General features: G+C 39.0%; 1 protein-coding gene and 1 long non-coding RNA gene across 5 annotated transcripts; both read left to right on the top strand.

Annotated features, from left to right (window-relative positions):
- Positions 1-13,312: 13,312 nt before the first annotated feature.
- Positions 13,313-15,944, top strand: LOC121898109. The gene is made up of 2 exons (XR_006096352.1): positions 13,313-13,405; positions 15,708-15,944. It is a non-coding gene; the product is annotated as an uncharacterized LOC121898109 (long non-coding RNA).
- Positions 15,945-45,248: 29,304 nt separating this feature from the next.
- Positions 45,249-143,286, top strand: LOC121896922 (spondin-1-like). Of its 4 annotated transcripts, XM_042411011.1 has the most exons (16): positions 45,249-45,908; positions 47,204-47,310; positions 60,503-60,636; positions 79,974-80,047; positions 81,055-81,177; positions 82,239-82,387; positions 118,958-119,022; positions 121,134-121,335; positions 124,701-124,841; positions 125,416-125,491; positions 130,359-130,541; positions 136,774-136,944; positions 138,573-138,740; positions 138,905-139,063; positions 140,541-140,810; positions 140,903-143,286. In XM_042411011.1, the coding sequence occupies exons 1-16, from the start codon at positions 45,683-45,685 to the stop codon at positions 141,061-141,063; spliced, it is 2,409 nt and encodes an 802-aa protein (XP_042266945.1). In that variant the 5' UTR covers positions 45,249-45,682; the 3' UTR covers positions 141,064-143,286. The 4 variants fall into 4 exon arrangements, with proteins under 4 accessions (XP_042266945.1, XP_042266946.1, XP_042266947.1 ...); XM_042411012.1 differs by lacking the exons at positions 45,249-45,908; positions 47,204-47,310 and adding an exon at positions 56,627-56,767; XM_042411013.1 differs by lacking the exons at positions 45,249-45,908; positions 47,204-47,310 and adding an exon at positions 58,572-59,647.
- Positions 143,287-144,179: the final 893 nt, after the last annotated feature.

Genomic DNA, 144,179 nt, shown 5'->3' with positions numbered 1-144,179 from the left:
AGCATTATTGTATAGCCTGTGAGCTATTTCACTCTGAATGGCAGGTTGCTATGTGAATCGACTAACACTTAGTCCATTCAGACGGAATTATATGTAACCTTTTGCATCGTGGCTTTAAATGTTTCTGTTAACTACACACTCATGTTACATTTTCATTTACTAAGCCACCAGCTGTATAATAATCTTAACTCAGTCTTTTTAATCATCACTCTAAAACACACATAACTGACAGAAAAATAACATCAATACTGGATGCGACTGTTGGTATACTTTTTAATCTTTAGCAACTGTATCAACTTAAAATAATGTGTCCACAGTCTATGTTGTACATGACAGACTTTACTGAGATTTCTATAACAACATAATGAACATGATACCATTAGCTGCGATTAATTTAAAATAAATGTAAAATATTAATTCCCAGGCAGAACATACTGTAGGCTGTGTCTTTCGATGTTAGTCATCTAGCTAACCAGTTACTGAAGACTAATGGGACTCTTCCTTATTCTAGTCTAATCTCATTGTATTATCCTGTAAGACCTTGTCGTTAGTTTGTTATTTCTTTGATACAATACAGTGTCATCCAGAAATCACATTGAATACCATTTAAGATACCTTGTAAGCATTATGTCATTAGCTGCTTACAGCTACAGCATTAAGATGGATGAGAATGTTATTGCTCAGCAGTTATTAACTTTCCAAAGTTGTACAATTGAGCCACAAAGGATTACAAACTTCCATCAGTGTTTTGGGGTATAAAGAGCTTTCAAACTGGAGGCAAGACAAGTTTATTTGTATAGTCCAATAATCACATAGCCCACCTCCAGACAAAGCTGCAACTACGGCTTGAGGCTGAAGCCAATGTGGAACCGTAAAGTGCAATGCCAAGCGTGAACTTCTCTCTAGAAATACTAAGTCAGTAATTTTCAACAAGTCATGGTCTCAATCGCTAAATTATGACCCTGTAATAAATGTGCTGCTGGTCATTTTGGAAATGATTGCACCGTTAATAATAAGATTTATGCCCTCACACACACACACACACACACGCACACACATAGTCTTCACATTATGACAAGACATATTTATTTTTCTGCCAGAAAGAACAAATTTACTGAGAGAACAACACAAAATCTAAATCAAAGGATCAGTCTTTTTTTTTTCTTAAAGTCCACCAACATTCAAAAATGTGTTTTTCTTCTTGTTCCTTCAGTTGAATGTTTGAGCTTCATTCTGCAGAATGATGTATGTGCAGAGTTTGACGCTAGAAGGCTGTTTTCACATTTATCTACTGAAGGGGGGAAAGTTTCTCTGTACTCACCTTAAATCTCAGTTTAATGTGTATACCAAGGAGCCTGATTTGTGCCATCACAACTACTTTGGAGCCAATTGTGATCCAGTATGAAACAGCATCTTAAGACATCTTAAATCAACAGTGAAACTTTTGAAATGAAGACATATTTGCATGAGGGAGCAGGAGGAGATGTAATTTTAAGAATTTTTGCTGAGGAAATTGGACTTTTTTTGGAGGAATAAACATTATTTTTGGCATTATGCATTTTTACGTCTTAAAACATGGTTGGATGGGATCTTTAAACTTCAAGTACAGAAAAGCAACACAATAACAATAAAAGGGATCAGTGTGATTCACTACTTGCAAGAGTCCAGCTATATCCAACCTTCATGTTGAGAAAATAGAAGCTTTGGCAGATTTAATTACAGTATTGTGGTGGTGGTCACACAAAGGAACATTATTTTGAAATTGCATTGAAGGTGAATCTCTCCACACATCCTGATGTTCTCATTTGACACTGTTGCTTTCTATTGTGTCGATTACATTGTGTATAATCAATGTGACTATATTTACACCAGATGAGTTAAGATGTCAGACTTGAGAATGAATGGAGTCCCTGTCTGTGTGTGGTAGCTGTACAGTTCCATCAGATGATTACCTCTATAACACCAAAATCTTGTAATAATGTCTAACTTCTACTACTGTCACCAATAGTGAAGCCATGTAATCTTTACCATGCACTTATACTGTACACTTATACACTAAGGTAAGTGGGAGGCATACAATATCATAGATCAAAGTTATTTTCTCCAAGCTAACAGATTTGATCTCTTCATTATATGATAAACTTTCTCCTCAGGCTGCAATAGAAAGATAAGATTCACCATTATTAAGTGTACCAAGATAGGTAAACAAACAAACAAACAAAAAAGAATCTAAAACCACCGACATTTGACCACAATCACATTTTCATGGGAACATCAGACTGATTTTATCTGACGCTGGCATTCATTCAGATGCCACAACCAAGCTTTCATGACAGAAACCAGTCAAAAAGGTCAGTGCCAGGCAGACTCAGAGGTTATAAAAGTTTGGATGAGAAGATATATTATGGAATAAAAAAGACTACTTCAGGTAGACTTTTGTGCAGGAAGCAGAACTTCCTTTTTGTAGGAGCATTTGGGATCAATTTTTCATTTTGATTATTGAGCCACCCTGTTGAAGTTCCCTTGAGCTGGCTGCAATTTTATTGCTAGTTTTCTCCAAGACCTTTGTGTTTAAAGTAAAACCTGCATCATTTATGTCTACGTTTGCTAGTTAGCAGCAAACGGGTAGCTCTGGGTCTGAAAAGTGAAGGCAATGCGGAAGTGACTTACACATGCATTCTCCCTAATGGCCAACCGGGGGCGACTCCACTAGCTCCAAAAAGAAGTCCGATTGTATGGAAGTCTATGAGAAAATGACCCTACTTCTCACTTGATTTATTACCTCATTAAATACTTTCCTAATGAGTTTATGGTCTCAATCTCTAGTTTGATGTCTTCTTCAATACAGCATGATGTTCAATTTGTAAATTAATATTCACAGAGTATAGGCGTAGCTGTAGCTGTCACTATTTCAGTGTGTTTTCAGTTCAAGAAAGTTCATTGTAACATTTTGGTCATCTAAAAAAGTCTTGTTCAGCATTTGGTTGTACTAAAACACCCTCAAAGGAATCTGCTGGTCAATTTTTCCAGTAAGTATATTTTGTTTTAATGGTTCTAACACTAGAACTGCCAAGGTGTCATTTTTACCCTCCTGGCGTTTTCAAATTCATGTAACTCTGTTAAAATAAAACCCCTACATCTCTCAGTTCATGACTTTTCCTTAAATGCGTTAATGCATTATATTAATCATGGGAGATGTGGGATAAAAAGAAAAAAATTATGATCATTTATACCTCGAACCACCGAGAGGTCATTTTTACCCTTACAGGAACCACTGTATAATGCTGTGCTCAACATTCGTGCCACTTCTGGTTGCTTAGCAACGACCACGTTTCGATGTCTTTTGATAGGCAGGCTGCCATATCAAGAGCTAGATCTAGCTAGATTTGACAGAGAAGGAATTGCAATGTAAAATGTAAGTGCTCAAAAAATAAAAAAATGAAAATGTGCATGATGTGCCTTTGTGCAGTGTGTGGACAGTGCACCGTGAAAGTCTTCAGTGTGTGTGCTGATTGTGTGTGTGTGTACTGTATATTTATAATTTAGCACTATTTCAAACATGTATGATCCATGGGTGAACAAATGAAGAGCACTGCCAAAGCACTGTGTGTGTGTGTGCATGTGTGTGTGTGTGTGTGTGTGTGTGAGAGAGAGAGGGAGAGCGCTCCGTTTCTTCAGTATAAAACACCACATTATTATCCAAAATTCGTTTTCTTCCTCTACAATAATATAATTATTTAAACGTGTTAATTATTTTGTTGTTTGTTTGTTGTAGCCTACAGTTTATTGATGAATTTTAAAATGTATTTGACCTTATCTATCTGTAATGAAATAAAGCAATTGTAAAATTAATAAATAGCAAGCGCTCTGTTTCTTTATTCCCAGTAGCGTAACTAAAATAACATGTTATTATCCAAAATTAATTGCTAACTTCTATGGTTATTTTTTTGCTTGTTTGTTGTAGCCTACAGTTTATTGATGATTTTTTAAAATGTATTTGACCTTTTTGATCCGTAATGAAATAGCCTAAAGCAATTGTAAAAATTAATAAACCCCATAAACTGAATTTTACATTTATTTTGTCAAGTCTTACTTATTATTTTAATATCATAAAATAGATGAAAATGAATAACTTAACTGCTTCAAGAAATGACCCTCTACCCTTGGCGGTTCTAAGGGGTGTGGGAATGTTGGTGGTTCTAAAGTTAAGCCTGTTTTTCACTAGCAAAAATTAGCAGTAGCATTATCACAGTTAACCACAGACTGTAAATGCACAGTGTTAACTTAGCGCCACCCTCTCGTCCAAATATGGTCACTTCTGGCTCCAAAAATCCAAGATGGCATTGGTCAAAATGCACACTCGAGGCTTCAAAACGGGAGTCCACAAATCAATGGGTGATGTCATGGTGGCTACACCATTATTTTTTACAGTCTATGATTAGCAGTCTTCTTCTTCCCTGCAATTTACTAGTGCATTGCTATGTTTCTTGGTGCGTTACCGCCACCTGTTGATCAGTGGAATAATGTAAAGTCCATCCTCAGGAATGTCATCCATATGCTCTGCTTGTGCATGACACCCACCCATGAACACTTTGCTCCACAGTGCTACTAGTTGTCAAGGACTCTGTAGGGTACCTTTAAATACAGATGTGAAATGAAATGAGTAACGCATCTTGACTCTACCAGGTGTGCATTGGTCAACATTCACTTTGACATTCAATAAACTGTTTGCACCATTTGGCCAATAAATCCCATTCATGCAGTACATTGCTTAGCATATAGCGTCACATTGTGTGTCCTTGGTTGTGGGTTTATTAAATATGGCACAATATGGGTACTCCAAGAGACAGAGCTATCCTACAGTATTGGGAATATTGCATTGCAATTAGATTAGATTATTATGTTTTAAATCCTGCATTATTTAAATCTATGTTTGTTTGCTAGCATTATTCTTCTTTACTGCTTTTGTTGGTGCAATGATATGTTTCTTTGTGTGTTACCGCCACCAACTAATTATCAGCAAAATAGACCCACTTGTAAATTCTTCATGCTACCTTTAAGATGTAAATGACTGTGGAGTTTGTTAGAAAACAATTCAATTGACCACAATTTAGACCTTTCGTTTACCATGATATGGCAACTGCAGCTGGAAGGGTGATGTGCACCAGTGTCAAATTGCTCCTTTAAATCCTGTAACTGTTTTGCTTTGTGCTGGAGAAGAACATAAACAAGCACAGACATTAGCACAGTTTTCTCAAAATGAAGTGCATATCGTGCTTTGCACCATTACCCCCTATCATTACAAATATATGACCAATCCAGTATTTTCAAACAAAAGATTCATCATTTCCATTCAGTAGATGTCCTCAGAATTTTGGGAAATTATTCATGTTAACATAATAGTTCCAAAAAAGAGAGAAAAGGTTAATTTTCACAGAATAACTCTAAAAAGGAAAAGGTTCTGAACAGATGAGCATTAATTGTCTGGAAATATAATGTGCAGCCAGCTCAGGGAAAATAAAATCAAGTTCTCTGCTAGATGAATAATTTATGACAACATGGATATTTGTTTTTTTTGTTTTTTTAGTTTGACTGCTAAATCCCATGCACACATTCATGCAGCACCAGTGTATACACACACACACACACACACACACACACACACACACACACACACACACCTTGTCTAGAATCATAAGGCTTTTGAAGTCAGCAGCGCATCTGCTTAGAAGGAAGAAAAGAAGAAAAAAACTGACATTTGAACAAATGTCAGTACACAGCTGATTTCCTTTTTGTGTTTGAAGGTGAGACTGTACGATGCCTCAGAGGTGTTATCCAGGTATGGATTATCGTCCATTAGCGATTATCATGTTCTTAAAGTCATTTATCCCGTCTGTCATCTGTTAAGCTGAACAGCTGCATGACAACCGCCAAAGCAGAAAGTTGAGATACACAGGGGATGTCATTCTGATGACTCATGTTAAGAATGTTTTTCTACACATGTAATTTCCTCTTTAGAGGCTATTAATACACACACACACACACACACATATATGTATATATATATGTATATATAATATGTGTATATATATATATATATATATATATATATATATACACACACACACACATACATACATACATAAATGTATATGTATGTGTGTGTGTGTGTGTGTGTGTATACATATACATACATACATACATACATACATACATACACACACACACACACACACACACACACACACACACACACATATATATATATATATATAAGAATGACACTAATGCAATGATCAAACATGGTACCTTCTAGTCACAAACTGATTTCCATAAGCATTTTTTCATCTACAACACATAGAATCATCAAATAATGAGATGGGAACAGAAATACACCTTCATACTGTATCATCTCCTGAAGTGATTACATTTCACTATTAGCACTGTGTGTGTGTGTGTGTGTGTGTGTTGCAGCATTGGTGGGCTGAATCAAAACCCCAGTGCAATCAGTTTTTAATTTCCCTGAAATCAAATTACATGGAAGGGTAATAACCGGGGCACTGGACTATGGAAAAGTCATCTTGGAGATTATAAATCGACCCTTAAAGTGTGTGTGTGTGTGTGTGTGTGTGTGTGTGTGTGTGTGTGTGTGTGTGTGTGTGTGTAAATTTGTGTGTGTCCAAGTGTGTCCACATGCATATGTGTGGAAATATGCTGTACATCCAACAATAAAACCAACCACTCTGAAGCAGTCCAGTAATGACGTATAGCAGGTTGGAATGGAAAACAAAAGTTGTAAATGAATGCTGAGCAAGAAATCAACCCTCTAACTATCTGCTGACTGTTTCCTGTAAACTCCTCACAGTACTGTACCCATTTAATTAGGTCATTAAAAAAGAACAATCAGAAGGCAATGCCCTGCTCCATAATTTGTATTGATCTGCTACAAGCTTATGCATGCTCTACTCAGAATTGCTTTTCCCATAGGAGTTTGCAATAAAGTGAGGAGCAGGATTAAAATAGAGTACTTTGTGTATTGTTATTGGATGCTTTATACTTTTAAATAAGTTTGCTTTGCAGTTTTTGGTTTGCTCCATCATCTTTATCTAACTCATGTTCTTGGACAAGGAAGCAAAAACATGTCAAACAATATTATTGAAATTCATCTATAATCTTTTTTATTAAAACTACACAATGAAATGAATCCTCTAATACCCTTTTCAGACTGAGGTCCAACCAGGGTTATACCCACGTTGATTTTGTGTGTGAGAGGGTCAACCCACGTTGTCCAACTTGGCTTGGTGACCCACCTCAAGAGGTGGGTCGTACAAGGGTCGGGCAATCAACATGGAGATCTGGCAAGATTTCAAAGTGCAGGAGGTCCTTGCCGTGTATAGTGAGGAAGAGATCAAAAGGTAGATCACTGGGATGGTGAGGGACAACACTGTATATGCTAACATAACTAGGCTGCTGAACCAGAGAGGCATCTGCCAATCACAAAAAACAGATGACAAACAAACTGAGGGCACTGAAGAAACAATACACCAAGATCCACGACCACAATAGAAACTGGAGTGGTGTTGTGTGAGTGGACTGGCAGTATTACGATCTGTTCAACAACTGAGAGTCTGTGTGCATTCTAACTTCCACACCAGGTGCTCAAGCTGTAAAGACTGATAATTACACCTTGAGGTGGACGGGCAGTCCACGCCTTTACTTGAAGAGTTTACCAACTTTTATGTAAAAAGTGTCACGGCTCTTGTCAATCAGTAATTGTCTTTTCTGGCAGCCTGTGAGTTCATTGTTGTGCATCTCTCCCAGGTTGTGACCCAGGTTCTATCTGAATTGCCATAACCAGGGATTAACCAGTGTTGACTGACTTGGTTTGAATTGACAATTTGAATTGGGAAGTGGGAGGCGCCGCTGGTTCCCTAAGTGTTTTTCTCCATTCTGTTTTCCTTTTCCAAAATTTTCTTTGAAATTATATCCTCAATATTACTTAACATATAAAACACAAGGCTCTACCAGATAATGTAAGGATCCTATAGGTTTATACGATGACCACCATTTTCAATTATTTCAATTTAGTTTTTGATAAATCATGTTTTGTTTGTGAATTTGGCAGCCAGACAGTGTGGAGATGTGGGACGGCAGGGATGACAGCTAAAGAGTGGGAAATATTCCCTTTGAAGAGAGTGTTGGTGAATATTATGGATGTTGATAAAACCAAGTTACAATGAATTTTTTTCTTAGAAAAAATGATGAAAGAAATGCTGAATGAGAGATTCCACTGAATGAAGCTAGTGGAACATAGGTAACGCCAGATCTTTGGCTCTATGATGAGTATCTATTTACACATCTAGCAGACACTGAACAACATTAGCATGCATTTGGTGTTGCGCCACTTGATGAATGTAAGCCCAGTATTCACTCTCATTGTAGTTCTGGTTTGTTCTCTACTAACTCTGAGGAAAATGTCTGGCTCTTTAGCTGCTAAATCCCCCACTGTGTTCCCCAGCTTGTTTCTAACTTTGCCTTTCCATTGTTTGGTTTATCAGAGCTTTTTCTCTAAATATAGCTGCCCAATTGGACCATAAAATGAATTTGTAGGCTATAAAAATCAAAACATGAAAGATGCTAAAATGCAAATTTGTGTGAATGTGAATTTGAGGGTGACAGCAGAACCGAGTGATCATTTTCTGTGGGTTTGTCATCACATACAATCCTACTGTAAATGTAGTAATTTGGTCCATTGCTAATATAAGAAATGTTGATTAGTGCAGTTTTAAGGATTATGATTTTTAAGGACATTTTGAAGCAGCACTGTTTCCACGTTTCTGTCCATACAACTCAACAATATAAGTACTGTACCTCAACATTTTCCCTTCACTCATCAGAAAAAATGCTAAGATCTGCTTAATTATACTTCCTGAGCTTTAATAGCCTGTTACCTCAGCAGATCAAAGCCTTCAACCAGCCCACATGCTTTCATTTCATGTTTGTTTTGATTGCATTTTTTTATCTGAAGATGCTTTTTTTATTTGTCTTTGAAAATAAGTTAAAAAAAATCAATTAAAAACTTGCAATAAAAAAAGAATAGAAGTTACTTAATGAGCTTCCATCTATTCAGAAAAAAGGGAACATCTTTCACAGTGACTGCAGAGGGATCTTCTTTGGTCTCTGTGGTCTCCAGAGCTGATGGGGCTTTTAAGGGAACATTATACATCAACCGGGACCTTTATTTGGCAGTAGGGAGAGGGATAAGAGCTGCTCTTTACCTGGGATCATACTCTAGCATAAGATACATTTACAAGTGTATTGAGCGTGTGTTTGTGGAAAGTCAGAGGAAAGGGAGCGATTGAGTTAAAGTGGTTCTGAGAGGAGGTTTGGAGACGGTCTTTGAGAGATTTAAATCAATCAGTATGTGCTCTGTGGGGAAATCAGAGGGAGGCAGATGATTGATGGATTAGTACCAAGACATGCTCTGTCAACTATCCCGGTCTTCTTTCAAATATCTGGCTTCATGCATCCAAGTAGGATGACGTTCAAGTGGCATGATATTTACTATCAGTGTAGGCTGAGCCCTTGTTTTCAGCAGTCACTGTGCATGTGTGTGTGTTTAACCAAATCCTCTGGCTGTGTGTGTAGCAGAGGGATTTGGTTAAACATTTAGGATGTGACTTGCTTTGAACCCAGGGAATTTCCATGCCATTGATCCTCAGCTCAGAGAAAAGCTTTTGATTAAAAAAAAGGAGTTTAATTGGCTTATTGGTTTCTGAGCTTAAGAAACCTACTGGCTGGATTAGAGGAAGACATAAAGCTTTTTTTCACCATGACCAAGAAGACCTCCATCTATGGCATGTGTTTTCTTGAAAATAAAATCTTGGCATGCAAATTAAATTCTTACAATATATTTATTTATATCAGTATTCAAACTAAAGACTGAAGCAGCTGTTTTTCCCATAATTGTAGGGAATGTACTCCTATCTGCGAGAAATGTAATCACTGTAATCACTGATGAGCAATTGTGTATCAAAGTCTTTTTTCTCTTACTGTTGACTGAAAGAGCTTTTTCTTTAAAAAAACAAAAACACTATCACTTTCTGTAGTCTGACAAACAAAATATTCACACCACATCTTATGTTTTTAATCTCCAGTCCACAAAAAAAAACAATTAATAGTCTCACCTATCTCTAAAAAAGAGGTAATTGTTATTTTAATTAATGCAATCAATCATGGGTACAAATGCTATTAACATGGCATGGAAAACCATATCTACATCTGCATCTTTGCTGTGTTTCAGCAAATTACTCTTTTTGTTTTCTTTTTTTTTAATCAAGGTGTGATTCTGTGTAAATCTGTCATGTATTACTACCATCTTAACAGCTTGTGGCTGGCTGGCAGTGATAAATCCGCTGTTAATATGCAGACCCCAGTAAAACAGATGTCATGTGTAAGGCAGCTGGCATTTTCATTATTCCTGTTGGACAAAAATCACTGCTGCAGATGGAGTTCAGGGCTTTAGGATGAAAAAGAATGAGATGGTGAAGGGCAGTGACTTACGGGGATGGTATAATTATCTCTTTTATTGGGAAATGGGATTCCTCCTAATCAATGTAAGACCAAGTGAAGAGGAATGAGAATCCCAGAAAACCAAGTTATAACACAGGAAACAGGAAATATGCTGCAAGTGATTTTTTCCTGAATATATTTCAACTAATTTTAACTCACTAAATTGTGAGTGAATGCCAATAGCTCCTGGCATAAACAGCTGAGATAATCTAAACCAAATGCTTGCACTGAAAGCCCATTAAGGCTCTTGGAAAACCATTAGTTCTATACTGTAGCAGTGATAAAACACTGATGGTAGGCTCTAGAAATACATTTGTCTATCAAACAGAAAATACGTGAGCTAGGCTAACACCTGCCTTCTCCCTGAAAACACAAGCACCTGTGTCGGGTATTTTCATCTTCGCCAACAATTCTCAGCCAATTACATTTATGTGCTTCCATATTGCAACATACTAACTGAATAAACACATTGAAAATTGAACAAATCGCCACCTCACCACCTGTTCTCGGCAGACAGTTTGCTTGCCTTGTGTTTTGATGAAATCCTTACAAAATTATAACCGTGCTTTCTAGAATGACAGATTGATTTTTGTTTTATTTATCTAACAGCAGTGTTCCAAATGTTCTCAGTGCCTGCCACATTGACTGGAAAATTGTGTTCACGTGTATTGTTCAACAGTTGGTTACCTTAACTCATTCAACAAATAAGTTTTCAAGCATAAAACTTGTGCAACCATTAAAGTGTACAGTTAGTTGTTAAACTATTAGCAACCAGTCAGTCAGTATGTTTACATGGACACCATTATGCCAGTTTTGAGTCTTTATTTGGGTTTTGTATTCAGGATTAGCCTTATTTGTGACTCTGGCACTCTGTATGTTGAGGAATATGCTGGTGATTTCTATATTTTTGTTAACAAATTCTGTGAAAAGACCAAAACCATCAACGTGTTAGTCTGTCTCTAAATGCTTTCTAACTTCCATACTGTCTCTGGCACTGTCTCAAGCCCAGGGGTTCCTACTGAAGATTTAAAAATGGGTCATGAATATATACTTTCATTAAAAAAAAGGCTAAATAATTTTCTAAAACATCTGGGCAACATAGTTTATAGCAAACATCACTCAAACAGGAGTAAAGAGTGCATTTGTTTGGGACTATTTTGAACTGTGGATTACATTTTTTCTCGATTGCTAAGACATTTTTCTTGAAATTATGCTCCATTTCCCAAAGTATAAACACAAATGCTTAACCGCACACTCATCTTCACAAACTTCAAACTTCAAAACCAATCTCTTCACTCAAAACCATGTAATCTTACATCTAAACCAAACTTTGCCTTCAGACATCACACAAAAGCCATCAAATACACAAACAGTACAAAACAGCCATTACACACTGGTGAGATCCATTCAAAACAATACTGTTAAAACCTGTTATTGCAATGAATAATGGCGCTTATGATTTTCACCCAGAACAACCTATTTACATGATGAGCACAATATAAAGACACAACACATGTATACATTTTCAAAATTTTTAATTCCTCAATGTAATGAAATAAACTGAAATTGAGTGAAAAAGGAAATGTAATGTAAGAATATGCAACTGATAAAGAAAGTAGAATACAGTAAAATAATTTCTATGTATTTACCAATATAAACCAATGGAAAAAAAACATAAAGAAAGTTTGTACATAAAGAAAGAAATCACATTTATTCTGCCTCAGGTCTTTTTGGATCCATTGTTCCAAAACAAGTGAACTAATCCATGACCCTGTTATCAATCCTAATGTTGTGATTGGTGTGTGAACAATGCTGAGTGTTTCCACCTGGGGTATTGTGTGTTAATTGGGTTCCAGCTGTGATGACTTGAGTTAATGATATTGAATGCCAACTCTCTAAATGAGCACATGAGTGAAAACAGAGGAATAGCGTTTATGGTTTTGGGAAATGGGTCTGTCTTTTGGTAGATGGCGTCATGGTTTAGGATGTTTAGTTAATAGGCCCAGTAAAGAGTAAACTATTGAGAAAAACTGTAATACAGATTTGGTCCTCCAGAGTGTATTTCAACAGGCAAGTGTGGGATTAATAACCCACAGTGCCCACGTTCATCATAACATGCAATGTTGTGGCTCATTGATGTGTTTTTAATGGTTTTTGGACAGCAGTGGAGGTATCAACAAGGCGTATTTAAAGGGTTGGGTTTTTTTAGTGCTTTTCAAAATGCACATGACTGTTACAAAAATTATTTATATGACTGTCTTCTGATCTTCTACATGTAAGGTTTGGTTAGATTTATATAAAGTTAAAGTTAAGAAAAAACATCATGATCATGGCTAAAAGAAGCCAACATTAATTGTTGGTATGAAACAGGAACAGAACATTCATCCTGGCCCTCTCCCTGAGGCCCCAGATATGCTCCATGCAGGAACGTAAGCCCAAATAGAAACACATGGTCCAGCTGGTACAAATACATGACCCTGATGAACACTCATCATACGCTATTACGCACTGGTGGAGGTGATAAACCTCAGTCCTCAAGCAGACATATAAGGCTAATTAGAGCATTTCCATTACTACAGTAGTAAACAAACATGCCGTCTGTGGAGGAATGTGTACTGCTGTGTTTACTGAACAGAAGAAAGAACTGGTGAGGAACAAAGTTACCATGAGGAAATGTGGCCCTAGTCACTTTTAATCCCAGACCTTGTTTCTATGCCTCTGTCTCAGTTTCTATAGAAACCCTCCTTGTGCGGAGATTGAGGAGCATCACGTAGCTGTTGTTTGCTTAGAAGCACTTCGCTCCTTGTCAGCATATCAGCAGTAGCTATGGAAGGTGAGAGTGACAACCTACTGGCAAATAGAAGATGCATGACTGAAGTTTCTAATTTGTGTCTTGTCCTCCATGTCTCTATGTGAGCATGAGTGTGCGTGGGTTTGCAATATGTCAACTCTTATAGCCATACAATCCTTGACTGAAACAACATGATGACAAGAAAACAAGAAAAAAACTGAAGGACTTATGAAGGACTGAGTGTTGCATTAACATGAGCCCTGTGCCCAAATTGATTCTAGATAGACATCACCCATGTTTGATTTACACTTGGCATTAACATGCATCACCAGCATCAACCATGAAATCAGATTGCTTTTCTTCAATAAAATGCAAATAACCACTGGTGGTGTAACACACTCCTCCCATAGATTATACTATGTTTTTACTTTCATCAGTCTTTTGGAAAGACCTTGTAATCAGCGTAGGAGTGGTAAACTGCATACAGCTTTCCTTAACTTGTCTCACTGATTAGTAACCTGTAGGTAATGCACAGACCACTCACAACCTGATTTTTTGGCTTATTATTAGTGAAGTGAAATCAATGTGGAACTCAATCTGACGTGCCCTTTCAAAGTTGTAATTGAGCTTGAATTTGATGTTTCAAAAATATAATAAATAACAAATCTCAACATGTCTTTCCTGGCATGTTTCCCCTACACTGATTTTCTTTCAACTATTTAAAAATATTTTTTCCCTCTACACACACACCTAGATATTTTACTTTGTTGCCTGAGGGAAACAATGTGTCATATGGGTACAAAAGGAAAAAAAACCCCAAGAAAATCTCATTTATCAGGTCTAAATGAGCAGCATATGCATCAGAAAAGTTATATTAGAACATACACATGGTGGTTTGTTTCTTTATGTGATAAATATATAATAATGATGTAATAATTCAGTAGTTTTCAAATATATTTTATGAACCCTGGTCATAGTTTGGAACCTCAGGAAGCTGTTGCTTTGTTCATGAAACTGAGATGGGCATCACATCTGCACTTTGCCTTTGCATAACAAAACATAAGTAATACAGTATATTTGTATACATGTTATTCTCCTCCATTACTTACATCCACCCTACTCCACCTTGCACCAAATGCTGGTCATTCCAATCATTCTTGGTAATAAATATCTAATTCAATAAGAATCAGTTTTATTCATCCTATATATCTATATGTGTTGGCTCTAGAACGGTGAAACCAACAGAACTGCCTCTCAAACCTGATTGGTGGATTCATCCTCCTGCTGTGTCACTGTCCTCACTATCAGCAGGAATCTCGATCAGGTTCCTGTCGCCCCTTGAGACCATAAAATCCCCCTTTGTCCATTACTGCCACTGAGTATTAGTGGATAGCAAAAACATCGACCAGGATCACATCATATTACATCTCCATCATTGAGCAATGTATTGTCCTGACATGTAGCCTAGCTGCACAACATTGCCTTGAGGCAACAAATGGAAACTCATAGAATATAAATATATATATGAATTAAATATGTCCTTAAACCATCAATTATACCCACCTCAGCTCCTCATTTGGATCATCAGAAACATGTCATCAGATATTACAACGTGTAAAAATGTGTGTGTGTGTGAGGGCCAAAAAAGACTTTCTGTTGCCTCAGGGCAAAGTGAAACAAAGACAGTGAGTCTTAAAGAAACCTTTAACTCTTAAGGAAAGTAAAGGAAAAACACACACACACACACACACACACACATACACATACACATAGTGACGATGTTCCCAGTGAAGCCGCTGGCTGCTGTCATGCATGGTTCATTATGTTGAAGGATCATCATTCCTCTCCCTGTGGTTACAGTACAGGCTGCCACCCTCAGCAGATCAGTATATATATACAGGTGTTGATGCGCCCATGTGTGAGGAGTGGACTTGTAATACAATTCATCTCACCTCTCAATCAAACACGTGTCACTGGGCAAAAACAAGTCGCTCCTGATTGCCTCTTTTGTTTCAGACTCTTAAGGTGCTGTTTACTCCCGTTCAGTATGCTTACAGCGTGAACACAAAGGACATCACAACCTCAAAAGACTGGCCCTGATCATTCAAGGCACACAATATCTTTTTACTGTGTCAGCAGTCTGTGATGCTATAAAAAATCATTTTGAATAGAGGGGAGCAGCGAGGTAGTCATTCATAATGGATAATGAACTCCCCCATTTATCCCTCTTCTACTGTCCCACTCCCATCTTCTGTCTTCTTTCTTTCTCTCTCCCTCGATTTCCATAATGGTTAAATACTGTTGGGATGAATATTTGTGGTGTTATTCTTGTTTTATTGAGCAGAAACAGTGGAGATGGGCAGGAATTCTGCTGCCTCAGCTCTAAGCAACGTGGTGTGTAAATCAGAGCTTACAGCAGGAGGAGCTCATTAATGTGGATGAAGCGGGACAGATACACTACATGAGGTCTGGAAGAGTGTGGAGATGGAGACAAAGTGAGAAAACTTGTTAACAGAGCCTGTAACTAGGCTTGAAAATGCAACTTGCTGAGCTGGAGTGAAATAAAGTACTTAAAATTACACTTTTCAGATTTATTGTTTTCATTATCACCTTTCTGAAAGTGGATAAAACACTAATACACTGTAGACTATATGCTTTAGTAGTTTTTTGTCAATATGTTTTCACCACAGGATCGCTACTTGCTGGTGTGCTCAATTCCACCTTGTCTGTTATTTTAGTATCAACCCTATCTCCCACAACTCACATTTATATACTACTGTCACATAAGAGTGTATTATCACTGTTATACCATCTTTGTTACAACATAAAGATGAAATAATGTTGAAATAATCAGAAATTCTTTAGTGTGTTTTTATTCCTTTTAAAGCTGCATTCCTGTGTGAGGTTGTGGCTTGTTATTGACTTTATTTGTTATTATTGCAGTTATATTTTGGGTTGCTTATTTTGTCTTGGGTTCAGTTATGATTATTTATATACATTTATTATGGTTCGCCAACATTTTTGCATGTATTGTGTTGAATTTTAGTGAGTATTTCCACTTGGCCACAGCCATCAGTAAAATGGAATACACCTGTGCGGAGGTAATCAACGTGTGGAGATAATCAACAGGGGTGGGATCACAGACAATAGGAGAGTCATCATTGCTGCCGGTGGACATGAGGAAGATGGAGCAGGACACAGAGCCACAGAGCACAACCGGCAGACACAGCTGCAGAACCGACGGGCGGTCCGAGGAGCCGAGGCCACGAGTTGTATCTGTTATATTTCTCACTCAGGGGCAGCGGAACAAACTGCAAACACATCACTGATATATTATCACCTTAAAAGTTGATATGGTGAACGTGTTAGCAAACAGTTGCTTATTTACACGTCCAGCAAACACAGAGCAACATGAATTTGTAGTCGTGTTTCTGGCTGCCTGACAAGTCCAGTATTACTTAGTGATCACGTGAATCTCGATGAGTGCAGCTTTAACTTAGTTTTGTTTCAACAGTGAGCGTGGATGTAATGTGAAGCAGATGTATATGGAAATGTGTCTTATCTTGCGTAACCTTGTCCACAACTATGTTGATGAGATGTCCTCATACATGTGATTTTAATAGACACTGTGGAAAAGCCAATTGGAAATATGTATTTTTCATGTCCACTACTAACGTTGTCTATACCTATTCTACCTGTCTTGTTTGTTTTACCTGTTTTTGTTTCATCCTTTCATACTTGGTTACAGTACAGTATGTATCCATTGCTGTGGACATTTAGTGTATCTTTAGTGTGTCCAGAAGACCTGGATTCACTGACAAGCACCTGATGGAGCAGAGGCTATTCTGCCAAATTACAGATTGTAACCATTTACGCGTTAAGTGGTCCTATTATCCTCTGACCTAAGTGTCTCTGACAGAACTGCTGATCATTAGGGGAAAGAAGAATACAGCGTTTTTCTGTATCTGGCTACATGTACATGAACAATCATAATGTTAACAGCTGTCAAATGCAACACTTAAAAATCTTAGTAATCTGAATAGACTGCAGAGTCACAGATGGGAAGTAAAGGAGGTAAGGAATGCATTTAACCAAAAATTAATTATAAAAGTAACAAATGCCCAAAATTCCACTGAAGCTGTTGCTTAGTGCTGGACAGCAGGTGAACTGAGTTGATTGCAGCCTCACAGAGAGGTTCATAATGTCAGGGTCGAATAAACTCAGCAGGAAACTGTTACAAAATGAGAGGAGAGGAAAAGGAAATAAACAAATGAAATGAAAAATAGATTTAGAGGAAAACCTGCTTTGACAGTTGGCTTGATACAATATCAGAAATCATTATTACTCATCATTAACACCGGTTTCCAAATGTCTCCTTTTTTTAGCCTACAGTGGTTTATGCAACAATATGATTGTACTGGAGCACTTTTCCCACATATTTTCCTGTCCTATTAGCATATTTCTATAGTTATAGAATATTGATGTGACAGATCCTTTATAATAAGTGACCACTGGATGTGCACTTAACTCCCAGCATCTCAGCACCGTAACCTAGCAACACCTCGCTTGATCGAATGCTGTTCAGCCAGAATTGTTGAGGGCTTTGAAACTTTGCCAAACACCCATTTGAGTGTTTGCAAGAGCATACAAAGAGAGTGCAATGAGATTCAAACTAAGGACAGCTGGATGATAGCTGATAGTATCGCACATTGTAAAAGACATTCAAGCTACGCAGCCATTACATCAAGTATTCAGGGGTTGAGTGACTGGTTTGACTCCAGTTTCCCTAACAGAGCCCACTGCCACGATGAAACCAACACAGGCGCTCACATACTGTAGCAACACACAATCTCATTTTCTCAATAGGAAATATACTGTCAGCCTGCTTTGAAAAAGGCAATAAAACACTGCCTCTTCCTAACATAATTACACTGGATTAACAAGCCAAGCCAAATTGCTTGCAGCCTGTATATTGTGTTTCTGCAGTACCCTAAGAAGCATCATTAAAGAATGACAAAAATAACACTGGATGGAAGGCATGGACACGTGTACTGTGTGTCACTTAGTCTTATTATTCCACTGACGGACCACTGATTGGGGATTAGGTAGATGTTAGTTTCCTGTGTATGTGTGTACGTGTGTGTTTACGGCTGCTTTATGAGACACAAAAATAATTGCAGCTGTAATTGGTTTTTGGTTTACTTTGATACGTGGTCACTGGGGGTCAGGTACAAGACAATGAAAAACAACAATGTTTTTGTTTTCTACAGTGATACCAAAGTATTTTCCTGCTTTAATGCATTTGTTAGTTATGGAATATTATACCACTTAAGTTTTTCTAATAAATGCTTTTCTTTGGTTCATGTTTGCAAGATCAGATTTATTTCACTGTGTTTTTTGGTGGTTGTCTGCTGTATGTTGTCTTTTCTTAAACCATCACCCTCCACAACGTTCTTTCTGTAAAAGAAAACATCTTAATATACTGTACTTTAGAAATAACTGTAGTTAGTGACTCTGAGGCGCTCACACATACGCTTCTGAAGACACAAAACCACACACATTTCGCCCTAAAATGTCAGGTGCTGAGGTTATACAAATGCCTTGTCACTGTGGGGGCTTTTTCTGCATTTAATATTGAGTTAATTGGGTGACCCACTGCGACCTCCACACATGTAGTTACTGTATATGACATTATTCACTTACTGAATGGTGACAGCGCTAATTAGAAACAGATTTTTCTAAGGTAAAGAAACTGGAGAAGATGACATGATGGCACTGTGTATCATCCTCATTTTTCTTTCCTCTTCTAATCTTGGTATCTTCAAGAGGTGACACAGACATTTTGTCCTTGTCATTATGTGCTTGTTTCTCAGCCTTGTTTTCAGATGATTTGTCAGAACTTAACAAGGACGATTTTAGGCTTGCAAAGTGGTATTGTCCCTCAGATTCCCATGAGATGGAGCATCCTGATAGCTGAATGGTTAAGGCGCAGCATACCATATAACTGTAATGTCCCTGGCTATATTCTAGCCAGGGACCTTTGTTGCATGTCATACCTCTCTCTCTCTCTCTCCCCTTGTTTCCTGTCTTGCCTTCACTATCAACTCTCCAGTAAAGGTGAAAATGCTCCCCCAAAATTCCCATGAGATTATTTGCTTTAAAACTATACACTTAGCAAAGGTCATATATTTGAAACTGCAATTATTCATTTTTTGGCCTCTTGGGGGCAGAAGAATTCCACAACACGCTGAAAAACACAAGGCCTATCACCCTATAAAGGGCGAACATGTTGGCAAAATATGCCTCACATCCAGCAGACACAGAGCAACATTACATCCCGTCACAGCCATGTTTCTTTCTTCTCTATTCTTTTTAACTCTGTTAAAGTCTCCACCAACTCCTGAGAAAAATATCTTGGTTGTAAGTTGCTTTGTTCTTAATCAGTTAGTTGCTAACTTTGTCTGCTGTTTGGTGTGATGCAGCTGTGTTGGGCTATGACAAATGTAATTATTTACACATTACATATTAGACTTTAAGAAAGTAATCACATGCAATATTTTTAATTATTCGACAGCAAAAGTAATAAGTTCCAATAATTAAAGGTGTCGTTTTAACAGCTTCAAAGCACACTCGAAAAAGAAAATGAGATGCAGTGGTTTAACAAGCAACCTACAGTTTGGAGGCATTTACTGACCATCAACAGCCAGTTTAACGTTAGTCTTACCAGTGATTAATGTCAGCAAGCCAGCTATGGAGATACAGCATACAAATAAGACAACTTCAAGAGTTACCTGGGGCCACATGCATAAACAATACATATGCTCAAAAGCCATGCATACACCATTTCCCACACATAAACTGGTATTCATAAACACAGAATCTGTGGTTAGAATATGCGCACCTCATGCATTCTTTAGACCAGACGTACACATGTTTTTCTAAAGCGATGTGAGGGTGATGTGATGAGCTGGAGATGAAATATAAGCTGAGAGATGGAATCTTTTAGTAAAACATTATTTGTTTAAGTTGACAACCAGCTGCACTGATTGTGTGATTTCTTTGCGTTTACACAGAAATTTGTAAAATGCCAAAGGCATTTAGAAGCATAATATTGATCAATGATTTTTGTGTGATTCATTGTATCATTCTTTTAATTTACATAGGACTCAACATTGTAATTTGCTGATAATATTCTTTTTTATTTTAGTTGTGACACAGCTTGTAAAGTCTGTTTTATCTGAGGGCTACAAACTAATTATTGATTACATCTCTGAGATCACTGCTGATGATGGTTTACAGTCCATGTGATGAATTAATGACATGAACGGTATAAAGAGCCGCACAGCCGTGTGTAATGGTCGTGTATAATGACAGCTGTTCTGCTGTTGGAGAACCTTGCCGGTGCGACACAATCTGTGAAACTGCACTTCTTCTTTCCTGTTTGTTCCATTGACAGGTGTTCAGATTGGTGGAGCAGGTGGTAAACTGATATGAAAACAGGTGGTTCAGGGTGTGTCTTCATCCATTTATGGATAATTGTGGGAGTGGAAATGAGGCTCGTGCATGTGCGCCCAGTTACTCAATGTCTGAGATTTATAAAACAGAAGCATGAGTACGCACAGCTTTATAAATCTGACGAAAAGAATGTGTCTGCATATTTCTGGCTTTGTGTGTACACACAGTTTTAGTCATGAATCTACACAGAATTTTATGCATGTGGCCCCTGGAGTCACATTGCTCCTCTTTTAGTGGTGGCTAACTGCGTCCCCACAGCTCCAGCCCCTGCACCAAACTAGCACATACTGATCTATCCACTGAACACAGCGAGACCAATATCTCCCCTCCATCAAACTACTTGTAAGACAGCCAACACATCGACCCTGGCTGTTGAAGTGACGGAGCGTCGTTGGGATTAGTAACTGTAAAGTAATTACTGAACTTAAAATTGTAATTCCTTTCACCACTCATTACTGAACTGAATGGTATTACATTATTACAGTAATGTGATTATTTGTAACGTGTTTGTAATGCGTCACTGCTGTAATGACACTGCTGGGCAGCCAGCATACAGGGGATTTATTCAATATTTTAGCAGCTGCCTGCAACAGGTGTTCATGAGAGTGGAGTTTGTCAACCAAAACAAAGAGCTAAAAGAAGCTTAAAGGCTTTCTGTAGCACTATGAGGGGCTGTAGTGATGATTCTCTATCAGTACAGGCAAGCCTTTGTATATCCACACTCTCCCCCCTGGTGTTATTGAGTCTTGCCCTGCAGATGTTTCCAGACAAGAATCACAGGTATTGGCTCAATTTCATAACATCCACCACTTTCACCTTAGAACCCTGAGGGGATCTTCATAACCGACAGGCCAAGTTTACCTCCACCTCATGGTTATAGCAGATATCATCTAACCCTGTCTTCTGTGTCATATCTCTTTCTTTCTGTTTTTCAGTTTTTTTCTCTCAGGTAGGATTTCAAAAACACTGTAAAAGGAGGTGAGGGTGTAACTGGGCTCCCCGAAATGTTTTAAATCTACATACTCTCGTTCCCTGATGTAAAAATCCAATCAGTGGCCTCTGTAATATTACGTGTGATAAACAGATGGGCAAACAGATAGACAAGCCAGGGCCATCAACAGTCCCTGGCCAGATTTCACTGTGGTGGACACTGAGGGAAGTCGTGATAGTTTTCATTACCATGAAAGTCTTGGTACTGATACCCTCTGTAAGATGATGATGAGTGTGTGGAGCAATCATCCACAGACAAGACAAATACAATCATCATAACGAAGCAATACTAAATCAAGTCTTTTGTCTAGGGATAGAGAAAGGGCATATCCAAGACTATTCAGATCATAGTCAAACACACACTTGCTTAATCTTAAGCATTTGAACCTGACAAACAACAGCTGTGCAGCAGGATATGAAGCAATGTGAAACAAAGACAAGGGCTATTTAAAAGGGATTGTGGGGAAAATAACGTTCTACTTAATGGTTCTGGTCGCTCATAAACAATCACTTAATCAAGCTGAATTCATTTCCTGCCTCATGCTTCACTTTTCTTGCCCTCTCTCTTTTTTCCTACTGTGTTTATCTCTAATTAAAAAGAAATCAGTGGCAAGAAACTCATGCATTTATTACCAAAAGTCCAGAACTTTCAGTTTTATTTCTGTATAATCAAGTACTCAATTGATGATCTTAAAGGATAAGTTGTTTATTAGAACTTGGATCATATTTTCGTAGTTTTGGCCATCATTTTATTGGTTTATTTACTGATGAGATCTGGGAACATGATGACATAATTACAAAGTCACCAAACAAGAAACATTATTCAAAACCTCTGTGTTTGGTGGTAAAATTGACAGTGATTGCATCCAAATGTTGATAAAAGTCTGTCATTGCACAGGAAAGCAAACTGTTTGTCTGGATGTTTTCTACCATTTGCTCTTGTTTTCTCCACCAAAAAGGTTTGGCCGACCTGAAGTTAAAACCTGTCTGATCATCTCACCTCTCATGTTTCATGCCCTGTCTGGTTTATTTGTAGCAATGTTTCCATCAATACGAATGCTGTGCAGAACAACAAAAAAAGGACACGACTTGCAAGTGTGTTTTTATAAGCAGTTGCTGGATTTTAGGTCACTTTTAAGTGGTATGAGCTGTAAACACAACAATGACCTTATAAAGTTGATATGGTGAATTTGTTAGCAAACAGTTGCCTATTTACACACCCATTACACACAGAACCACAATAGCATTCATTTGGAGTCATGTTTCTGGTCACCTGACAAATGTCAAGAAAAGTCCAATATTCACTCTCCTTTTTTAAGCAAACTCCTGAAAAAAATATCTGACTGTTCACCAGCTGGTCACTAGCTTTGTATGTCACTGCAGAGAACAGTATAAGTGAACCAAACAACTATGGGCCATACAATCAAAACAATGAGCTGAAAGATGCTAAAATGCTCTGTAGAGCTGCAGAGTCCAGTCATAATTCTCTGTAGGTGTGTCACTCCAAGTGATCCATTTCCCGTTACACATGGTCATTTGACCCATTGGTAATATAAAATAATAACACACTCTTCAACCTTTGACATCTGGAACAATTTCTTAGTTTGATTCTGAATGGAATGATGTGAGTATTGTGTATCTTAGACAGTTTGTTATAATGTGTAAATCCAAGACAAGTTGTTATCACAATATGAAAAGAGTTTATTTTGATACTATGTTTCACTCTGCATGAGAATAACAGAGAATTGAAGAGTGAGTTGAGTAAAGTTCAGTGTAGTTTATTGCTTATTTAGGTACCATGTACACTCAAAGGCAATTGCACAAGAATTACATTTGAGTTGAAGGATGGAAGGAAGTTTGAGTAAAGTAATGAAAACTGTTGTGTGTTTGAGTCAATTCCAGGTGTGAGAAATATACAAAGAGAAGATAGGAAGTGTTGGTTTGTTATTTCCACTGGGGATAGGGGAGGACATGTTCGCCTTTCTTTTCAATATCTTATTTATGTCTCCGTCATTTTTTTTTTGTCAGGTTTATTGTCTTACCTGAGTCTCTCTGAACTTTGTCCTGTTACTTCCCAGCCACCAATGTCCAGATAAGAGAAGAGCTGAGTTGATCAAAATGTTGATGCGTTGCCTTCAGTTATTACTATGTACTCAGAGCAAGCAGGTGGTGCCTGAATGCATTTAAGATGGTTTATTTTCCCTGGGTTTCATCTCTCAGGTTACATACTGGCTGCCCTGTCTTATTGTGGAAGGTTGTTGGGGTAGCCTGAAAGGAATACCTGCAGAATATTATTTATATTTACAGTTATCACATCTTACTCTACAAATATTCTTTTAAAAAAGGTGATGAAATCTGTCGAAGACAAGACAGTAAAGCATAATGTTCTTTATAGTAAACACACAAATACAACATTAAAATAAAAACATTAAAAATTAAAATTAAGATGTAAAAAGCTATTAAAATAGCAGGTATCTATGAAAGAAACTAAAGATGATGTTAGGGTTAGTGCATTAATAATACAGAAGTTTATTTTGCATTTCACAGTTTTTAATTTTTTTGGTACATAATCATAATTATCACAACAACCAATTTTATCATTTGTTATTTGCCAAATTTATTTAAATGTATACATATATAGTTTGAAAAATACATTTAACTTCATTGTGTCCCCCAACCACTGCCTCTGAAACCAGTGCAGTTGGAAGCCTGAAGATGCTATTGGAAAGTGTCACATTATGCTTCCCTGTCTGCATCCATTAGAATGTGTGAAATAACAAAGCTAGTGCTTTATTCCTGTCAATAACAAGTTTCCCCCAAACTTTTTACTTCAGTGAATGATAAGATGACAATGTGCTTAGCCAGCATTATGTAGAATGTGCCGTTTACAGTGTCAGGTGTCAGTCACATTGAAGACAAAGCTCACACACCAGCAAGCATACATTTATATGCATCCATTGACACACAGTAACAAAAAACAGCCACACATTCCTCGGGCTGTTAGTGTAGACAAAGCCTGTTGTTGCAAATGCTGACTTGAGGAATGAAACGGTCTGTCTAAAAAAAACATCAGAACGGTACAGAAAAGGGAGATATTTCTTAGAAGGAAAATCTCCTGGGACAGTGAGGTTCATTCAGAGCCTCTGGACTTTAAACTCCCCTGCGGCTGAGGGTGCATTTTGCTGAGACAGTGATTCATTAACATACATATGAGGAAGTCTGCTCACCAGAGAATTTAGAAGATTTGAGTTTTAAACTCTATAAGGCTTTAGTAAGCCTGTGTGTGTGTTTGTGCATGAACGAGTGTGTGTGCGTGTGTATATATGTATATTCTTGAGGCTATACTGAAAGTGTTCACGGAAATTAGATGTGGGGGTCCCTGTTTGTCTTTGATGCTTCATTTCCACAGAAAGTGGTCAATTAGTTCCAAAAGTGTATCAGGTGGATTTAGAAATATGATAATACATGCAGCAAAATGGATGAGTTTGCTTTGGGACGACAACAGGCAATTTAGGGCTGTACAGCTATTGTAAATGCTGTAAGGCTGCAAGGCCTTAGGCTCTTTGCAAAGGTAATAAAGGACAGCCAGTATGTGCCCCAGGAAAGGCTGCAACTACACAGCATCTAAACACACACACACAAATACACACACACATGCAGAGACTTGTGGGGATTTAAATGAGATCTTCAAGGACTTTAATGTCCCCACAAAATTTTAAAAACATTAGTGGCTGACTGTACTTGTGCTGCAACAGACACCTTGGGCTCTAAAAAAAAATCATCTCCCAAATGAAAGATTTTTATCTGTGGCATTTCTCAGGTTCCTGGCAAGTTGCTAAATGATTTAGCAGAAAAATAGAAAGGGGAAATGGAGGACTTATACTTTAAAGGGTTATGCTAAAGGCTGGACTCCCTTTACAAGTGTTCACAAGCATTGGGAAATTGGTTCCAAATTAAATGAGCACAAAAGCCATCCTGGCTTCCGGTGCATCTTGAGGAGGATGGGTGAACACTATTGTCCAACAGTGCAACAGGCAGTGGGAATGGAAGAGTGAAAAACTGCATATGTAGAGGGCAGCTTTCATGGATGTATTAAGAGATTTTGCAGTGTATTGCAGTGAAAAAAATCTCCTTTGGCCCAAAAAAGCATTTTCTCCATAGACCACCACTATAAAAGACAAGTCTGTAAAACAGAAAACAGTTGAACAGGACAACTTGAACAGCAAACAAAGTCAATAATTATTCTTTGTAATATGAATTTTTAATCCATGAAGGTTTTATTGTAATAAAACTTTCCCTGAGCCGAGAAAAGTGATGTTAAAGTTTGTGACATCATCCTAATGTCAAGTCTATGGGCCAAGCGGGAATGCGTGGGCAGGGCCACGGGAGAAACACTACTGTGCATATTCAGTGGGCCGCATGATGTGGAAGGAAATCCGGAAGCTAAAAAACTTTTTTGGCTCATGCACCAGGTGATCAATTTTCATTCAAGTGAATAGGCACCTTCTTTGAGTCCAGTATCCAGGTCCTATAATAACTCCATGGCAGCTTTACATGGCTGGTAGCATACAGCCTGCTGGAATTTCATAAAGAGAATGAATGTCTGTACCAAATTTCATGGCAATCCATCTAAGTAGTTGTTGAGAGATTTTGCTCAAAATTACAAATGTCAGCCTCATGGTTGTTCTAGATAAAGAGTCAGAGGATCATCAGAGTCAGTAAGCGTCATCTGTTATCCACACAGAATTTCGTAATCCAACAAAGAGATGTTGAGATAATATTTTTCAGTCTGGACCAAAGTGGTGGATTGACGATATTGCCATCCTTTGAGCTGTACTGCTAGCGTGGCTTAACAAACAAACACATATATACATATAAAATCTAAATAATCCTGTAGTGAAGTTGATTGATATGGTAGTTCAAGTTTGGTTTCCTGTTAAAATAATCAGATCCACCCACTTCATTAGCCAAGACAACTGCAGGAGCAAAGCCAACACATGCCACCATCTGCTGCCACTATAAGCACAACACCTGTAGGCAATGCTGGGCTGTCAGTGGCAAACAGTTGTCATTTAATCAAGGTGAAGGCCTGCCAATTAATGGCCTTGTGAGACCGTAATGGCCAACAGCAACAGGAGCAACAGCTGGTGTAACACAAGGCTAAAGCTCTGCTAGGAGCTCCACCAAGCTGAAAAAGTGAACAGTTTTTGTTGTTCTTATCTATGGTGGAGCTAAGAATGTAAGGTTTATGTGGAGGGTGGTGCTAGAAGAAAGATTATGGGGTTGTTAAAACCTGCTGTTTATCCTCATTGAAACATGAATGTACTCAGCAAACTTCATGGTAATTTAACTATTAGATTGTGAGTTGTCTTGTAGGCAAACATTGGATTTTGACCTCATGGTGATGATATTTCACTGTCAACATAGAAAAGTTCATCCTCCTGCACATTTTATTTTAACAATAATTTTATTTTTTTGTTTATTTTATTTGACAGGGACAGTGTATCATTCAAACATAAATGTCACCATTTGATGCACCGTACCAGATTATAGCTGCAAGATAATTCACATCTGTAGTCCCTTGGCAGGTCAAAGCAAAAGAGCAAAAAAACCCCCCAAAAACAGCACAGAATAAAAACAACATACAAAGTTATGCAAAAAAGAACACACAAGACACGAAATACAAAACTACACACAACAGCACATTATAAATGTATGCTTGTCAAAAGTCAGTGAGTACAGAGCTGCTCAACTTTTTAAGTTGGTTTTGAAAGCACTGATAGAGCTGCAGCTCCTCACATCATCAGGCAGGGTGTTCCACAGATTTGTAGCTGTTACAGAGAAAGCTGACTGCCCAAATGCAGTGCGGTGAAATGGTATGGTACAGTCTCGTATGGAGGATATTCTGGAGGATCTAATAGAATTTACTGAGCAAGTATACACAAAATCACATAGTGGAGGAGGGGCCAAACCATTTAAAATTTTATAAACTAGGCACATATTTGAAAATAATCTAAAATTCTCACTGCTCAGTAAATTGTATTTCTCCAGGACCCTACAGTGATGGAAATTCATTGCATTGGCTTTTTGTCAAGGATTCTTAGAGTTTCTTTGTATAAGGACTCAAGAGGTTTTATGGCTGTTTCTCCAGCCTGCCCCCAACATTTTATGCAAAAAGACAAATGGGAAAGAACCATAGCATGCATAAATATCTTGGCTGCACCAGAGACAGTTTCTAATATGTCTGAAATTCACTAAGTTTTACTTTATGGTTTTAACCATTTTTAAAAAAATGTCTCTTAAAGTTTAAATTTGGATCCAGTACCATGCCAAGACATTTAAAATCAGTGACTATGTCAATCCTTTCACCTATAATGAGAATATCAGTGCTAGGAGGTTTAACCATAAGAAAAAACCACGGGAAAAAAAACATACATTTAGTCTTTTTTACATTTAGACACGGACATAATTATTCATCATTACTGGACAGTGCCTAACATCCTATTAGATAAATATGAAGACATCCATGCCAGTGCTCCAGATGAGAAGTTAAATTTAGAGAGTTTCAATATTAAAACATCATGATTGACTGTGTCAAATGCTTTTCGCAAATCTAAAAATACAGCACCAACTACTCCTCCTTTATCAAGTCTTGATTTAATTTGCTCTATTAAGTGCAAGGTAGCAGTTTCAGTGGAATGATTTGCTTGAAAGCCAAATTGCATACAACACAGACCAAAATTGCTTGTATTAAGAAATGTTGTCACAGTTGTTCAATGACAACTTTCTCAGCAACCTTTGACAGTACTGGCAGTATACTTATCAGTCTGTAGTTACTGGCTTCAAGGCGGTCTCCACATTTAAAAATAGACGTGACAATGGCACATTTCCAGTCATCAGGAAAGGAGCTGTGTTTAAAAGACAAGTTTTAAATGAGCAATAGTTGGAGTTAAAATATCTTTGTGTGATTTAACAAACATGGTGTCAAATTGGAAAGCATCTCTGTTTTTGGAGCTTTTTAAGGAGCTGATGATTTAGTTTACTTGTAATTCATTAGTCTCGACCAGCTCAAAAACCTCGTCTGTAGCAAGAAAAAAAGTATTAAAGACAGAAGCAACAGTAAGATGATCTTCAATTAACTTTCCCTGTACTTTCAGTTTAAAATCTCCTAAAAATTTTGGGTCCCTCCTTGTGAGATTATCAATGTTTTTCCAGATCAGTTTACTGTTGCCTTTTGCCTCACTCAATATATTGAGATAAAAACAAGATGTAGCTCATATTTGCTCTTGGATAACTTTGCTCCTTAAACCTTTATAAATCAGCATGTCAGTGTCTCTTCTAGTTTTAATGGCCTTCCTTAGTGCAGCATCTCTAGATTTCATTAGTTTCCACAAATTTTTATTAAACCACAATAAATTGTTTTTATTATTATTGTTATTTTTATATTTTGTCTTTATCCTCACATTAAATCTTTCCCTCACAGTGTTGATTCTGTGAGCACAAGTATCACAGCCACAATCCAGATCATCAGAGGACAGTACATCACCCACAGTTTCCTCGCATATAGGGATAGGTTATGATCTGATAAACCACTGATTAAATTATAATATAATTATTTTAGTTATTCTTTCTGGTTTGTTGGTAAATATCAGATCAATTTGTGTACTGGAGCATTTTGCAATCCTAGTTGGGCCTTTAAGTAGTTGTTCTAGGTGGAATCTCTCTGTGATCATTTTTAGTTTTTTTTCCTCTTAGATTTATCCTCCCAGATCACTTTAAAATCACCCATAAGTAATAATTCTTTGTTGAGTTTGTACTCTCTCAAGACCTCTGTGACTGATGATGGAACATATCATCTGCAGATGTTACCTGCATTGTAAACCACATGTTCACATTTGATGTCTTCTCTTACATAAAAAGCACCCCTTCTCCTCTTCCACCAGGTCTATCTTATCTAAAACATTGGTAACTGGGCACCATGAATACACTTGTGGAAGTTGTTTGTTTCAACCACTCGCCATGACGGACACCGGAGGAGTCCTGGACACACTTGGGCCCAAAACCAGCACCACTGCCCCACAGCGCTCCTGAGATTGAGGTGCATATCTCCGGAGAGCAGGAGCAACATGAACAGGAGACCTTATAAACTCCGAAACAGGGTGGCAGATGACCAGTCCACTGGACCAATGATTTGCTCCAGCACCTGAGTTTGCCCATGCATCAGGACAGAGGAATAAACTGCAAAGTATCCAAGCAGATTGTGATGGAAACTCACTGCAGGAGCGCCAGCCGGCCATGACTAAGTGTTTGCCCCGAGCCCAGACGCCAGGGGTGTGCAGAGTCCCAGCTGTTTCCCATCGGTGTTGATTGCTCTGGCACGTACAGGCAATGCGGCTGTGAGTAGCAATAATAATCCAAAAAACCTCCGTGAAACACAGCCAAGGTCTTCTTGCTGTTGAGAAATCACTTTGTACCCAATGCACTCCTTGCCAAGCATACTCTGAAGTAGTAAGAGACACAAGTTCACAGGACCTGCCACACTGGGAATACATACTGCCCCCAGCCCAGAGACCAAGATGGCAACAGTGTGCTGGGATCTCTTCAGTACAAATGAAAAACTTCTTATAGTGGCCCTACAGGAAAGGTCATGAGGTCACCAAAAACATTAGGATTCATCATCTGAGGATCATGAATACATGAATATCCAGGGCTACCACGCACCAGGGGACTTGGACTCAAGTATTTCTAAAATCCTTAATGACCCTGTGAATATCCACATGATGTCCAAAACACATTGATGGCACTCCTTGACAGACTCAAATCTGAACTGACCTAGGGCATATAAAGTTACAGTTAAAATAATGTGGTGACCTTGTCATGTAAAATCTAGATTGCTAACATGAATTTAAAAAAAGTATTTACCTTTAAGACAATAAATACCCAGGTTGTCAACTAATACAATGATCCATCCTTGAAGATATTCCCACAATTGTCATGAGGCATAAGAGATGCTACTGTAAACACAAAACTCTTCACAAAGAGAGAATATTCCCACCTTCTAAAATTTTGAAAGGAGTTTCTGTCCTGTAAGGGCTTGACTGTCAATTTGTACTTGAGAGAACTTTTTCTGTTTGATGTAGTTGGTTGGTGACCAGTATCAGTTTATATAAATTTTGATTGCATTTAGAAAATTCATTCCAACTCCTGAATCATGAGATTTCAGTCCAATCACTCAATCATTTTGGATGATCATTCAAAACCTTGTAATACGTCCAGTGAAAACATTTTGAGTTTTTAGTATGTTCCGTGACAACATTTTTAGAATCCCAGCTTTCTACAATAGGTGTGCATGGCAGCTAAGGTAAGGTTAAGTTTACAGAAAGATTGTTAAGGGTTGATAAAAAGGTGAACATTAATTGCAAGCGCATGACAGGAGGGGAACTCCGGTCTCCTGCATCACTTCACTTTCTTACCTTGTTACATAAAGGAAAGATTACTTCCTGCACTGGCAATGAACATTGGGATTGGATGTCACTCATACTACTTATACTGTATTAGGGATTTCCCTGACCATAAGATGTTTGTCAGACTGAATGAAATAACACCTGAAAACCCCCATTCAGGACCAGAAAAGACCATGAAACCTCTGTAAAACCTGTCACACAAGCATCATCATTTTGGGGTGTTATCTACAAAATCAAACAAAATATGGTCCCGTTGCAAACTAATACAACATATCCCATAGTGTACAAACCACACTGAGAGCTTACTGTACTGTGTGTATATGATCTGAATGTCATAATTTTGCCTATTTTGTGTACAGGTGTATTTAATGTGAAATAGAGGGCATTTGTTGATCCATTGACCTTACAGTACCTCTCTCTGCAGCCAAAGCAGCAGCCATTTACCTCTTGCTGCCACTTCCCAGTTCCCACTTTTTCTCTGAAGGAGAAAAAGCTCAACTTGAGGAAAATTTCCTTCCTCTTACACAGATTGCTGACCCAGTCCTTTTCCGAATTATTTTCAAGCATCGCTCTCCAGAATATATCCCCCCCGAGATGATGCTGCTGCTGCAACATTTGTCTGATAAAAAGACTCAGCCTGGCTAGCAAATCAAGAAATATTAAAGGAGACATCCATAGCAACTTAGTTTTGTTGGCAACATACAATGATTCACAATGCGATGAGCAGTTTGTTGCTTTATGAAATACGATGGCTCTCAGAGATTCCTGACAATCTGAAACTTAAGGTTATATGTCAACATCAAGACATAGAATCATATTTTTAACATCAACAGATTACTTTTCCTCAGATGACTCCCACCGTTTCAGCGCAAAATACAACTGCAGCATGTTTGCAAAATGTACTTCAAAGACATTCTCAACAATGATTTCTTTTGACGATTCTGCTTCTGTGTTTTAGCAACTTTTTGTTTTTGCGAGAGATAATTTTTCCCTCTGTTCATCATGCAATGATCCAAGCCTGGTTGAGGAAGTTTTCTGCTTTTCCCGCAACAATGGATTGTGAAACCTTTTAACTGAACTACCGCAAACACTACCTTAAATCCCACAAACCAATTATGTGCTGTTAGTAGCAAACTCTTTACATATATTCTTGCAGGAAAAGTAGGTTATAAAATCATGACTGAGCAGAAAATGCAGACTGGCGTTCAATTTTTAGGTGAGATGTGGAACAGGAATTGTAAATGTGTGTGTGTGTTTGTGAGAGAAAGAGGAAAAGGTGTTACAAACTTGTGTGCATCCAATTGTCTGGTTCTTGGGCTGTGTGTCGCTCTGCTGATGTGGTATGCTGCAATTTTTCTGGACTTAAAATACGGTGTCATGAACTTTTCCATTTTCATATTCATGTCAGTTCCCCCTGGATGAACTCAGCAACACTTTGCTACATAGACAGAGCCACAGCAAAAAGAACTAGAGGGACACTGACTCAACCTGTTGAACTGCCTCATTTCACCTCCACCCGTTTCAATAATTCATGCTTATGCTCAAAGTGGCACAAAGTCCATCCAATATCCTGAAGTATGCCGGCGATCAGTACAATCTTTAAAAAAGTCATTATGGTCATGAGCTGCAGCAGCAGCAGATTTGCATTGATGTCAAACAGATTTTGTTTTTGGTCAGTGCCTCAGCTTTCATGTGGGGTCAGATAAGACCCAGAAACACTATGAAGAAGAAAAGAAAATGAAAAAGTTACTGCCTACTGACACTGAGAAGACTCTAATGTCAACACTGAACAGATGTACGATAGTGTTCCAGTCATATTGTGTTTCAGTTATATTCCCCACTGTTGACATTCTTACATTCACTTTGTGACATGAGCAACAGTGAGAAGGTCTGCCTTGTTTCCTTAATAAATAATGAATAATAATGTCGAAGCAGTCATCACATTTACGTTGTTTCAGTCACTGTGATAGGGAGCGGTGATTGTGATGAGCAGGTTATGTCTTTGCTACTGAAAAGGAGAAGATACCTGAGCCTTTTTTCATCTTGCTTCTTGTTGTGACACTCAACAATCTCCACAAGCATCAGGAACATAATGTAGAAAACACAAGCAGCCCACGAGAGCCAATTCTTCACAGTTCTTGAGGTCCCCACATGGTATCCCTGTAGCCACCGTAGCCCCGAGTATGTTTACTTTTATATGAAGGCACACATCAGCGAAAGCCAACCCTGTCTTCTACAAGTTATGTTTATATACCACTAAATTGTTTCCCCAATTACGTTGTGCACATTTTCTTGGAATGAATCTCTACATTTATGTTCTGCTACTCCAGTGTTTCAACAGCTAGCTCAGCCTTGGTGACTACGTGTAGCACGTGATAGGTCTTATCCTCACAGTGAAGCCAAAGGGTTCATATACCCTCCATATCAGAAAGACAGAAAACAACTTTGGAGGTATGCCAAGGTGTATTCCTCCTCTTTTGGTTGGGGCTTGCCACCTCCCTCCGCCTCCAGCCCCTGCACCAAGCTAACGTTAACAAGTCCTGGACCTGTCTGTATATTGAATAATGCAAAAAAAATGTATCAACTCTCCTATAAAACTGCTGTTAAGACAGAAAACACACCTGAATCAGGGTCCAACATAACATATTTTCCCCACTGGCCCACTTGGCCAGTAGATCAGAGTTTTACTGGCCCCTTGTATATTTCTCTGCCAAAAAATGAAAATAACTATTTTTTCTGTAATTTTGGTGATTTATTCATTGTCTACATAAAACATACAACAGTGAAGTTCCCTTTAGATTTGGTTGTTTTCCTTTAGTTATGGATAAGTAATGTTGATGTATTACACAAATAAGCACAATATAAAATTAGGTACATATTGGATCAGTAAATGAATAGTGTATAAACGAAGAGAGTTATTCATTGCTGCCAACAGTGTCCTCTTCTATAAGGAGAATCTGGGTAAAGGGGGAATTCATTTGAGATTATTTTAAAAATTAGTTTCAGCTTATAACTATAATCATAACTGCATCAAGGAAGTAGTACATTTCTGTAACCCTGTCAAAACTGTTGAAAGCATTTGAAACACACAAAGGAAGAGGCATTGTGTTTCAAATAACAATGAAAAGACAAAAATGAGCTTGACATGAGCTGAAGACTTAAGAGTGTTTTCAAACAGCCCCACAGCTCGCTGTCCAATGGCAACACAGACAGATGGTAATACTATATTGTTATTAAATTACTATACAACTATATTTTCTGTTATCCCCCAAAGCTAGCAGGTTAAAGTTAGCAGGCACGTGAGCTACCTCTTCCTCCACCGGGCTCTCTGCCCTTGAAATGGTGCATCTCTTCCGACGAGCAAGGACAGCAACGTGCTGTAGCTGCTTCTCTGTGGCTGGGTTATTCTCTTTTTTTTTGAAGGGACTTACCCATGAACAGTCCTTCTCCAGGCCAGTGACAGCCAATCAATTAGCCCTGCATACACTTTTACTGGCCCTGAGCCATTCAGCCATCGGTTATGTCGGGCCGTGTAACACCCAAAATGTTAAAGTAACAGAGGCTTATTAGGATCAGTAACTGTAATGTAATGACTGAATTTTGAACTACACTACTCATTACTGACAAAGATTAATCATATCACTGGGACATGTTAGTCTGTAACACCTAACAGACTCACACTGTTCATTTCTGCAAAGACAAAATTGTGGCATTCACCTCACGGTAATGCTTTTCCCTGAGCAGCCTTCTTCTTTGTTGCTGACTAGATGGGTACAGTATATCTTTATGCAAAAATCTAGTACAGCATTGAATTAGTGTGTTAGACCAAAGAACGAGTTAAAAATTAACTTCAATTAACTTTAACTTCATTATATCCTTTAAGAAGAGTGAAGAAGGGAGGTTCTGAAAGATGAGAAGGAAAGAGAGATGAGAGAGAGAAAGTGGAGAATAGGGAAGAAAAAAAGATCAAAAAACCATTTCCATGGGCTCTAATTCATCGGACTGACTCTCCGTTATAATGTAAAGTCTCACCAGAACCGCTGAAAAAGTCAAAGCAATGTTCCAGACAAGACTTCAGTGTTTTTAAAGTTGTTTTCAGAGTCCAGCAGTAGTTAAGCCATCGATACACAGTCCTGAAGAGGCTGACATAGCGGAGAAGCTAATGATGATGACGTTTGTCAATGAGGTGATGCAACTTTTGCAGAAAGACGGCACATCTGCCAGTCAGCCAGACAGACAGTATTTGTGCTCACAGAGCCTTAGGCAGGGCCTGTCAGAGCAAAATAGGAGTAACCAGTGTACAGAGTTAACAGGTGAGAATTACTCGCAGAGTGTAGCTTCTCCAAAATGTCATCTCAGCTACCATTATGTGCAGCAAGATTAGCTATGGTTCTATACTTACGTATGATTTCACAACTGGAATAGTCTTTTTCCAAACTTCTTCTTCATGTTCTTCTGCTTTTTGGGAGGTTAAAAAATAAGTGCATTTTTACAAAGGTGTAAGGCTGGTGTGAGGATGAGAAAGTGTCAGAACTGAGAGTCCCATGCAGTCAGAATACATTTAACAGAAGTGTAGATTGGTTGGAAGAACACAGGAGAGCCGATCGCATGCTCCTTCTCCAAATGTCAGCTCAATTATTCCATCCTGTGGTGGATATACACGGCTGGTACTGTTTCAAGATTTGATGAGGTCGAATTACTTTTGAAGCATTTCTTTTTCTTCTCATTAGAATTGTGAGCTGGGTGATTATTTTCCCCACCCCCTCTTAACAGTTATTCCAATATTTTGTGGTGTCTCAACTGTATTGTATTTAACTCCCGGCAGTCCTTAATTAGTGATCACATGGCTTGGACAACATGGAGTGAAACCTTTGGTTCCATAAACACACGGAGAGCACAGCCCAGTGCCATTAAACATTGCTCTACCTGCAGCCAGTTCTCTGTCACTCCCCCCTGCTCCCCACGTCTAAATCTCTTTACTTTCAGTCTTTTTCTTGTCTTGCTCTGAGGACTACCACTACCACAACCTCCCCAACCAACATCGCCTCCCCCATCTATAGCTTGTTAAATTTGATTGGCAGCACCAGATATTTGTGGTGAGTGTCAGGGCAGTGTGGGTTTGGAAGTGGAACAGAGATGTCCATGCATGGGGACTGCATGAAAGTAATATCCATATCTGTGCTTTCACACTGTTATATCTTCACCAATCTGTCATGAATGATTCATTTATCTTTGGGAGGTATGAGTGCATGCAAATTATGCTTCATACTTTGAAATCATTTTGGATAAATGCGACTGACTGACACTTTGTAATAGATGTTCAGTCCCTATAATTTGTTGGCCGTCAGCCGTCTGGAGGTGGTGATTTCCACCGGACACAGAGCTGCACTCCAGTGAGGAGAGACAGCCAATAGAAAAGAAGCTGACTCTAATGTGGGACTGCGTGTCTCATCTTTTTGGAGGAATAAAACAGTATGTCATTGGCATGTCATCATCTTTTGCACGATTCCACCTGAATCTCAGTAACTCAGTCTTGTCGTTTCTATGTCATTTTCTTTTCTTATTGATGAAACAATAAATCGGTCGGAACACTAGACCACAGTTTGTCAACTAATCACCCTTGCACACATTGTTGCATGCCAATTAGCAGTATTTGCTACCCTACATGGAACATGTACATGTATGTCCATCACAGTTAGTTTTAGCTTGTGAATGCTGGTTTTCTTTATTGGTATAATTTGACATGGCATGATTTTTAGTGGTCAGCTTGAGTTATTAGATGATTTTGCAGTTGCAAATGCACCTGCAACTTGTACCTGCTGATTGACTGACTTCTTTTGCAGCTGTTAAATTACTCAACATTGTGCAACAGTATGCTACAGAGTTTAAAGCCACTATACTGTATATAGGATGTAAAAAATGATCTATTTTTCTAGAAAACAAACCCTCGCCACCAGAATTATTGCCATCTGAATAATTTAAAAGATGCTATAATTGCATAAACTTGTACATTTAGTAGCAATAATAGATTTTTTTTGCCACTTGTGTGCAGCAGGAAAATCTGTACATATAAAATTGATATATTACCTTCTAAAGGTGTATAATTGACCCCTAATCTGATAAGATATCTGATACATTGTTAACATAAAAATATTGATAAGTGCAGCTTTAAAAAAAGATTATATAACTTTTGCTGAACAGTGGCCAAGTGGCAATTACAAGAAAATTGCACATTGAATTTCCCTTCAAGATTCTCTCAAGCCATTTACTGTAAAGACATCATCATTAGACAATATGAAAGCGAGTGTAATAGGACCATAAGCAGGAAATAACAAACATTTCTCCTTGTGAGATAAGGTGTGTTTACTGTAATAAAACCATTGAAATGTTTATCTGTGACATACTAAAACGTAGTGTAACAGTAGCACAAGTAGAGACATAAAGACTCTTGACTCAGTATTGTCTACATTGTAATATCTATCTAAAGTTTGCTAACATTAGCTACCATAAGCTTCTGGTCATACCAGACCAAGCCACAAAACGTTTCACTGCATTGAAATGAGCAGTTTTTTGTTATATTGCTTCAAAATTAGACTTTTCATTTGTAAAATGAAATTTTTTTTTTTTTTCTCACTTTAAGCTCTTGTCTACATTGACTATATCTTACAACACAACTACTATATCATTATAAAATATGGTATATTTACAGTGTGTAATTGTGCATGTGCAGATACACATTCAGATGAACACACACACCCTCATGTTCCACACACACAATCTGTTGTAATTATGTTTGATGTGCAGAGTTGATTACAACTGTCTGGTGTTCTCTTATCTATGCACTGATACAATCAGCGATCATTTGCCAGCATGTCGGTGCTGTGTGTGGTCATCTAGTGTGTGTGTGTGTGTGTGTGTGTGTGTGTGTGTGTGTGTGTGTCCATGCCTGAGCTCGGCAGTGTGCTGTCTTGAACAAAGACATGATGACATGACTGATGGATGTCTCCTCAACAGAGCAGAGATAACAGAGTTTGCTGCTTGGCCTTGAGGCCAAAAGGGTACAAATGACATTTCAACTAACTTTATACAAGAGAGCCAATATACTTACACCTTCCTTGGCTTCCAGTTTTTTCCCCACTTCATTCAACTTTGGCCAATTTGCTCAGTATTAGATACAATGGATTTCATCAAGTGCTTTAATTTGATATATAGATCTCATTTGTCTCTGATGGCTCTCTGGCTCTGAGCCCTCCACTGTTAAATGGATAACATAGAGAGCCTATATTCTATATCACAATGGGGAAAGTCATTATAAAATAGCAACCAGTTTCCTACACTACTTTTAAAGCTACTTGCTTTGATATGACTATATGCTCCTGAACGTAGTAATATCACACCTTATTTTTCATACATAACAGGTTTAAAGGGTGGGTCCATTGTTATTATTATTATTTATTTATTGATTTATTTTCCGAGGTTTTTATATTATTCTGTAGTTTCCATATGTATTCAAATCCGAAAATTCAAATTTTGGTCTAAGTGCATATGTTTTAGCATCAAAATACCATTTTCCCAAGCTCTTCTAAAATCTTTTTCCCACATGGCCTGACGTAGGTTTCTGCATGATGATGTTGCTACATATAAACTGATATAAACCCCCTTGCCCGCCTAGCCAGTAGCCACAGAGATGGACACACAGACGCACACAGACAGAGCACTCACCATTGCTGCTGCTCAAAGTTTAAAAAATAAAGTCTGAGCTCTCCTCCTGCCAGTAAACCGCTCCGGATCAGAGCAGAATCCGGTGTGACTCGTGGATGTTATTCATCCCGAAGCTCCGGATCTGCTCCTGACTCTCTCCTACAGGCACTCAGCAACTATCTGTCCCTCTGCTCTGTCCAGTGCATTTATAAACATCTCACACACTCAGACTCTGCTGCAACATTGCTCGTAGTATATCTGGACAATTTTTCATGCAGCGAGCAAGTATGTTAGGAAGATTCTGTCAGAGAACTGCATGTGTGTGTATCTCCAAAATGTCAACTTTTTATGAAATAAGGGGGAAAAAAAGCTTTGTTATAGGCTTTGTGATAATGCAATTTAAGGTAATTCAGTGGGTTTTCAGTGTTTTTCTGACATAAGACTCAGCTCATAAAAAGGAACTAAATCCTTCATGTTATCTGAAAATCTTAAAATCACCAAATATCGAAATGCAAGCTTTTCAACTGACGGTGACTATTGATGTGACTTGTCAAGAGTTTGACTCATGATATCTGGTTACACATGATATTAGATATCTAATTAGAGAAAATGCATTGGAATCATCTGCATGCTGTCTCGTGCACACTATAAAACTAAAATACAATGTGTTCAGTATATTCAATCAAGCAATAATCAAGTGTTCAGCAATCTCTCTGATGTTCCTTTGTATTCCCACACTGAAAAGGAGTGCAGCCATTACCGATGTTATTAGTTCCACATGCATTTGACAAGTCAACATCTGATCTGTTTGTTAATATGCAAAGAGAATCGTCCATTGTGCCTTTATCTTGTCAGATTTTATGTTTTTTTAACCAAACCAATGAACAAGCCTGGCAGGTTTAGATGTTTGAGATGAGCATCAGAGTTGCCAAAATTTTCATGTTCTCACATTAAGGTCCTAACTTTTGGCAGTTAGGACTAATCCTGGAATAGTGCTAACCACGTACACTTAGGCCCACTTAGCATTTTGTTGCAAGATATTCATTAGTAGGTGATGGTGTGAAAGAGTGGTAATCTTTACCTGCCTGTTTTTTTGACAAGCAAGGAGGTGTGACGGTTCTCCACATTTTCCCATTTCTTGAAGTTGTGAAATATGCCTATAAGTTTTGATACATGACTTTCAGCAGGTTTGTTCCAGCAGCAAGGCACACTGGGAGGTAAGCTAGGTCTCAGTCAGTGGTGGGCAAGTTCATTGAAATAATTTATCAATTACTCATTATTTATTACTCATTGAAAAAGTAATTACATCATACTTTACCAATTGCTGAGTAGCAAAATTAATAAGCTGCATGACTTTTTACATTTTTGTCTGTTACACTACTTAGCCCCATCCAAGCGGCAACTATCACAGCTTAAGGCTGAAGCCACTGACAGCCGCTGGATGCTGGTTTCCAAAAAATCCCTGGCTTCAATTGACTCCCATTCAAAAAGCGTCAACTTCCCTAGAAATATTGAGTCAATCAAACCATTTTTTTGGCTGGGCCAGCCATGGACCAGCCCTATAACTGCGATTGTCCATGAGTGGGTGAGTGAGTGCCTGAGAGAGTGATGAAGTTTCACCATTGGTTGGCCGGCCAAGTGTTGGAGTTTCACCATTGGCCATTGCTCTGTCAAAATGAATTGGCGTGAGATGATGGAAGCGGAGGACAGCAGCGACACAGAGTGACTTTATTTCTGCTCCGTCGCTCTCAGCTGCAGTGTTAAATGAAGTTGGTTAAAGTTCTGTTTAAACAGACACATACCTGCATCTCTGCATCTCCTCCTCAACCATCCAGTGTTATCGACTCTCCGGCTGACAGCACTGTCAGCAACTGGCAGGAGAGATGCTCTGCAGCGCGTTTGGATTTTATAACTGAACTAATACCAGGGCTCAAGCTTTTTATTTCTTTGATATTTTCACATCACAAACGATGAACAACAGCATTAAAACACGAGTCTTGCAGGTAAAACATGAGACTTGATTTGACGCTTGATTTGACTGTAACTGTGGTAACTGGGTGGACATAAGGGTGCTACACCCAAAATGCTGTCAAAACAATTTCCACCACAGCCTTTGTGATCATCAACCAGTAAAGAGTCAGAAAAGAGGCACATGGCATGAGGAAGAGCGCACAGTTAAACACCCCAAATAACCATCACTCTGACAAAACACTCAATGCAGAGTGAAAAACGAGAGACAGAGTGAAACAGATGAAAGAGCAGGAGGAGTTAACAGAAAGGTAATTGGAATAGTCATAATTAGAATTAAAAGTTCTCTTTCAAATCAAACATCCCAAGATATGAGTAGAAAATATTGTTCTTCCAACTGCATTTATACCCCCCTTTCTTTTTTATTCAAATGTAGCTCAACCATGTCATGTGATATGCTACTTCAGTACACTTTAACAACAAATATTACTGGGTCCACAACAGAAAATTGCAGATGAACATTTAATGCCACATTATAGACACTACCACTGACTATCCCTGTAACAAATTGGCCACAATTACACACATTGACTATACATGGTCCAGCCATATACTAGGTTTTGACCCAGTAGTGTTCAATGAGCCATTATGGTCTCTATCGGACTCGCAGTCGGGCTATTGTTAGCACAATTTAACTAAAGTAGCTAACATTAGCCTAAATGTGCAGCACTCGGTGTTCTCAGTAAGCTAGTGTTAGCTTTGGTCTGAGGTAGTGGGTGTGTCTCCAGACGGACCCACGGACCCATGGAAAATCTACCTGAACCTGACGTGCATAAATTAATTTTCAAAAAAGAGCTGATAGTCCAGAACATAACAGACCAGATCCAAAATGTGGTCAACCAGAACAGAGAGAGAACACAAACACCAGCAGCAGCGTGATGCAGTGGGAAAGAGCAGCAATATTATAATAATAATGTCCTAAGAATGAATGTAAAATCATAGAAACAAAAATAATTGTGTGTTATTGTGTGTTAATTTGTGTTTCAAACACAAATGTATAGCATATAATTTATTAACATATAATAACAGATCCTATTCCACCTCCTGTAACAACAATAAAACCTTTTGTAGCCAACTGGGTATTTACTCTTTATTTTATTTAATATGAATTATTAATAAATATAATATCAGTGAATCAAATTCCAAAGTTAATTTAACAGCATAAATCTTGTAGACGACTGATTTTCCTAAAATAACTTTGACTTCAGTTCCCTCGTCAGAACCTTTTTCTCATCTTTGTCGACTGTATAAAACAGGAGCAAACAGCTCATGTTCCAGCTGGTTTTACTTCCCTGTTCTCCTTTTCCTTTATCTCGTTCCTCAGAACCGATTGGACCTGTGAAGACCTCTACTTCAAACTGGCTCCAATACAAACCAATTGGTGATATTACACCTCCCTGGGTCCATCTTTATATACAGTCTCTGAGTCCATTAAAGGTTCCTTCCAACAACACCAAAAACGTACATACTGACATGTCACATTTTCAATATATAAACCTCATGTAGAAATAGAAAGCGAGACATTGTGGTTTAGCAAACAGCCAGCCTACTAACAATCAACAGCTAGCTTAGCTCAGTGACTACAAACAGTACTCAAGAAGTTCTGTCTTTGCTGTAAACAAAACTGGGTGACTCCAGAATGTGTGTGGACACTGAACATGAGACATTGTTGGACTTTTTTTCTACCAGTCATCTTGGCACACAAGTGACCTATGGCCTTAAAGCACTTCACTATATAGGAAACTGATGTTTATTTGTATTTACTTGACAGGCACTCTGAAAAAAGTGAAATTGATATGAAGTGGCGGCACTTCTACTTGAGTGAAATATGTCTCCATCACCATTTATGGAAACACAAGACAAAGTGAGGAATGTGTTCTTGTAACAATGAGCACATAGCCTACACAATTCAATCCATTCAATCCATCTTCATTACTCCAGATAGCAACAGGGCCCTTAAATGAAGTGAATGTCTTCTTTGAGCTGAATTTTAAAAAAAAGCTTTGTAAAATAATCAGAAATTCTATTACACACTTGAGCACAATATTGAGGCATTAGAGGAAATGACTTCCACACAAGATCAGTGCAATTTTCATATTTAATACACCCTTTTGGCCCGTTCTTCCTGTATCAGAACCTTATTACCCTCATGAAAGTCTTATTTAAGTTGACTAAAGACAAATGCATATGTTATTAAGAGTGGCTGTGGGACAGTAGGCAGACTATTTCGCACTCTGTTGAATCTGTCTAACTTAAAATATGTAGGCTATATGAGTAAATATTGTATCAGAGAAAACTACCCTGAGCCAGTAAACAACCCTGAGTGTGAATTTTGAACAGCATGAAACTCCCCATGGTCATTTCACATGATGTTCAAGCGGGCAGACTAGAAGATTTCACACCACGTAAAAAAAAAAAATTAAAAAAAAAAGTTGGATGTTTGAATGCAGGAATGTTACTGGCGGGTGTGCAAACAGGTTGTTTTCATTCTGAAAGGTCAGTGGGTTGTTTTGACTCCAAATCTTGGTCAAGGGTACACTCCAGACGTCAGCCATCCGTCAGTGAGTTTATAGTGCAGAGTCACTCCAGATGGGATCCATCACACACAGACATGCAGGCTGATGCTGTTAGTTTAACCATCTCCAGCTCCGAGGAGAGTTTTTCAGTTAGGTAATACTTCCCAGGTTTGGACGCAAACACACACACACACACACACACAAACACACACACACACACACACACACACACACACACAAACACACACACACACACACACACACCACGTTTGGCGATGCAGAAACAAAGCCATGCATACGAGAACAAATCGGTTGGGTGGAAGTTTATTTCATTCAGTTTATTTCCGTGAGGTTTCATTATTTACACACAAACCCACAAACATTTGTTACTGAAAAAATAGACGTTGATCTTGATTATAGTATTTTAAATAAATGAGGAAAGCTGCAGTTAATCAAAGTTGTGCATGTTTCTTTGTAATCATGCCAGAAGAAAAGGAGGGTTGAAAATGTCATAAGGAACAAAATAAAGTAAAAAGGGGGAAATGGATCAAAATATCATCTAACTTCAACTTCTTGCTTCAGTCTGCTCCAAACTACGCATTTAATATGAGACCTTAAACCCTGCATTTCCATAATCCCTCATACTTTTCTCTACACCATAATAAAACTTGAGAAGATGGAAGAGTAAAAGGGGTGCAGTGATGAGGAGAGTGACAAATTTACTAAGTAGCTCCAGACGACCTAAAGGTGCGAAGATACTCTTGCGACACCTGCTGGCCGGCACACACTGCTCACTCTTATTGTGAGTGCATGTGTATCTAAAAGTGTTTACAAAGGGATTACAGTCGGTGTGTGAGGAGATGCTGTGAGGAAAGCTGAGAAGGTGCTTCACATACACCAATGTTTATGTAGAAAAATGTGCATGTGCATGAATCCACAAGAAATGATCAAATAAACATACATCAGGTTAGTTCTTTTGAAAAGCTTTATTGGAATGTAAATAATTTATCATGAGAATGGAGTAAATTCAATTACTCAACATTTGAAGTTCGTTGTTCTCCAAGCTTCTGCTCAGGTGTCCTTGAGTCTATTATAGCCAGAGAGCGCAGCATATTGGCAGCTACACAGCATCAAATGCTTATCAGGAAATCATATTAAGTGATGTTCGTTTCTCATTTTTTCATGAAACACGACAAACTCGTCATGTGCGTAAATGCGACCAGTAAACACTTATTCTATGTTGCCAACTGTTTAGTTTACAATGACCTTATCTAATTTCATGAAATCTTTCAATTCCCATGTTGCCCACAATACTCACTACACAGGGCAGAAAATGAAGTCATGTTCGTTGTTCATTTGTTTCATGAAACATGTCAATTTTGGAGAAAAAGATGCGTAAATGCGCACAGAGATGACGATTAATAAACAGAACTGTATTTCTCATTTACTTTTAATATGACTACACTCACTTTTGAGTTTGTAATGACTAACTTAACTTCATGTCTTTCAACCTCCATGTAGCTCACAGTCTATACAGAATTCAAAAGTAGTTGTCGTATTAGCACATCAGGCAGAACATTTGTATTTTCCCCCGAAGAGGCAGCTCCATGTGTGAGATCCCCCCCCCCCCACACACACACACAGACAGCGTGTTTACTGCGCGTGTGTGTGTCTCTCTGTGTGTGTATTAGGGGGGGCTGGCTCTTATTATAGTGCGGAACTCCAGTTTGGACCTTCCCTCGCTTCAAGTCAAGGAGACAGCCGCGTGCACCCGCGCTCGGTTATTTGGCGGCCCCCCGCTGCTTCCAGGCTCTCTATCAACACAGTGATCCGGGAACAGCAGCGGCGCCTCTGTCCTCTCTCCCCGCTCAGCACCGCTTCTCCGTGGTGCGCCTCAGACGCGCTCTCCAGTTCAGGATGGGATCGTCTCCGTCTCGCTCTCGTCACCTTTACCACTGACTGTGACGCTGCTGTAGTTTGGAGGGAGTTCCTGGGGAAGGAGCTGGAACTGATCCTCTGTCCGCTGTTTCGCTTTTTCACTACTGGGTTTTTGTTTTTGATTGAACTGCCACTGTAGACTCATCTCCGGGCTATACGGCTCCGAAATGGGAATGTATTTGCATCTGCTGCTTTTGCAGTATTATTTAGTCTTTAGTTTTGTGTGCAACGCCGTCGCTTTCGTGGAGGAGCCTTCCGGAGGCAGGTCGGACGGGTACTGCGGGCGGATCCTACGGGCGCAGACCCAGGGGACCCGGAGGGATGGGCACCATGAGTTCAGGCTCAGAATGGATGGGGACCCGGAAACCTACCAGCCTGGCAGCACTTATAGAGGTAGAGTTTGTTTTCAGACTCCATCTGCCCAATCTGTGCGTAAACCTGCACGAAATGTATCAAGTGGACTGTTTATCAAGATGGAAAACGGTGCACGTGTACTCTCTATCTTTATTTATTACTGGAAAACTTGAGTCTTTATGTATAACCACCATGTTCCCTCTAACATTTAACCCAAGTATTCTAAAAATGCATTAGAAACTACAGCCTGCGGAACAAAATTTCCAAACTATTCGGTCTGCCTACCCTGGCTCCTGCAGAGCGGCTTGTGGTTTGATAGGGCTACTTAGTGTTATAATGTCTGACCTATATTCACTTCCTCCCCTCTCCCTGCATGCAAGTGGACACACACACACACACACACACACACACACAAACAAACAGCACATATAGATCTGGCTCCAATTAAGCTGACCCCTACACATTTAAAGTCGCAATCCTGCCTGTTGGATTTGGCCACATAGAGAAAAAAAAACGCTGGCTTACTTAGAGATTCTTGGTGAGTTTAAAACTGAACAATAAGCAGTTTTCAACTTAAAATACAACTGTTTAAAACAGTTTCTCTTCTTTCTCATCTCATGCTACAGTTTTGACACAAAAACAAGGAGGAAAAAGGAGGATCACCTTGTCTTAGAGTCTCCCACCGAGATCTTACTTTAGATCATGCAATTTTTGGCTGTGACGCCACATTTACTAATCCGGGAGTAAATTCTAATCAGCTATTAGGGACCTGTGAAGGACACCATCCAGGGATAAAAAAAAGAAGTTATTCCATAAGCCTCTACTGCCTTTAAGTAGCAAATAAGTTCACTTTTTTAAAAAACAGATAAGATTGAAAATATTGACATCTTCCCTCTTGGTGCTGGGAGCGAGTTTGAAGATAAATGAGCTGGTGTGAAAATGCAAGGTCAGGTTTAAAAGATGGTTTTCTTTGTAAAATGATTTTACTAAAGGAGGCATCAAAATAATTAGGGTACAAGGGTGAGACGTACTGAATAAAATTTCACCCTCATCTCATTACTGTATATAGCTTTCATTCCTGGCCTGCTCCCCGCACCAGACTCCCTACATGGGATTTATAGGCTCTACATTATTCTAAGGTGAGATGCTAAGCTCCTATTTACAGTCCTCACTCTTCCATATCGCACTGATGCTCACAGGAATGCTGCTTTCCCCCTCGGCTTCATCCTGGGTGACCCTGCGTCATGCAGTGCGACCCTGATGCGTCAATGTAAAGCCTCTGTACTGCTCAGTGTCTCTGTGGAGTGAAAACACACTCTCTGTCCTCCCTACAGTGGTCCTCCTGGCAGCCAGCCCTGCTTATTTCAGAGGTTTCACCCTCATCGCGTTGAAGGAGGGCAGAGAGGGCACCACAGACGATGACTACACCGGCCAGTTTCAGGTAAGGATAAGCAGGTGTGGAGAGAAACAGGGGAATCTCTGCATACTGAGTGCGCTCTGAGCTTTCTGGGAAAGTTCGCAAAGATGAACTCATTTGCATGCTTTAATGCACATGGGAGTCGACTTAGCTGCTCCCTGCTGTCTCCTGATATGGAGGTTAAAAGGAGGTGTCGCTGACAGATGCAACACAGCTCCCACAGATGAAGCTAGAACACTGAGCTCTCCTGTTGTGGTGGAGGAGAAAAGAAAATCCTGTCTCCTCTTTGGTGCAGCTCTTCTAGGGTGAGGCAGATATGGCATCCTTCCTTCTAAGAAGCAGATATTTCCTCCAGCGGAAGAAGGAGAGGAAGGAGAGGGCAAGGAGAACAGAGAGGGAAAGGCATGTGAGGACAGAGAGAAAAGAGATAAACAGAGGGAGCTGGGGAGAAAGCAGGAGAGAGATGTGAGATGTTGCGTTCAGTAGTAACACAGCTCCCGCTGAGCAGCAGAGAGCTCCCCAGACTTCCTCAATTACCTCCCGCTCAGTGTAAACAGGAACACACATATGCGGCTGTGTTTCCACACGCTGATCCTAACCAGACTCTTACCAAACAGAGCAGGAGGCTGCTTTTATGTAGCCAGCTGCTTGAAGAGAGGACGGAGATTTTGCTTCCTGGTTCCACCAGACTTCTGACCTTTAAACAAATAATAATGTTGATTTTACATCATGATGTAATCATCATGTTGTTTTTCTCCACATGCAGACTGAACAGTGAATGTAAGGTTTTTAACCAACTCTTTGTTTTAAACCTAAGACCCTCCTTTAAAAAAAAAAAGATGTTGGAAACATCTGTTGGCAAGTGAAACAGTGTGGGTGGTATGAAATGTCCACTATATTTGGGTTTTTCATTGATGACGCAGTGAAATAAACTTTTAGTGACCAAATCAGTTCCTGTTATGTGAATGAACAGTCAATCAAGGCTGGCGCATGCTTGTGTGACAATAACAATGTTTACATTTCAGTTTGAGGAAACACTGTTTGACGCTGTTCCTCTGAACCCTTTGCACCCAGTGGATGCGACTTGCGTCAATGACCCCACTCCTTCTTCTCAGAGTCTTAATTCAGTCAAATCTGAGCACACAGGCATGATACACATCTGGTGTGATTGAGGATGACTATAACTTTTCAGGGCCATAAATATCTCAGATGTCCCGATCACAGATAAATGTCCATAAATGCGCTTTGAAGTAAAAAAGAAAAAAAAAAGCTCCTTGCAACTGCCCCTTTAATCATCAAGTTTTGAGTTTTCTTCAGTGTCACAGTAATCCAGTGATTTCAGGGAACGTCTGTATATCCATGTTCACAGTGCAAAGAGGAACTGCTAATAGTTCATTCACTCATGACTTTTCATGGTGACAATTTGCCAGAATGTTGCCAGAAAGGCTAAATGAACAGAGCTCAGGTGTAGCCCACAGCTAACTCACACTGACTCTATGGGAACATTACTTCCCATCATATAAAACTACAGTATAATGGGAACTGTAGTTCGAAAACTTTGAATTACATTATCATTATTATGACCATCATTTTTTGATATTACTTAAGGCTCAGAATGTCCTATCAACATGGTTCTGATATCCCCTCTCCTGTATCTATTCATATATAGACCTGTGAACATACAGGCAAAGACAATTAAATTGCACAAAACTATTTTCTTCATAACAACTATTTTAAAATCTGTTTAGTACAAGTCACATGCAAATTTCTTAGTATTTCTGAGTAACTCAGCTTTTTACAATGTAAGACATGTGGTGACTCTGCCAAAAGCCTGTAAGTCAAGGGATTGAAAACTGAGCAGTGCAATCTAAACATCTGTGCAATGTCTGATTAATGATTGTACATGCACCTTTTATTGCTTTTATATATATATATTTAATATATGCCTTATATACATTTATTTGCTGTTTTCTGTAATGGAGCCTCCCAGTTAAAGAATTTCACACGAGTGTTCTTGTACAACCGGAGAGAAAATAAACATCTTGAATCTTGAAGGATATATTGTAGGGCAGTTGTGTTAGCCTGCTTAAGTTTTAACCAAGGTGGACCTAATAAACTGGCAACTGAGTGTAATGTACACTGTATGGCTAAGAGTAAGTAACCTCAACATTAGACACATTCCCAAACCATGAGCATTTATCTGCTGCTGTAACAGCACTCTCCAGTGAAGGCTTTCTGCAGAATTTTGGATCCTGGCTGTGGGGATTTGCTCCCATTCATCATTGAGGTCAACCACTGATGTGGGGAGATAAGGCCTGGCTTATAGTTGTAGTTCCATCCCAAAGGTCAGCCCGGTTCTTCTACACCAAACCAGGAAAAGCATGTCTTTATGGACCTGGCTTTGTGCACGGGGGGAATATCATGTTGAAACAGGAAAGAGGTTTCTTCCAACAGTTGCCACAAAGTTGGAAACCCACTTTTGTCATAAGTATGCTGTAGCATTAGGATTTCCTTGTTCCTTGGATCTGGAAGTAACTGATCCGTTTGTTACCCTCACCGAGGGTGTTTTCAGTTCCATTTGTTAGTCTGTTAGTTGGGATGTTACCAAATTCAAATAAAACGTGGTTGACAGTCCAGCCATGGGCCAAGGAACAAATGATTAGTGGATCTTGAAATTTGCAACAATTGCAAGATGGACAATTATGAACATTTTTGCGGTTTTCAGAAATACTGCACTGATTTAAATGAAAAATTGGCACATGTATCTCATGTTTCTCTATCACCATGTGTATTTTTTGATCCAAATCCAAATGAAAATGCAGTTTCAAAAAATCTACATTGATTAAGTTGCTCATTTGTTCCTCTTGCTACTGGATCTTTGCTTCTTATGTGGTATAAACTCTTGATGCCTGGCTGAGGTTTGACCTCTCACAGCAGCACTGGCTCTGGATCGGCTCTCCGAGTTTTCCTACCTCTGAAATTATGAACATCCTTTGCGAGTTTATGCAGTGCTTTACAAATGATAAAACAATAACAGCCACAAGATAAAATATAAAAAGTGTGGCATCAATTAAATCAGTGACATTTGAGAATGAACACCAATAATTGAAACAATTTGTTTATTTATAAAAATGTGCCTTCAGTAGGATTGTGGTTTTGTCTGAATCACGATGAAGGAAAGTGTGAGACACCCACTGTGGAAAGCAGCTGGGCAGTCACAAAGTGCTGTTAACATGCTCGGATCGTTTTAGTTTAAACAGTTCAAGCTCAAACATCTCAGCTCACTCTGCTCTATTTGATTTCTGCTCTTTGCACAATAAACACCTCACAGTCTCAACCTCACAGGCCCAACAGAGTCCTGAGTGAGGCGGAGACCAGGAGTAGAGCAGAGGCTGGAACATTGTAGATTGAGCTGGAGCAAAATTGAAGTTGACAATCTGGCTTTGCAATCTCTTTAATTCATATTGGCAAATCCATCAGACACTTCTCGTTCTGTAATTGACAGTTGTAATTGACACTTTTATCCACATGTGGAAAACGATTAAGGCCTCCAGAGATAAGCTGCTGCCAGAACATTGTCAAGTGTTTAAAGAATATATTTGGATCAGAAAAGTTCTGAAAAGTGTGTCTTGCATGACGCTTCATTATAAGCACACAACGTTATCTCATTGGATTCTTATAATAACAAAAATTAGTTTGAGAATGATTTGATTTATTAAATACGCCGTCCTTTTAGTCACAGTTATATTAGCAGGTGGATAAGAGGAGATGCAGCATGACAGTCAGTCTGGCTCTTTATCTAAATGACCTCAATCCATCAAACTCAGCTTCTTTTTATCAGAGAGGTTTACATAATAATACTTATGTAAAGTGAAGTTTATAGAACAATTCATATTCCTGACAGTTTATTTTCCACAAGTTAATTATGTAGTGAGTTTTGCAATGTCATGATTGTTATTGTGCAGTGGAAGAGGAGCCAAATGAACACAGTTGTGGTTCCCTGTACGGCTGTTCTCTCTGCTCGCTCTCTGGTACTTCGGTTGTTTCTGGCATCTGTCCTGGAATGTGCCCGCCTGCTGTTTCACTAAAACACCACAACCACGAGAGTCGCTGCTCATTGTTTTTTCCTTAAGCAATAATCTGCTCTTTGTCCCCAATACTACCATTAAAGGACTTCTGTCTTAATGTGTCAGACCTTAGAGAGTATGTCTGCGAGTGTGCATCTGTGTGTGTGTGTGAGACTCAGTATCCCTCTGAGTCTGCAAGTCATTGTTTGGTTGGGAATGAGTGTCTTTGTACTTATATATGCACCGAATGGGCATGTGTGTATACGTGTGGGTCTGCATGTGTGTTTTTCCCAGCCCTCTTTGCATTAGTGTGGGACGTGGGTCATATTTATCTAGGCCAGCAACGTGTTATTGCTCAGGGAGACAAGCAGAGTTTGTTTGGATAAGGGGAGAGATGAGCAGACATGAGATATTATCTTCTTTTTTTCTTGCACAGATTATCTAGGGTTCTGAGTTTAGCTGGGGATAAACAAACCAAATCAGTTTAAAGTGGCACAGCAAGTCATAGGTTTCAGACTGAAGCAATTACATAAGTCAAGCAGAGCTTAGAGGGCTTTAAAGAAAAGGATGTGTAAGATGTGCACGGGGTTGAAATGATGGTGACCTGATATGTAGTATAATCATGCTCAAATGTGATCCTAGCGTAATTATTGCCTCTCTAAGCACCATAAGACAAATAAATACTACAGGAGCCCAAGACTTGCACCCCCTCCTTGTTTTCTGATTAACAGGAATTCACAAGGACATCTTCAAGTAACTTTCAGTGGAACCACAGAACAGTTTACACAATGTTTATTTATTATGCTTGACAAGCCGGTTGGTTCAGATGCGTGAAGTCTGCATAAATAATGCTGTGCTCTGCACTGATTGCACTGATCATGACTTATTAAATACATAATGCATCAAGACTATGAGTGTGAGGCCATTATTTCCTACTTACTGCACTCCATGGTTCTCTAGGGACTCAGTTGTGGTTCCTCAAGTGTCGGAGAAAATGAGCTCAGGGAGGTGACAAATCATTTTGAGGGTTTTGTGATTTGATGTAAGAAATGTGAGCATAATAGATTTTTACAAGTCAAGTGCAAAGCATTTTCAGATAAATGAATGGCCATTATGATAATCTGTATCACAGATAACATAACAAGCTATACCCAGAATTGGATTGAGGTTCATTCACAGGAGGCAGAGCAACATGAGTTGTTGGTATTCATATATGCCCCAACCAACGAGTAGATGTCACTAATGCAGCAACAACAACTGATCCCTCACTGGCTTCCCACCAACAAACATTGTGTTTGATAGAATGCAAGCGAGAGCAAATTGGAGGCATCATTACTGGAAACTGAACCTTGGGTCTTGACATTTTGCACTCGTGCATTAGTGCTCACACTGTTTGACTGACAATTGATCTTGAAGTTGCATACATAAACACTACAGCGAAGATCATTTAGCACCAAAGATGAAGACTAGATGAGGATCCAGAGGTTTTTCATCTCTTGTGTATCTTTTCAAATAAATGCTTACATATACTGTATTTTGTGAAATTATGGTAAATATGCTCTACTCTACTAACTGGTAGACTGAAATTGCTTGAAATAGGAAACTAAATACCACTGTTTGGTATCATTTAAAAAAAAAAAAAAAAAACGTCGCCACAAGCAGAAATTGATTGAGGAGGACTGTTGTAGTCTCAGAAGCTCTGTGATTCAACCTTGGTGTGAGTAGGAGCCTGTCTAGTTTATTCATGCTGTTTCTTATTGAGAATAGCCTAAACAAACTGAGTGGGCAAAAACAGGCTGGAAAACAGACACACACGCAAACACACACACCCTACATGTGCACACATACACAAAGGCCATGTTTACTTGTTCAGAAAAATATTGGCCCTGCACTATGGTTAGGTTATTATGCAGGTTAAATTGTTGACATGAAACCATGATACCCTGTAAGTGAAGCTCCCTGTTGCCATGAATAAACCAATAACCAGCATTCTTCTGTCCTCAGAAGAAAACAGCTCCATCCAGTCTACAAAAGAGGATGAAATATTATATGTATGTATATATATATATATATATATATATATATATATATATATATGACAGCATCAACAAGCCAGTGATTGACAGGTGTGACTAATTTACTGATTTAAAAAAATAACTTGTATAGAACTTGAGAATATAGGAGAAAATGTGAGGTTGTATTTTGAAATTGGAGATACTTTAGCAACTCAAAACAGCTGTCAATTAAACACATGACTTGACATTTCTTTTAGGGGAAAGAAATGATGATACCAGTTGGAAAAACTGCTTGTTTTAATGCAGGTTTACTTTATTTGCAGACAGCAGTCAGTAGCAGTTCAGTAGCGATTCAGTAACAGGTCAGGTAAAAATCACACTTTAGGTCAAAAGATGGAATGCCCAGTGCTTGTAATGGCTAGCCTTCGTCATGGAAAGTCTTCGCCTTTACCACATTGCTTATATATATCTCGGTGTGATTTAGTCTTTTCCCTGAGTACGCTCTTTAGTTAAGGTGACAGACTTGCCTGTTATTGTCAAAGCTTTTCACACCAAAACCCCGATAACGTCAGAGCTTTCGCACAAGAAAAACAGAGATGAGAAAAGGACATGACAGACTTAAAGAAATGCAGAAAAGAAATCATCCAACCTTTCTTTACAAGTCAAATTTTTGTGTCTGCATGAACACAGACAAGACACAAACACACACACACTCCTTGGTTTGACAGCACCGACAGCATTACAGCTCATAGAAACTTTAAGAAATTCTCTTAAATTCACCTCTACAAAGCATTGTTACTCTAAAAATGTGCATATAACTGTGCATTTTAGAAAGAGCTTTGGGGTTATTTTTACATTAAACAGACCCATTGAACAATACACTGCCTTTTCTCCAGTGTTGTTTTGTGTAATTGAATGCCACAAGCCACAGAATTGGCTCCATTTGCTAGGAAATAAACCTGCGCACACACACACACACACAAAGAGTAAGTCTTTTACAGAGTAGCTGTTTGGATATGTGACACTGCTGCCTTGGTTGGGTGGCTCAGACACAAAATGTAATATGATGCAATATTGGTGATAGCCCCAAGATCTCAGCGGTATTCTGCAGTAATAGTATGGCTTTGATTGATAGAAAGCTCAAGGCAAAATGGCGGCGCCTCCAAGGTCTTCATCGAGGCAAGAGAACTTTGTTACTTTCTGAAATAAGCTCATCTTCGAGTGTTGATGTGACATTTCAATCTATCTGTCTACCTGTTTTTCCTCTGAAAAGATTCATCTCCGCACTTAAGTCCCAAAGGTTGTAACTGTATTCACTCTTTTGTAACTGCTTTGCATTTAATTAGTAACCTGCAATGTGTGCTCACACCAACCACACGGGCACGCACACACACACACACACACAGCCACAAAAACGCACACCTACACACTAATATCACTCTTATTGTCAGTTTTCTCCAGGGATCCTGGGTGTCTGTTCGAGCCTGAGTTTGCCTTTGTCTGTCTCCAGCTCTCTGTCTCTTTGTGTGCATGATGGTGTATGTGTATGTGTGTTTGTGTGTGTGTGTGTGTGTGCGTGCGTGTGCGTGTGTGTGTGTGTGTGTGTGTGTGTGTGTGTGTGTGTGTGTGTTTGAACAGGGCTTGGCGTTTGCTTGTGCAGGCACTCTGAAGCATCTGTGTTTACCGTCTCAACAGAGAGCGAGAGATTGAGGGAAAGAGATTGAGATAGACAAACCGTGGACACACACAGACATGCCAGCCTCTGCAGTGAAAACAAACGCTCCTTTGCCAGTCTTCCCACACTCCCTTTCTGTCTCTCTTCCTGTCTGTCTGTCGTTCCATCTCTCACAGATATCCTGTAAACAAGTGATGGAAAACTATTGCTTGAAACTTTAACCACATGAGCTGGACTTGAGTCAAACTTGACCGATGACCTTGAATTCTTCTTTGACAAAATCAGAAAAAAGACTGGCAACCTGGTTTAGACTCGAACAGCAATGACTCAACTTCACCTGGGCTTGTGCCTGGTAACTTGAAAGACTTTGTCTCCCCACTGTAAGCACAAATTGAAGGTGTCGTTTCTGGACCAGCAGCAAAGAGAGCACAAGCAAACTAACGAACTGACACATTCAGACGGGATGGTGGGTATGCATGCAGCCAAATGCCATTCACATTCGGACTACAGATACTGCTCTCAAACAGGGGGTTGCCAAATTAGAATGAAAAACAAGAAAAAAAGAAAAGAATATCGAGTTTACAACTTGAAATCCAAAGTGTAGGACTTGAAATGTACCTGTTTTGTTGTAGGACTTGACTCTCTGGGCCTACAGGAGGATTTGATTGTCTTGACTTTGAACCCAGTGTTTAGGACTTGGGACCTAACCTTGGACTTAGCTGTCTTGGCATGTGACTTGACTGTCTTAATTTGATTGACTTGACTGTGTCGATTTGGGACTTTCTGTCTTGAATGTTGACTTGCTAGTCTTAAAACAGGGTTTCCATTTGAAAGTTTAAAGTTGATGAAAAAAAAAACAGGAACCCACATTTAGTCTAGGGACCTGACTGTCTGGAATATGGATCTGAGTGTCTTGACTGTGCTTTCACTATCTTGACCTTAAATTGGAATTTTACTGTCCTGACTTGGGGCTTAACTTGGGACTTGCTCATCTTGAATTTGGCTTTGATTTGCCTTGGAATGCACCGTTAGGACTTTCAGGATTTAACATTGTCTTTCTTGTCTTCACATGGCACTTAACTGTCTTGACTTGGGATTTTATTGACTCACTTGTGTTGACTCTGGACTTTACTGTCTTGAGTTCAAATAGGCCTACCCTGACTTTGGACTTGACTGTCTTGAATTGGGACGCGTCTGTCTTGACTTGGCATTCGCTATCTTGACCTGAAACATGACTTGAGAATTGACTTCAGCAATGATTTGGGACATAACAGGCTTGAGTTTGGAATTGACCATTTTGACTTGGAACCCAGTGTTTAGGACTTGGGACTTACATAACTACAGTAGGGACTCGCTTGTCTTGACTTGCCATCTATGACTGTACTGAATTAGTACCGAACTGTCATGAGTTCAAACATGCCTGTCTTGACTTAGGTCTTGTCTGCCTTGACATGGCATTGACCATCATAATGTAGAATGTAGAATGACCATCATAATGTAGAATGTAGAATGACCATCGTAATGTAGAATGTGGAATGACCAATCCCAAGTAATGTAGAACATTACTTGGGATTAGACTGCATTGACTCTGGTCTTGATATACTGTCTTAATTGTATTATTATCATCGCTATCGTACAGACTGCAGTTTTCCAGAGGACAAATGCAGTGATGGACACCCGTCCTATTCATACACTCTGTCATTGTTGTGCCATTGCTCTAGATGGTAAGTGTGTACATATACATGTGAGACCTCAGCTTCACTACACAAAATAAGCTATATTTTTCTTATGTCTAGACACAGGTTTTAAGTATTATCCTTGTACCATTTCAGTTTCAATTTATCATGTTAGGCCTGTTCTATCTCTATATTCCCCTCTCTCACAGAACTCTCAGTCTGTCTGTCTATTCTTTAAGTCTATGCCTTCCTCTTCTTTTATGTTTCTCTTGCTCCTTTTCTGTCCCTATCTTTTTTATGTCTCCCCCTGCTCTCCATCTCTTTCTCTCTTTTTCTTCATGTGCTTTTTAGCCAGTTGTTTGTGCCTGCTTTTGACTGACAGAACATGAGACTTCGTGACACAAAGTAAACCAAATTGTGAATAAGGAGGCATGGGGAAGTCAACACAGAAGTACAGAGAAGTGTCTGTATGTGTGTGTGTATGCATGTGTATGTCCAGATCTGTGTTCATTTCAGTATGTTCCTACTTTGTGCGTATGTGTTCTTGTGTGCGGATGTGTGCGTGTGGAATAAATAGGGGTGTTTGTGAAAGAAAGAAAATGAAAAAGAAGGAAAGAAAGAGCTGTCTTTGACTTTCTTCTCCCTTTTAATGTCCTATGAGGACATTGGGACTGGGTCTTAGGTCATTGTTATTGTTGAGCCGAGGCAGCTGGAGAACACTAGCAACAAGGTCATAGGTCATGTGTGCATGTGTGTGTCTGTGTGTTTAGTCTTTAAAATGTCTGACAAGGTCCAAATACTTCAGGGCTGGGATAGACGCATCTTGAATACACAAGGCTGTTTTTATACAAAGCTTCACTTTGGGAATTTGAGAAATGTCCTTTTTCACACAACTTTACATTTGGCTCAAGCTGATGTCACTGCTGTGATTTAATGAGGAAAAAACAATAAGTGATCGAATCAGAATTTAAGATAGGCCATATTACTGTCACTGGTGCTGTTTTAAGCATAGACATCAGTTAGCCATTGATCAGATTAATGTTGACTTGTGAGTTTATTTAATGGCTCACTCCCCAAACTTATACATTATTAAAACTGGACATGCACAGTGCACACATCTCTGCACTCTGCAGCTGCCCCCATAGCACAGTACCTCTCATCACTGATGAACGAGAAAGACTGCTCACTCTCTGCACCCACAACATATTTACGAGGATGCAAAGTGCATAAATTCTCCTCTGATAAAATCACATAAACCTAGCCTCTGCTAATGTGTTATTGTAGGTGAGCAAGCAAAGGAACAAAACAAACAAATAAATAAACAGAAGCTAGCACTTTTAGTCGTTTAGTTGTTTCCATTATGGTTTTCTTTATGTGGATAGCTGTTCCTCAAAAGGGCCTTTGGCAGAAAACAAGACTTTTCCCCAAATTTCCTTTATTGCTATTGGTAAACCTCTTTGACAGCTTTGATGTTTGATGTTTAGTCGAATGGTTAGTAACTGTAAATCAAAATGGATTACCTATAAGCAACTGTTTTCCTCATGAACATTTAATTGTAAAATTAATATTCATGCACAATTATTTTCATTAATGATTTATCTGATTATTTTCTCTACTAATCGTTTTGTTTATAAAATATTAGAAAACTAGTGAAAAATGCCTGTTACAATTTCATGGTGATGTCAAATGTCTAGTTTTGTCTGGTCAACAGTCCAAAATCCAAAGACATTCAGTTTACTATCATTTATGACAAAGGAAAGCTTCAAATCCTCAACTTTGAGAAGCTGCAACCAGCAAATGGCATTGTCATTTTTGCTTAAAAATTACTATAACGATTATTCAATAATCAAAATAGTTGATAATTAATTTTCTTTCAATCAACTAACTGATTAATTGAGGAATGGCATCATTTTACAAAATTTGGACCAAATATGACATAATCCCTGTTGTTTCCTAGCCTTGCAAAAACCAGATTAAATCTTGCAAGTTAAAATGTTTTTCTAAAGAAGTTAAGTCTGAACAAGACTAAGAGTTTACTGCCATGCTAACAGCTCTTGCAAGTTGTAATGCTCATTGTAAAGAAAAACAGTTGGTCTAATTGAAATTTTGACCTGTTGATGGCGGTAGATAAAAAGTCAGGATCACCAAAATTCACAAAGACCATGAATGTCTGCAACAAAATGCATAGTAATCAATGACACAAATGTCAACCTGCTCATGGTGCTGGAGGTAAAGTCACCAAAGTCACTAGGAATTTACAGTATCCTCTGGGCACCATAGATACTGTATCTGTGCTAATGTTGATGCCAATCCATCTAATAGTTGTTTCCTATTTCCCCCCAATAAAACAGAAATGTCAACCTCACAGTGGCCCTAGAGTCAAAGTCAGAGGATCATCAAAGTTAGTCATCCTCTGTGGACCATGAACATACACATATTCATGACAATCCATCTGTCAAGGACCAAACAGTATGGCTCAAGAGCACCAGGTGTGTGAAACAATTTCAAAACTAGGGTCCTTTAACTCAAACTGAGATCAATTAAATAAACAGCAAACTAACCTAAACTGAACATAACTGACCCACTAAATGACACAAAGGGAGGGTATATACACACAGGCTAGCCTATGCAGACATAGAAGGGGGGCAGGAATAAACAATTAACTCTATATCACAAATTAATCTTTAATATCAACAAAGATTTAAATCAAAAAATATTTAGAACCAAACTAACTGTCCAACCCAAGAAAAACAACAAAACTTAAAACCCCAAATAATTTAAGTTGCCTGGATCCTGAGAGGCAGACTCCCCTCTGGCAAACCCAGTTGGCCTCTTCCACTTCTTACTTGTCACAGTATAAGAGGCCATCTTTACTGGTGCCACTTCTTTTGGCCAGGGGAGGACTTGCCTGATCCATGAAAAACAAAGGTAGAACAATTTAACGTAAGCAGGAAATGTTAATGACAGAATGTTAACCAAAATGTTTGCACTCAATTTAGCAAACAAACCGCCAGTAATAAAGTGTGTGCTGTATGAAAACAAAAGGCTGTGTGTGCTGTCATTACTTGAAATGTTTGTATATTAACAGTGTTAAAAAGAATACTACTAACACTTGGTGTTGACACGTGGTGCAGCCACCGCACCATCCAATAGTTGTTGTTTAGGTATTTCAGTCTCCATCAAAGTGTTGGACTGACCAACAGACTGACATCACCATCTATAGACCCACGCTGCTAGCATGGCTAAAAAGTTCTACTGAGAATAAACTGAGCCTGACCAGATCTGTGCTGTAGCAATCAGATAACTACAGGGAGTATTAGGATGTTGATTTAACTTGCCACCCTCTAATGAACAACTATTTGAACAAGGTGCTATTTTAAATAAACTCAGAAACTGAGTTCAGTGGATGGTTCAGGAGATATCTGACAATATTTCCACCATGTTTTCCTGTTTAAAATTGGGAGCAAATACCTAGAGAGTGGTGTGTTTGTCCAGTAAAGTGTCAGAAGTTTCATGTTGATTGAGAGAAGAACAGATTACTAGTCTACATGCTACCAGAAATAACTTCTATCTCAATATTGAGCCTTGCCAGAACACAGTAAGAGAAAAGCTCTTGTGGCAATGCAAGGCCTGTTGCCTCCTGCAGCAGTAAGTCTCCACTGCTTTGGATCCTCATTTTCTGGGAAAAACTGGTTTGGACAAAAAGATCATGGTGACATTTTCAAAATCGAGTTAATTTGCTTTTCAATGTTAATACTGTATCCTCAATTCTTTTGTTTCTAGATCATTGATGAGGATGACACACAGTTCATGACCAACTGTCCCCCTGCAGTGACGGAGAGTACACCTCGTAGACGCACCAGGATACAAGTGTTCTGGACAGCACCGCCTACTGGGTCCGGCTGTGTTATACTGAAGTAGGTTTCATTTTGAATAATGATGCTCCCATTCCCATAAAATTGTAGTTATATTTGTGTCGGGGTGGCAATAACAAAATCCACCTGCAGAGACTTAAACATTGAGATATAGTTCATACATCACAATGACCAAATTCATTTATTTCATGTTTTTTAATGTGTGAATTAAGTTACCATCACATGATAATTGAGCTGTGAGGAGGGACTGTTTTTAAAACTCTCCAAAGCACTAACAACCAAGATTTAAAAGTCAGCTACCAAAAAGTATGAATTAATGAACTACGCTGGTGGAAAATCAAATCCAAAAGACTAGACTTAACACAAAGTAACTGAGGTAGATGGGAATGCCATTAGCTAGATGAAAGGTCAAAGCATCACCAAGGTTTAGAATATCAAGAACGACATTGCCATTACTAGAGCCAATTGATTTTGGACACTTTTTGCATTAATGAGTTTAATTACATTAATTGCATTAAAAGAGTAGTCGACTCATGGGTGTCAGATGTCAGAAGCAACAACAAAGTTCAATAGTCCCTATGCACCGATGATGTAGTCTTGATAAAAACATTAAAGTTATATCTGCGACAGATGATGTTGCTCAAACAAGTTTCAAGTCTCTGCAAGTTGATTATCATGCTGTGATGAAATGAATGGAAATCAATTCAAAAAGCCATATGGTGTGCTTTGGGTAAAGTACAAATGGAAAGCAGTTTTTAGGTAAGATTAAAAATCACCAGTCAAGTTATATAATTCCACAACAACAGGATCACTTTATCCACAGTTTTCCATTTTTACTTGCACAAAGCAGAAAGCAGAAATCTGGACTGCTTCACTGGCAATAATTATTGTGCCCTAGCATGGTCATTGTTGTTTTTACAGATAGTCGTTATTGGTTATGGGAAACACATTAAGTAAGCTAATGCCAGGTGTTTCTCCAGAAGCTATGACACACTGTGGCTTGTGTAAAGGGACCGGCTCTACAACAAAGAGACAGATGATGATTATGGGGGGCAATTTGTGGTTTGAAGCAGGTTTGACTCTAAACCTGCACTGTTATTTCAACAGTGGTGTGTGTGTGTGAGTGTGTGAGTGTGTGAGAGAGATTGCTTTGTTGGATGCGACTGTGTGAAATGGCAACAACAACTCCAAGAATACTCTGAAACTCTGAATTCCTGGACAGTGTATCAGATCGAAGTGTCTGTATTGTTTCATATGGTCATATGGTATTAAATTGTCTTTTTAAAGGTTCCATAAGATGGCTATGAAACTGCCCCTTTTTCACTATGAGTGTTTCCTCATAGGACTAGTGGTGTAGTGGTAACTGATGAAGTGTGTATTCGATAAATATCATTGATAGGAAGGACATGACTTACAGAAGGTGTTAAAAAGTAGACCCTGACCAATACAAATGGTCAAGGAATATACAGTATATCAGTGAATGTTAGCTTATTGCAGATGATGGTATTGAGTATATGAATATAAAAGAAGATGGAAAGAAGAAAGGAGGAATAAAAAGAATGTGAAATTGCACTGAAGAAATTCAAAGCTATGTTTTAAGTAATTTAGAAACAGTGTTGTTTGTTGTTTTATAGTATGTCTACCAGAGAGCACTAGCAAGTCTTTTAACTGTAAAATATCCTCTTCAGTACATCAGAGTCAAAAATTCTTTAATGTTGAATGTTTACATAATGTATTTATGTGAAAAAATATCAGTTAATATGAATACGTCATAATATAATTTTTTGAAAGCAGTATTAATTAATTTTTTTTGCCACTTGGAGGTCACAAGCTGTAAGTTGTTAGCAAACGGTTGTGCAATTACACAACAGACACAGAGCAACATTAACATTAATTTGGAGTCATGTTCCTTTTAGCTCTGTTTTGGTCTCCACCAGCTCTTGAGGGAAATATCTGCTTCTTTATTTACTTCAGTAAGTTTCCAACTGCCATGTCTATCTGCCATTTGGTGCTCAGCATGCAGCGCACAGTGTTTATCAGATTTTTCACTGAAAAAATCAGACTTTTCAGACATCAGACTTCTTGAACTCCAGAATAGCTCTGGTTGACTACAGTATATGTTATGCATTGGAATTATTAGCAGATCCGCCGTAGAAGTTTATTATTGGTCGTGGTTAGCATCTCAGGTAGGTCTGAGACGATATGATTATCTCCTGATTCAATACAATGGCAATACTTGGGTGCTGGTACGATTCAGAATTGATTCTCGATTGAATTAATAGAAAATGGTGCCAAACCATTGACTGGTGTCCTTAGTCCACAATACAATATGAAACATAACTGGCAGATAAGATAAATAGTCGGCAGCGTTTTTATTTTAATAAGTTGCATTAAAAACTGCATTAATTAATTAATTAATTTGAAAGCATTTTACAGTCTCCTGCCTGTATGAGTATAACAAAATGAGGGGAGGCGCAGTGCTCCGCTGTGTTATTAACGTCATGTCTCCAGCAGTGGAGAGCAGCCTCTCTGCTGCTCCGTTAACTGCGGGGAAAGCCATTGTTGTCCAAGAAGATAAGCAGGCGCAGGGTTTTTGAGGCAGAACAGACTTTAAATAAGGAAAACCCTAAAAAAAAATTGTGCTCTGAATCACAGTGGCATTTTCACAATAATCGATAATTAAAAGTTATTTGTGCTGCCCCATCCCCAGCATATTTACTGCTCATTATATTTACAGAAGCTATAATCACAGCCAGAATTTCATAGTCATATTCAGTGTATCCATGATCGTCCCGGCTGCTCTGTGGAGAAAGAAGTATTAGTTTGCGTTTGATTTGAAGACAGCAGAATGCATTGAACCCTGTGTTTAGCCCCTGGACTACAATACTTTGACGCTTGTGTCATGATGAACACATTAATTCCTAATGTAGCTCTAACCAGAGCCACAGGCTGTTGTGGAATTAAGAGGAAAATCATTAGGTAGAAAGCCAGAGAGAGAAAGAAGGCAGAAGATTTTCACTTTGACTAAAAACATAGTGAAAGAAAGATTTGATTAATATGATTAATGGTTTAATGGATTAATGATTCAACAAATGTAATATTGTCTGATTAGAAATGGCTATTACAATTTCCTTGTTTCAGTAATACTTGAGGAAGTACAAAATGTAATCCAGGCCACCTGTGCAAGCACAAACAAATCTTATGTGGGCTCACACACGTATAGGAATGACATTTCTTTACCGCAATATGTAGCTGCTCGCCACTTTTTGACGAATTGAGAATACAAATGATAATCAGACGATAACTCAGAGTGAACACACCTCTGAAAATGTCTCTCCCTCTGTTTGCCACCCTCTCTCTTTCTCCACAGTTCTGCTTTTTTCTCCTCTCTCTCGTTTCCATTTCCTCATCCGACTTCCCGAAGGGAATAACCTCCCTGACACGCATCTCTTCCTCCTCTGAGCGAGATGCTATAACTTGCCCTTACCTCCACAGTATACTCACAGCTGTTGCTTTTAATTTATCTGCTGCTGCTGTATGACAGATGGCACGTAGCCATCCCAGTGTTTGCTAGTCCAATAAATCTAGCCCTGCGTAGGGGAACATCTGCTATGCAAATTCACCTCATATTACTGTCACTTTTGTCTGTCAGCAGTGAGATAGAGATTTAACGTTACCTCATCCGACTTATGCGCCTTTCTGTCTCACTCTTTCTTCTTCTTAACTGTCTGCGCTCTGCTGTTGTAACTTGCTTGTCACTTCATCTTTGTTGAGACCGTTTTTCTTCCCCATGGTTCTATTGACACAATCTTCAGAAGGAAATTCATGACGGTCGGGGAGGAGATACTCCGCAGTACGTCTGCACTGTAAAACATCCCTTTGGACAACATCGGTGTCTTCTATGAATCATGTTGCTTTATACAGGCTGCTAGTTAAAAGAGAGAAAATGTAACTTCAGCTATGAACCTTCATACCAAAGCTGCACATTTTCACTCACTTCCCCCATCCTCCATTTGAAAATTGAAAATAATCACAACTACACCATGGGAATGCCTCTTCATATTTCTTTCACTTTATCTTGCCCAGCCTGGGCAGTCTCTCCTTACTCCTCAGCACTCTGTTATAGAGTATATGTTGCCATTCCAGGATTTCAACACGTCTCTTAGCTCAATCCAAGAAGCATCAAATACAAAACTCCTTACAGTTGGGAGAGCTCCAATACTTTCCCCCATAGAAATCTCATCGGTCCTTTCACTAGTGTAACAGGCCTCCAGGATTGTCTTTTAAATTTGGTGCCAGCTCCAAAACCTGCTATTTCAAAATCACTGCAATTATTTTTTCAGGAGGAGGGTTGATTAAGCTGTTGGTGACAGCTGTAGAGCTTAAAAAGAGGGACTATTTTTTATTAAAAGATTAGCCACAGATTTAGACTTTTATTTAAATATTTGTCAAAATCCTTTGTTAAGTGATGTGATGGCAGAAAGCCAAATCTACTCAGATTCAACCTGTGTGTAAACTTTCAAATTTTGTCTGACCAAAAGTAAGTTAGAGGAGCTGAAGAATATGTAGTGCCTACTCAGTGATGATTACTGAGGAACAGAGAGGAAAAAACATTGGTTTTGAGTTTAGTGAAGTAAGTTATTCACTGTACTGTGTTGTGTTTTAACTAAGAGCCAGATATTGTCTTTATTTATAACTGTGCATTTGAAAATGAGCTTTGTCTGGAGCCTTTCTTGATCCTTGATTTTGTCTAACAACGCAGTGATTTATTGTAAGTTAACTGTTGCCCTCACTAGCTGAGATAGAGGGTTTGATGAACTGTTTTTCTAATTGCATTCTGTGTTATTAATGAGCTATAAGTACTGATAGAACAATTACATGAAGAATTATATGAGGTCCAACAAGCACACCAAACACAAATGTTTTTTTGTTTGACTACAGCTTAGTTCTATCAGTAATATTTACTTTACTCACCAAGTTAATCGCTAAGATCTGGGAAGGTGGTGACATCACAAAAAAAGAATCCAGACCATAAAAGAAATATGAGCAGTCAGACAATCAGGCAGGATTTATATAAACCCCTGAACTTATTTGAAAGAGAAAATGAAGGCAAGTGCAAAATTATTAATCAAACTGTCGATTATAAACCTCCATAATCGTTTACACGGGGCCTTCGTAGTTCAACTTTGACCTACTGTACTCCAGTTGTGTGCACATGAAGTCATGTTTCCTGTGAAATGATACAGTATCACTGGCATTTTGTATGGGCTCATTTTTGGTTTAACCCCTTAATAAAGTGGTTTAGTTTAAACTGGCTTGTTTAATGACTGTACAGTGATATCATAACCAAGACTGATGGGGTGGAACAATTAGTCCATAAATCGAATAGCCAGTCAAGCACATTATAGGGTAACAATTTTAGTGATTGATCAAAATTCACTGCTGTGTGATTATGAAGATTTCTTAAAACTAGGTCACCTATATAGTAGAAATGTGCAATTATTTTTGAAATTGGTGCCCTATGACCAGAGAAAACTGAGAAAAAGGCCATAGATTCCCCATACCGCTCTTAGGGGGGAATCCTACAACTACCAGAATGCATTGGGTATTGAATTGAATCAGACTGACTGACTCTACTGACAGTGTGTTCATGGCCAGCAGAGCACCAAAGACAAAGTTAGTCAGTAGCAGTATTATATCTCTTTACTGAGGCTTATTTTCATTTACAAAACGTTTTTCGTCATCAAATCTGGATATATTGTACTGGAGTGCAAGGATCATAACACCAATGGCGTACTGGAGTCAGTTAACGTTATGTCGAGCAATGCAAATTTACTGAGTGCTGCACGGTGCTGGTGGACAGTCAAAAAGTCAGCTTGTTTTGGGAAACAATCGTGGATGAAGGGGTGGGAAAAACTACAAGCACTTGTCAAATCAAGTGCTCAAGCTGAATGCAGCCACATAAGTTACAGTTAACACAGTTGTTGTTTGCTGTTCTGTATTCACAGTTGGCAAAGTCCGATATAATAATCTGTCAGAAAACAAAATCAATATCAAAGCACCGTAAAGTTTGTTGCAGCGTAACAAAGTTTTCTGTTCTGTCTCCATTCTCTCTGCCCCGGGCATCAGTCAATGCTGCAGCCGTCTGTCTGGCTGTGCCTCTCTGTCGGCTGCTGCTGTACCGTAGCTCCAGTGGTAACGTCCTCCTCCATACTCTGTTGTGTCAGATTCCGAAGCACTATATTTGGCTTCATAAGTTGTAATAGTGGCACCACATCTTAGCTCCAACATTATATTGTAAAGGTAGTTGTTTGTTTGTGTCAGTGTTAGTGTTTGTTAGGAATCACAGAGAATTCAGCAGCTGAAAGTCTGCGGCTGTAATGTAGCTCTGATAGTACATTGAATATCTTTAGGTGTTAGCCTGTTGGTTGGATAAACAAGCTATTGCATTTCTTACTATTATCAACAAATGATCAATCCATAAAGTGATTTGCAGCCCTATTTAAGACTACTTCATGATCATGTACTGTGAAGCTCCAGTTGGGATTCCACTTTTTTCCCATACATTCGCACAGTGAAGTGATGTATGAGCTGAACACCTGAAAAAAGTCAGCTGTGAAACATGCTCATCAGTTTATAGCAACAGAACAGAACATGTCAGCAGCTTTTAAATAGCTCTCTGTATTAAGTGCTATCTCTACTCATCTCTTACTGGCACTGGAACTAACAACTTCAAGATAAAATGTGCAACTTCTCATCTTGAGGCAGGAAGTGTGTCAGACCTGCCCTCCTCCTCCTCAGTTGGTCAAGTTTTCACCCCAACTCCTGTCATTCATCTTGCAAAGCTGTCTGCCTTGAAGCAGCATGTAGGTGTTGACCATGTTTTTAACTTTTCTGCCACATATTTAGCTTCACTGTCTTCATTTTTTGATGCCACTTTCATCCTTTCCCCAGTTCTTGCTGTTTTTGTGAGTTAAGTTTCAGCTTAGATATACAGTCAAACAGGAATTTAGGCATGAACACACAGGGCAGCAAATAACTGATCATGCAAATACTATTTACTTATTGTTACGTAAGTAATAATATTTGAGGCGTAGGTGGCGTTTTCTCCACCAAGTCCATCATCATTGATTATACTGATTATATTATTGAGATTTTACCATGGCCACTTACCTCAGGCAAAAAGAGGCCGTGTTCAGATTTTTATCCTTAAAGTGTGTTTACAGTCGGTTCAACTCATGGATGGGTAAATTCTACCAGTGAGTAGGGTTGATAGCATTTTATTCAGTCTGAATCCAGTGTCATATCCACTTTTTAAATCTAAATTCTTTCAAATTAAAATTAATTATGTTAAGCTCTCAACTCCAAGTAACTACATTTATAAATAGCTAAAACTCGAAGATTCAATTTAGATCTGTAATCATAATTTGTTAGCTGAGAAGGCAGTAACACTACTGTTTTTAGCAGTGGCCTAATTGCATGCGAAATGTTTTGTTTATTGCTCATTACTAAATGAAAAAGTGAGGAGGGATAAAAAGGCTCAGCTTGGTGGATCTGAAATTTTATGAACTGGGAACCTGATCCAAAATGGAAGTAGCTATTGGAACCCCACCTTACCAGTGAGAGTTAACTGGTCATGTGGCACAAAGACGTTGTGATACCATAGTAACATGCAGTGTAATATACTCTACCTTGTGCACTTATTTACAACAACATATATTTGAGGTGTCCTGTTATACAGTTTCAATGCACATGCATAGTATTTATGTAGCTATGATGTAATACTGAACATGTTAGTAAACAGTTGCCTATTTACACATCATATCGGCACACGCAAAGTAACATTAGCTTCTGTGCTGAGTTGTGTTTCTGGCTACTGAATGAATGTAGGTCAAATATTCACTCTCCTTTTAGCTCTGTTGTGGTCTCTACTAACTGAAATATCTTGAGCTTCTAAATGTTCCACTATATTCACCACTGAGTTACTTACCTGTCTGCCTGCTGTGCATCTGGTATGTTTAGTAGAACACTTTTGCTGAAAACAGATACCTGCTGCTGCTGAAAACAAGGTTGATGGGAGCTGTAAGAGTGAATCATGGCAGTAAAGTTGTGGGCTGTAAAACCAAAACAGTAAGCTGAAAGATGCTAAAATGTTTCGTAGCCTAGCTGAGAGGAACTCTAGAATCGGGTGATACTTCTGTGTGTTCATCATATCATTGTTAATAAAAAATTGCAACAAGTCCTCCAAATTAAACAACCAAAAAAGGTGTTTGACCATGCACTCCAGAAAGACACATAGGAGCTTTTTCTAATCTGGCGCTCTTATCGGCTGTAATTGGCAGGACATCATTGGTCTGTGCTTTCTAAATCAGTTGCAAAAAATTATGTTTTATGATGTGACAATGCTGTGCTTAAGGTCTGGTTAGGTTTAGGCACAAAAACCACTTGGTTAGATTTAGGGAAAGATCATGGTTTGGGTTAAAATGATAACTTTGTTAAGGTTAGAGAAACATGTGGTGTGGGTTTAAGTTACTACTTCCTTCAATGTGACATTTGTGGTTGGAAACAGGAAACAAACAAGGGCCTTCTGTAGGGCTGTGTGATGTGGCGATATATATTGTGTGGTGATAGAAAAGCATCTATTGTTTCATATTATGCTCTATCGTGTATTTCTTTTGTCGCAAATCACACTCTTTACGGCAATATTTTTTGTCATTTGGACGACGCCTTGCATTCCTCCAGCACAGATGCAGGCAGGAAATTTGCATGAAGATAACACTAACAAACATGGAGGAGAGTGACATGGATCAAGGTAATTCCAAACAGGAGAAGGACTCCGACCAGCAAAGACAAAACAAGGTACTCGTACCTAGAAGAGCCGCTACTTCTGTCACATGGATGTGGCTTTGGTATGAAAAGTCTGACTGACTGGTCCCCACAACAGGCTCAAACACCACTAATGTCTTTTACCACCTATCCAAAAATCATGTCAAACAGTTCGGAGAGAGTCTACAGATGAGAGCCACAAAAGTACAGTCAAGTGCTCAAAACAAACCCCAGACTCAGACATTTTGCCCACGGCCCCCTTTTTCTTAATTGAATGTATGCTTGAATGAAAATGTACACAAAGGTTTTAAATAAAAAGAAAAATAATCAAATATGAGTAAGTACCTTTTATTTGTTGAGTATATAATTCAAAATGTAATAAGAAATAGTTCTTTCCATTTGGTAATTTTATATAAACAATTTATTGGTTGAATTTACAGAAAATGTGCTATATCGTGATATGTATCGTTATCTGGATATGAAAGGACCTATATCAGGATATGGGATTTTGGTCATATTGCACAGCCCTAGTCTCCTGTGGCAAAGTCCGCTCAAGTCCACTGTTGGGCTACAGCATCCACCCAACCCGCCGCCTCCAAATGAGGATATTTGTCAATTTATGTAGATGCCATCTCAACTGCGCCCCTGCTTGGGGTCATAATTACTACGCTACTAGTTCAGATGGCATCTGTCACTCAAATGTAACTATATGTCGTATTTTGGGCGACTGATATTACGACCTATTGTGTGGCTTTAATAATCATAACGTCTTCCAATAATGTGACTTCATCATTTTGGTTTAAAATCTTTTTAAAGCAAAGTTTGTTAGATGCAAATGCTGAAATGTAATTGTACCCACAGAAATATTTAGTTTCAAAAGCAGACAACTCTCAATCACTTAAATCTAATATCTACCAACTTCAGGTTTGACAACCTCTGTAGATGATAGCTAGCGCATTTTGTTTATGTATTCAGACTATAGAGTAAAAACATCTTGATAACATTGCTGTTTCATGGCGAAGCTGTCAAATATTCTTGGATTACTTTAATAATGGTGAATCACCCACATAATTTCCCTCCTTTCTCCATCTTCAAAGCATCATCCAGTTTTCAACAGCTTCATGTTATGAGGAAGATTTTCAGCTGAAAGGTTTTCATAGTTCTACCTTGTTTTGACTTTTATCTTGTGCGAACATGACATGTCTCTATACACGAGTTCCTCAGGGTGCAACAGAGTGTGTATGTCCATGTGAGTGTGTATGTGTGAGTGTTGAAGAGAGTGTGTTTGTCTGTTTCCTCCCCAGGTCACCAAGGTCCTTCTGGTAGATCTGATGAGCTCAGCCCAAATCTGTTCTTTAATCTCCAGAAACTCCTGAAAAGTCTTTCAGTGTCTGGAAACCACCTGGAGCTAAAAGAGACAGAGAGAGGGAGAGAGATGAGAGAAGAATGAGGCACAATGTTTTCCAATCTAAGTTTTGCTGTCCTGTTGATCACTTCTCAAGTTTATACTTAACATTTCTCCTCTCGCTCCATCACTGCCCTGCGGCCGTCTGTTCATCACATTTTCACCTCACATCGACCTTCAGCTCAATCTTCCCATCAGTATTCTGGTGCTGTTAACTGGGAGGACTCCAGGAGGAGGAAGAGGTCACCAGTCGTCTGCTTGCTCAGTGACAACACAAGTCTAACTGTGAAAGGAGTTTGACAACTGGATCTTAACTCTTCGCTCTTGACACAGCCACAGACAGAGACAGGCTTTTTGTATTGATCACAGGACTAGATTATTTCAAGTACACTCAGCTGTCAGAGACAACTGCTGTCATGGTATTTGCTGGCAAGTCATGTTAGCTTTTAAGAAATGAATTCAAGCTGATATAAATGGATTCTTTCTGTATTGCCGCCAGTGGGGCCTAAAGACTGATTGTCAGTCTGATAGTTTAATACCTTGACAACTACTGGCCTAAAATTTGGATGGAGATTTATGCTTTTAGAGAATAATTGCTAATGACTTTTCTTGTGACCTCCTGATCTTTCGTGTGGCACCACATCAAACAGTGATTAACAGTGACCATCAGTCTAAGGCCTTCTATCCACCCTCCACCCCGAACAACAACACGTCTAGATATGCAACTTATGGCCACAACCAAAAGTAAAAGTCAGACTAAAGGTACTCACATTACAGAACAGTATACTGACTTAACTACATTTTTATCGATGCTAGTTGCGTGTCTATTGCGATAGCAACATTGGTCTGTTGACTGTTTCGATTGTTCCACTACTTTAGTCCACACTGAAATAACTCAACAACAATGTTTTGACATGAAATATTATACAGACATTCAAGGTCCCAACAGGATGAATCCTAGTAAGTTTGGTGATCCATTGACGTTACCTCTAGTCCCACCATATAGCTTGAAGACATTTTTTTGGTTTTTAGTGGAGTCTGGACAACTCTTGGATACATTTTCATGAACTACTGTACAGATATCCATTGTTCCCAGAGGATGAATCCTAATGGTTTTAGTGATCTTCTGACATTTCATGTAGTGCCACCAGCAGGTCAAAGTTTTCACTAATCCAGTGAAATATCTCAATATCTACTGGATGGATTGGCACAAAATTTGGTACAACATTCATTGTTCTCAGATGATGTATCCTACTTTGTTGGTCCCCTGACATTTCCTCTAGTACCAACATGTTCAGATTTGTGGTTTATAGTGAAATGTCTCGGCAAGCATTGGATGGATTTCCATAAAATTTTGTACAGAAATTCATGTCCCTGTCAGGATGTGATGCAGCTGTGGTGACATCTTAACTTTTCAGCTAGCAACATCATCAGGTCAAAATTTGTGTAATATTTTGGTTTATGATTAATTACCAGAAAAACGAATGTTGTTTGTAGTTTTTGTGATAGCATATGATAGCACACTAAAATAAGATTGTAAACATGATAAAGTGTACCTGCTAAATACCTTCATGTTAGCATTGTCTTGACGTTGATGACCGTTGTGCCCAAGCAGTGAGTACAGCCACACAGAGCTGCAAGCATGACTGTAGACTCTTAGTCATGTTATGTCTTGTTTGGGAGTATAAATCTAATGCCAAAAATGCTATGACAAGTTTTTTTGTCATTTTTGTGTGAAAAGATGCATCTGTGCACAAAACCATTGATTAAAGCAGGTAGTACATTATCAACATGAAGCACATTAACAGATGTCTTACACCACACACACACAAACAACTACAGCTTAAAATTTAAGAAATAGGTTTCCAACAAACTCATTCAGATACAGAGAACCCACTTTATGAAATTCATGTTTTCATAGAGGGACTGATTCTTCATCAGTTAACAATCTCACAGTGAACATCAAAATCACTCTGCACATTTTCACTTCAGTTACTGTCCATTCCTGCTGACTTATGTTTGGTTCATTTGTATCATATTTTCGCCTACAAATTATTTTTTGTATATGTATAAATAAAAAGCGTATAAATAAGCCGGATGAACTGATTTGTGTTTCCTACTAACGTGAAGTGAATTTCCTCCACTTACTCCTGATGTTTATTATTGGAGTCAGGAGCACTTGACATGATTGCATGAACAGTTGTATATGTTGGACCGCCACACATGAATCCAAACAGCACGCTAAGGATTCAGCGTGGAGTGCTGTCCAGCCCTCCAGGGTACACAAAAGAGAAGTCAGCAGACATCTCATTGAGATGTGGAATATATACAATGCATGATGCCATTGGAAGTATGATTAATAAGGTACTTGAACAGAAAGAGGCGTGGGAGAACAGGGAATAAGAAAAAAAAATAAAAAATCAGTCAACAGCAGAATGGCAGGTTGGAAGCAGATGAAAAAATGTAGATTTGGATGCATTAATATACTAACTGTTGCAAGATTTGTTTGTGTTCTGTTATGTGTCCTCCCTGAACGAAACTTTTGTCATACAATAGCAAAAAGTATAATATATTTTGCACAACATCTTATAGGCATTTTCTTTAACTCTTGCTGCAAAGCATTTACAGTGTAGAATGTGTCAGGGATATACTGCAGCCACAGCAGCTCCATGGGTGTGCTATTTGACAGAACAGTGAGAGAGACAGGCTGTCTCCAGAGAAAAGCAGGACTGAGTGTGCTTACCCGATGTGAGAATCCAGATCTAAAGGGAGAAACTTGGTGCTGAATCCAACAGTCAGACGGGAAGTATTAAAGGAAAGAGCTGTGATTAAATCTCACTGTTGGAGAGGATGTCTAGGGGAAAAGCTGTCGACTAGATGCAGCCCTCTGTGAATTAGGTTAAGGTCTGTCTTTCCTGATGGGCATTCTTGAATTGTCAGTTTATTATGTGATCATATAGTCAACTACAGGATACAATATGGACACCCAAAATGGTGAAATAAGGGAAACAAAATGAGTATTTACACAAGTCACAATCCAGGCACAAGTAGGGGACAAATTACTCGTCCAGTAGTCTCAGCGTTAGTGGTTCAATACTGGCTCCTTATATCAGTACTTTTAGCCATGCTAGTGGGGATGGTGATGTCAGTCAACTATGAAATGTATTGCTATGAAATTTTGTATAGACATAGAACATTTTGCATAGATGTCTTTCTCAGGAGTTGGTGGAGACCCAAACAGAGTTAGCTCTGAAGGAGAGTGAATGTTAGAGCTTCTATAAAATTTACTTAAAAACTATCAAGGGCAGCTCAATAATAGTCTCTATATTTCACTTTTGTTTTTCAATTTCATGCCTAAGCAGTCAACCCATGTTGCAGGGTATATTGCACTATTCAGTCTGTGTAAGATTTATAGGAGCAATATAACCAATAACTCCTACTTATTGTCACCAGTCCCTCCTCTGTCTCCGCAGTCAGTGTTGCTCAGCTCCTGGGCCAAATTATCTATGTATCGCATCGGGCGAGTGCCCGGGGATACCAGCCAGTTTGCTGTGCTGGGGGGCACCAATGTGAAAAAAAAGAAAAACGTAAATAGTTTTCGTGGTCGGAAATGGCAGATACGTTTATAAAGCACCTGATTAAGCTTTTATTCAGCATTATTCTTATTAATAAGAAGATGAATAATAAGAATGAGAAAACAATTGAAAAAGTAGCCACTGTTGTGTGTCTTTCAGCACCACGGAGGCGTTGAGAGAAGGAGAGAGAGACGCTGTTTATTTCAGTAACAACAGTAGTAACTATAGTTGTTGCTGATAGAACATATGTTCAAAGACCATTTTGCTAATCCACCCTGCTATGAGGAACAAGTACACCTTCATATTCCTGAGTGCTGCAGTTCATACATTAGCTTTATTTTCTTTTTTACAAAGGCGAGAAGGAGAATCAAGTCCTTTTATAAATGTTGTATCTGCCGTTTCTGACCAGGAAAAAAAACAAAAAATGCCTTTTCGTTTCTGGGTTTTGAAATGAAAATCAAATCACTATTTTGTTTTCATTCCTTTAATTTCTTTTTCTGAAAACAATAGAACAACAAAACAACCATAATTTCTAATAGCCTGCGCATTGCAATACATTTTCTCAATGTGCCATTCCCTATGCCTTCACATCACCTCACCTGGTGCGCTATGATCATTCAGCTGTTGAAATGGTTGCTTGCAACAGTGGTTATTGGGCTTGTATTATTTGGTATGTGTGTGTAATGATTTTTTTAGACATACTCTGTAATGGCTTTGCATGTAGTCCTCATACAGGCCATTTATGATGGAAATAATGATATTAAGCATGAAGTGTTGCATTGGGATGTGAGTTGCATTCAGATTTGAACATCAGTGTAAGGGCTACTATGGCATTTGTAGGCCAATCTCTATCTGTGGTGTCAGATTTTTTGGTTGTGTCTTACATTTTTCTGTAGTGTGTGTGTTGAGCCTGTACTTTAGCAATAAGTTCATATAAATCTATGGTCTTTATAGCCACAGTGTGGTCACCCTAGGGCACCACACTGTGTTAATCCAGGCCATCTCAGCTCACTTTCATTACCCAGTTTTATGTGTCTTTTCTGTATGAGGCAGATTGAACACCCTGTCGCTGTTATGCTAAGACTGCTTTTAAAATAATGTTAATTACATTATTGAGAAATAGCATTAATACATTTATAGTCACAATGTCTAAAGTACAATTTTTCCAATTTTATGCATTCTGACTGCAAAGCTTGATCATGTTTAGTCATTAATCTGGGCTTTTCAGTAATAAAGGTTGGACTGTCTGCTGTCCTAAGACTTTGCTCCTACAAAAGATAACAGTTCTGAAATGTAATTTGGGGTCTGGTGATTAATTACTTTGAAAATGATGAATAGAATTTTCAAATCAAGTTTAAGATTACCTGAGTCACAGTAAGATATGTAGCTGCAGTGAATCTTGTATCCAGTGAATCTCATCTTTTAGTTCTAGTTCTAAGTCTGTCTTCAGCATTTTGACCACACTGCAGATGCATGTGGTTTTCTGGCAGAGGCAAGAAAATAGTTACAGCAGTCAATGTGAAATGAGATGTATGGCTTTATCCAGACATGATTTGCTGTTAGTGATATGTCTTCATTTATACATTTGTTTTTAATTTGCTTCTCACTGTAGAGCAGTTTTTCCTAAACAAGGGGTGGGTTGCAAAATCACTTCATATAGTGGCTCTGCTTCACATCAGCATCTGCTCCTATTGGCGACTGTTTGTTACCAGGACATGTTATACACGTTTTTTCAACTTTGTGTGCATAACAGGCCTGTCAATGTCCTGTCTGAGTGTTTGCAAAATCTTTTTTTAATTCCAAAGCAGAATTTAGGGAGTTGAAATGTAGGTGAGGTGCGTTATAATTTTTTAGACACACTTGAGGCAATGTCGGTCTATTGGTCAGTCCACCACTTTGGTTCCCAAAGAAATATCTTAACTTTTGGATGGACTGCCATGAAATTTGGTACAGGTACTCATTGTCCCCAGAGATTTAATCCTAATGACGTTGGTGCCCCTGACGTTTTATTTAGCACCATCAACAGTACAGATCAACACTAAAAATGCCTTTGTTCAAGATCAAATATATTCATAATTAATGACATTCCCATCAGTCTCAGCTATACTTTGTGCTAATAAGCAAATGTTAGCATGTGGTAAATGCTGATGAAAACACTGATGTTTAAACTGTATAGAAATGACAGCTACCACTACCACGCCTAAATCTTCAGGAAGAAAATACTATATTTACCACAATTTCTAGTTCATTTTTCACAGCTTTGCTCACCCAACATCGCATATTGATTGACTGATTGAACTTACCTCATATGTTGACCTTTTTGCTTGCACCATCACCACCATCCTCACACATGTAATACTGCCACACACATGCCTGAGGACTTTCTTTGTACCCTTCTGATATGCAGCAGGTTATCAAAGACCTTCATTCTGACACAGTCTTTTAGCCAATTATTACATTTACTTCACCATGACTACTAAAGATCATAAAAATAAAAATTTTCCCGAGGTGAGGGTCCAGACTAAGAGCACTTGACCTCAATGAAGTAGCATTCCAGGCACATAGGAACCTCATCCGGAGGGGGACCGGAGCACCCTCCTAGAATCAGGGCTGGGTGGGGAACTTGACGTTGAGCATCTGGTGGCCGGCCCATGGGGCCCAGTTGGGCACAGCCCGAAAAAGTAACACCACCTGCAGGGCTAAAAACTGGCGTCAGGTGCATTACCAGATAGGCAGCGGACAGGAGCAGGGAACTGGGCATGCTGATCCCAGGTATCATAAGCTAGCTATAGAGACGTGGAACATCACCTCCCTGGTGGGGAAGGAGCTGGAGATAGTATGGGTGGTAGAACGGTACCGACTAGATATAGTTGGGCTTGCCTCTGCGCACAGTGCAGGCTCTGGAGAGATACTCTTGGAGAAGGGCTGTACTCTTCTTTTCCGGAGTTGCCCAGGATGTGAGGCACCAGGCGGGTGTTGAAGCTCTCCCTGTGGAAGGAGAGGGTCTTCCTCCTGGGGAAAGCTTATGCCAGGGTGCTGGAAAGGATGCTCTGGCCGACTGTCAAACCGCATATACAGGGGGTACAATGCTGATTCCATCCTGGCCTTGGAACAGTGGACCAGCTCTTCACTCTGGCAGGGATACTTGAGGGGTCATGGGAGTTTGCACATTCCTCAGTGCACCTTGTGGGGGTGCTGCGGGAGTATGGGGTACCGAGGCCATTCTTGTGAGCCATTGGGTTCTTATATAACTACAGTGAGAGTTGTGTTGTGCATTCTCGGCAGTAAGCCAGACTTGTTCTCAGTGGGTGTTGGGCTCCACCAGGGTTGACCCGTGTCACCGATTCTGTTTGTGATTTTCATGGACAGAATCTCAAGGTGCAGCCGGGGGAGGTGAGTGTCTGGTGTGGGGACTTCAGGATTGCTTCTCTACCTTTTGCAGATGATGTGGTCATGCTGGTTTCAACACACCGTGACCTCCAGCAGGCACTGGACAATTTGCAGCTGAATGTGAAGAGGTCAGGATGAGAGTCAGCATCTCCAAGTCTGAGGCCATGGTGCTCTGCTAGAAAAAGGTGGACTGCTCCCTCCAGGTTGAGAGTGAGTTACTGCCCCAAGTGAAGGAGTTCAGTTATCTCAGGGTTCACGAATGAGGGTAAGATGGAGCATGAGGTCGACAGGCAGTCGGTGCAGCATCAGCAGTAATGCGGGCGTTGTACCGGATTGTTGTGGTGAAGAAGGAGCTGAGCCAGAAGGCAAAGCTCTCAATTTACCAGTCGATCTACGTTCCAATCCTTACCTATGGTCACAAGCTTTCGGTAGTGACTGAAAGAATGAGATCGCGGATACAGGCCGTCGAACTGAGTTTCCTCCAAAGGGTGTCTGGACTCAGCCTTATGCCATGTCAAGACAGCAAGTGTAGTGTAAGCAGCACATCAACAGAGCAGCAGCATCAGCAGTGAGTGCTCCGTCTGTGTTTCTATACTGCAGGTGTTCAGGTGCAGTGTTGAGCATAGGTCACCCACGTGTAGGAAGCGCTCAAGAGCCCAATTCACAATGACTGTAGTTACAGGCGTAAAATTGAAGAAAACAGACTTGAAGCATAAATAAACACTTCAGATCGCAGTTACGCCCATGAGACGCAGCTGAGACGTGAGCCTGCATGGAACCGGTGCAGACAGCTGCACGGATTACAATGAGAGCATATCTGTTGTGAGTGACATGCATATGAAAAATGCATCTCACACACACTTGCTGTCTAGACACAGGGGTAGAGAGATCCTCGGAGATCTAGGGGGAGCTCGGAGTAGAATCACTGCTCCTTCGCGTTGAAAGGAACCAACTGAGATGGTTTGGGCACCTGGTTAGGATGCCTTCTGGACGCCTCCCTTTGGAGGTGTTCCGGGCACATCCAACTGGTAGGAGACCTCGGGGCAGACCTTGAACATGCTGGAAGAATTACATATCTCTTCTGGCCTGGAAATGCCCTGGGATCCCCCAGTAGGAGCTTGAGGGCATTGGTGGGGTGAAGGATGTTTGGGTTTCCTTACTCAGTCTGATGCTACCACAACCCGGTCCTGGATAAGCAGCTGAGAATGGATGGATGGATGGATAATGTAAAAATTATGCATTAATGAGTTTGGGTTCCTGGGGCACACTAATTTAAAATTTTGAAAATAAATTTAAAAAAAAAAACAACAGAAACAACACCCAGTTTTCTATCAGGCAAAGCAGATTCTCTTTTTTGCATTGATAATAATTCATATGAAGGGTTAAAAATCTTTAGAGATGTAAGTTTTAGTTTGCAACACATTTTTAAACATCCAACTGTTAAGAACAGCACAGTAGTGTAAGGCAGTATTGTAGGTGCCAACTTACTGAACTATTCAGAGGAAGTGTAAAATACTGGGAGGGTTTGCAACACTACTGCAATGGAATATAAAACTATTGCAAAAGTATTGTAAAAGTATTGCAAGGCCAGACTTCTGCTGACAATTTTTTACCTGCTTTGTCAACTCAAGATTTCCATACAATCGGCATCACACACAGTTTTACAGATCTCTGTGCAATATGAGAAATGCATTTCATTTTTACTCAAGAAGAATGTAAATGGTATTGGAATAACAACCTACTTTCATTGGGACAGTTTCATTCTCAGACAATATTAGCTCATAAGTTAGAATTTGGCTCTGTCCACAGTGTGTGTAAAGATCTATGTTCCTGCTTCCGACTGTAATTCCAGCTATCCGGCCTCTCTCTTCTTTATGTCTGTGGGCATGATTGCTCTGTTACATTTCATATTGCAGCAGTGGGATTGTGTCATGAGGTTCAGAGAATACGGCGCTGTTTCTGTGAAAAGATGTGTACTCTGTGTCCATTATGAAACCTCAGGGAACCCATTACCTTCCCCTCTCGCTGAGGATTACATGGATCAGATATTGGAAAAAAAAACTACAGTATTATCCATCTAATGCCCTCTTTGCACCCCTCTCACTGTTCAAATTTCTCTCCCTTTCTTTTCTTTCATAATTTTATATTTCCCTCTCTCTGTACAACTCTCTCTGTCTCTCCAGGGCGAGCATTGTCCAGAAGAGAATCATCTATTTCCAGGATGAAGGATCTCTCACCATTCGGCTGTGTGAGAAAGGTAATGACAGCTGCCCGTCATCTTCTCCTCTCCCTCGCTGGCTGCTCATTTTTTCATCCTTGACCACTCATCATGGTGTCATTATCCCTTCCTCTATCTGTCTTTTTTTTTTTTTTTTCATTTTTCGGAGCAGAACAGCTCCCAGTCTTTCATACCATATTTTAAAAAATATGAAGCCAACAGGGAAAGCAGGGAAAGCTGCGAGGACAGTGAATCGCAGATCTCATGGGAGTCTGTGTGGAATTTAAATATTCCTTTGTATTTCACCACAGAGTCACTCCATAGCTTTTATGTTACCTGTGATTTCACCGCAGAGAAAAATGCCACACCAGATTTGGAAAGCTGCCGGCTCCCCAAATAAACACTAAACTCTTGTGAGACAGAGAGGCGACAGGACTCTTAGCTTTGATGCACACGTTTATTTGTACAATAAAAAACAAGAGTCTGGACTAATGGTTTTTCAAACTTAATCTCAGGGGAATTTTACTTTTCATAAAATCTTCCTCTCCCCACTGAAATCTAATTTTCCAGGCTATTATGCAAGCCAATCAAGCCACCCCGTTTCAATTTGCTGACAAAAGTTAGGTGCCTTCGATGTTTGACTCATCCTGCTATAACTTAGATGTTAAGTGAGGATTTCTTCTGAATAATTTGGTGACTCATAAATATCCAAGTACTCCCCTTGACCTATCTTTGCAAAGCATTGGTCAAGGGCAATATCTGAATATTTATAAGTCTGCGTCAAGGCTAATGTATTATTTAAATACCAGTTTATTCCAGGGATATAATTTTGTGACATTCTGACTGGTTCCAAATTGTACTCGTTCATCTGGTATTTATGCAGGTGTGCATCTGTGTCAAAGCTCGCACACTGGCTGATCTGTTTGTCTCGTGGTTCCTGAATTGTGTTTTCTATATTTTATTAGGTTGTTTATCCATTTTACCCTTATATCTTTACATGTGAGCTCTTGTGTGTATTGTCATGGTCATGTCCTGTTGCCCTGCAGAGCGTGTGTTTGGTGAGGCTACAGAAGCTCCTGCCATTGAGTGCTGCGCCTGTGGAACAGCCAAGTATAGACTCACTTTCTACGGCAACTGGTCGGAGAAAGTGCATCCCAAAGATTACCCCAGTGAGTTCAAATCACAGACACCCACTCATGCATGCATGTATACTGTGTGTGTGTGTGTATATATATATAATGACAGAATGACACATACAAACATTTTCTGATGGGAAGCCCCATATCGGCAGTAACTGGCAGGACAATAACATTTACCTGTGCCTTCCAAAACTGTTAGAAATCACTGTTGAAGTGTATGACCTCCTCCCTACATGAACTTTGTCACTCTAAAATAATGACTTCTGCTCCCTTTGCTCCCGTCATAATTTCTACGGCCGCTAGAGGCGTTATGTCACTTGAACGTAAATTTATGTTGTTTTGGGGCACCTGCATAAACAACTGATCCTGAGGACAGTCTCCCTTTAAATCTTTAAGATGTGGGCATAAAAGCATGATACTGTGGCATCACAAATAGTTGAGAAGCCAATCCTGGTCCAGTATTCTACTTACACACAAGTGTGATGTGGAAACTTGAAGCCTGCAGTGCACATACAATGAATAGATTTTTCAGTGAAGTGGGAGACATGTTGAACTTTTGAAACTAAAAATATTTGATACTGGGTTTGAAGGAGAAGGAGTCGATAAATTTAAAAAAAAAAAAAAAAAAAAAATTTGACTAGGTAATTCAACTTTTTTGTGGAAAAACCATATCAGACACAAATTATTATTCAAAACATTGTTATTTCTATATATCCTAAAACATGTCAGGACATTGATAACTTGATCAATTGATCAGAAAAATTTTAAATTGTTGTTATACAATCTATTATGGTATGTAGAAGTAATGTAATCAGTATTATATGCTTCAGTGGAGTACATCTACATATTGTATATGATCTGGTAAGTAGGAGAATCAAGGAAAACTAGAACAGAAAAAGAATCATACTGACTGACCAACGACCAACTGAAAAGCACAGTTTATCATCTGTATCAGAAAATATGGATGAAGTCAGGCAGGCAGCTAGCTCTTCATTTAATCAGCTAGTATTTACTCCCTTCTCGACTCACTCTTCAGACTTTAAAACCGCTCAAACCTAAATGTCTTTTCCTCTCCTGCTCCTGTCTTCCAGGACGAGCCAACCACTGGTCTGCTCTGATTGGTGCGTCCCACTCCAGAGGCTACGTGTTGTGGGAGTACGGAGGCTATGCCAGCGAGGGAGTCCGTCAGGTCGCTGAGCTCGGCTCCCCCATCAAGATGGAAGGAGAGATTCGACAGAAGGTATGGCTGACATCAAATGGAGCCAGGTCTTCTGTCTCTCCATTTTTTATATAACAGAACTATTTTCTTGTCTTTTTCTCAGTGGCAGTAAAGACTGAGACCATAAAGAGTGAAAAAAGAACTGAATGCAAGAAAAAAAAAGAAAAAGAACTCACTCTCTAACTGCAGCCTTTATCAGTGCATACAGAGTGTAGATACAGTATAATCATGATTGTGCCCTACTATTTGTTGAGGGCTATACAACATGCTGTGAGGTTAATGACAGGCTGAGGCAATAAGAGTCTGAAATGACACACACACACAGGCACACTAATTTCCCTCTGTCAAAATCCAGCTGATTGTGCAATGCAGTGAAATTCGCATTTCCACATCGGGCAAAGCATTTACATAGAGACACAGGGCGTCTTCAGACTCATACCCATTCATTATCCTTCTAATGAAAGCAAATGTATATTGACATTTGTGGTGCTGGACCCAGCTTGAAATGAAATTCCTGTGGAAAACTTCAGCGAACTTCTTGCGAACTGTGCCTTTAGGGCATCAGATATTTTTAGAAGGCATGGATAGCACCCTGAGAAAGTGGGCTGTTGCCTCAGCTCCTCAGGAGTGTTTGTGTGTGTGAAACATGGTACGGACAGAAAAGAGTGCATAGCAGAGCATAGCTGAGAGCTGTGTTGCGCATACTCTGTGTGTGTGTGTGTGTGTGTGTGTGTGTGTGTGTGTGTGTGTGTAGGTGAGTTAAATACTTACATGTCAAATCCACTTTAGGGTTGGGCAATATGATGATATATACCATGACACATAGAAATCTGTCTACCGTCTGAGATTTTTTGATACCATTGATACTGTGGTATGTAGCAGTTCCCTTAAAGTTATAATCCTTAATATTTTCATCATATCAAATCCCATTTTTGATATTATTTATCAGTTTATTCTGCTCTAGCCATTTACACTGATTAGTTTCCTCTCTCTATAATAGTTTGAATTGTTAGTTGCGGAGTCTGCCATTCCCGCGCTGCATTTAAATGGTGTGCACATACACAGAGGATTTGCAGGAAATGCAACACACACTTACCGGACAGAACACGAAAGACCAGAGCCGATGCACGTTATTAGTGCAAATTTTCATCCTGGCTGAACAACAGGGGAAAAGAAAACGACCATCTGCAAGTCAAGAGTGTTGTTTTGAACAGAACTATGGGACTTGTATTAAGATGTTGTAACATTATCACCAGTAACCACAGGCGTCACCCTAAAACCTGAATTTCCATTGTCTGTGCCATCACATAGAGCTGATTTTTGTTGTGTCTTAATAAGGAGGATTGCCTAAATCAGAGAGAATATCAGTGAAGGTCCCTTATATGTTTTTGGTCTTAAGGACAGAATTACTCAGTTTTCTCTGGAAAAAGGCAAAAAACTACATTGGGATCAGAATTAACTGACAGTAGTAACTAAAAGTGTTAAAGGTGATGGACTGCATATAGCCGTTTTGTACCGAAGCATTTTCTATAATGTGCGTTTCATTCAACAACACACACAAACACTCACTGCGGTCCTGACCATCAGGAGAATTTAAGTTCATTATCTTGCTCAAGGACACATAATGTGGACAAGAAGATCCAGGGATCACCAATTAATGGATGCCCCGCTCTACTCTACTCTACTCTACTACCACTAACCCTAACCATAGCTGTACATAGAGTATATTGTAATTTACACAACGTGTGTGTTGTTGATGTGTGCTGGTTCGACTGAGGCCTCCAGTATATGGCTGTCTCTGTGCGTCCTCTTTCTGCCACACTCTGTCTCTCACTGTGGGCACTGAAAGGTGTGTCCTGGCCATTTGTGGGGGAACAATAGTGTGTTGTTAGTGGGCTGTCAGTCTGGTGTGTGCCTGTCAGTTTGGGTTTGGACTGTTGTGTGGAGACATTAGAGGCTGACGGACAGCCCTAACTCCTCTCTTGGCTGGCTCTGTCTGTCTCTGGGGCTAATAACTACCCTGACACAATGGAAACTTCAGCCTGCTTCATAGCGGAATGAGATAGCTTGATTGTGTACTGTAGACTGGAATGTTAGCTATTGAGCTGTAGAATGAAACAGCTCGATTGTACACTGTTCAGTGGAATGTCAGCTATTGAGTTGTTGGAGTCTTAAAACTTTTTTACCCATGAATCAAAAAGGTTTTGTGTCTTGCGCTCTGTCCCATTCACATGGCAAAATATAGATCCCACAATACGTTTAGTGTCTCATCCTTGAAGAAGAAATGGTGGATGGCCATAGTAGGCTGGCATATTTTTTTCAATGTACCGAGGCAGTATCGACCCATAATACCCCAAAATACCCCCCAATTTTTTATTACTTTTAAATGTTGATTATCCTTTTGATCAACTGATTAGTCGTTTAGTCTATAAAACATCTGCAAATAGTCAAACAAACCCTGATGAAAAAGTTTCCAGAGCCCAATGGGACATCTCAAAATTTTTAGGTTTGTCAGACCAACAGTACTAAAAATATTGAAAAATACTAAATTTGAAGAAGAAAAAAAAGGCAAATCACCTCATTTAAAAAACTGGAACCAGTGAATGTTTGACCACTTTGGGGAAACTAGCCGTTAACACAACAATATACAGTCCCCTTTAAAATTTGATAAGGCAAATTTGTTAGGAAACTGTTATTTACATATCAAGCAACACTGATACACTGGAACAACACTGATAAAAGCTGTGAGACCAAACCAAACAATAAAGTCTTACAACCAGTACAATGAGCCAAAAGACACTAAAACGCTTCATAGAGCTGAGAGGAACTGCAAGTCAGGTGATATTTCTCTGTGGGTTTGACACTACGAGTGACGCCTTCCATGTTATACAGTCATCAGACCCTATTTTGATATAAAAAATATTGATTAGAGCAGTAAAGTAAAGGAGTAGGTCCTGTAGTAGAGTAGAGGACCTTTATTGAAATATTTAATATAAGTCAATAGTTCTCATTGTTAAATCTAATGACAACTTGAAATGTTAAATGCTGCAGTTTAAGTGTATTACTGTAATTTCCAGTGTTATTGTTTCCTTCAGTTTATATTAATGTTCATGTTCGTACACATGCACACACTTTGTAGATACCTTGTAGATACAAAATTTTTCTTTTTTTCCAGAGATATTAAAGTTATCTTTTCAAGGTTTAGACACAAGCAAACTAAATCACACACATACACTCCCATCTTTTCAATTCTCTGGAGCGTCTAAGTTCAGACTGGGTGAACATCGAAGTGGCTGCTGTAAAGGTGGGAAGCCGACATGGGTCAGTAATCCCTGTCTTAGCTGAGAATCCCAACCATCCAGAGGAGCAATCAGCTGTGGTGATGTGTGGACAAAGCCTTAAGACCAACCTCTCCAGCCCAGCGCCGACCTCCGCTCCCCTAACTAACACAGGCCTAAGCCCGGCACAAGACAGGCAGACTGGCAGACAGAGATGCAGACAGGCAGGCAGGGAAGACGAGACCTTAGAGCTCTCGCTGTGATGATGTGAGTACAAGCCAGAACATCTCTGTCAGAGAGGTGTTTCTTCAAACTGTCAGTGCTGAAAGACATAATGTTCAGAAAGTCATTCACAGCATTTGATAACCAATCAGAAATTACACGCAGGTTTCTTTTAGAAGCAAATATTTATATGCTATATAGATGTTGACACAACAGTGTGCTCCATCTTACTGGTGTAAACCCAACAAGCACCAAGGTGAAAGTTGAATTGCTGCTGCATGCATTACTTTGCTAAATCATGACCTAAGTCTATAACGTCCTGCTTGTTAGTGTTTATGTTAACCTTGGCCATCATGCCGTCCATCAAACACTCCCCGCTAAGCATGTGAGCACAAAGGCCCACTGGACAGGGCCCGACATGCGTGAGCTTGTTGAAAATATGTGTGATAAAGCTCGTTTTGAAAACCTCCAGGCACACATAAGCTCATACTGCAGCACGTACAGCGCATTGCTGCACACCAGCTGAGAGTCACAGCTCGGACTGCTTTCTGAAAATGGATCTCTCTCTAAACCCTGGCACCCACTGACTTAGCAGCGTTCAGCAACAGGTTGAAACGTGCCAAGATCCTGAAGTGCCTCTGTCAGTTCACTGAAGCTGTCAGAATAAGGTGCACATGCTTTATCAACAACTAGAGCTGCAAGATGAGGAGCACAGTCATTAAGTTTAGAGGAATAGTTGGACATGTTTATTCACTTTCTTGTAAAGAGTTTGATGAGATCAATACCACTCCCATGCCAACAACTAGTTGTGATTTTATGTTCTGAAATTATTTCTTAGCCGGTTTTGTCTTTATTCTTAGGTTGCCAGGCAATTAGCGTCACAATTATCCCTGCTGAGAAATATTTCCAGCACGTAACGCTGTAAAACATGTTGTTTTTCCACTTTGGTTCTTGTATAGATCAAACAAACTAGATGTAACATGTTAATCAGTGAGCTTTAGAGGTGCTGGTAGGTGGATTTTTTTTTTTATGTGGGCAGGTGGTTTGTGTCTATACCAAAAGAGAAATCTGTCTCCTGTTAAGTCCAAAGTTGTATTATTTACAGTACATATAGTGTCGTCTTAGCTGGCTTGTTAGCATTACCCACTGGTAAACCCACACTCAGGAATCTGCTGGTTTTGTTCAGACTTGGAGGGCGGGTGACCTCTCAAGGGCTAACGGTGAGCTAGTTGAACGCTTGTTAAACTCTTTTTTAAAATTCTATACAAGGAAAACAGAGATGTGATGTGTGGTGGATTTTGAGTTATTTAGAGGCACCTTTTGATTTAGCTGGGCTTTGTAACAACAATGATGTAACAAATTAATTTTACTGTTGAGTCTAATTTGTTTTTTAATGAGTTGTACTTAATGTGTAATTGATTACAGGTTTCCAGTAATTTGCCCAACACTGCTTTAAGCAGAACCAAGCTAGCTGTTTCCCCCTTACAGTCTTTATGCTAAGCTAGGCTAACTGCCTGCTGGCTCTATCTTCATGCTGTTCTTAGCATACTGACTTAAATGTATTAATCATGATCATTATTAATTATTAATTTTTTATTTAGGTAACATTTGAACTCAAAAAAACATATCAGAAACTCAAGACACTCATCAGCAAGACATTTCTCCATTCTCTGTTAAAGAGCAGCTGAGATTGACACTAAAATGAGAATTGCTGGTCAACCTTAAAGATCAGTCTTAAGTGAGTCTGGTCAGGTTAGGCTAACACGTTGTTGCTAACTTTGGGGCTAACGCCCTTCGTTAGACGAGTATTTTCTCGATCTTGAGGAGCTGCAGCATTTATTAACTGACACACTGTAGTCTGTACTGTACATTAACTGCCACATTGACAACTTACTGCTAACCTTTTCCTCTGCTCCACTCGCATTCATGTCACTTTTCTGCCGCTCACGCTCAACTACACACTCACTACACACACAAACACATGTTACGCACTGCCTTAACGAAGCTACGCTACTATTATAACAGTACCTTTCACGTAGATGTCCTTTGAAGAACAAAGAGATGTAGGATGACTCAAAACAATTCCACAATCACATAGGCTGTTACTGTGCTCGCACAGTGTGCGAGTGAAAATCATTAGTAGTCCATTGATATTAATGATCGTGTGAAAGCAGCAGTGCTCACAGTTTTGCAGTGGCTGTGTGCCGCTGCTGAATGAATATAGGGGAAACACTGGTATGTGTGTATGTACTGCATTCTTATTCTCGCGCTTTTCTTTTTTCAACTTTTTCTTGTTGTTCAGCAACATACAGGAACTCCTCAGCTGCATTCAGACTGAAAATGGTCCTGTGTAAAACAATAAGGGGCTGTGTTGGTGTGTACTTTATGCCAGTGAGACAATGAAATGCCATCCAGCAAGTCCAGTTCAAACAGATTATTGCGTTCAAAGGCTCATCAGAAAAATCAGGCACAGCGGTTTGCAGTATTCACAGACTGGATTTTACATTTATGGAAAGTTAACACGCTGCAACTCTGTTTACTATTGTGCACATGTGAAATGCATCTGTATCCGCAGACCCTTGAAAAAAATGTATGGAACCACTTGCATGTCCACAGCTGTCCATGGAGACTAATGAGGAAAGCATGAATTAGCCTTAGGTGTGTAACAGACTGTTCAGGAATAGAAACCTTCTTCAGATGCTACTATAAATTTCTCTCAACTGATCTGCTTATAGATAACATGAAAACCTGATGATATTTTGTTTTTATCCAGCAGAAGCCAACTTGTGTGATACCTTATATTGTAATATATACAGCGCACACCGTAAATACTGTTAGCTTTTATTTAGTGAAGGAAAATTGACTGAGATCATTTTGAACTGAAGTCTCAGTAGGTTAAGAACAACACAAATTTGTGTCCTTTTGTCCAGGAAACTAAAAGTATCTTTTTAATGTCACCGCTCTTACTCAAGAAACAAAATTACACAGCTCATCTAATTATTGATTGCTTGGAAATGTCATATGCAGCCTAGATTGTATAACAATGACACGAGTGGAGGTTGTAAAATGTGAAGAGCTGCTGGCCAAGGTGTAAATCCTCAACCTTTTTAATGCCACAGCGCACTGACAGAGGACAAAAAAAAATCTGTAGCTACCTAATTATTACCCTGTGAAATGCCACGTGCTCTCAGCCAGGTGTGATTACACTGAGATCAGACACCAAAATGTCAAGAGCTGCTGGCCAACAAGCCGTTTGTATCAACTTTGAAGGGGAGAAGTGTGATCACAGGCCCAGTCAATAACATTTTAATGAAGTTAATGCAATTCTCTGCCTCCGCAGTGATTTCCACATCCAAAATATCAAGGTCTACTGGAGCTGGCTCGCTCCACCATGCACTCTAGCTCACCTCTAAAAGGATTTGTCAATTGGGTTTCTCTTCTTTCCGCATGTATTGCTCAGCAGGCGCTTCAGGGTTAATGTCTGTCATGGCTACAGCTGTTGAGAAGGTGCCATGCCAATGGTCCTACGGCCCATTATCTTGAAAACAAAAGTCCACTGCTCCGAAGGATTCTTTCTCTGAAAATACACACTCTCCCTTAGAGTGCCCTAAATATCTTAGTGTATTTCGATGTGCAAACGCGAAGATACCATTTATAAAATGTTTGCTTTTTAGTGCATGTAGTGCATACCAACCCTAACCCAAAAGACGACAGAGGTAGCCTAATTGCAACGCCTAACCTAACTTTCAGTTCGATGGGATATTTTTCGAACTATTGTGGTCTCGGAATAATGGGTCTTCGGACCAATGGGCAGTCCCCGTTGTGAAAAGCCATTTGACATGTGATTCCTTTGTGTGGAAGCTTAAAAACTGGCTCAGTTTTTAGCACTGCAGTAAACGGTGAGCAGCTCACCTTTTCCTTTTTAGAAAAGACAAAGGAAGTAGGAGTATAAAGACAGGTCGACACACAGTCACAGATTTCCCTCCAAACACTGCCCTGAGCCACAGGCATGGCCTTATATTGCCCTGGGCTAGTGCCTATCAGGCCTCTCTGGGGAAAGCAGCAGCTGATATGTCCTCTGTACAAAGTGGCGCTTCTTTCCATTACAAAGTCTCAGTATGACAAAAAGTTTGACTGTTAGAGATGTGTCGCTGTGACCTTCTCTGTGCCTGGAGAGATCAGTCATGTGGAGAGATGCACCTATGGGTTTCTGTTGGTTTGAGGCCACTGCACTTACACAACCTTCTTCTCCACAGATGATATGAAAGTATTTTTGTGCAAAGTTTTTTGTATGGCTACACTAATGTTCTTTATTAACGCCTTCCTTCTTTCTTTCCCTGCTTCTTAACTTTCTAATTCTCTTACATGCCTTACTTTTGTTGCATCAGTTGTTTCCCCATTTATATTTTCTTTCCTCCTTTTAATTCTCCAACACCCTTCCCCCCCCCGCCTCCTTCCTTCTTTCTTGTTACTTCCTACTTGTTTTACTTTTCTCCTATCTTTTCTTCAATCTGTCTATTTCCTTTCTGTTATCCTTCTTTCCTCTCCTATGAATTTAGACCATAAATCTGAAGTGTTTTCCTTCCAAGAACCACTAATTTTAGCTCACTGGCCAAGACATAACTTTACTGAAATGCAACATGCTGCTTATTAGTGCAACAGGTCAAGCAATTAAATTACCTTTTTCCATTCCTCTTTCCACCCTTCCACCTTTTTTTCTTTGCCCGCATGCCCTGCATGATTCTTGTCTTCCCTCCTTTCTTCTTTCCCTTCACGAATACCGGAAACATCTTTTTACTCATGCTCTTGAGCATATCAGTTTTCCTGCTCATTTTTCTGCCTCCCCCAATTCTCTTTCTCATTCTTTCTTCTGATTGTGTTTTTTTTATTCTTCTCTTCTTCTGTTTTGAAAAGACTTATTCCAGACAAAATTGTCAGAGAAGGGTGGAGGGTGAGATGAAGGAGAGAAGGCAGGGTGGGAGAAGAGGAGCGCTATCCTTCACTTTTATCTCTCTACTCGAAACACTTCACAGGAAATTGCTGCAGACATGCCACAGAAAGGCAGACAGGAAAGCACACACACACACATAGACACACACCACTCCCTACATCTTTATTGCTTCCCGTAGAAGTCCGGATCGCACCACTGAATAGAGAAAGAGAACACAAGGCGCTCCGAGAGCGCTCCAGAGCCTCCTCCCATTCCTTTCTCATGGCTGACACCTGTCAGATTAAGAGCGAAGGAAGTAATGCTAAGTGATGTACTTTCTCTTTCTCTGAGTGTATCCTTGTGTACATGTTCACAAACCGTCACTGCTTTCCAAGATGTTTTGTCAAGCCGTCACAGCGTCTACACTTCACCGAGAGAAATGTTTTTGTAGCGCTGCTCAAAATGCCTCAGCAGGGAAATTTTCTCTCTGTCAGGTTTGGTAGTTAGCCAGAATCGCTGTTCGACATGTGTGCAGTGAAGAGGAGTAGAGGAAAGATTCAACTCTAGACTCCACAGCTCTGTCTCCCTCCAACTATATCTGCATTTCACACTCTGAGTGGAAGTCCTTTTGACTACAGTGATGCATTTTCTCTCGCTGTCTAACTAACTAACTAATAACTTCTGCAATGTTTTTTTTCTTTTTATCATGCAATATGTATGCGTACAATTAAAGCTGTCTGAAATCTGATTTAATTTTATTTGGCATACAGAAGTGCAAATTTTTGAAGACTTGAAAACACATTTTTATTCTGTTTTAGGCAAATGTCATTTAGTCATTTGTTTTTGTTTTAGTCAACAGTCAAAGATTTTTTTTGTATAGTTTTTAGTAAAATATTAGTCTTGTTTACATCATGCAATTTCAATTTTTATATCCTCTAAACATTCTCAAGCTACAGTTGCCAGCAGGGCTGTTATGCAGTCAATTCTTTTGAGGGTGCACAGTTTCGCAATGCATATGTTAATATTCACACCAAAACCAAGTTGTTACCAGTAATTATCTGGTTTGGCTTCTATGTTTATGATCAAACCGCCTCCCTATCAATAATTATCTACAACTAACTCACAATTATGATTATATTGCATTTAATAGTAATATTGAACAAGAAAAAGGCTTTAAACTCAGGGGTAACGTTAGCTAGTCAGAACTGTTGATTATTTAATGTAAAGTAAATTTAAAGTAAAGAAAGCTCACAAACATGTAGCTACTGTTTTTACTGACACGATTTAGCTATTGACATTTTGTAAAAAAAAAAAAAATCTCCTTATGTCCATCCTGTTTTGTAGGACACATTTCAGTGCTGCAAATTTGTTTTGACAAAAACAATACTTTAGCTCCTAATAATAGCAAATGACAACAAGCTAACACTAATGTTTATTAACTTTCTGTCATTTTTGCTCACATGCTACCTGTACTCTCCACTGCAGAAGAAAATCTGTATTCACTCTCTTGTTAAATAAAATACTATTCACTGCCTGACTTTAGTTTGAGATGAGCAGCAAACTCACAGATAGCCTATAAACACAAAAATAGATAACATAACTAAAAGTAATGCTAACATTACATTTGCTGGCTTTGGTAATGTTACATTACGTTAGCTTAACGTCTGCTATGTTTATTTTATCTCATGTACAGGTAACATTAGCAAACATTACAGCAGAAACATTACTTAAATGCAACATGCTGCTTGTTAAATGTATTTTTTGAAAAAAATTGTATTTATTTTTTTTTCATATATAGGTATATTTTTCATAGGTTACAGTTTATTTGGTTTAATTTCAATTTTGTCAGAAAAAGGTTGTCAATGAGTTTTTGTAAAGTCTAGTCTGCCTGTTCTAACTTTCAAATGGATTTTTTCATTTAGAAACCTGGGGGTGGGTATCATACTGCATTAATACAATTTAATTTTAATCTCTAATAAAAAAACTCAGGTGAATATTATACAATAGTAATTACTTGTTGTGAGTACACAGTGTCTATGTCACATCATGTTGTCCCTTTGGGAAAGCGGAAGTGATAGGCAGCTTGTCAAGCTTTCATAAATAGGCTAGTGACACACTGATGCCAACAGCGTTTCTTGATGGAAACATGGGGAATAATTTTATTTTCATTCCGTGCTTGTTATGCTTCACAGAATGACTCCCATCTTGATAGCTATTGGTTGGGAGGTGTCTTGAGGAATTCACATGGCTGCCTTACACAAACATGATGCCTCACACTTCTCTCTGCCTCAAGGCATCTCCTTTTTAATCAGATACATATCATCTTCGATAAAAACTGAATAGAATATATTAACCCCAGATCTCTATTGAAGATCATGCTCTGCTTGTTTATATATGTAGTTCACACATGTATTTCGCACATCTTATGCATTTCACAACCATAATCACAGACACATGCATGTATGTGCTGTACACACACTTTATTAGGCCTTGGGGTGATTTGACAGTGTTTGCCAAGCTGGTCATCTAGCAGGTTGCTATGATGTGTTGTCAGCTGTATTATATTTGGACTTAATGTTGTAGGCGCCTGAGCAGTGGAGCAAATGCAACCCCATTATTTATTAAGGGCAGCAAAGTTATGGTTTTGCTACCCAACTTTGTGTCTCTCTAAATAAACATCATCATACAGTCCCGGCAATCAGGTGATTATATTTAAGCAGCACGTATCAATGATTATTTTCCTATTTTCAGCAACTGACAAAAACAAGGAATAAAAAAATTTTTGGACCATTTTTGGACCACCCTTTGAGTTGGTTCAGTTGAACCTGTCGCTGATTGATCATAGCAGACTGACAGCACAGTGAGAGACAGACAGACAGAGCGGAGCTTTTCCTCACTCCATGAAAGTGTCTGAATGAACAAACAGTCAAATGTTCCAGCAGTGGAAAGTGACTTATTTAAACTTCTATAGACTACTTCTTTTTAGTTTCAGTTTTAGTAAGATTTTGGATGGCATTATTTTTTAAATATGAGGACGCATTGCTTTGTGATCGCTCCTTTCATTCAGCCACTCTGCTTTCATTACTTTGATTATTCTCTCATACAGGTTAAATGAAAGAAGCAAGTTTGGCAGTAAGGTCTAGTCCTCGACTAAAATGGCCCTTTTAAGTCTTGAGGAGCAAAAGTCACCTTAGTTGTACATGAAAATAGTCCTTGATTTGAGATGTTGATTAAAATGATCAGCTTTGAAGTTATGATTATTCATTCCTGTATAACATTACAGGTGGGATTGGAATTAGATAGTTGTTGTGAGGCCATTTCATTCATCCAAATTGTTTGTACTTTGTTGCAATTGTTAGACATTCATTTCCTGTCCTGATCCACCCAATTATATACTGCATTCTTGGTTTTCATAACACCCTCAATCTAACTAATATAGTGCAGGTGGCTGTTTCTTGATTTAATCCAAGAGGTTAGGTGGTGTAGAAATTACAGCCCCCCAATTATGTATCTTTCCAAGTTTGCTCCCCCATTTTAAAACATAACCAGGCGCCTGTGCTTAACTTCACTTGTCTCCAAGAGCGAGAGGTGGGTGGAAAATGAGAGACGGCTCAGCCCAGTGCTGGCTTCGTGTGTGTGTCAGTGTGTGCGTGTGCCTTTTCCTCTGTGTGTATCTTTGTGATTTGTGCACACGTGGGAGTAGTATTATGTAGGGGTATCTTGAGTTCTCGCTTTGAATGTGTGTACATTGAGAGGTAGTTAAGCCAGGGAGCAGCTGATGACATTGGGACATGTGCGCACACACACACACACACACACACACACACACACACACACACACACAAATACACACATTGCATTCACAGAGTTAGTCCTTGGGGGATTTTTGGGAAGCTTTTGGCGGCTGACAGACGGACAGAGTCTCACAACTGACTCTAATTGGCTGGGAGTTTCAGGAGGGAGACAACTGGACAAATGAAGCAGAGGATGAAGACAGTGACAGCCAGGATACATCCTCTATTGTTTTAAAGATTATTTAATTTCATTCTCTCTCTCACGCCTCAGCTTTCAAGCACCAATTAATGACTGTGTGACTGATGTTACTTCCAGCCTCATCACTGTGCAAGAAAACTAAGAGTCTACAGCCACAGTGGCTCTGTGAGGCTATAGGTATAGGTACAGCGGTGCTTTGAGCCAAATGCTGACATCAGTATGCTAACCACATCCAAGGTTTAAGGTTTACTATAATCATCATCCTAGTTTAGCATTTTAGCATGCCAATATTTGCTAATTAGCACTAAACATGAACTACACCTGAGGCTGATGGGAATGTCATTAGTTTTGCAAGTACTAGTCATAAAGTATTGGAGGAATGGACATTTTTACCAGTAGATAATGCTAGGTGAAAAGTTAAGATGAATGTCTACAAAATTACATGGAAATCCATCTAAAAGTTATTTCAGATTTTTCTGTTTAAACCAAAGTGGTGGATCAGCCGACCAACCACTAGACAGACCAACATTGCTCTCCCTAGTGCCATGCTGTTAGCATGCAAAAAATTATAGTGAACATTTAATACAGACCTGTTATTGTAACATTAAGGCATTGAAGGTGGTATGGTCTAAAGGCCTTTTCAAGCTAAAAGTAACATTTTAGCGGTGCTTATTACAAAGGTGTTTTTTGTTTGTTTGTTTGGTTGTTTTTTTGTTTTTTGTTTGTACCAAGGCTGGTTTCCCAACATAAGTAAGATTTTTTTGTCAAATCATTAATTTTAGTCCAATGTTTCAGCTTGTTAAGTTGTGTAGTTTTGTTTGTTCTCCACATGGTTACCATCTGTTAAACGGGTTACATTAGTTACACTAATTACCTCCTAAATCCTGCCCCGTCACTGTGAAAAGAGTCACAAGCCTAGTAAACAGTATAACTTTCTGTGGTGATATATGATGTTTTTGATGTAGTGATGTTGGTGCAGATCATCAGCTCATTCAGTCATAGTGGAAACAGATATTCATTGTCAAGTTGTTACCTCTTTTTTCATTAACTTTTTTGTTAATAAACTTCTTTGCATGGACTCTTATAGTACAGCTTTCCTGCTATAGTGTTGCCTTCTTCAACATCTCCTTCACAAAGGAGCGCTACACTATTGTTTCGGGGGGGTTTGTACTCTACACATTTGAATTTTCTCTTCTGTTCTTTTCCTTCCCTAGTAATAAACTTTGGAGAAATTACAGATTATAAAGGAATAGAGTTTTGATTGTCATTAAAAAATTCTCTTAAATTATATAAACTAACACAAAGAATTGTATTTAATTGTGATTCTGAGATCACAGATATTTTGAATACCTCTTTAGAATCAATTTCAGCAGCCTGACCTGGACTGATTCTTTAGAACATGTGTAATATATACTGTAGTCATTGTGATTTTGTTTGATTAAGAAAACTATCACAGGATCTTAACATTAATATTCTAGGAGTAATAATAACTGGGAGCTTGGCTGATAGTTAAAATGAAATATCCATGTTTGTTGTTTGTGTGAAATGAAAAATTAAAAAAGGTACTTCATAGAAAAAATGTTGTTACCACAGATTTATTTTATATTGACTGTCCTTAAGAGTATAACACTGAGAACATGAACGTCACAAGGCCATGATGATTCATTAGAAGCAGAAAAATATTTTTTTCTTCATTTTTCTTCATCTTACCTTTAAATGGCAGCATGGTGTATTCAACTTAATAACATTAGAAAAATATATATCTATGTAAAATATGTATTTTGATTAACAGAAAATACACTTCCCCTGGTGTATCTGTAAAGCAGAAAGGAAGTTTTCTCCTACAAAGCATTGCAATATTTGGCCTCTCTTCCACTGGTTCTTATATAAACAGCACAATGTCCTTGGCCTGGCAGACCCATTAATACTGTTTGTCGCTGAAAATGTTTCACTTAATACATACTATGTCTCTGTTTTAATGAACACATGTCAAATGGAAGAACTTAGTATGTGATCAGTGCAGTCAACAATGTATGTTTCTTTGCAATTATATGATATTTGATTGCTGCTTTAATGGAAACATTAAGGGCAAAGATACCATAAATTACTGCAAAGGCATAAAGCGAATGCACAAAGGGGGGTGAGGTGAGGAGGCTTCCTGTTGTGAAATGAAAACAGTCATTACAAATCAAGGACTATTTTAATGCACAACTCAGAGGGTGACTTTAGCTCCTCAAGATTTAAAAGGGACTTTTTAGCCAAGGACTAGACCTTGCTGCGAAACCACCAGAGTAAACATGTGCCTCTCATTGACCCTGTATGAGGAAATGAGAGAAGAATCATAATAATAAAAGCAGAGTGCAGAGAGGCTGGATGAAAGGAGAGATCACTGCACGGAGTATTTCAAAACAATTCCGTCCAAAGTTTGATTAAAACTGAAACTAAAACAAAGAAGTCCATAGAAGTCTAAATAAGTCACTTTCCACTGCTGAACATTTGACTGTTTGTTAATTCAGACACTTTCACGTGGTGAGGAAAAGCTCTGATCTGTCTGTCTGTCTCTCTCTCGCTGTGCTGTCAGTCTGCTCTGATCGATCAGCGACAGGTTCGACTGAACCAACTCAAAGGGTGGTCCAAAAATGTCTGATTTTTTTATTACTTGTTTTTGTCAGTTGCTGAGAATAGTAAAATAGTCATTGATATAGGCTGCTTAAATTCAATCACCTGAATGTGTATTGTAATAAGTTTATTTTTTAAAAAACACAAAAAGTGGGGTAGCAAAACCATAACTTTGCCCTCCCTAATTGAATAATGGGGATTCAGTTGCTCCACTTGTTCCATTGCTCAGGCACCTATGGCCATATATTATATAAAGCTTCAAAGATACAAGATTCTCAGTAAAGATACACTCATTTGACATTCATGGTTCCCAGAGGATGATTCCTAATGACTTTGTTGATCCCCTGAATTTAACAACTATTGGATTGATAGTCATAAAATTTTGTAGACTTTCATGCCCCCCTCAGGATGAATTGTAATAAAGTTGGGTTATGACCAAATACCTGGAAAAGTAATAACACTCCCTTCAAACTTTATGCTTAGTGCTAATTAACAAATGTTAGCAAGCTAACATGCTAAACTAAGATGGTGACCATGGTAAACATGACCTGCTATGCATAAGCGTGTCATGAACATCTTAGCATGCTGATGTTAGCATTTAAATCAAAGCACCGCTGTGCCTGAGTACAGCCTCACAGAGTCATTAGCGTGACTGTAGACTCTTAGTCTTGTTTATTCTCCAGATTAAAACATGTTCTGTTTGCCAAAATTAAATTCTGGTGTCTGGTATGCAGACCCCCGAAGGAGAGACAAATCCCAGCATCAAAAGTCAAAAGCAAACTGTCGTAAACAGTTCTGCTCACTGCAGAACTAGAGAGACAGCTGGACTCACTGACATGAGATATTTCTCTCCTTCACCTCCTTTGGTATAAAGCAGCACACACCAGCTACTGTGCAGTTTGTGGACATCAACACAGAGTTTTTGGTGCTAAAGTTCAAGTCAGGGAACTGAAATTCATCAGTTTACTGCTATATAAAGCAATATAATATAATAATAATATAATACAATATATAAAGGCATATAAAATGTTGTCAGTAAAGCTTTAAAATGCTTTCAGTATAGGACCCCTTTGACCACTACAGACAAATATTCTTATTTTTAGACAGATTTCTATTTTATTTTTCTATTTATAGGAGGATATTAGTTGCAATGGACTAAGACTGTTAAGCCTACCAGTTTACAACTCAATTACATAGTGGTGTTAGACAGGATGATGACATCTCTGGTAGCACATCTCATGCCTCTGTCTTTCTTTCATCATAATGTTGAAAGGCTTTAACACTTCACTTTGTAGTGGGACTTCACTTAGGCTCAATGCTCAGATGCACTGAGGGAATTTTTGCTTTCACAAGTCATAGTTGTATCACATTCTCTTTACTGTGAAGATGACTGCTGGTTCTAAAGTGCCTTTTATTCCATAATTTGCCCACATTTTAATTTCTTAATGCCTTATGTGATACCTCAGCTGTCTGTTGAGTTATCTGATGTCAAATACGATATCCCATTCTTTTTTTGATATTCTGCGCATGATCCTACTGATCCTATGAATTGATCGTTATTTTTTTACTGGCCACAATGAAAGTCTGTCTGTAAAGATAATGTGACAGCAAAAACAAATGGATACACCAATGATGTATAAGTGATGAATTAGACTAATAGAATTGTGGTTGTTATAACTCTTGCCCAGTCATAAATGTTTAATAAGGTATTACAAAATGCATGGCACTGACAGAAAGTGGTGTCCAGAATGGATCGTTTTTACTTGGGGCTAAAGATCCCCTGTCAGCAAATCAATGGAGGAGATTGAGGCTGTAGCGAGACAGTTTGTTAGGCTGGCTGGCACCGCAGGGCCTGTCTTGTCCTTGGCGTGTCTTACTTTGTTTTATTTTGTTTGGTCATTTTACTTCTCTGTCAGGGTTTTCTTTTCTATTTTTGGAAAGAAGGGTGGTAAAGGGGATTTTGCTTAAGCCTGACTGAAAAGGGAAAAAGTTGAAAAGTGATTTCGAAGGACACTGAATTTTAGAGAAGTTGCCCGTTGTAATGATGGAGTGACCAAACTACTGCTCAATGCCGCTCAACTTTTTACTTGTTTACTTGTTTCTGTGTGTCTGCCAAGCTGTGACGCTTAACCTGAGTTACCGTTGAGAGCTGCTGTTTGTCAAAGGTAGCAAAAAACCTGAAATATTGGATAAGCAACAATATTAGATTGTTGTTTGTTTTAAAATGACCGTCCCTGTTGAAACATATGGAGTGGATAACATAAAATACTGGTGAGAAAGGTTATGTTCCAAGGGCACAAGGGTGCCGTTGATCTACTCTACTCTTGGCAGATAGTGTAAGTGCACCACTTGATTTGCAATGACACACCTTCCACAGCGCATCTCCTCTCACTGGGATACACAGCGAGTCATGAAGATACCAAACTGGAACTAGCCATAATTTTGCTTAAGCATTTTTAACTTGTACAGATGTGTTGTCCCCTAAATTTTGGGATTTTAAATACAGGACTTCCCCAGAGCTGCATTTTATTTCAGATTCTCTTCTTCATCTACACAAACTGCATCTCATGCAGCAGTGAGGGAATGACTCTTTTTAAATATGCAGATGACATGGCTCTGGTGGCACACCTGACTGACACTAAATCGCTGTCAGAATATCATCAGTCAGTGAACAACCTAGTCCAGGCTTTTGAAGAAAGCTGCCTGGAGCTGAACATTAGCAAGACCACAGAGCTGTGTTGTAGGAGCAGCGGGAAACTGGACACACCACAACCACTTTGAACTCATCAGGCTGGATGGTCAGTTGGTGGAGGAGGAACATGAACATCAACCAAAGGGCGGGGCTTAGCAAATATTGGCCATAGCTCATTAACCATTTGTTCAATGATCATAAATTTTGGTACATAACTTCAGTCCGTGATTTGGAACAGGTCTACCAAAGCATTTTGAGCCCAACCCATAGGAAACACCACAATTGCCACAAAATCATATCTGAAAACCTGGTGGTCAGAATTTCACCAAAATTAGCATGCTCTGGGGATGAGTATTAACCAAAATCTGGAACACCAGACTGATTGGTGCAAGTGGGTGTGGCCTATCACATATTTGCTCATAACTCAAGATGCCTTTGAGCAACCCTGATTAAACTCACTGGATACATCTTGCACTACCTCCTGAATACACAAACCGAGTTTCGTTCAAATCTGATCAGGGGGGGATGGCGGTACTTTGAATGCTCGATTATTGTAACGCTGCAGGCTTAATGATGATGAAACAAGTGTGTGATTGGTCTCACTCCTTTAAACAGAATTAAACTAGCTGAGGTGATTTTTCTTACCTTTGTGAAGCCTGAAACCCTTAAAAGCTTAAATTTTGGCCGACTGATCTGCTTCGTTCTGCTGAATACAAAAAGGCTTATTTATTATTAATTTATTTTATTTTATTTTTTTACTCTCTACTCAGGTCTCACTTGCAAATGAGATCTCGATCTCAATGTGACTTCATGATTAAAGTATATATGTCAGCAGCAGCTCTGTTGGAGGCGGGTCAGGATTAACAATGGCCAACCACCCCCTCTCCTCTCTCATCAATCACAATCACATCATGAATCCCCAATTACCTCCCTACCTGCTGCCCTCCGGTGAGATCCAAGTCTGTCCTCCGATTTTAAAATAATGAAAAGACTTTCTTTTTTTTTTTTTTTTTTGCAAGTTATTATCGCGCTTCCAGCCATTGACTTTCATCCTAATTATTCTTTCGTTTGTATCTCATTAGAGTGGAGAGGAAAGATTCAGTTTTGATCAAAAGGGGTGTTGGAGCACATGGCTCCTAACACTACAGGTAGTGGAGGTAATGTAGTAAATTAATAATTAGTTAGTAAAGATTACAATTAGGCTACACTAGAATCAGAGGATACCAGACCAAAACAGGAGGCGGAAAAGGCTATTTGCAATATTCAGTGACCACACAAGACAAAGAGCTATGAACTGGTACTTTGTATTTTTTGTAAATAAACAAAATAAATGACTAACCATGGGTTCATTATACAGTTCAAATCCACAAAAAGTTTCAATTGAGCGACAAATTATTTCTTTTGTCACTCTTTCTTTGGTTTTGTACCACTGAGTTCTTTTCAACTACATTTCTGTCTGACTGGGTGTAACCTAATAAAGGTAATTCACAACCTCAATTCCCAATATTTGGATCCAATATTAGGTAGGTAGCAATATTAAAAAATACCCGATTCAATCAGCAATAACAAAATCACTGTAACTAAGGCACAATAATACATCATATCATTAACCTGAATACTCATCTATTCACTCAGTCCTTCCACAGGCACAGGGAATGTGTTTGAAGAAGAATGAAGAAGGTGTGTCTTTTTTAAGTCAAGTCCAAAAAGGGGTAAATTCAGATTTGAGGTTGTTCAAGTGGTGCTGGTCTTGTACAGTTTATGATGTTTATCCTACCACTGTGGCAGGAGGGGGGTAAGGTTGACAGTTCTCAGCTCTGGGCTCTTCAATCCAGTGATCTAGAGGTCTCGTCTGGGTTGGATCGCCATCAACTTCAAATCAACTCAAAAACACCTGACCTGCAGTCAATGACATGGCCAGAACTGTTCATCAATCAATTGCCTTCCAATTGCCTCTATGATTTGTCAGGAATTGTTAATTCTTCTAATTTTAAATAACCTTTACAGTAAATTATTTTCTGAGTAAAGTGAAACTACATTCTATTTTAACATAACATTTTATATACTTTTTTGATTAAAGTAAAACAATGTTACATGAATTACAAACTATACAGTGTAAACTTGATGCAGTATTCTTATGTCTTCTGTTTTAAATCAGAATCACTATGCTAATGAAATCAAATACCTAACTTATGTTATTCAGTAAACAGTTCAGTAGCTTTACCAGCCAGAGAATAATTAAACAAACTATATGTCCCATTTTTATATTCTTTCCAGTTGAGTTGTCAAACAGCTTTACTTTAGTTAAGCTCTACAACAGTAATGCTAATTGCACTGTTCATCACTTAATGCTAATTTTGTTAGGTCTAGGCCTATTCACTTGAACTCGCTAGCTTAGCTTAGCACCTTGTGGTGCAGCATTTATTTATTTTTACCACGACTCACCAATTCGGGAGTTTAGCTTACAACAAAATAAAGGCTGATACCCTTCTGATTTGACAACCTTATATTGTGTTTTATCATTATATCGTTATATATGTTATATGACTGTTTTATCTGAGTCACATTTTTACCATTCATCACCTCTCCCTACAGTGTCACCCAGCATCTGACTAGCATATGCTGTCTAGCCTGCCTACGGTGCATGATTTTATTTTTTTCCTAGGAGGATGGTGAAGTCAAGCAACATAAGACCTGCCCCTACTCTGCCTCTGATTGGCTCTGACCCTGATATTATTACTTTAACCCTAACCATCTCACTCCTCATGCCTAAATTGTAACTAACCTAACCAACAAAGGCAACGAGTACTAGCCAGTCAGAGGCAGAGTAAGGTGGGTCATTCCGTTGCCATCCTAGAAAACAAAATTTGCCTATGATGCTGTTGACCTGCATTCTAAGGTACTAAGGTATGTCTAAGGCACTTCCGTTTTGTTAATTTTTTGTGACCTGGGTTACAGTGTGTTTGGGTGTGCAGGCTTTTGCATGCATGAGAGAGAGATGGTGAGATCAGTTCTCTTATATTTAGTGGGTAACAGAAATACACAGATGATTGACAGCAAATAGGGGACGTATAGTAGCTTGTTAGCTTCACACGTCTCCCAGGTAGCAATATATTGGGAGCTCTATAATGAGGCTGCTTCTTTCATGTCCCCAACAATCCTCAACACATAAGCAGCATGACATATGGTAAACAGTGCACTGTTTGTCACTTACACATTTCTTTCTTTATTCACTTCACTTTCCTCTGAAATCAATCCATCTGCTCATTTCTTTCTGGCTCACTCCCCATACTTCTTCCCTCCTTCATTCCTTCCTTTTGACTGTCACTTTTTCCCTTCCTCAGTGTTTTCTTCTTCAACTCTTCCTTCCTCTACTCCTCCCTTGCTCTTTTTTACCCCGTCTTCCTGACTCCCTCCCTCCCTCATTTCCTTTTTTTCCTAACAAACCCTGTTATTTCAATTTTCTTTATTCATTCATTCCTGAGGTTGGCAGTAAACTCCAAATGAAGTTTCTGAAGAGCTGCCTTTGGATTAGATTGCTGCTGTGTGTGTGGGCTGCCCAACTGAATTTGTTAAAATTACTGTCTTGTTCATTGCCCTCATGTACATCCTCACATACAACTGGTTGGGTTACTTTTCAGAGCTGTACAAGTTTTAATGTAAATGTGTTTACTAGCTTGCAAGTTGTGTTTAATTCACAAGCTAACAAGAGCACACTAGCAGTCCTGAAAGGCTGCATATCTGTGCTTTGAGCTAAATGCTAACTTTAGCACGGTGATATGCTCACAGTCACAATGCTAACATGTTGATATTTAGCAAGACAAATGTTTAACATGCTTAGTTATTGTGTCAGCATGTAAACATTTGTTAATTAGCAATAAACACAAAGTAGACTAACAAATGTATGGCTGATGGCAATGTCATTAATCTTGCATAAATGACAAATTAAAATTGACCTAATGGTGGTGCTAAATGTAAAGTCAGGATCACCAAAGTTATTACAGGTCATCCATGGGGGGACAGGCAGTTCTATACCAAATTTCATGGCAATCTAGCCAATGGTGTTGCTAGAAGAAAAGTAAAGGGATCAATAATATCAGTAAGATCCATCTGACACTGAATGTCAGTGTACAAAATGTCATACCAATCCATCCAACAGTGGTACGGTATTTCAAAGCAATGGACTGACATTTCTATCCGTAAAGCCATCCTGCTATCAAGGTTAATGCCATGTTCACGCTATGTTGGATGACTCCCATGTTAAGGACTTGCGAGTGTTCACTTCTTCTGACAACTCAGAGAGGTTGTATGATAATTGAGTTTGGAGGTTTTAAATACTGTGCTTTGAGAAAATTACATTGTATCCATTAAATGTTGGTTTAATTGCATTGAGTGACAGACTTTGGCTGACATGAGTCGTCCATGTTTGCTTGGTTTTCCAGCACTTCCGTATTTTAAAGTTATGTCAAAACTTTCAGAAAAATCCAGCTTCCAACATATAGTTGCAACGTAGAGGTTGATGTGAATGCTATTTACGAGTTGGAAACTCGTAAATAAGTTAACTCCGATATTACATGAATGTGGCACAAAAACTGATATTTTAACCACCAATCATCATCATCTGTTGCAAGCACCATTATGTGATGTGGAAGCCATTAAACAAACACACCTTAAGTTGACATGAGTGGTGTTTGGTTGCATGCACAACATGAAGCTTCAGAAATCACCAAATTCTACTTTGTTTACCTCTTTTGCTCCTTCTTCACACACACACGCACACACACATACACACACATTTTATCATTATCCCTCCATGCTGCCCTTTGTCCCTGCTGTCCTTTCTTTCTTCCGTCATTCCCCTCTCCAGTTCCTCTGCTTCGTGTTATTCTTGTCACTTTGCTGTTGTTTAACACTTATCAGCCGGATATTGGATGATAAAATGTAATCAGGGCCCCCATCTCAACCTCAGTGCCTGTGTCAGTGCTGACATGTGGGTTGGCATTTACTGTGTGACAGCAGCTTGACACAAGTTCACATCCCTCTTCATTAGGGACGCTGGAGCCAGTTATATTTTGCGCCAATCAGCCTCGGTGTAATCAGTTGTGTTCAACACACCAATCTAGCCCCATGACAAGATAATTACCATGGATTCCTGAGGGAGAAGTGTAGTGAGGAGAAACACAGAACTTAAGCAGAAGTTGTAGCTGCAGTTACGTCATTAGAGTACAATGTAACTCTATTTTCATTAGATTAATCAGAATTTTTCTGTGGCTATTTTTAGAAACGAGTAGGTGGAAATGTTTTCAGTGGGGGTTAGTACGAAGTCTGTGGAGGGCTGAACAACTGGAGTTCTGTTGTGAGCCTACTGTTAAAAATCTTACAAAGGAAATAGTCAGAACCAAGATGTTCTATGCAAGGACATCTGCAAAATATGCAGGTGCTAGAATGTAACTATATACATTTGATCAAGTACTGTACCTTTTGAGGTATTCAAAATATACATACTTCCATTTTACACTACTTTCTCTTCTACTACATTCAGGGAAAATACTGTTTTTAGTCGCAGTACATTTATCTGACAGCTATAATTACTACTTACTTTGCAGAATTTTATATACAAAACATGTGATGAGATTATAAAATATGCATTTCTACAGATCAAACCATCCAACAGCCAGGGCCTGATTAACCCACTAGAGGGCCCCGAGGCAAAGGTGAGCTGTGGGCCCCTAATCAGACACCTCACCAATCCTTTTTCCAGGAGGAAAAGGACTGACGGGGAGTGAGAGATGCTTTGCTGAAACATGGTGCAAAACACAACATTAGAGATCTTTTATGTAATTGTGAGAAGTGTAAGTGAGGAAAAAGACATCACCTGCAATAGCCTCATGCCGCAAATGAGCACACGAACGCGAGCACCAGGATGTTGACTGCACTTCATTTAACGGCCACAGATGTCACTAATGAGAAGGAATTTCTGATTCCTACATATAGAACCTTTAAATTTACACTAAAATTGGGATTCCCCTCACTTTTTGTATGAGGAAATATGATATGGCAACATTTGGGCATATTTTTTAATTTACTAAAAGAAGATAAAACATTTTTGGTCAACATCTAAGCTTCAGGCCTGTGGGTGTGTGTTTCCTTACTGATATCATACAAACGTCGATACAAGACTTTTGTTTTCAATTTTTTATAAAGTACACATAGCAGTTAGCGATTTAAGACATCTGTCAACAAAGTTTACAACATTCAACATTTGGGACAACCCATCGTGCTGATAAGTTTATTCCATTCAGAAAGCAGAGGTTAGTTAGCCTAGCTTGCTAACTTTAAGACTGATTCCCACAAATGTTACTTTTTGTTCACATTATTTCAACACCTGCTGATTCATCGGGAGCTCCTGCACACTCACACACTGAGTTCGCATTATAGAAAGGAGCATGTCCAGCTAGAATTAGCAGTCTCTTTTTCATGGCAAATGACCAAAATTCACAAATGAGTAGAACAGTGATCTCAGCATGAATGAAGAGAATCAAGACACAGAGTGATATAGGCAGTAGCTCAAAACACAGAGGGGACTAGCAGCTGTGTGGCTGTTGAAACTGAAGATATATCACAAACTAATTTTAGTGCCCACCCACACAGATCAATGAAATTACAGTACTGACATTGTCAGTACCAAAAATTCATGCATGTAGGGGTGCTGTCACTCCAGAAAAATTAATAAAACCTATATTTTTATACTTAATTACGCTTTTCTCTGAATAAATATGCGTCAGAACAAGCACTAAGAAGATATATTGTGATTTCTTAGCAGAAATTAATTTGAATTTTATTTTGACTTAAAGTAGTAACAGAACACTTCTTCCGCCACTGAAATTATGTGACATGCTTTGGGTACCCAAAACAGCATGAAAAGAATAAAAAGCGAGGCTCATAAATGATAATTTTTCATACCGTGGGGTTACATGGTGCAAGCCGTTTCAGAATATGACATATTTTCCTGTAGCTGCTATAAGCCTTATGAAAGTTTAATGAGCAGGAAAAACCTGTTAATGTATTCTTTGCTGGAAAACTTGCTGCATCCTAACAGAGGAGAGCACAAAGAGAAGCAGTGTGAGCGCTTTCTCTCTCCAAATCCTTTTCCGGTGTTCAGTCTATCAGTGGTCATAAACATCATCTGTCTGACAGGCCACACAGACAAGAATCCACTGCTCTAACCATGTTACAAATATTTCTACTGCAGTATCTCTGCTTCTCTGGCCTTTATGCACCCCCTCCAGTCCACCTTTTCCATTTAACTGTTTCCCTGGGCTCTCTTTCAGCTAGTCTTCTGTCCTACCGCATGTTTTTTTTTTTTTTTTTTCCATGTGGTCATAAACAAAAATCCCTGTGAGCAGTGACTTTACTCCCGTGACAGGGCCGAGGGCATGGAATTCATCACTCGCTTTGACTGAGTTACACCTCGGCTCAGCTCAAGGTCAAAGCAATTACTGGACTTTCACTCCCACTCTGACCTCCCTCTTCTCCCTTTTCTCTGCTCTCCTCTCCACAAAACACTACTTCTTGTACTCCCCCCTGACCCCTCTTCCATCTCCCTCGCCACTCTGCATGCTCTGTCTCTCTGACACACACACACACTTGTGCTTTTTGTTTTCCTTTGCTGCTTTTTCTTCTTCCAAACTTTGTGAACTTCTCCCCTCTCATTTCTCACTCCACTGTCTTTCTACTTGACACATGTTGCCCACATAGATTGCTCAGTTTTTTTGTTTTTCTTGAGTCATCATTTTTGACTTGTGTGAAACATGCTTTGAATAGTAGTTTTTTAAAGTCATAGCTATGACCTAGCCTGCTGCTAGTTTTTTTTTTTTTTTATCCCACCAGCAGGTCAGCAGCAGTGACCTGGTGTCCTGAGAGTAAATCAGTTCCTGAATAGATAGAACCCAGCGGTTTTGATTGGAGACCACTGCTGTACAAGATTTCCAGGTGCCTCATCTCACTGGCTCAATGGTGGCCACAGAGGAAGTCTACAGCTGTGATTATGTCACATTTAACTTGTCCTCCTCATTAGAGTCCAAAATTAACATTTAAGTCATGTTTTTTGACTGGGGATTTATCGTTGCACCTCAGATTGACGTTGTATTTAGGGGTTGCTACCTTGTTAGCCTGCTAACCTTTGTTGAAGTTGTCCTCTGTCAGACCTAATTTGATTGATTGATTGGATTGATTTTACTGTCTTTCGTGTAAAAGATCACCTTATCATGGTCCTGTTTGGGACTGTCTCATCCACCACAACAGACATTCTTGGATCTTTCTCATAGAAAAGTGTTGTTTTGTTTTTTTTGTTTTCTTTTTTTCTTAAGACAAGGATATATTTAATATAACAGACAATGCCAACAAACACGAAGAGCTTTGTAAAAAGCAGGAGACCTTTTAGTAAAAGTACAGTAAAAAATATGAGTAATAATAAGAAGAATAATGCAGATCCTATGTACATTAATGTCCTTGACAGCAGTCGATGCTTTTCATTTCCTCTGAAATATAAAACTTATGATGCCCCATGAATGCCAGGCCCTTTGCGCTGTTCTGTATTAGACATGGGGAAGTTAACCTGTCCTCATCCTTGAAGTCCTGTTTATTGTTAAATTGAAACATACTGTTGGAAAACACTTTAGATAGAGCATAAATTTCACTTTTGTTTGTCTTGTCAAAGTCAAGTGTTCAATTCCAGTTGGGTGTGTGTTTCCCCTGTGGCCACAAGGGGCAGTACTAAGCCCATTTTGCAATTGAAAACAAACAAGCTGGATTCACAGTTCTATGTTAAGGGGTTAAGTGGCTCTGTGCATAGGCACAGGGACTAGTTGACATGTACCTCCTAAAAAATGGAACTAATGTACACGTTGGGGCTACAGTGACTACAGAGATACGACATGGAGACCACAAGAACAAGTTTCTGATGCCACTGGAGATTTTTGTGTTTTTTAAAGATAAGATTTTTGTTTAAAGTAAATAGAGACAGTATAAGAAAATTTCAATTATCTTCTGCAGAAACACACACATCAAGCAAATGCATTTCCACTGCAAATGTTCTGCTCAGCACAATGGCTGCTCTGTATCAAAGTGAATGAAAGAATGTAAGTAGAGTGATCACACATCTGTACTCTCCTATTCAGTGACAAAATAAGGCCAATTTTCTAGGGATCCACTTATCCAACTTCCTTTCTCAAGGAACTTTACAGAGACAGAGTACTGATCTGACACCTGTGCTCCCAAATTTAAAATCTGTGTACCACACTGTGATTTTACTGGAAGGTTACACAAGGCGATGGAAAACTGTGGTGCCAAACACAGAGTATATCAGTAAAAGAAGAATGTTTTTTCTTCTTCCTTAAGGAGCAATTTCAACATGAAGTCATCAGATCTATTTCTTTGGTTTGTACTTTTTCCACAAAGGGGTTTTCTCAGGTCAGCCTATATAACACAAAATGAAACTGCCAGAGGCAATTTCACAATCATCACCTCAGCTGCCAGAGGCAAAGAACCAGTTGTCAGTTGAGCACATAATGGCTTTTGCCTTCCTCCCAAATTACAGCTAAGGAAAGGTTCAAGACTACAGTGTTGATCAATTATCAGTAGCCTGCCCAAGGAAAGGCAACATTCATAACCTTGGAAAAATATCAGAACCTTTCTTTTCCCAGATGCCTAAACAATGGAGCCAATCAGTTAAGGTTTACTTGACCTGAATGATTGCAAAGAGATGGCAAGAAATCATCATGAATTACGCAAAGCAGGACAGAGAAATGGACATTAGGACACAGGACAGGACACAGCAGCCCCCTAATGGTACAAGACCCTCATTACACAAGACAAGCCATTAAATTACACAGGTTAAATGAAAATTATCCACCTTTTCCTTCTCCTCTCCTCTCCTCTCCTCTCCTCTCACCCTCCGGAAGATCTCTGTGATAATGATGTTTCAAATTTAAACTCGTTTCTGGTCCAAAAGCCTTTGAGGTGTCTTGGATGAGCAGCTGCAGTCTGCTGGATAGCAGTCTTTAAAACATCATCTCCATTTCCACATCCACTTCAAATGCACATTCAAAAGGCTTTCTTCAAGCTTCCGTGTTTCTTCTGTAGCAAATCTCGGTTTTCAAAAGCACTTTCATGCCAGTTGATTATTTTCATTGTAATGACAACATCTTATTTTTTATCTCAGCTTGAAAGTATTTTTTTTCTTTTGTTTTCTCATCTGTCATACTAAAGCGTGTTTTTATATCTTCCCTTTTTCCCCCCATTACATTACTGATGAAAATGACTTCTTTGCTTGCTCAGCGGAGTCATCCATTTTCCCAAACTACCTCAAAGTTAAATGGTTCTGTAAACACATAAGCAAATCAGCAAGTTATACCAGCAAGAGCAAGAGGTATATTAGTGTTTTAAAATGGGAAGATCTGTGGATGTGTTGTTGCTCATATTTTTCTCATCTAAATACAAATGCTCATGCATACACAGGCCTGTAGCACACAGTTCTGTACCTGATGTTTAAAACAACTCCACCTCATTCTTCAGCTGTTATTAATTGCAACTGTTTCGTTCTTTGAAACAAACATAGGTTTGCCGAGACGAAGTGTGACAGTGATCCATGCTGACTAATGTGACAGTGTTTCCTCAGGTGAATGTGTCACATATTACACCTGACACTGGTGTGATGGATTACCAAGCCCTCGGGTTAGGAGGAAATGCACACAGATGTACACACACACACAAGCAAAATCATTTTGGCACAGAAACACATACAGCACTCTGTTTATACGAGTTTACTTACAGGATTGTGGCTACAGTATTGTCATAAAACACTGAGATCTAACAGCAGAAAGCATAAGCAACATATGCAGGTGAATGTACACACACGCTTGTTTAAAGGTCCCAAATTTTCAAACCAGTTTTTCAGATCAGAACACTGATGGCATTTAACTGACACCAAATAGCCCATTTGGAGCCATTCACATTACATCCTTGTTGGAAGATGCTTCGGGCTTGTTTTCATGAATTTATTTTCTCCCCTGGCTAAAAAACACATTACACAAGCTTTCAGAAACTCCTGCAGGTACAACTGAGCTAACAAAACACTTCTAGAGCTTACTGACTCTTGAGAGACTCACTATAAACAGACTTTCAGACACAAGAAACAATATCTGATGTTGTGAACATGCAAATGTCTAGTCCTTGAATATAAGATGACCACCACTTTTGCAAAGATAACTTCCAGAACAAAATGATATTTGGGCCAGTATGGTTTAGGAGTTTAAACCTGAAGCCAAAGTAATACTGAAAAATTATCTCTGCCAGATCTTTTGGATAACGTTACATTAATCATAAAAAGTCTTTATTTATATAAACAGATTTTACAAGAAGCTTTTACAAGACTTTTATCAAATAGCTAAGGCCAAAAAAAAGAACTGTCAGCCTAGTTGTAATTTTAAACCTAGTTGACATTTTGGTTTTTTTGGTCAACATTTATAAGTCATTGCATGTTGGGCCTACTGAGATTGCCTTGTCAGTCTCAATCATAATTAGAGGTGAGAAGGGACTGATTCATTGGATATCATTAAATTTTGGTTGAGGGAAACCGCCAAAATATGAAATATTTCAAAGTAGCCCAAATAAAAACAGCCCATCCAATACCATCTTTTTTCTGGGCGGACTGCTCACTCTGGCAACAGTGTAAGAAATTTCTGTATTTGTGTTTTTTTGTTTGTACTTTTTACCCTGTTTTGAAGTGGGTCTCAGTTGGAAAAAGGTGAAACCACGAACAACATTTGAATCAAACTCTAGGCTGTCTGAAATCACTCCCCTATTTACTATATTGTGCCCTATATTTTCCTTCTGCCAGTTTGTTTGAGTATGAATTTCATGCACTACATAGTACCCTCAGAAGACACCCACATAGTCCTGATGAAGTACATTAGCTGAGTTTTTGACTGTTCAACTCCAAATACATATTAACTAAGGATTTATTTCTGAATTTAAACTGTGATTGTGCTTATTTACTTATAAATACTTAATGTTACCGAGAAATACTTCAGAGTTGAAACCAAGTTTTAGGGGGCTTTAATGAGGACTGGGGTTAAAAACAGTGGGTGGGGTTTTTGCAGTGGCAGCAGATATAATATCCATAAATCTCAAACCATCAGGGAATTCTTCTTCTACACTAGCACCAAGACTTTAATTGGCTACTTTCAATAAAACTGCATGTTTTTATACCCTCATATTGCTACCTTTGCCAGCAGCGTCATTGCTGGCATCGTTACAATTGGAAACACAGTCGTCAAACTCTCATAATAACTCGGTTTTAATGTGGGTTGTGGTGCTGCATTATTTTGTATGCTGGGGCTCTAAGTGTGTGTTTAATGTTAGGTATTAAAATTTAACATAGATTGCCGGAATATGAGCTATTATGGGTTACATGGAGACGGGAATGAACACACTCATATCTCCAGGGGCCGCAGTGTAGAATTATCAAGTTATTACTAGAATTAGAAACATTTCAAATGCTGAGCTTTTCACTGTTAGAGTTAATCAGATGACTTGAAATGGTAATACCACATATTAAATGTTAGATTATAAAATATTAAATTGCGATTCCACACTAGCAAGCCTTCGGGGGAAAGAAGATATCGGCTTTGTTTATTTCCAATCTGTTTACGGTTTTGCTATACGGGAACATAGGTTATGTTGAACAGTACAACTACAGCAACTGGTTTGAGAGACAAGTAAATTACAATGTAATTGGACAGATGATACAGCATGGTTCTTGGCTTCATAACCATATCACAGGTTGTTGATAAATAACCTGCTGAGCAGAAATTGATGTGTGTGTGTGTGTCTTTGTGATATAATTTTTGACAAATGATTGAAGACACCTTGCCAGACGAAGGGTATTACAATTTATTTCCACGAGGGCAGATTGTTTCATAATGTGGTCATCTTTAGAAAAAGCTGTGTTTCTCTGTGAACCATGACTTTAAGTGAGCACTTACATGTGTGAGTGGATATGTATACGTGTGTGTGTGTGTTCCCGAATTTTGACCCAAGCTGTGAATTCTATCCGACTGGGTTACAACGTAGTGGCCCAGTCATCCATCTGTTCCACAGCCCCTATGCATTTGTAATTGCATTAGTGCAGTGTTGATTTTTTATTAGACACCTTTTCCCAAAGTCCCCAGGCTCATTTTCCTTTATTAGACCAAGTCTGGAAAGACAAAACAGAGCCTCATGCGGCTGCCACGCACGGAGTCCCTCCAGGCGAAACGTCATTCCAAAGTGAGCGAGTGATAAGTGGGCAGAATTGAGACCATTGAGGGGATTTGTGAAGGAATGGTGCAGTCTGTCTTTGTGTCTGCCTCTGTCCTGTTCACACAAGTAGGTTTCCAACCAGCTGTCAAGAAAAATGTCCTCCAAATTTTGAAGTGCCACTGAAAAAAGCAGCACTGGAATGCTTCCATCATGCAAATGAATGATATATCTCTAAATTAGCGAGTTGATACTTTTCTGCGGTGTCATCATGTGTTTGTCAAAATTCATGCTTCTATCTGAAGATAAAATTTTTTTTGGAATAATACAATGCTAATGAATGCTAAAATGCATACAGTAGTGGGCAGTTTAAACATGGAAGCACCAGTGTGTTTTGTGATGAGCATGAAAGATTATTCTTGACTTTAGGAATGGTAGAGGGCCACTCACTTTTTCCAGAGCTTTCAACTACATCTCACGGTCTTCATCAGCAGTCTTCACCAAAATATAAATTTCAACACCAACAATTACAACATCAGTGGTAGAGACATTCCTACACTGAGCAGAACATGTCAAAGTGAAGAGGAGGATAGAGGTCCAAGAGGTACTCCAGGGGACAATGAGTGGATGATTGGAATCCCACCCCGACTCATGACCAGAATGGACACTGCTCAGTCAACAGCCAGAAGCATCCCAGTGGGACTCCTTACGTGACTGGGCTGTCAGAACATCTAGCTGGAGTCTTCAAGTTGCAAGTTGTCAGCCATTTAACACTGTAAGATCACTGCTGATACTCCCTAAAGACAGGAACCATCCTCAGAGGAAGAGTGGAGTGTATGACATCACATGCGACAGCTGTGGGAACACCAGAAACATTCGATGCCAGAGACCATCTTTGAACAGAGACAGAGGTTACCATCTTACATTTACATCCACCTGTTATCACCAGTGTTGGGCAAGTTAATTGAAAATTGTAATCAATTACTGATTATACACTACTCATTGTAAAAGTAATTACATTACTCGTCATTTACTCATACCTGTCAGCTCCATCAAAGTTCCCTTTTAACAACCTAAAATCTTCCACACATGTAGAGAAAAGAAAATGATATTTTTAGGGCTGCAACTAACTATTATTTTCATAAACAGTTAATCTTTTGATTATTTTCTTGGTTAATCTATTAGTAGTTTGGTCCATAAAATATCAGAAAGTGAAAAATGTTGATCACTATCTTCAAGTCTTATTTTGTTCTGACTAAGAAGAAATTCAGTTTACTAGAAGACTAAATACTCACATTGGGGAAGCTAGAATCAGAAAATTTGGAAATTATCTTCTTAAAAAAAATGACTCAAAACGATTAATCGATTATCAAAATAGTTGGCAATTAATTTAATAGTTGGCAACTGATTGATTAATTGACTAATTGTTACAGCTCTAGGTATGTTTGTGGTTTAACAAGCAGGCAGGATACAGTTTATAAGTATTTACTGACCATTCAACAGCTAGCGTTAGCATAGCCTCACTCTTGAATGTAGCTAATGTTAGCCACAGATACACCAAGCCAGCTAAGAACACGCAACATGTAAATAAAACAACTCTGGAATTACTGCAAGTCACATTTCTCCTCCTCCAGAGGGAGAAAGGAGAAATGATTCAACTGAATGCAGAGACCACAATAGCAACACTCCATTAATCCTGGTAAGAGGTTACCAAGACAGTGAACACACTGACACGCTAGTTGACGCTAACAGAGCGTTACCGGGATTACTAACTGTAATGTAGATACTGAATATCAAATGGTAATCCCTTACACCACTTGTCACTGAAAAAATGTTAAAAAGTAATGCCCAATACTGCCCAATACTGGTTATCACATGACTGAAATTCCATGCTTACGTCACATGTATAACTAAGCAAACGCCGTACGCTGGCAAAGACCATGATATGTGGTTGAAAGCTCAAGAAAAAGTTGAATGGCGTTAAGATAGCCAAGGCTGCTAAAGGGTTGTGCTTTAAAACTGAGGAAACTTTTGGGCCAATCAGCAGTTTTAATTCCATCTTTGCTTATCATGTTATTTCTTTATTGACATTTGAATAAACAGTAAAATGTTTTCACAATACCAACCTCTGCCTTTTCCATTCAGCTCTTCTAATTCGATACATTCTAATTAACAAAAAAATGTGTGGATTAAAACCCAGCTGCTGTTTGAGTCTGTTTCCATCTCTGCTTTGATATTTGTCATCTTTGCCTGCCTGTATTATCTCTGTCACCACCTTCCTATCTGTCAGCCTCATGGCCTAGATATAGATTTTATGTTTCCGTCATAGCTCAGATGCTATATGGACAGCTGTGAGTCACAGTGCTCTTTACTTCAGCCTTCACCTTAGCACCATGTAGCAGAGTGTTGGCCAGCAGTGTCACTTACTAATCTTTGTCATTTCTTTGTAAGATGTGTCCTGGGCTTCAGCTCTTTCCTCTTCATTTTTACTGCTGTCACATCTGTTGCAGTAGTGGCTGACAGAACATGAATAGCAGCAGATCTCTGAGAGAGAGTCACACCAGTAAGAGACTCACCTTAGTGGAATTCGGTCAGGGCAACAGGAGCCCAAACACATAATATAGTATATTTAATATAATGTAATATATATAATATCGATAAATATCTAAATGTAAATCACTGTTGATTTGAAATGTGAGGAGATACAGTATTTACAAAGTGGTGATATTTTGATCAATGCCAACTTTTTCAGAGTACAATTAGGATCATGGCTGAAACTAATATGATTTTAATTATTGATTAATCTATCAGTTTTTGGCCTAGTGTGACTCTATGGATGGCACATTCCTGTCATTTTCTTGTTGTCTGTCCTGCTGTCTCCCTGCTTTCTGTCCCATTCTCACTGTCTCTGCTCTTCCTTTGTCTTCATTTTAACTTTGCAGTTCTGCGCTCGTTTTCCTTCCTTTTTTTTTGCTTTATCTCTTGCCCTCTCCCACCAACTCCTCTTCTCCTCCTCCTCGTCTCAGTTTGCATACTCGTACTTGTCAATTTTCTTCTTCAGTTTCTCAACAATTTTATCCTCCTCTTTTTTGTCTTCATCTGACCAGCTCCTCTACCTCCACCTCCCTCTCCTAATGTTCTGTTCTTTCTCTCCTCCTTGAAAACATTCATGAAAATGTAATGTGCATTTGAACATTGGTAAATAACAGTTATTTTGTACCATTACGATAATTACCATAAACAAACAAGACCATTACAGGAAGATTTGAATCTCAGCAGCCTCTTTTAAGCATTCTGTATTATGTGATACCGGTTGAGCCCTGCAATAAAATCGTTCACAGGAATAGTTTTTCTTTTCAGAGGTTCTGGCAATGGCAGATGGGAAGTGAAAAGAAGATGGAGAAATTACTTTTGACGTTTGAATCCTTTCAACATGTTTATCTAGAAAGTGGGAAACATGTAATTACTGAATTCCTTGCATTTGAGCCAAGGTAAGAAGAAACATGCCTGTATTGAAGTGTTGAACTATGTAATACATTTATACTGGAAAAATGACGGTGATGTATGGTTCAGTACTTTGGCATGTGTACTACCCTGCTATGTGTAACAGAAATTGAGAAGCTGCATTTGTTCCAGTGACTTTTCCCCCACCACTCGATCAGATGTCAGTAGTTAGATGGGGCTGGCAGACTTGTAAATGATAGACGTCATTGATTTCTTAATCCCTTTTTGCCAGGAAAGACTTGCTAGCTACTGGTACTACTTGTAGCTTTTCCAGGGATTGCTTATGCCAGCAGGCAGAGGTGGAGTCAGGTGACCTTTCAACTTGCTGTGGCAGGTTTGATAGCTGAGATGGCTGAGAGCCAATCCCAATGCATTCTGCATGCATTTACACCTTGCATTAACATGCATTTTTCCTTATCCAGATAATGTGTCCAGATACAGATTACATTTTAATGCAAGGTGTAAATGGGAAATCAGACAATGGTGAAACAGCTCCAAAGACAGCTCAGAAAAATAAATAAATGATAAATGAATAAATAAATAATTTGTGATGTTTCAAATTTTAAATTGTTTTAAATTGAGAAAAAAAAACTCTGGCGTCATAGCTCATTTAATGTCGATGTCCACTGGTGCATGGCTTGCATTATTTCCTCTCAACTACAGAAATGGGACCAAGTTTGTTGCCTCTTTAAAAGCCAATTGTTCAAGTTATTGTATAATAATTATTATTATGCTGAAAGTCTCAAAAACATGCCTTGGTGGGACTCAAATTAGTGTTTTTAGCAGCGTACATTCCAGGTAAGATTTGCGTATTCATGTGGTTTTATGAAACAACTTCTGACTACAAATCACAAATAAAATGATAATTTTATGTAACATTTCTTAGTTACAAATTTGAATCAAAGTCCAGGTCACGAATGATCCTCTGTTTGTTCCACATATTGTCTGTTACTTTTATCTCACCTGTCTGAATATTTGTCCATTGCTCACTGGTCCTTCTATTTTTGTGTCTTCTTGCCTCCATGCCAACTTTTGTGTTTCTGTCCCTGTGGCTGTCTATATTAATATACATATCTGTGTGCGTGTGTGTGTGTGTGTGTGTGTGTGTGTGTGTGTGTGTGTGTGTGTGTGTGTGTGTGTGCATGTGTGCGTATGTGCGTGTGTGGATGGAGTGAGGTCTGAGGCATGAGAGACCGCAGAGCTCAGGCTGCTCTGAGGAGAAGATGGACACTGACTTGTAAACCTGTTTTTATCCACACACAAACACATACACAGACACACATACATGTAGACACCCACCCGACCACCCAACACACACAAACACACACGCACACTTGTTTTTTCTACACCGCCCCAGGGAAAAGAGGAGCCTATGGAACCTTCAGTCAACCAGAAAAAAAGGGTTTTTCTTTTTTTGGGGGGGGCATATCCCAAACTGACACTTTTGTCTGTACTTTTGTCTGTGTTTGTGTATTCGTAGATGTGTGTGTGTGTGTTTAAAAGAGAGTGAGACAATAAGATGGAGAAGGGGAGAAAACACAATAAAGGCTCTTATTAAACCAGAAAAGGGCACATTTGGACTTTCCAATTCAGTTCTAATCAACTGCTGCGCCACAGTAAGTCCACCATTTGTCTTCCAGCTTTTGGCTGAATAATTACATCCGATCCATTATGATAGATAATGTGTTGTGCAGTCCATAAAGTGGCCATAATGCTACAGAGAAACTAGTTGTGGGTGCTGTGCTGAGTGCAGAGTTAGGTCCCCCACTAGAATGACAGACGGCTATTATAAAACAGCACAGAGCAATTTTGTCCTGATAAGAGACACACTTTGTCCAGGCTCTTAAGCCTTTGAAAAGTCGAATACTTTGCTGTCCTTGGATGAGAGTACTCACCCTCAGTCATGTCAATTTTGGACTTTTCTCTGTCAATGTTTTTTTTCTCTCTCCCTTTTATAGTCATCCATTTAGTGACAAATTGCTTCTTGTCTCTCTCTCTCTCTCTCTCTCTCTCTCTCTCTCTCTCTCTCTCTCTCTCTCTCTCTCTCTCCTCAGGGAGATGAAGTACTGACTGTCATTAAAACTAAGGCTCAGTGGCCGGCGTGGCAGCCGCTCAACCTGTGAGTATCGCTCAATGTCAGTTTTACTAAAGGGATATGGCACTTCTGCGAGAGATCTGATTGAAAATTAAAATAAAAATTAAAAAATCAGGATGTTATGTAACAGCAGCATTAAAGTCGAACTGAAATTAAAAATCATTTTTCATAAGAAATGAAAATAAATATATTTTTGGGATTAGTTTAGATTTGTGAACATTAATGTTTGCCATGGGGCATGAAATGTTTTGCTACTGACTGATGATGTCGGCTCTGTAATTTGATTGGTTCAGTATCTGTCTGGGCAGGAAATAAAAATAGTTTGTAATATCACTACAGTTTCGACAGACACAGGGGCAGTTAACCAGCATGGGGGGTGATGTTGTGAACCATTGCTCACTCCTATCTGTAATTTCAGCACTCCAAACATTACTCCATGTCATTATTTGAATAATTGGGTATAACATACGGAGTTGCTGTTTCCAAACATATGTTCAAAAACAGTTTAATCCTCTTGAAAAATGTAAAATGATCCACAATAGCTGCAGTATAATTAGAGTTTGTACCTACACAAAAAGTAGGGAGATTTCAAATTACAGGTCACCTTTGAATCCTTTTTTTTTTTTTTGATCAATGGATGTATCACATTTTGACTGGTTAACCATGAGCATGTCATCCACACCCCAGCTCCTGACAGATGTGTTAATCATTTAATCCTCATGTTTTCACTGTGACTATGCTTCACAAAGTCCATGTTATAAGTTCCTGCTGGATGAAATAGTTACAAGTCTGATAGTGTATTAATCTAGGCTGAGGGATTACATTCTTCTCCATAGGTTGAGAAAATTGTACAACCTCAGGTCCCTAAAACATTTTTTGGTCTGGTGGCCATGCTGAAAACAAGGCTGATTTTCTCTGTTAATGAAAAGTTGATATTGTGGAGGTCCACAAAACAATATGTCCATTTTTGCCACTGAGAAGCAGCCCGAGCTTTCTGTCAAGCCAAACAGATTATTCTTGTTTTTTAAAGCATAGCAATCTGTTTGGCTTGAAGTAAACAAAGACATACACAATACTTGTTCAGTGATCTGTATATTGTAATATATTAAAAATTCTACATTTATATAATTTAGGACATACTGGATGATCAACAGAAATCTCTGTTACAGAAATCTTTGATAGTGTGACCTTTCCATGAATAATGCCCTCAACTTCATTGTGTGCAGTATCAAATTCTTAATTAGCAGTATAAGTACTTAAGTTGGAAATTGTTCAATTTCTGACAGACTGAATAAATTATAAATTATAATTAAAATTCTGAAACTATTGTATGAATTTTTTTATTCTTAATTGTTTTAGGATGCCTTCCTTTATACGCCTCTCAAAAGCCAGGCTGACTTGTCTGAATAGTCACACACTCTGGCATCCTGTGCACTCTTTGAATTAGTTCAAGAGCAATTACAAACTTATCGCAATTCTAGCCCTCAGCACTGCATGGGCATGAACACACACACACTCACACACACTAATGCACTGTATCTTTCACCAAACATCTGTTTAATTACCCCTTCTAGCGTTGTCTGTCATTTGCGATATATTGTGCCACTATTATTTTTACTAATGAGAACATTCACACACAAGCATAAGCTCCCACAATAACACACTCACACTGTGATGTAGGAAATATTAGCTAATTGTGTTCAATACTGCATGCAAAGTGGTCAAGAAGTTTATAAAATTGTTGTTTGCACTTATGTCTTGGTTAAAATGTGATAATTAAGATATCACATCTTCAAAACATCTTATTATTTTCTAGAGGATTTTGAGATTCAGAGAGAATATGCCAGGAGCTACAGTATTCCTGCCACTACTTGGATATTTTTGAGCTTCAGTTATCCAACAATTAGCTGACTGTGACAAGGGTCAGAGGTCATGACATCAGAAATGCCCATTTTGGAAGTAATTAAAAGTTGCCATAGCAGAGTGTTACAGGGCAATGTTTCTCCTTCAAAACGTACTTAGGGCTCATTAAAATAATTTTAAAAAATTTAATTTATATAGATGGATATATCCTTTGTTTTTCCATCTTTTGTTCCTTATATATTTTTCCTTATATTCCCCACCATCATCATCAGACGAGCAGCTCCATCAGCAGAGTTTTCGGTGGACCGGACCCGTCACCTGATGTCCTTCCTCACCATGCTGGGGCCCAGTCCGGACTGGAACGTAGGACTGTCTGGAGAGGACCTCTGTACCAAGGACTGTGGCTGGGTCCAGAAGCTGGTGACAGACCTTATTCCCTGGGATGCAGGCACTGATGGTGGTGTTACATATGAGGTATATATATAATCTGCATTTTTAGTTCAAATGTACAGTACCAGTCAAAAGTTTGGACAAACTTTCTCATTCAAACAAATGAGAAAGTGACAAACTTTTGACTGGTACTGTATGTTGTTAGAGGCAGAGACCTGAAACGTGTCACATCAAGTAGAGGCTTTGCAGTTGTGTCAAATCTACCAGCTGTTTCCATCATACAGGACCACTGGAGAATTCACCGTAAAGAAAAAATGGGGAAATAAGCCATGAGAAAAAAAAGCATGTTTGTGGCCAGAGATTAGATTCGTAATATTGTCAGCAGCTCTGACACTCTGTACGTTAGCTGTAACGTTAGCTTGAGAAATGTCAGTGTCATTAACCACCGTAAATAAAAAGCTGTCTTTATTAACTAGCTAAATACTGATCAAAGCAGCTGTTGTCTATCTGCTGTTTTCCTAACAAAAGCTACATAAATTGGATGCAGTTTTTTATGTTTGTGGCCATAGGTCAGGTTGGTAATGTTTCATTTTTACTGTCTTAAGCAGCTCTGACCCCAAAAAACTATTAGCTGTAACATTAGCTTGAGAAATACAAGCCTAGCTACCATTATTAGAAAGCTGTCTTTGTTAATTTGCTTTTTCTTAACAAAAGATACATTAAAATGTATTACATCACCTGATACTACTGTGTATGAGACACAAATGTTGCCTGTGTCTTATCAAAGGTATACTGGTGTGTGACTGCAGAAGATAAATGAAATGTGACAGTTGTCATTAAGTGTATTGCATATAATTATAAGTCATATTGCCAACTATAGCTGCCGGCAGTGTTAAGCTGTATTTATATCTACCCCTCACGTCGCAATACACTTGACTTCCACCTGTCTGTTACTGTGACAGACATCCTCTTTAGTTTTCTACATCCTTGGAATGAAAGGTGCTCATCCATATTCACTTACTGTTTGGAGACCACAGCAATTTATTTATAGTTTACAACCTCATGAATAAGCAAGGAGCTTATCCTGCTGAGGGGAGGAGGTAAATACCTTTCAAAAACTTCACTAATATAAAACCAGAGCTCTTTTAATTCGTCTTCTGTTACTTTTTAAACGATTAAGTGTTTCTCAGCTGTTCTGGCCCCAATTTTAGCTTTTTATCAAACAGTCTGTGTTTGGTCTCCTCAGCTCTCTGACCCACTCTGGTACTCAGTTTATTTGCATTTTGTCCAGCATTTGTATCCTATGTCACAAAATGTTGTGATTCTAGGGACACTGAAATGAGTCAGGTTTTTATTCTCAATCAGATGAATGTGCCTTTGGTTTACAATATTTTTATCTACAACTATATTTCATATTTGCTTTTGTTTCATGTGTATTGTGCAGTACATATGTGAACCAGTCTTTATATAAAAGGTGGAATATAACACATTCATATATCCCTGCAGTGCTTAGACATTGCTGTACTTTTAAAGACCTGGACAGTCTTTTAAACTACAGTTTCCAAGTTAACAATATACCGTATGCTTCCACTCCTCTTGCTCTGGAAAGTGGTTCCCTGGAAACACTAGTTTTTGAAGGTTTGCCACCAGATAATGCGCACATCCTACTACACAGCAGACATTAAATGACTGCCACCTACAGACAGAGACATGGAAATACATGTCTACAAGACCCTTTTGCTTGTTTGCAATTGCACTCTATGAAAAGCAAGACATTTATAGTTTCTTTCCATTTGCAATTCAGTCATTACAAGTAATGTAGTTTCTAATTGTCTCAAACAAGTGATGGATGTATTCTCTTTGGTCTCATTCAGCACAAGATCTTTTCAACCAAAACTTCAGAGAAGAAACTTTAAGTGAACTTGAAACTACAAAAAGAGAATTGTTGGCGTTGTTGTTACAGCACTGCGGATGTAACATCATATCTCCCTAATACTCCCTTTGTAGATATCTTCCTTTTGTCTTATTCAGCACTGCTGAATATATTAAATCAAAAGTTGGTTTGAAACTTGAAACAACAAAGTTGAGTTAACCTGAAAGAACAAAGAGAATGATTCATGTTTGTCACGTGTTTTTATCTTTTCTCTCTGTAGAGGTTTTTTTTTTAAAGCTCTAACAATACATGGGCACACATGCTGTCACACACACCTGGAAACAATGCCACGAATCTCTTATTAAAAGGCTGTTAAAATGAATATAAATGATGCATAGTGAGATCAAACAGAGAAGGGGCTCTGGACCACATGGCTGATGGCAGAAACAGTGACTATACAGGACTCTTCAGGCCTATGAAACCTAACTACCTCACAGTTTTTGGGTAGAATCAAGTATAAAATCAGTGCAGCTATTGTAATGTTATTTCTTTATAATAATTTGAGTTTCCACTAGCAAATTACTGCCACTCTAATGTTCCTTCCCTCAAGAGAAATGGTGTTGTTCTCTTTTTAAAAGCCTGTTTCACAGACATGCATACACTATATGCTGCTATTGGATTAATATTCTTGTCCCACAAATAATTCCCATGCCCTAAATTTTGTCTGTTAAACTTTGATTACTCTAACCATTCCTCAGAGGAAGACTCAGACTCTAATCCCTCAGGCGAATTTGATACCTAATATATTGAAGCAGATATTTCCTCGAGGACACCAACCATTCCATCACAGAGAGCATGATTTACACAATGCTAATGTGGGAGGGTGGGAATAGCTCCCGTTCAAATCATGACCTGATCTTCACCCGTGGCGTCTTATTTATGCATGTTGATTTTCCCTTGATTGTTAAAGAGCCATCAGGGTTAATTCACCTTTAGAAATACATTGCAAATTCAAAGACAACTACATAGGGAGATGACAGTGAAACCTGAGAGACCCCTGTAGTGCTCAGAAATTCATGATAGGATGTTTAATACAGCAAGGGGGCTTCTGCTGGGTGATAATTTCAAGTCCGCCTGGTGTCTCATTTTGTTAAGAAATATTTTTTAGTTTTTTTAGGAAGGTTACTGAGTGCTTGAAATGTTCCAGCTGCTATATGCTCAATTAAGTTCACCAGCTAGTCACTAGCATTTTCTGTGTGCCATGAGCTTCATTGCTGAAAGCAACTGCCTGCTGCCGCTGGAAAAAGACGCTGATGAGACTGGTGAGACTGACCCAAATCAATAAAGACGTGGGCAGTAAAATCAGAACAATGAGCTGAAAGATATTAAAATGCTCAGTATAGCTGAAAAGAACTGCAGAATAAGATAATTATCTTCATGACATTTCACATTACATATAGCTATTTGATCTATTGTTCATAGAAAAATACTGATTATAGCACCTTTAAATTTTGTATATACTGTACAGCACTTAATATCTTATTTTCTCACTCACCTTCTTTTCGGACTCTTTCAGTCGCCAAACAAGCCCACCATTCCTCAAGAGAAGATACGACCCCTGACTAGTTTGGATCATCCCCAGAGCCCCTTCTACGACCCTGAGGGAGGGGCAATTACCTCTGTGGCCAGGGTGGTGGTGGAACGCATTGCTAGGAAGGTACAGTGTACTCTGTAAGAGTTTGTGTGCTGTCTGTCATTCAGTCCATCACTCCAGACTGAAATATCTCAACAACTATTAGATGGATTGCCAGCACATTTGGTACAGATATCCATGGTGCCAAGATTATGAAACCTGACAACTTTGGTGATCCCATGACTGACCCATGAAATATTCTCTTATCCAGTGAAGTATCTCATTATCTACTAGATTTTTTTGCACTAAAATTTACGCAGACATTCATGGTTTCCAGGCCATGACTTTGGTTTTGGTTTTGTATACAACCATATACAACCACCTGTTATGTAACTGAAGTTGACGGGATGACAACTAAACCATTTCCATGACAACCAAGCAAACTCTGATGAAGATGGTGAGATGTGGTTTAGGGCTTTGGAAGAAGCTGGTACTATGTGATGATGTTGAGTTTGTTTTTTGGGGCAAACCACTATTTCCAAGGTCAAAAACTTTCCTGCTCAAAGATTGTTTTGTCTAGTATAAAGCTTTAGATAAAGGGTTTTGTGATTTGTTTGTGTCTGTTAGTATGTGACCCCAATTTTGCTTGTCTGCATAGGGAGAACAATGTAATGTGGTACCAGACAGCATAGATGACATCGTAGCTGATATTGGACAGGAGGAGAAGGAGGAAGGTACAGTAAAAGCACACACACACACACACACACACACACTTGATCACAGTTCTTCAGGGAAAAACCCCAAACAAGTTTCAGTGGATGAACTTGAAGGACTTGATGGGCTGTTAAACTAATTATTCAAACCCTATCATTACATGATATTGCATTCCTTTGCACTGTTTGCACTAGACCATTTTCTCGGTCCACTCTGTGTTTGCTAAACATTCACTTCTCCTATCAAGTCATGCAGCTCAGAAACTAAGCAGATACTGTGGGGATTCAGTATCTTAAGATGCTCAAGGACACACACGTAGCTGCTGACATGCATCGACTGTTAAGCTGACTGCTCATTACAGACACAACTGGTTTAAGTTGAGCCTCAGGTGAGCTCAGGTCAGATAGTCAGAATACACATCTGGCAGGTCCATGTCCCCACCCTGCTGTGAGAAGGTTGGAGCCCCGCTGTTACAAAGCAAATTCTGTCCATATCCAACATGTTTAATATTTATGATGCATCACAGGTCCTTTAATTCTGGACACTGAAGTTTCTGCATTCAGCAGTATAAAATATGTATGGTCCGAGTGTAGCTGAGAGGTTTACCTGTAATGTAGTCAATAACCACAATGACACAAGTTAAGTTTTGGTTTCTGTCTAGTTCTCTCTTCCTGTCTCACACCTTTCTTTTCTCATTTTTTCTCATTAAGGGAGGAAAATAAATCCATCTCACATGAACCAAAACATAAATATTTTCAACGCTGTCTCCTAATAATTATAAGGTTCAGGGTTCAATAGCATTTTGTTGCATCTAATCCCAGTATCAAATCCGCTTAACAACTGAATCCATTTGAATGTCTTATTGAATCTTATTAGGTTTAACTTTCAATGTTCACAAATGACTGAAGTTCTAAAAATCTAATTAATTTTCACAACATGTAATTACAACCTGAAAATAAGATGAGCAGGATTAAATATAAAATATTGATTAAATATATCTGACACACTGAAACAAAAGGTGTAGCCTGCTGGACTTATTTTTTACAAGCTATTTACTTCAAATACTGGAGATCTCAATGCATAATTATTAAGTTGATAAGTTTAAGATATTGATATAATAAGCACAAAAGTTTAACTGAGTAATTTAATGTGAATCAGATCTTCAGACTTATCGCTCTGTTGGAGTTGTTAACTACAAAAAGACAGTCCACTCTTGGTTGTAGAGCAATGCTACAGCGTGATGTTTCCGTTCCCCCAAAACAGTGTGGCTGAGTGCAGATACCAGCTTGCGGAGAGCACATTAACCAGATGAAAGCCAAGTTTCATTATAGCTGTTCTCTAATTTGGGTTAATAAGCAACAATTGATATAATCTGCTGCTGTTGTTTGTTATTTTAACCAGTTAGAGCGATGGTCAGCACAGACTAAAAATGAGAACCTGGCCAATGTTACCTGTGTTTTTTGTACACCCTCCTCTTTGCTAATAAAAAGAGGAAGGAGAGATAAAATGTTTAATAAGAGGTTTGTTAGCAACAGAGTTTAATAGATGTGATTATTTTGCCAACTGGGAACTATATCCAAATTAAAATTGGCTATAGGACCCCAACCCTAGACACGTAATGCTGCCCCAATGACTTTTTGTAAGTGTTCATTATTAAACTTATCTGCAAACTGCTGTATTTTATGAATTTCCCCACAAAATTATGTAAGGCAACTCAAGGCACTAAGGTTAAGTAGTGTTGTTCAATATTTAACCAGAACCATATCTTTCCTGATCGTAAGCAAAATCCAAAACCTAAGAGCACAGAAGCTACAGGACATGAACCTTGGTCGCTGGTGTCAAAGTGCTGCCCTTCATTTGCCTACCCACCCACTCTACCTCCTCCCGTTGACTTCTCTGCTAAAGATGCCACAGTTCTTGGAATGGAGACACCTTGCAAGTGAATGGAATCAAGAAAGCAATTACACTTACTGCAAATATATTTGTCAAAGGGAATTAATAATATAGTAATATAATAAACTTAAAACAAAAATTAAGGAAATTAAGGAATTAAGTAACAATGCTTCTTGGCAATAAATCCCATACTGTTAGAAAGCCTATTTATTTCCCTTTTAAATGGTACCACATTTGTAAGGAACATGCATTTGTGGGATGAGCAGCAGTGCTGAGTATGTGGGTTGCGCCCATGAAAAATTTGCCAAATCTTCTCTGCCAATGCCAAACAGCTTATTTTACTGTTGCTATTGACTCTTGTTCTGTTTTGTTGCTTCTGGTACCCCCAGGTGCTGCCAATCAAGTGCCTGATTTGCACCTGATTGGCAGCACCTGTGAGCATGATGGGCCCTGCTGCAGTGGTTAGTAGGTGTCTGCTCCAAGAATCGGCATGCCATGTTTGACTGATCTGGATAAGGCCCGTGCAATAGGGCAACTTCAAGCTGGTGTTCCGCAAAACTAAGTTGCAGCATTATTTGGAGTGAGCCCTAGTACCATCTCCAAAGTGAAGGCCAAGTTCCATGTAACGGGGGATGTCAAAGACAGGCCGCGAGGTGGGCATCCCAAGAAGACGACACCCCAAGAAGACCGTTTCCTCACCCTGTCAGCACTTAGGTACCGTAGGCTGTTTTCTACAGATTTGCAGTCAAGGTTTGCAGGACGATATGGCCGGCGGCTCCCTGCCCAGACAATCTGGAACAGACTACACGCAGCCAATCTCCAGTCTTATAGGGCTGCCAGGAGGCCTGCCATGACTTCACCTTCACCGTCAGGCCCGTTTGCGCTGGTGTCGACAACACACGCACTGGAAGCTGAACATGTGGAGGAACGTTATGTTCAGCGATGAGTCCAGATTATGCCTACGGCAGTTGGATTGTAGGGTCAAAGTATGGAGAAGACCTGGAGAACGCTATGCTGACTGCACCAATAGAGTAACATCCTTTGGTGGAGGCAGTGTGATGGTGTGGGGCGGCATCTCCCTCACTGGAAAAACAAGGCTTGTCATCATTGGAGGCAATCTCAATGCAGAGAGATATCGAGATGAGATTCTGCAACCAGTGGCAATCCCATATCTCCACAGTCTGTGACTGAAATCCTCCGAGATGACAACACTCGCCGCCACAGAGCAGGGTTTATCAGAGACTACCTCCAGAATTTGGGAGTGGAGAGGATGGAATGGCCTGCCAGCAGTCCTGACCTCAACCCCATTGAACACTTGTGGGATCAGCTTGGGTGTGCTGTTCGTGCCAGAGTGACCAACACATCCACGTTGGCTGACTTGTGACAAATGCTGGTTGAAGAATGGGATGCCATCCCACAGCAGTGTGTGACCAGGCTGGTGACCAGCATGAGGAGGAAGTACCAGGCTGTTGTAGCTGTTTATCATTCTTCAACACGCTACTGGGGCTCCTGTTTGTTAAATGAATAAATTGTTAAATTGCCAATATGTCTTGTTTCTTCAAACTTCAATCATCCAATCCACCAAACACCAAACAAGAGTCAATGGCAGAATAAGCTGTTTGGCATTGGCAGAGAAGATTTGGCATATTTTTCATGGGTGCAACCGACATACTCAGCTCTGCTGCTCATCCCACAAATGAATGTTCCTTACAAATGTGGCACCATTTAAAAGGGATATAAACAGGCTTTCCAACGGTATAAGATTTATTGCCAAGAAGCATTGTTACAACAAAGAAATAATCTACCAAACACAAATTTCCTTACTTTTTGTGCTGAGTTTATATACAGTACCAGTCAAAAGTTTGGACTCACTTTCTCATTCAAATGAATGGGACGTTGTGTCCAAACTTTTGACTGGTACTGTATATATTGTGTATTTTGTAGGAGATAAGGTTTGTTTTTGGAACGGACATGTCTCGTATCTAGTGTTGTTGTCACTCTGTAAATGGGTTATGGTTTTGAACAAGTCATCCTTGAATGGGCATTTGGCCTTACAGGGATCAGTCTTACCCGGACAGACCAGGGTAGACCAGTGCATAACAGTATTTGTTTTGCACACAGATGCTTTGTCCCTATTTTAACTGTAAGTGTCCATGGGTATGGTCCAGGATTTTGCTCATACAGCAGATTTCTTAACAAGGATCTAATAAATGTCTTCCTCAGTCAGTCATGAACCATTTGCTTCTTTCCCCTACTCCTTTTCCCTCCTCTCTTACTCTACCTGTCCTCTCTTTCTCCCTTGTTTCCCCTCTACTCTGTTTGAGATGACACTACAGGGGACGAGTATCCATTCTGGCTGGTCCGCCTGGGGTGTCACTGCTTTCACTTACACATCAACCCAACTCTCTTCTTACCGTCCTTTCTGCATTTTTCCAGCTCCTTTCTTAACTCTTTCTTCCCCTCTGTCATTACACTGTATCCCAGAGAATTGGACCCACTCAGGTTTGTCCCAGAGGCCTGACGATATATTCTCTCTCGCCTCTCCTCTCATTTTCTCTGCCTCTCTGAAACCCCAAGAGAGCATTATTAATTGAAGCCAGTACCCCCAGTACTTCTTGTAGTGCTGCTACTGCTGATAATTGGACAAGACATTCACAAATCACACTCCTCTCTTTCTCTCCGACTCTGTCCCTCTGCTCCTTCTTCTCCCCCCTTAGATGTCACTCTCTTGTGGTCCTCCACATGCGGTAATCACCTTTGGATACAATGTTAAATAATCAATGTAAGCTCATCCCTCATCCCTCACCCTCCCCTCCCATCTGACAAATGAGCTTAGATTCTTTAGTGGAAGGAAATAGAAAATAAAGCTTTGTAAAAGCAACTGTATCTGCTAATGATGACCATGTGAGAGAAACGTAATGAAAGTATTAAAATTCCTCCTTTTCTTCTGTCTGCCCTCTGTCAACTCACCATCGCTCTGTCTTCCTCTCTTAGACGACACACCGGAGACGTGTATCTACTCAGGCTGGTCTCCCTGGTCGGCATGCAGCAGCGCCACCTGTGAAAAAGGCCGCAGGATGAGGCAGAGGATGCTTAAAGCCCAGCTGGACCTCAGCGTGCCGTGTCCCCACACTCAAGATTTCCAGCCCTGCATGGGCCCGGGATGCAGTGTTGAGGGTGAGCGCACACAAACACACACATGTACAGTGCAATGGTTACCTAGAAGTAACAGAACCACCGTTTTCAATCATCAGCTAGAGAACTGTACACTCTACCCTTGCTCGACAACCACTTCTGAGATGTCCTTGAGCAAGTGTAGTTGTTAACTGTGGCTGTGTGGGATGCAGTTCATTTATGGAATCATGGAGGATTTGGCTAGTTTTCCTTCAATTAATAACATGTATTTTGGGGTGTGGAAGCACTACCAGTAGCCAAAGCAGGAGAGCAGATAATTCTTTATTTTCATTGTTAAATTGATGACTGCTCTTTCATTCCTTCAGAACAATGCCGAAAAGTGAAGCCTTAAAACACTTAAGACCATTAATACTGTGAAAACTTGGAGCACACCATTTCTTACAAGTATCAGTATTAAGTATTAAAGGGGACATATTGTAAAAAGGGAGATTTCCATTTCTTTTTTGAATAAAGCAGGTCTAGGTGCTATATAAATATTGTGAAAGCATCAAAACACTCAGTCCACCGAGAAATGCACACAGCCCGTATTCAAAAACTGTGCCTTTAAACAAGCCGTTTGGGCTTTCGTAATGTTGTGATGCCAGAACCATACACTCAGCACTGAGGGCGGGGATCACACACACAGAGCGAAGCACAGGAGAGACAGTCACAGAGGAAACGCTGTACAGTTGTTGGATGTTAGGAAGTAAATTTGTCATTGCACAGCTTTCCAAAGGTTGGATAATATTATCTACAGTGGTGGCAATCACAATTTACAGGTGAGTTTTACCCAGAGCCCTGTTTTTATCTAGCTCCAGCAAGCTACAATCCATTAGCCTACCTGTGATTGGCCTGAGCATGCGTCACTCAGAAAACAGTCAGAAGAGAGGGACATTGAGCAAACACAAAACAGCCTGTTTCGGGCTGAGTGAGACAGAGGGGCTTCATCCATGGCTTGTACAGCTGTAACCAAGTGCATTTTGACCATTAAAACATGCAAATGTTTGTAAATAGACCACGAAAATGAAAATATTAAACTGGGAAAGGGGCATCTTATGACTTCTTTAATATTACAGCTACCAAAAGGAGTGCAAGCTGTGGTCAACAATGGCAGAAATACCTAGTTAACAATACTGCAACTGCAAAGCATGCTGGAAACATAAATATGGTTTATGCATAACACTAATTCTACTTTTAGCCACGCTAGTGACAGTGCTCTAGAGATGTTAATGTCAACCTGGCCACCATTTGGTGCTGACTGAATTATCTCAATAATGGGTTGTAATGAAATTTGGTATGTTTTGAACATTTATGTTCCCAGAAGGTGAATTGTAATCCCTTTCCATTTAGCTCAAAGCACCACAAGTGCCACAGCCTCACAGGGCAGCTAGCATGGATGTTAAATTGCATTTGTCCTTATTATCTAGGACTGCACCAAGGTTTTGTGCAGGTAAACAAATAATATGGATAGAATTTGTGAAAATGTAATTAAGAAAAAGATTAAATAAAATGTAAAATAAGAGAGGAGGGAATAAATTCATAGAGATAGCCACTGCAACTGATTTATGCCTACTGACTAACAACAGCCTCAGAGGAAAGTGTAAGTGTAAAGTCTAAAATGTTACGTCTGGTAAGCATTCTGTTTTTATCAGAGACACACACAGGGAGAGACTAGAGCCAGATCGAAACAATGAGTGAGAGACAGCACAGGGAGAGAGAAACAGTGACACATGGTTCAGACAATGAAAATGCGTCAGTGACAGCAGAAAACAATGTTGCAGCGAATTAAAAAACAAATTACTTTACATTGGCCTTTTATTCAGCACTACATCACAACCCAAAAGAGCAGCAATGTGACAATTTTTACCTCTCTGTATCCATCAGACAGTAATACTGAAGTGTTCCTGCTATGTTGTTTTTATTTACACTAATAACACAGTCAAAGGAATTCAAAAGTTTACCAAAAAACTCCCTCATTATTTTTGATAACTCATTCAATCATCGATCTTTTTGTTGAGCTGGCAGCATCAGGATATTTTACTCATATTTTCTCACATATAGCCTTTCCCGGCTGCAGCTCTGAAAGTGTCTCCTCTTTGACTGATGTACAAAGTTCTGCAGCAGAAAACATTTTCTTTTGAGCTTGATTGCTCTCCACACATGTCAATCCAGCCCGACGTCAGATCTTATTTAGCTGCACTTCATGCAGATCAGATGAAGTGCAGCTTGGCTCGTTTCCTGCAGCAGTTTTAGTAAAAAACTTGCTAAATTAAAAAATTGCAGTTATGCAAAAATGTTGGCCCATAATGGTAATTTATACAGGATATACGTACATAATATACAGGATACTCAAACATCCAATCTTTTATACACACAAAAACACACGTACCAAGTTGTCTCGAGAGCGTACACCGCTGAACTCTCTCTGACCTCCCTCTTTGAAAGACGTGCTTTTGCAGACAGAATTCTTTTAACCTCTATAGTTGTCAAAAAAAGGTATTTTTTTATTGCATGAATATAAACACACTGATATCCTTCTCTCCTTCTGAACTTCATTACACGAAGAAGCATCAAAGATTACATTTCTCCTGCTCTAATCTTTTCAGAGTTTGAGGCGTTCATTTCCTATTAACAAGAGGGGCGATCAGTGTACCCTCAAAATAATAAGCAGATTAAAGCTCAGGTATTTATCTCATCGTGACAAAAACCGACTCAGTGACTGTGGATGGTTCATTTTGGCTTAAACCGATGGAATCTGTAGTGAAAACACAAAGCTGCTGCCTCATTTATGTTTCACAGCCCGTTGGAATTATTTTAACCAGAAATTTAATTGTGCAGCCATTAGATGACAATTGGGGTTATTGTTGTGAGGGATTATACACATTGTGAAGAAACAGGTAAAACAGAAGGAAACAGGTGGCAGCTCTGTGATTAAAAGGAGAATTTTTAACCAGGAGCTGACAGGATAGATCCCTGAAGATGATATGGTTACAAAAACAGGATATGTCACAAAATACAGTAAATCCCTAATTACCCAGAGTAAACACTGGTGATTGGATACCCTAATTACTTCACTGAAACATAAAAGATTATGTGGATTAGCTGTTAATGCTGAGCGGCCTCCTGCATCCAGGATGCTTAAACCAGGATTTGATTGTGTTTATCTTTAACTAAAAGAAATCAACGCACCATACTTTCATTGTTATGGTAAAGATAACAGGGAATACAGGAGGATTGTGTACAGGAATCTAATTAAGATTCAGAATTCAAGTTTAGATCCAAACACACAAACATATTTAACAAAGCGCATGTTCACAGTTCACGGTAATCCAAGTATCAAAGATGATAACAGATGTGTTTTCAGCAAATTAGCGTCGACTTGCCCCTCATTATTTTCTCCTCCTTCCGTCTGTTGTTGTCAAAGGAGAAACTTTTCCCTCTGATTTCCATCAAAGTTGTCAGTATGATGCTCTTTTACTGCGAGTAACCACCCCCCCCCCCCCAATCCATCCAGCAAACAAACTCACATGAGCACAAAACCCCAGGAGTTTGCTTTTGTCCAATTTCCAGTGAAGTTGTCATTTTGGAACAAATGCTGAGAGGCAACGCAGTCAGCGGCTGTCTTCCCCTCCTCACTCTTCCTCCCTCACTCCCAGAATGTCTACCAGTCATCAGACGAGTGAAGCTCAGGCTGTTCAAGGCTGAAAGAGCTCCTCACGCACACACAGACACACTCCCACCCTTCACTGCTCCTCGTATCGATTATCAGACAGCAACACGGATAGCTTTTTGTTCCTGAGCATCTCTCCTTTGTTTTCATTTAGCGCTCCGTTAGCGTGCGCTGTGAGATTGATAATTGTGGGGTTCATGCTGGGGCAGGATGGGGGTCAATGCAGAGGGTGATTAATATTCCTGGGAAACACTCTGTCTCTCTGGAGGCCTCATCCGGGCTGGAGATACCTGTATCTTTTATTAATGATTCACTTAGTTCTGGTTTATTAGGCCACAACCGGTAAGCAGTGCTGCTCTCAGTTTGTTGGAAGGCAGAGAGTGTAAGAGAGTCAAGTTTTCCGAGTCAAAGAAAATCCATGCTATGTTGCTCAAAGTTCATCCATCATTTCTAAAAATAAAAAATAAAAAAAAAATCCTATTTGCAAGGTCTGTTCTGGCATAATCGTCTCTTTTTCACAGTCTCTTTTTCTCACTTTTAATATACTATCTGCACCAAAGCTCCACTCTAAGAAAAGCCATTTAAAGAAGACAACAATGAGGGGCAGTTAGACTTGCACAGTGGCTCTTTGTAAGTGAAGAACAGGGAGATCTTGAAGCACCATGCTGGCTAATAGTGATAAAATACACCAGAGTGAAGCCCTGTTAAGCCTGAGAAGCTGCAGTTCTTTTTTCAGCTGATACAAGCCAGGGTCATACATATTGACTTCCACTTTCTCAGGCCCATGCTGACTGTCCCTCAGGCTACTACCTTATTAAAAGAGAGTTGAAGCAGTTTCTGAGGAAGAGCTTTTTTGGAAATGGCACTTTCCAACTTTGAACTAACCTCCCTGTAAAGGACGATTGATCTTGCAGCTAGCTAACACTTGTAGCAGGTGTAACAGTCAGCTTAGCTTTATTAACCACTAGCAAGGCAAAGTAATCGATTTTACTTTACAGGGAGGATATCACTGCCTACTTCAGTAACACACAGAAATAAAGAAATCAGTGCATGTATATGTGTAGAATTGTAGAAATAAATTAAATCAACAATCAACAAAGCAACATTATTTGTTTGCATGAATTACCAACATTGATTTATTATTATGCATTTCTTCACTCAATTATGCTTTACTTATATATTTCATCATCATTTGTTTATAAAGTACATGTGTAGTTGTCATTTACAATTTAAAATGTTATTTATTTATTCATTTCAGGATTTATTTATGTATTCATTTATTAGTAATTTTTGTCGTCCATACCATTGCACCTTTATGTTCTTTGTGGGAGGTGGTAGAGTGGGTTGGCCGTTGAAGGTGGGGCGATGGTTGGATCCCCCCAATTTCAATGGTTGCAGGTTCTCAAATGTGAGATTTTGCTGCTTCTTCTTGACCTTACATTATAGTAAATTGGATATCTTTGTGTTTTGGACATTTGAAGACATCAAATTGTAGTCTGGGACACTGGGAGGGACCTTTTTCACAGTTTTCTGATGTTTTATAGACCAGACAACTGGTGGAGAAAATAAACGGCAGATAAATATATAATAAAAAGAATTATTAGTCACAGCCCTAATTACAGTATATGAAGTATGTATGTTGTTTTCCTGAACACTTTACATTTATAAAAAACATCATGTGACCAAGGAAAGCATAGGGAGGAAATAATAAATGGCTGCTTTAGTTCTGATAGAAGATGAAACTACAATTTTCCAGTTACACTTGTACTGGGCGTTGTCTCCATGTCATATTATGTAGGCTGTTATGCATAGTCGATCCACTGAAAAATGTTACTTGTTGGAACTGAAAATTAAATCACATATCCCGTTGTCCATCTTGGTCATTAAACAGTGCAAAGTGGTCTCTGTGTGTGACTGAAAATTGTAAATAGTCTTTTAAACATCACTGGGGCAAAAAACTCTGGGATGCCAGTGTCTCCTTTCCTTTCATAAAATATGCGATATCCATAGCTGAAGGAGCTACAAACACACTGTTCCTTAGCTTATGAATAATTCATCCAGTTATCATGACTGGCTCTGGGTACCAAATCAATAAATTCAGTTATGAACCCTCTTAATCACAATTTTCATTCACATTGTGTTGCTCCCCTTTATGTATCTCTACACATGTTGCACTTATGAAACCGGTTAAATGCACTTATGAAACCAGTTAACTGAGTGGTTGACTGTTAACATACTACTTTAGCTGTTTTTAATTAAATCTATATGGAACACTGGGATATTTTGACTCCTTTGTTTTGTTTGACCAAAACTAGCTTCATTGAAATAAATGGTTTAGTCCAGCAGTAGATCTACTTATGTACTGGTAACAATGAGAAATAGCAAGGAAGCTGCACCTGCAAATCCTAACAGTACTAACAAGTTTTTTTAAACACCGCTCAAGTACAAAGAATACAGAACTTTCCCCCATAATAACCAATGTCTAACAAAGAGAAAAGAGGTATTCTTCTTATAGTATCTATTGCTTAGTAGATCTTGCTCTTTTTTTCTCTTCCCGGTGGACAGAGCCGTCAACGTGTATGATGTCGGAGTGGATCAGCTGGTCGGCCTGCAGTGTGTCCTGTGGGATGGGGATGAGGTCCAGAGAGCGTTATGTCAAACAGTATCCTGAGGATGGCTCACTGTGCCAGCTCCACACTGAGGAGACAGAGAAGTGTGTCGTCAACGACGAATGCTGTGAGTCCTTCTGAATACTGTATGTGTGAGTGGGTGTCTGAGTGTTTTTGTCAGGAATTTAACATTTAAAAGTTCAACAAATCAAAGCAGCATGAACAAGAAACTGCAATTTTCTAAATTACCTTCATTTTTCTCTGTGATGTGGCCAAATCAACTCTGCTTTTAACTTGATTCAGCAGTTACATTTTTATCATATACAGTACTGTGCGAAAGTTTTAGGCACCCTAGATGTTTAGATTCTTATCCATTATGCAATACCATCAGGGAGGTGTCTGATCGGACCCAAATTTATATATGACATGACAATGACCCCAAGCATACAGTTAGAGTCATAAAGAACTATTTTCAGCAACAAGAAGCATCTGAGATGGCCTAAATAATAAATCCACAGAAGAACATTCATTCTCCAGGATGGTTACAACAACCTACCTGCAAGTTACCATGAAAAACTGTGTTAAAGTGTTCAGAGGAGAACTGCTGCTGTTTTAAAGGCAAAGCTGCTCACAGCCAATATTGATTTCATTTAGGTTTCTGCTGTTTACTCAACCTTGTAAGAAGTTAATTGATAAATTAAAACAATTTATAGCAATATATTTGTAAGCATTCTCACTTTACTTTTAGTGCCTAAAACTTTTGCACAGTAGTGTATATACTGCATCAATTCACTGTCTGATGACTTGTACTTCCAGATGTTAGTTACATTCAACCCTACAGGTGCATGAAGTGGAGTGCATTTTAATTTTTGTTCTAAACTGCATTAATATGTAGCTCCACTTTATCTGGTACCTTTTGGTTTACAAACTACCGAAGGATCAATAGCTAATATATACACTACTGGTAGCTGTGTTGTTAAATGTAAAATTTAAAACCATACTATTGTTTTATCATGAAACATGTTCAAAACAGTGTTTTCCTATACTCTGGTTCTATTACAATAATTGGGATTTACAGGAACCTTGTGTTTATTTTGTTATCTACAGTAGATTTGTGAAAAATTATGCAAGTTTTGATGTAAACCATGAAAGTCAAAACTTTCATCAGGGGGCCAAATATTTTTGCTGCAGGGCTGGATTTGACCCATGGGCCGCTATTTGCTGAGCACTGCATTACTGTATGCCCATTATTAAAAGTAATGTAGGCACCCATCTTTAGGTTTTGCCATTTTTATCACATTTACTACATTTGGAAGACTCAAACTCAAATGAAATCAGCTCTGCAAAGTTCATTTGGTTTGACAGGTTGTAGGTTGGTAATGTTGTGACGGGGGGGGGGGGATGTTGGTTGGCAGTAAACATTGACTCAAATGTCACACAACCTGGACTCACTGCTGAAGTTTTTGACATTGCTGTTCATTTTCATATAGCCCATTTACATACCACATTTGTGACTGACACTTCAATCAGAGCAATTCTCTCTATTCGAGAGGCAGGAACATAACCTACACAAATAATTTGAGACTTGTTAGTGTAGAAAAAATGACTCATTTAAAATTCTGATATAAAAGTAAAGAGAGATAATAGTGATGATGAACATATTCCCCAACAATTAAACTACTTGTTTAACCTTGAAACTTGATCTGAATAACACTGATATTGTCTTTTCCTGTGTCGTTTTGTCTTTCCCCACAGCACCCAGCAGCTGTGTGGTGACTGAGTGGGCAGAGTGGGATCCTTGCAGCGTCACCTGCGGGTTGGGCATGAGAAGACGTGAGCGCATGATGAAGATGCCTCCTGTAGATGGATCAATGTGTAAGACGGAGGTGGAGGAAGTGGAGAAATGCATGATGCCAGAATGCCGTGAGTCAACAATTACTTATTTATAAAAATGTATTTATTATATGATCATATACATGAGCATTAGTTTGTAAATGACTGCAATTTACACTCACGTTTCAATTCAGTTCAATGTAACGGATAAGAGCGATACTGATATGATATGATGCTTGTGTGTTTGCTCACAGATACCATCCCGTGCATGCTGTCACCCTGGTCGGATTGGAGTGAGTGTAGCGTGACGTGCGGGCGGGGCATTCGAACACGTCAGAGGATGCTGAAGTCAGATCCTGCAGAGTGTACTGAGGAGCTGGAGCAGACAGAGAAGTGTATGCTGCCTGAGTGTCGTAAGTAACTGAAGTGTTATTTCTTTACATAAATAGGGAAAAAGCAGGGACACATTTTTAAATTCCCTTCACACCAGTGTAGACTGTGGGTTAGGGTTGACTGACATCATCCTGACTGTTCTGTTAGTGTTGTTGCACCTGTCAAGGTGGGAAAAATGACACCTTTATTATACAAGTACAGCATATGTACAGTCTGGGGACATTGTATCATTCCCAGTGTAACTCTTCCTGCCTTAAACCTGAGCAGAGGCCTAATCCGCTACTTTTCTAAAAACTAAAAACCTATGTGTGGGTGTGCAGGACCTTTAAGTAAAAGATTAATACAAGCCTCCTGGTGTGCAGTGATTTCACCATAAACCACTTAATGTGGGTGAAATTAAAGAATAACTAACATTTTCACACCAACTTTGTTGTAAATATCAATTTTATTTTGTGGAGGTACTTTCTGGTTCAACTTTGAACTTCTTTCCTTATCAACATACACGCACATAGTTTTGTAAAGCAATGGACTATAGAAATGGATTTCTGGTGCATTCACCTCAGTGTTAACACTAATAACCTGCCTGACCATCTGCCTGCTCATGTTGCTCTAATAGATTCTGTTCTGCATCCTCAGTACTCAGACATTATACTGGCAAGAAAGATGCTTTCATAGCTGAAATAGTGGCCAACACTGTAAATATATGTACAATTACATTATTTATTTAAACTACATAAAAGAATTCTGTTATTATGGGTGTCAACTTAATGTCCTCCAAACCTGCCACACTTTAGTTGACCAGATTTATTCTATACAATTACTGTAAAGTCAGAGGTGGAGGAAGTATTCTCGTCTTTTACGTAAGTAAAAGTAGCAATACTACAGTGTTAAAATACTCCATTACAAGTAGAGGTCCTGCATTCAACATGTTACTGTAAGTAAAAGGAGGTGTGCAAATATACAGGAAGTATCATGAGTAAAGTGCTTATTATGTAGGTTAATACGCCCCCTTTATATGTTATATTACTATAAACTATATTATTGGATTATTGTTATTGATGCATTGACGTGTAAACAGCATCTTAATGTTGCACATGCTGTACATACACTTGACATACTGATGATTTGTTTAATGTATCTATGACTCAGTGTAATGTTTTATAAACTGATGACAGGTTTTGTATATGGAAAATAATTGGTAACTATAGGTAACAAATAAATGTAGATGTGTATAAAGTACAATATTTTCCTTTGAAATGTGGAGAGGTAAACTGGAAATACTCAAGCACGGTACTTAAGTAAATGCACCTCACCACTGCCTAAAGTGCATTTCAATATTTATTTAACATGCCCCCTACTGCTATAATATTTTTTTTTCGTAGTCTATCATTCTCATTTTTTTTATTATCTGACTCTCCTTTATTCTTCTGTTTCTGTCATTTCCCCTTGTTTTTTACCTCTCCGTCTGTTCTTCCTTAATTCTGTCCCTCCATCCAGCCATCGACTGCATGGTGTCCGAGTGGTCGGAGTGGTCAGAGTGCAACAAGTCCTGCGGTAAAGGACACACCATCCGAACCCGCATGGTCAAACTGGAGCCGCAGTTTGGGGGCAGTGCTTGTCCCGAGACCATCCAGAGGAAGAAATGCAAGATTAGGAAGTGCCGGACGAAACAAAAGGAGATAGTAGGAGGAGGAGGAGGGGGAGGTGGAGGCAAGAGGAGAAGAAGGGGCAAACAGGGAAGAGATGCAGCAGTGGAAGAACAGGCAGGTTGGTGGTGATAATCTGTTATACATTATTTGTAGCCTATTAAAGCTGCTACACGAGACCACAGGTGAGATGTCTAGCATTTGTTCCAACAGGTTGCAAGATGCAGCCGTGGACCAGCTGGATGGACTGTACCAAACCATGCGGAGGGGGGATCCAGGAGCGTTTCATGTTGGTGAAGAAAAGAGCTAAGGGCTCACTGGCCAGCTGTAAGGACCGGAAGGAGATCCGTGCCTGTAATGTTCATCCCTGCTAGGGAGCACTACTGAGCTACAGAGGAGAGGAGGGGAGCAGCGTGTAATCTGGGTTTATTTGATAAAGATGAGGAGGGGGATTCACTTTTTTTGTGTACAGGGATGTTGAGGGTTGGATGATGGGATAGTTTGTCATGGAGAAAAAGGGAGCTGGATGAATAGAGAAGGAGGAAAGAAGGAAGACTTAAGAGAGGGAATAGAGGAGAAGATGATGTGTTTTTAGTGAAGCCATTGTAGACACTTAGCTGACAAGGCTGACTTTTTCTTTAGACCACTATGGAAGTATTAGAGAGTGATGTCTGTGTCCTGCAAAAAAATGTTCTCTTCAAGAATTAGAGAAAAAACAATTGTAGTACAGTAGCTTTCCCATCAACATATCATTACCTTGTGTGTACTTTTAGTATTTTGGCCCATGGGGCTTGAAAAAGGGTTGAGTACTGGAAATTTGGAATCCAGTATTAACCAGGAATTTTCAATGACATCTGCTCCATTTTCTAGGAAAAACACCAGCAGGAACCCTGGATTTTTGGCATGTCAAAAAAGACGCCCTCCTAAGAACGTCATTAATGCTACCATGCAACTGTCTTAGCTGTAGTCCGACCCTGAAATATAAGCGATAATATAAGTGGATTAGCTGTAGCAGTTACTTTCAACTATTTCCATGTTAAAATGTCAAAATATTTTTAGAGTAAGTGTTAAGTGGCATGCAAAATCTGTGAATGAAATCTTAAAGGAGTAGTTTGACATTTTGAGATACACATATGTCCTATTTTACCATAAATATGAATCTGCAGCTAGCAGCCAGTTAGCTTAGCATAGCATAAAGAGTGGAAACAGGGAAACAGCTAGCTGGGCTTTGTCCAAAGGTAACAAATCAACCTACCAGCACCTCTAAAGCACACTAATTATATCTCATTTGTTTAATCTCTACAAAAGGCCTCCTGTTTCAAGTCATTTTGCTAAGCTAAGCTAACCACCTGCTGGCTGTAGCTTAATTTTAAGCACACAAACATTAGAATGTCATCAATCTTTTCATCTAACTTTTAGTAAGAAAGTGAATATGCGTGTTTTCTAAAAAGTCAAACTATACCTTTAAGAGGGTGTGCTGAAAAACAGAAGTACAGAAGATTCAGTTTGTTGGCATGTGCATTTTTTTCCACCAAAGATCCTACAACATAAGCTGAATAATAACATCAGAAAATGTGAATAAAGAGCATTTAGGATTAATTATTGGGTGTTTGAAACCAAACTTCATTTATGGGGAGAAATCCCAGGAATCCTGAGAAAAGAGTGATATATTTCCCTCTAAATCATATTTTTAAAGTCACAAGAAAACCTTTGAATGACTTATTGTAAGCTGTCAACTGTTACTCACATGAGAAAAAAAAATCATGAACAGCCTAAACTGAAGATGTAAGATTTCTTTTTTTTTTTTTTTGCAAGACATAGATGCTAACACAGGAAGTCTGTCAAGACTCATGGATGTACTGTATATCTACTATCTAACCAACACTTATAAATGACACTACTATGTAATTACTAAAAACCACTTTCCCTAATAAACAGATACATTTAAATGGAGATGTTTTATACTGTTAAAATTAGTCTTTATATACTGTACTGCTGTTTATCTGTTGTTTCAGCTGATGTAGCATTAAGCCTGCGATAGCTCTCACTCTGTCAGAAGACTTTATTTTAGCATGTGCAAAGATGATTATTTTTGGTTGGACATTATGCTTTATCAGCTGTAGTTATTGTCTAAAAACAGATAGCTAAATGACTGTATCTGCCTTTGTTGGTTCCCTAAAAACACAGATGGAGCCTTAGAAGTGTCACGTCTTACACATGTGCTGTGCTGCACTGTCACAGTGTTGTGGATGCAAAAGAGATGGTTTGGAAAACATTCCTTACAAACTGCAGGACAGCTCAACTGACTGTTACTGGGGCCTTGGTTACAACACACTTTATTCCCATGTTTGTTTGTTTTTCATTATTGTGCATTCCAATGTGTTGCCATGATAAAAATGATCTGTAAAACCTTTTTGGATTATTACTTAGCAGATTATGTTGCTGTTTTTTTGTCACCACCAAAGTTCTATTTTTGTTTCTCTGACTTTCTTGGCCTCACTTTTTTTTGTTTTCAGGCCTCTTTCTTTGCCTCTATAACGTGACTGTTTTGTAAGAAACCACCTTTACAATAAAAAAAAATGTAAATGTTAAAATCATGATGTCTCTGAACTGGTTTTGTTCTGTTTGGGGTCCAGGAGACCTCATAGATGTCAATTGACTTTTTTATAAGAAATTATCTTTCATGAGAATTTAATCAAAAAAATCTCTCATAGATTAAAAGAAAAGAATGTCTTTATAAACATGATTTTGAACTGATGCCATTGTAGAATACACAGACACAGTGGTGTGTCTGTATGATGATATATATTTTTAAAGTCCCCCCCCCCCCCCCCCCCCCCCCCCCCCCCACCCCCCCACCCCCACTCAAAAATGTGTTTTTCTTCATGGTCCTAAAATAGGATGTTTGAGCTTCATTGTGCAGAATGATGTATGTGCAGCGTTTGACACAAAAAGGATGTTTTCATATTCATCTGCTGAAAGTGGAAAGTTTCTCTGAGCTCACTGAAAATCTGATTTGAAGAGGCAGGCCTTCGAGCATGATTTGTGACATCACAACTAGTTTGGGGCCAATTGTGGTCTAGTATTCAGTGGAAATGTGATGTGGAAACTTGAAGCCTCCAGTGCACAAACACTGAGAATACACTTTACAGTGAAGTAGGAGACATCTTGTGTCCAGCAGTTAAACTTAAATATATTTACATATTCATAGGCGTCATTTTAAGGATTTTAACATGATAGTTATACTATTTTTGTGGAGAAACCATATCAGACATACATTATTGCTCCAAGCAGAATATTTTTATTTGTCTTAATACATGTCTTGGGGGGATCTTTAAAATATACATTTCAAACATAAGGAATGTTTTTTAATGCATAGCACATGTAATATTAAAAACATGAAATACTTACTACATTGCTGTAACAAGACAGCTTGTTATAGTCATTACTGTATTTTACCACACAATACATTTCTACATATTGGGTTTTG

This window comes from Thunnus maccoyii, chromosome 5 (assembly GCF_910596095.1).
Source record: "Thunnus maccoyii chromosome 5, fThuMac1.1, whole genome shotgun sequence".
In the NCBI taxonomy this organism is placed as follows: Eukaryota; Metazoa; Chordata; class Actinopteri; order Scombriformes; family Scombridae; genus Thunnus; species Thunnus maccoyii.
The sequence above is the reverse complement of the archived record's forward strand: the minus strand, read 5'-3'. Positions and strand labels throughout refer to the sequence as shown.

Coding starts and splice junctions, on each gene's coding strand:
- LOC121896922 (XM_042411011.1), top strand. CDS start 45,683: ATGGGAATGTATTTGCATCTGCTGCTTTTGCAGTATTATTTAGTCTTT. Junction 45,909..47,203: donor GCCTGGCAGCACTTATAGAG/GTAGAGTTTGTT, acceptor TCCTCCCTACAG/TGGTCCTCCTGGCAGCCAGC. Junction 124,842..125,415: donor TGGAACGCATTGCTAGGAAG/GTACAGTGTACT, acceptor TTGTCTGCATAG/GGAGAACAATGTAATGTGGT.